The sequence below is a fragment of the Mustela putorius genome, unplaced genomic scaffold (assembly GCF_011764305.1).
Source record: "Mustela putorius furo isolate JIRA1106 unplaced genomic scaffold, ASM1176430v1.1 tig00000585_pilon_pilon_pilon, whole genome shotgun sequence".
Lineage (NCBI taxonomy): Eukaryota > Metazoa > Chordata > Mammalia > Carnivora > Mustelidae > Mustela > Mustela putorius.
In genome coordinates this window covers 2,875,583-3,000,138 of record NW_025421424.1, presented here as the reverse complement: position 1 = coordinate 3,000,138, position 124,556 = coordinate 2,875,583, and the positions used below count along the sequence as shown (strand labels likewise).

Sequence of the window (124,556 nt, the reverse complement as noted above, 5' to 3'; positions counted from 1 at the left end):
CCCCGCCCTCCGAAGCGCAGGAGCTCCTTGGGCAACTCGGGCACGTCCGCGGTATTCAAACGGAGACCAGGCTGCTACGCCTGCCTTTGTCCCAGGCGGGAAGAGCCGTGCGGAACTCGGGTGGGGCCGCAAGAGGCAAAAAAGGAAAAAGCTGGGGGAGCCGGGAGCAGCGCGGCCGAACGCCTGGCCAGGGCCCACTAGAAAGCCAGCTCTGCCTCCAAATACGCCTCTCGGGCCGGGGCTTCCGCGGATTTCACACCCACAGGGACAACCGAAGAGCCTTCGGTGGGCTCGACCCGGGCTCCCCCGCACCCCTTACCCCCTCGCAAGGTTTCCCAGCGGGGGCTCATTCCCACGCAACCCACCGGGGCAATTCCCCACGTGGGCGGGCCGCGAGGGCTGCTGCGGCAGCCAGGGAGGGTGCACAAAGGACCCTTCGCCTTATTTCTAGGGGCTCGAGATGAAGAAGGACTGAGGCGCCTTGTTCACCCTAACCCAGATATGCCTCTTTCAGGTCTTCTGGAGGCGCGGGGTTGGGGTGTGTGTGAGGGGGGGATTGTCTTGAATTTTCTTTTTCTTTTCTTTTCTTTCTTTTTCTTTTCTTTCTTTCTTCCTTTTTTTTTTTTAAGATTATAGAAAAGCTACGGCCTCGCCCTCCTTTCCACTAAGGGCTTGCCCCTCTGGGCACAACTTCCGGAGAAATGGGTCGGCGCTGCGAGTTCCGTGGAGCCTGCGGGCGGTGCCCAGGGCTCGGATCGCCCACCTCGCAACGCGCAAACCGGCGTGTGGTTCTGGGCCCGAAGAGGCCTCCGGCTCCAGGTTAAAGCCGAGGCCAAGTCCTCCAGGAAGCTTCCCCTCTTCCTGACTTTTGCGGGTGCCCCCTTCTTATGCGTGCTCGCTGGGCCTGTGGGGGGAGGTAAAGCCTTGAGGAAGCCCTCCCTCGTAAACCCAGGCTCTCCGCCGCTGTTTTGTGGAGCGAGGCTCTGGCTTTGTTTCGGACTTGGGGCTCTTAGGTTTGTCCCCACACTCTTACGGCTCGTAGGCCCGACTGCGCTGGCGCTTAGCCGCTTCCCGGGCTGCACCAGCACATGCACGCCGAGGGCCAGAACCGTCTAGGCCCCGCGCTCCCGCCGGCCGCCCGGCGGAGGGTCCAACCCGCTTCCCTTGCCCCGACTTTAGCCTCTAGCGCAGGAAGGTCTTAGGAGCTCTTAATGCTAAGACACCATCCCCGTCGAAACAGCACGCGGGACTCGGACCTTCTGGAGGCCCGACTTCCAAGGATGCAGCTAGTGAGCCTCCATCCCTCCTCGCTGCAACGCGTGTCCCCGGCCCGCCATGGGGGGAGGCGGGCGGCCCCGGCCAGCCCCACGCCCGCTGTGGGTGCTCGGGCTCGGGCCGGCAAGTTCCTCCGGAGCCGACTAGGGACGGCCCTAGCTTGTGAGCGAGGGCTTAGGGCGGCAGCTAGACAGGGGCAGGCCTGGCTGCTGCCGCCGCCGGAGTATCCACGTTGGTCAGGGAGCGTCCGGTGGGGTCTATACCCCCCCTCTGCCCTTTGCCAACTAGTCCCCGCGCGGTCGTGGGCGGGAGCCAGGGCATCTCGGAACCCGCGGGGCAGGCCCCGCGCGGTGGGGTAGGGAGGCGGGGCCGTGTGTGTGTGTGTGTGTGTGTGTGTGTGTGCGCGCGCGCGCGCGCGCCCCCGGGCCCGGGGTCTCCGTAAATTCCCGGAATCTCGGGAATCCCGGGACTCTGGCTCTTGCCATCCGCGCTGAGGTCGTTAGTATCCCAGGACCCGCTGTCTGTGGCCCCCACCCTGCCGCCTCCTCAGCTTCCAAGGCTTTTCATTTAAAAGACCCAAAGGAAACTGTTCCCAACGGTCTGGTGCTATCGCCTCCCGCCTGATCGAGAAGGGCGTGAGCTTTAGTTCCCGAGCGTCCTTCCCCTTTGCCCTTTTTTTCTCACCCCTCAACCTCAGATAAAGAAATTGAGCCCATCGAGGAAAAGAAAAGGTGGCGGGGGGGGGGGGAGTGCAATCCTGGCGAGAATGAGGCGGAAGAAATTTAACAGTCACAAGACTGCCCCCAGGTGATAGTTTACAGCAATAACTTTTCTGGGTAACTTCAGGTCGCTTTATCCCTCTTTTGAGCTAATGTCATCTGTGGTAGAAAAGTTATTGAATCCAAACGTTTACGTTAATCCCCCAAGAAAAGGAGAAATGGCCTTGAGAAACCTCCTTTCCGCAGACGCTGAGAAATTGTTCAATTTGTCTTTCTAGCCTCACTACATGAACATTTGATAACCGCACCTTCAAAATCCAACACTCTCCTCCCCAAGGGCAGACCTGCTCCCACCCATCCCGTTTTCTCCCTCCCCTTCTGCGTTGCTTCCTCCTTCTGAAACAATAGCACGGGCTGCTGGAGTCAGTCTGATGATATAATCCTTAAGGCATTCACGGGCAGACCAAGGGCCAAGCTATCAAAGGGTTCAGCTTCTTCTTTTTTTAGGCTGTTTACTATTCAGGAAATTTGGTAATTATTTTTTTTTCTCCATGTAGTGGTATTACCGTCTTCCTTTTGATATTAGATCCTCTATGGGCCCCTAGCTTCATGCTGTAGAGAAAGGAGAAAGATGAAGGGGCTGAATTCTGCATCAGAATGCAATTTTCCTTTATGTCATCATTGCTGCTAAAGACCAGCTGAGGGCTTCCAAAAGAACAGGAACCCCCAGAGCAGGCAAAGTCCTCATGTTTCTAAGAGCAGAAAGGGAGTGCCAATTTCATTTTTTCTTTTATACCGCAAACTGGGTTTTTTTGTACTTCGCTCCACCAAAGTATTTTCAGTATTTCTATAGTAGGATTGAAAGGGCTCATCAGGAGGAGCAAGGGAAGATAAGAACCAAATTGTATTTGGTTAAATTGTAAATAAATAAATTTTATTTATTTATCTTTTTAAAGATTTTTAAAATTTATTTATGAGAGAGAGAGAACACGCACGCTAGAGACGGCACAAGCAGAGGGAGCTGCAGAGGTAGAGGGAGAAGCAGGCTTTCTGCAGGGCAGAGAGCCAGAAAGCAGGGGTTGAATCCCAGCCCCAGCTCCATCACAACCTGAGCCAAAGGCAGACACTCAACCAGTTGAGCCACCCAAGCACCCTAATAACCACATTTTAAAAAGTCATTTGTTTAGAATACCTCACAGTGAATCATTTTTAGGGGGCTTTATTGATCAGTATTAATATCCTTGATACTTATCATGTTTACCTAAGTTTTCTCTGTGCCCAGCATAGTACCTTGCTAATAACAGGAGGCATTGAATAAATATTTCTTGAGTAAGTGGACAAACGGAGAAGTATAAAACAAAGGTGCGCAAAACGGATTAGATATTTAACTACGTTCAGTTAAAAACTCTCCCAAGACACATTTCATGAGTAAGTTTGTCATCTGAAACAAAACTAGTTTTGCCAGATTGTGAAGGACTGGCCATGTTTAATGGGTTTACTTTTTTTTTTTTTTTTTTTGGTCTGCCAGACTGTTACATACTGGGATGAGAGACTCAAAGTTACTACTTTGATTATATAAAACATCTTACATCTTGCTGGGCAGATTGATCAGAGAAAGACCCAATTATTTAAGATGGAAAAAGCTAAGAGAAATGTAATGTTCAGACATCCCTTTGGGCAGTACCAGGTATCCTGAGGGGCAGTATCTCAGTATACAGTAGTCCAGGGGTATGGAAGTTTCTCTTTGGATTTCTCCATCAATCAGGTCAGATCTCCTCCTGCCCGAATTCTCTCTAGAACCATCATCTCCTCCCTTATCTTCCCACATTAGGTTATGAAACATACAAAAGGGGATAAGTTAAGCTGAAGATGACTCTTTCGTGTTATTTCCTCCACTCCCCCAGCCACAGGTTGTTTGTTTGTTTGTTTGTTTGTTAGCTGCTCCATTATAAGCTGTGAGGACTGGCTAACTCAGTGGGTTTGTGTGGGTACTGATGAGGTCATCCCAAAGGTTCCATCCACTGGGGCATTAGTTGATTTGGTCCTATTTCAAGTATGTCCTTGATAACCTTTTCTGTAAGTGTGTGCTATTTGGCAAAAGGGAACTGGGAAAGAGCCATGCTTAATATATCCTCAAGGAAGGTTCTATTTTTGGAAAAGGTGTGCCAATCAATTGGATTTTCCCAAGGAAGCCAACTTATCACATAGGCTTATGTGCTGTGTCAGACTATGTAATATAAAGAGACATAAAGCTCACTTTCAAGGAGCTTGCTGTTTTCCACTTCTTTGTATTTTTCATTTAAAGTTTCCCCATGGTGGGATGCCTCAGTTGGTTAAGCATCTCATCTGTCTTCAGCTCAGGTTGTCAACGTCCTGGGATCAAGTTCGGTATGGGACTCCTTGCTCAGCCAGGAGCCTGCTTCTCCCTCTGCCTGCCACTCTCCCTGCTTGTGCTCTCTCTCTCTCTCTCTCTTTCTGTCAAATAAGTAAATAAAAGCTTAAAAAAAAATTTCCCCATGGCAAACATAAACACTCAAGGTCAAGTTGTTGGTCTTTCTTTGTGACTTTCCAAACAGAAAGACTTTCTACTTTCTTAAGGAGCCTCTCTTTAATACCCTGTACCTAGATGAAGAGCATAAGGCACAGACATTTGAATACTGTCCTCCCTGATAAGGAATAGCTCCTCCCTTGACTCCTCACTATGTTTCTGCCTTCGCATGTTCAAAAGTCTCAAATATCTGAATTGGATGTCGACTAAATTTGAAAGTGAACAGTGTTGAGTTTGATCTTAACTCCACCAAATCAGAAGATTTTCTATCTCAGCCACACATCCTGCCTATTACAATGGTGAATAGCAACTGTCACTAAGGCAGGGCTCTTTCCTTTGATCAGTTCCATTTTTTTTTTTTTTAAGGGATTAAAGGATGCAAAGATGACTAGAAAGCAACGGGGCCAATATATACATTTTTAAACACCGGAATTTATTTATTCAAATTGGAGTTGTCCTTCAAAGAAGATATCCTGGGATTCTCTATCTTAGTCAAATGACTGTTCAAAACATTTTTGGAATGCCTCTTCTGGAAACGTCTTTAAGAATAGCTTACCGGCCACATGAAAGACGGCATCATCACTTACTCCAGTACTCTTTTTCTCTTAGCCATCTAATGTAGGTACACTTCTAGAAAGCAAAGCTGCTCATACCGAGGAAATAACTCTAAAAACTAGGAGGGTCAAGTGCAAAGCAATATCTTTGCCCAGAGAAAGTATGTCACCTCCATGGTGTCCCTGTGATGGAACCAACACAGTGCCCCAGAGCAACCGTAGGTCTGTCCCACCTACACCCAGGGGCTCCAGAGCAAAGCAGCCCCGGGAAATGAGAGTAGAGTCCTAGGGAGGGTGTCCCTGCCTAGAGAATCCCAGATATTTAGCTGCCAGGCCTCTCATCTTCCCAACCCCTTTAAACAAAATAAACGAAACAATAAAAAGTAGTGCTTTGGACTAAGAATCAGACTAGCAGGGCCGAACAGTGAACTTATAAAATTCTGCCAATGCTTTAACTGATGAGAAATCATCTATAGGTTAAGAAATACCAACCCAATGGCCAGCCGCATGTTTCTCAAGCCCTCCGCACCCTGTCGTCTTCCAAAGGGCAGACCAGGAGAAAACTACCTTGCTCACTACCCGTGGTCACTACCCAGCTCAAGCCTGCTACCAGGGGGTGCTGGAAATGTGGGGGACCTCGTGCTCCAGTCTATACATAGTACTGGCAACTGGAGGTGGAGGATGTGTCCCCTTTATTCCTCATTGTTACTTCCAGATCCCTCATTCCTCCCTAAATCCCCTGGCTTGGGAACCTGGGCCATCAGCCTACAGCCTCCCAAGACCACTCAACTTCATTTCTTCAAGTTTTCTTCCAGGCCTTTTCTCACTGTCTCCAGTACCTCTCTGGGCAACGTCTTTGTGGTTGCACATTGAAGTAAATGATCTTTACAATACCCTTAGCTTCTCTGATCTTCTCTTCTCCCGAGATCATCCTTCCCACCCATATATACAATCCTTCCTTAGGCCATCCCTCACACTTTATTATCAGTACCAAGAATTACCTGCTCATGAGCTGGAGTTCTCAGACTGACATCTCCTTCAATTCTTGGACACCCCTGGGGCCTTCAATCAACTGATCTTGCTATCTTTTTATTGTTTCCACACCCCTCACAGCCTCACCTCCCCCCTCGCCTGGTTTGGATGCCATGGCCCATTGTTAAACCCACTCAGAGTCTTTACCACTTTGACCTTCTGTTGCAGTTACCTAGCAAAGCCCAGGTCTAGGTTAAATCTCACTCTTAACTATAGGGAACAAACTGAGGGTTGTTGGAAGGGAGGTGGGTGAGGGGATAGGGGGACCGACATTAAGGAGGGCACTTGAAGTGATGAGCACTGAGTGTTTTATGCAACTCATGAGTCACTGAATTCTACCTCTGAAACTAATAATACAGTATATTAATTAAATTGCATTTAAATAAAAATTTTTAAAAGAAAATCCAACATTTCCTGCACATTGCTGATGTGCAATACAGTGCAATGTGGCCAGAACAAAATCGGCTGCCTTGACCGCCCTCATAAAGGCATGTTCCCTAGCCTCAATGCTGTCTGCTGCTTCCATTTAATTTTCCTGGTACTTTCCTTTTCCTTTCCCCCATGACCGTCCCTTTCTCCTCAAACATCCAAGGTGTCCTTCCTTGTCTTAATTCTCTGCCGTGGACCTTGATCCCTATGTCAGTAGGAAAATTAAGACAACGAAGCGACTTTTGACCGCTTGCTTTTCTACCACGCGGAAAAACGCACCTGCATCTCTGTCCCTCGATTCTTCTTCCTCCCCTGTGCTCTCCCATCTGACTCCAGCCTGTTCACAGGTGCTGTGGGTCCCACCCCTTCAGCAATTGTTCCCTCTCTCTCCTGCATCACCACATTTTCTTTCTCTGCAAGATCATTCTCATCCGCATACACACATGCAATTATTTGTCCCCCCACCCCAATTCCATATCACTATCCTCCTGTCCTATTTCACTGCTTCTCTTTCCAGCATTATTCCTGGGAGGGTTGTCAAGGTCACTGTCTCTCATTTCCCGTTTCCCATTTCTTCTTAAACATATTCAACTTTTGACCCCTCCATCCACCCAAACTGCTTTGATCAAGGGCACCCCCACGTTGCTAAACCCAGTGGTCCTTTTCAGCCTGCACTTCACTTGACACAGATTAGCCCTTTTCTGGAAAACAGCTTTTTCATTTGTCTTCCAGGGAAACGCTCTCTTCTGGTTTTTCTTGTCTTTTTGGCCTTTCTTTCTCAGGCTCCTTGCTGCATATTTTCTCATTTCCTTCTACCTTGAAATAGGATCAGTCCTTGGACCTCCTCTTTTCTCTGTCCACACTCATACATGAAGATTTCTTCAAGACTCCTGGCTTTAAGTGCTGTCTCTATCTTGATGACTCTCAAATTAATATCTCTAGCCTGGACCTCTCCCTGACCTCTAATTTTAAATATCCAGTTGCCCGCTAAACATCTCCACATGTCAAAACCAAACTCATGATCTTTCCAAATTTACTCTCCCTGCAGTCTTTCCCATTTCAGTAAACAGCTACTCCATGCTTCTGACTTCTTAGGTCAGAAACCTTGAGGATAACCTTGACTCCTTTTTCTTCTCTCAGTTATCACAACCGATCTATCAGCAAACCCTGTTAGCTCTCCTTTCACAAATATATCCCAAATTTGACACCTTACCACTTCCATCACTATGATGCTACTCCAAGGCTTCCCTCTTATAGGGATGATTAAAATAATCCCCTAACTAGTCCTCCCATGTCCACATCTGACCCTTATAATCTATTTCCCAATACAATGGCTAGCACGAACCTTTTCTTTTCTTTCTTTTTTTTTTTTTAAGATTTTATTTATTTATTTGACACAGAGAGACAGAGGGATCACAAGTAGGCAGAGAGGCAGGCAGAGAGAGAGAAGAAGAAGCAGGCTCCCTGCTGAGCAGAGAGCCTGATGCAGGGCTCGATCCCAGGACCCTGGGAACATGACCTGAGCTGAATGAAGGCAGAGGCTTTAACCCACTGAGTCACCCAGGCACCCCCAGTATGAACCTTTTCTAACTTGAGCCTACAATGGCCTTCCAGTTCCATTGCTCTAAATTAAAAGCCAATATCCTACAATAGCCTGGAAGGCCTTGGCTGCACTAGAGTTCCATCTTCATCTCTTACTTCCCTTTTCCTTCACCTGTCTCTACCTACAATGGTTTCCTTGTTACAAGTCAAGCACATTCCTGCTTTTGCCTTTGATGGCCTCTGGACTGTGGTCTCATCCCAGATTTTACCTTGCCATCTTCCTCACCTCATTCAGTTTTCTGCTTAAATTTAACCTCAGTAACACCATCCTTTATAAGACTATTGAAAACAAGCACTCTGTACGAGTTGGGAAGGGCTGGCATAACAAGAAGCCCTAGAGCAAGATGTCAATCTGTTTGGTTTCTTCTGAGGCCTCTCTCCTTGGCCTGCGGATGGCGACCTTCTCGTTATGTCCTCACACGGTCCTTTCTCTGCGCAGGAGCACCTCTGATGTCTGTCTAGGTGTCTTAATCTGTTTTTATCAAGACACCAGTCAGATCGTCCTAGGGCCCACTCTAGCAACCTCATTTTAACTTAATTAATTACACCTTTAAAGGCCTGGTCTCCCAACAAAGGTATATTCCCAGGGTTTAGAAAGCATCAATATATGCATTTTTGGGGGTGGGGGGGGTCACAAGTCAGTTCCATAGCACACTCTAGTCCCATTTTCTTTTTATTTCTACATCACTCGTCACCTTATGCCTAACCATGTACTTTCCTTGCTCATTTATTGTCTGTCTCTCTCCACTACAATATCAATTCAAAAAGGGTAGGGCTTTTTGTCTGTTTTGTTCATCAATGTTTCCTTGGTGTCTAGAGCAGTGCCTGGCACATAAATAAGTGCTGATAAATATTTGTGAGGTTATATAATGAATTTACACAATTATCTGTCCTGTGAAGCCATTTGAATCTTCGGTGCCCTCAAAGGCACTTACAAACAAGTATGCATACAGTAAATGAATAGTAATTTATGGTGCAAATTTCAAGGGCAGTAAATAGGTTAATTAGTGCCAAAGTACACAGGGAATACTTAAGTGTAAAATGAGGCAACAATTCCTATGCTCTGTATGTGTTCCTGAAGATATAACACGGTTATATTTTGCCAAATATCTCTCCATATATTAAATTAGGAGAAGATTACAAAGTCATAGGAAGAAAGACAGAGATTTCTGGGGCCCCATGAGCTCTCTCATGGAAGGTTCTTGAAGATTGACAGGAGTTAACCTGCCTGCAACACTCAGGGGCCTGTTAAGCCTGGTCAGCCAACATAAGCAGATCACAGTGATGTAATTCTTGTAACATGAATCCTTGCTGGGGTGCAGTGGTGGGGCTGGCTGGAGTCTCACAGAGGGGTCCCTCTCTAGCCTGCCCACACAGTTCAATTTGTTCCCAATAAAAATGCAATAAAAAGCTCACTTGCCTCCAGACTGTTGAATGCTTTTGATTCCGAATTATTTGGAATAGGAATCCTGACTGACAGTATTTTGGGGAAGAAGATGGATGAAACATCCTTAAAGGGAAAAAGAGGGAAAGAAGGAAATAAATTGGTTGTATCTTACGAAGCTGGATGGTAGTTTCAAGACCCTGAAAGATTTTAGAAACACAGAGTCCAGAGCTAAAGTGATTTCTAGCAGCAAATGACTTTGCTCCTAACAGTGGTTGGGGAAATTAAACCCTTTCTTCAAAAGATGTCCAGAGCTTTCAGCAACACTAAGTGCTACCTCTTCATTATCACAGAGTCTAGTATCCTAAGTATGGCAGTTTGGGGATATACTAGTATTTATTTATTTATTTTTCAAAAGATTTTATTTATTTGCTATAGAGAGAGCACAAGTGAAAGGCAGAGAAAAAGGGAGAAGCAGACTCTAAGCTGGGAGTCTGGGAGCCCGATGTGGGGCTTAATACCAGGACCCCAAGGTCATGACCTGAGCTGGAGGCAGACATGTAACTGACTGACGCCCCTAACACTTATTTTATATGTTACTACTATCTAAAGAGTTTAGCATAAGAACAGTTTGCTATATTTTGTAACAATATTTTGTGTAGCTTTTGGATTTTCTACAGATTTCAGTGATCTTAACCATCTCTTGTTAAGAAGAATAATGGCAAACTGATTTTAATCTGAAATAAATTTTTTTTTTTTGCATCCATTGTCTCCTTTATTTCCTCTACCTTTATCGGCCATTAAATCTGAAGGGTGTACAGGTTTTATACAAAACACACTGAGTCCAAGACTCTTTATTCTTGGGCATTCTCTTTTCTAGCCCATCACTGATGCCACATTGGTCTAGTCCTGTCCAGCCTAGAATTCCGAACACTGAAGATCATGATGAAAAGGGTGGCGACAGCGAAGACGGTACTTACCTTTTATGACGCCAACGTCAGATACTTTCAGAATAATTGGAACATTCCTAACTTGGGCTTAATGTAATTTTATGACTTTCTCACTCATGATTTTTAATCCACGCTCAACTGTTTTTTATTTCTAGACAATATAATCTTTTACAGGGTAATAAGTACCCTATGTTTACTACACATGGTATAAAATAACTCTTTCTGCCTATTTGTCTTTCTTGGCTTCAGGAGATCTCATCAATTCTAAACTCATGATTCAATCTCTGCTTACCCTATTACAAATGTAGCTTTAGTTATTTTCCCACTTTTGGATTTGCGTCGACCCGTATAACCTAAACTTTTAGGCTGTCTATATAAATAATCACATTTGTAAACATCTAAACTAAATTATTTTGAGTTAATCTGATGAAGAAAGAGGAGCAGACAGGAAAATAGCAGACCATCAAGGCAATAATTATGTTTTTATGACTGATCATCTATTTGTACCATTTTATCTCAAATGTTAATTCCTTGACAGAGGCCAGTTTTTATTCTTTTTTGGTCCTCCAGTACAGTGGTTCTCAAACATGAACAGGCATCCAGGTCACTGGAAGGGTTGTTAAAACCAACTGCTGAGCCCCACCCGGAGCTTCTCGTTCAGTAGGTATTCTAACAAAGAGATCTCCGGATAAAGTGGCTTAAATACAATAAAAGTTTACTTTTCCCATAACAGTCCAGAGTTAGGGAGAGCAATCCAGGGCAAAATGACAGCCTGCTTATTGAGTTCAGGGATGCAGGCTGAGGGGCTGATTCCCCCCATCTTTCTCTTGTGGCTTCTATCCATGGGCCCAATGGGGTATTCCAGTAAAGATATGCACCTGTGGGAGCAACTTCCTTTAAAAGAGATGTGTCTTGGAAATTGTACACATCACTTTTGCCCATATCCCATTGGCTAGAACAGATTCACAGAACCATTGCTTGCTGGAGGACAGGCCGCAAATGTGGTCCCTGCCTAGCACTCCATTCTCTGCTAAAACTAAGGGAGAGGATTCCATCCCTAAGAAGGAAGGAGAGACGAGATACCGGGGCATGGTGAGGAGTCTCTGCCACAAAACCTGATGGCAAATCCCCGTATCAGGTGATGAAAATCTGAACCACACTAGATAGGAAGAAGGGAGGCAGGGAGGGCAACATGAGGGCTGTCACAGGACACACAGGGGAGGCTCACAATCTAGCCTGGTCAAGAAGGGGCAGACCATTCCCTTGGGCACACTGGTTAAGTGGTACCAATGGGTTCCTAACTCGGAGATAACAGAGAGTAACAACCAATGTATGACCTTACAAAGGTGACTGAATCTTTACTTTACTTTATTTACTTAAAAGAGCAGCACTAATCATTCCTTTCTTATAGCCTGATAGAAATATGAAGTGAGATATTGCATAGAAATACACAGAATGCCCCGGCTAGAGCAAGTGCAGACTAGTACATGCTAGCTCTTACTACTCCAGTATGGTTTGGGGAACTCTATGGTCTGTCCTTCTCAACTAATCCTTTCACTATCCTCATGAACTCTCCAGCTGAGAGTTCTCTCTCTGGACAGTTCTGACCTGTATGTGTTCGACCTACTACAAGCAAAATCAGCAAGCTGAATGCCTTCACACGGCAGTGTCCAACGGAAATTTCTGTGATGATGGAAATACTCTCTAGTCACACTGTCCAACATGCTGGTCATTAGTCCCTGAGGCTAGTGAGCACGTACGGAGCACTCCCATGTCTCGGTCTCCTTCTTAGTAATATGAGACTGGTACCAGGAGTGGGTTCTGAGAATTAAACAAGAGAATACATATAAAGCAGTGGCTCTCAAAGTTCATTCTGATCAGAATCACCTGGAAGGTTGTTGAAACACAGATTGCTGGGTTGATCCCCCACATTTCTGATTCAGTAGGTCTGGGGAGAGCCAGGGAATTTGCCTGGTCATGGTCACACTGCAGGGCAGGGAACTGCACGTGGAAAACCACATTCTAACATTCTAAGACATTTGGTAGGGTGCCTGATTCATGTGAAAACTCAACAGTGTTATTTAGTGTGTGGGGATCAGCATCTTTACGATTTCTGAAAAACAAACAACCCACACTTTAACAGAAACCTCTAGCCCATTTTCAGACACTATTTAGAGACATGTTTATGAGGTTCCTACATAGCATAAGATACTCCCATGTGTTCCAAGTGATGGTCTGTCAGAATGGGTTTGAAATACGGTTTGTCAGCTTGTAGAGCTAAAGAACACTGAGTTACCTGGCCATGGTTACTGCCATGTGAAATATCTTTCACCATTTCAACTCTCCACAAAACATATGGGAAATGACAAAATCACCTTTTGAGGTGGGCCACAAGTTTGATGTCTCTCTGATTCTTCCTCTCAATGAAAAGATTGGGCTGAGGCCTGTAGGTAGGTGACAAGGAGGGAAAAGACATCTAGGTTCTCATCTTGGCTCATTTACCAACTTCCTGAGGTCACTGGCAAGTCTCTCAGTCATGGCTGTGCATTTTGGACCTGAGGAGCCCTCAGGTCACTTGCAAAGAAAACCAGAGCAGGATGGTCAGTCACAAGCCCACATTCACTGTGAGGGCTTTGCTCCTTGAAAGTCATCCTAGTCCCCTAGTTTTTCTCCACAGAGATTCTTTCCATGGCACCTTTAGTTCTGTGGATGAAAGGTGTGGCAAGCAGATTAAAAAATAATACACAGACACAAACAATTGGTTTGATAGATCCATCTTTAATTTTGTCATTTTCTAGCATTCACACTTGGGTTTCTTTTAAAGGGGGGGAAAAGAGCCCTGGAGGAACTATGCCCAAAGAGGCTCTAGGACTATAGATATCACATTCCAAGAAAACCTACCTGGGGTAGATTCCGGGATGCAGTGTTTCGTGTACTTATATCTGTTTGATAAAAGGACTACTCTACTTCCTTTCCTTAAGGAACATGAACAAAAATTCTTTGTGGGGCATCTGGGTGGCTCAGTCGGTTAAGCTTCGGATTCTTGATTTCAGCTCGGGTCATGATCTCAGGGTCATGGGATCGAGCCCTGCGTCAGGTTCTGCGCTCAGAAAGGGGCCTGCTTGAGGTTCTCCCCTTCTTCCTCTCCCTCTGACCCTCCCCCTGCGCTTTCTCTCCCCCCTCCCCCCAATAAATAAATAAATAAACCTTTAAACAAATTCTTTGCCCAACATTCTAGTCCCTTATGATCATGGTACCCACTGACAAAAAAACTTACAAGCAATTTCCCCTACAAAATCAAGCTTGCTAACAGATCCTGCTGTGGTAAGTCAGGATTGTCATTTCCATATTCAGAAAGTGCAGAGAAGCTAGGTTTTAGAGTGACTCATTATTACTCAAAGGGGCTGAGGTAGAGGGGAGGTGAGAAGCTTCCACTCATCGGGAGAATCTGCAATGTCAGGCCTCATTACTATGGTGGTCTGGCAGGATACTTCGAAGCGTCTCTGCCTTGAGAAGATTAGGAGACAGAACTTGGGATCTGCTTTGGGGATTCCGAGAAGCAAATACGACCAAGGTTGGCTGAATCCAGATTTAAAGCAGGCAGCTATGGGTTGAATTACCGATATGAACAGTGCTACAGTTCAGGTCTTGTATATCAAGTATTCACGTTCAAAATAAGAATGTTTGGAGTCCCATAGATCCTGCTCTTTATGGTTCTGTGCTAATGGGAAAAACAGCACTCTTAAAGGAGTGAAGGTTTTAATCTTGGACTTGCTTCTTACTGAGTGATAGACGCTGCACAAGGTAATGTATTCTCTGGGCCTCGATTTCCTGGGGGGTAAGATGCCAATCCCCCGGTACATTTCCCAGGGGCTGGTGATGTTGAACTGGGAGCGAAGGCAAAGAAGTATTTAACTACAAACAGGATCCTGGAACCTGGGCTCTTGTAAATCAATCAAGCTGAAATCACGGAACCTTCTCAGAAGATAGTATCATGGGGTTTCTGGGGGGCTCAGTGGGTTAAAGCCTCTGCCGTCGGCTCAGGTCATGATCCCAGGGTCCTGGGATCGAGCCCTGCATCGGGCTCTCTGCTCAGCAGGGGGCCTGCTTCCTCCTCTCTCTCTGCCTGCCTTGTGATCTCTATCTGTCAAATAAATAAAAAAATAAAATCTTCAAAAAAGAAAAAAGAAGATAGTATCATGTATTTCTGAATTAAACAAAACAAAACTATACTTACTGGGACAGTCAGTGTGGTTTCATCAGGGACAAGTTAAACAACTTAATACATTTAGACAGGTACTATCTCAGTGACAAATGGGTCCAAACGACATCCCAAGGATTATAAGTCTAAGAATCTAAGTACTACTTTTTAAAAGGGTTGGGACAATGGGGCTGGCTCAGTCAGTGGAGCGTGAGACTCTTGATCTCCAGGTGGTGAGTTTGAGCCCCACGTTGGATGTAGAGATTACTTCAAAACAAAACAAAACGAAAACATTTGAAAGGGCTGGGACACATAAAGTGAGCACCCCTAATAGTAGGTACTCCAGAAGGAGAGACAAATGATATCATTATTTGCCAAATTACACCTCAGTCACATCTGTGTACCTAAACTCAGGGTGAGGCGTGTGCCTCAAATAATTTAGGATTCAGAGAGTCAGGCCTTCTTTCTTTCTTGGCCACAGCATTTGCTGACGGGATTTAGAACGCCGCTCTATTGGAAAGTTACAAATTCTTATTGATCATATGAAGCCAATAATCCTGTGTACCAGAACTAAATGTCTCCAAGCCCATCATTTTTCATTTGGGAGGAAAGCTGCCTTTATTAATTAGGAGTGCACAGGCCTCAAGACATAACAACCTTTCTGCCATGCGGGGAAGCTTCCTATAGAAACCCCACCAATTTCTTCACCTCCTGGCACACGGGGTGGGCTAGTTCTTTGGCTTTGGTGGATCCCATCTGTAAAACCTTCTCTAGGTGGCCCCGGTCCATCTTCAGTTTCTCAATCTCCCTCTTGATGGGAGCAAACCGCTGAATCACGGCGTCGGCCACCAGCAGCTTGTAGCGAGCCGTGTCCAGGCCTGCACCCTGCTGGACCGCTTCCTCTATGGGGAGGCTGGCCACCGCTGCGTGAATGGCCACCAGGTTGGAGACCCCGGCTCGGCGGGTTGGGTCGTAGGTCACCTCCGATGTGAAGTCTGTCATAGCCTTACGGAATTTCTGCACAATCTCCTCAGGGCTGTCTGTTATCCTGACCGTGGCCAGTTTATCAGGGTCTGATTTAGACATTTTGACAGAAGGATCACGGAGGGATTTTACCTTCTTCATGGATGCTAGAGAACAGCACCAGCAGATGCACACCGACACCAAAGCCAGAAGACAAGAACAGGATCAGAAAACATCACACCAGGAATGTCAGTGTCTAGATCTTAGAAAGTGCCAAGGGGACCAAAGGGCTTTATTATTATTATTATTATTATTATTATTTTTATTATAAACAAGTACGGCTGACACACCTTGTTACTCCAATCTCAGTGTGCAACACTGATTTGACAAATTTATACATTATGTTATATTCACCACACATGTAGCTACTGTCCATCACCTACAATGTTACCACCCTGACTATATTCCTTATGCTGTGGCTTTTATGTGCCTTTTATTCCCATGACTTACTCATTCATAACTGGAAGCCTGTACTTTCCTCTCCCCTTCACCCATTTTGTCTAACCCCCCTCTTCCCCTCTGGCAACTATCCATTTGCTCTCTGTTTTTACAGGTCTGTTTCTGCTTTTTGTTTATTTATTCTCGCTCTTTTAAGATTCCACTCGTAAATGAGATATGATATTTGTCTTTCTCAGTCTGACTCACCCTCTAGGTCCACCCGTGTTGCCTCGGATGGCACAACCTCATCTTTTTCTATGGTTGAGCATATATGATTGAGCATGTGTCTAAATAGCACAGCTCCCTTATCCATCACCTGCTGATGGATATTTACGTTGCTTCTGTATCTTGGCTATTGTAAATCATGCTGCAATAAACACAGGGGTGCACATATCTTTTTGAGTTAGTGTTTTCATAGCCAGTAGTGGAATTACCCGATCACAGGGTATTTCTATTTCTAATTTTTTAAAGACTCTCCATGCTGTTTCCCACAGGGGCTGCACCAGTCTGCATTCCCACCAACAGTGCTCGAGGGTTCTTCTTTCTCCACATTCCCGCCAACACTTATTATTTCTTGTCATATGACCTTATTATTTTTATCTGATTATAAAAATAGGAAATACCCATTGTGAAAAATTCAAGCCATTTATATAAGCATGAAAATAAAGATCACCTGAAACATGTAATAAAACTGTTAACATTTGGTTGATCATATTTTCATGCATCTTTTAATGCTTCCATATACATACAATGTTTAATCTTAGACAAATGAAATCATTCTGCGTGTTAGCCGTGCATACCTTTCTAAGAAGTCTGGTCTATGTCTTTCCTCTCCTCTCTCCTTTCCTCTCTGCTCATCCCTGTGAGCTAATTACCCTCTGCCTAGAACACTGCCCTTCCTCCCCCCAACAAATTTTAACAATCTATGGCAATCCTTTCATTTCTTTACCACAGTTATGTAAGTGTATACCAACACACACACACACACACACACACACGACTTGGTTATTGCTCTGATAGAATCAAGATGTTAAGCTGTGCTTTATAAACCAGTGTTATTAATAATTGCCTGTTTTATGGCTATGTTGAAATAGGTAAAATAATAATAGGCAAGAACATTAAACTATTACTTATTGCTAAAAGAAGCTTTATTTCAATGCATGGTAGGCCCATTTTTTGTTTGTGTGAATTACTGGAATAGCTTAGAAATTTTTACCTGCCTTATGCTTCTGAACTCATATACTGGGCCCATGTTATATGCCTATAAAATGTTGTCAGTTTAATAAAGATGGACAGCGCTTAGGCTCAATGATCTCTGCCCCTGCCACAAATCTACATCCCTACCAAAATGTTGATAGAGAAACACAGTTTCTTTCCTCCAGAACCTTCCAAACTTGTGTAGTCTCCCAGCTGCTGGTGAGGCTTCAGATCCAGTGGGGGGATTATACCTCCTATCAGTGTTGGGCATTTAAGAAAAGAGGGTGTGAGAATGATCAACTCCTTCTTGTTTTATCAACCTGGTGATTCAGCAGTTCTCCTTCTTATGACTTTTTTTCTTGTGACTAGGGAAGGCAAGGTCCAATGGCTTTGGAATCAGATCTTTGCCATTAACTTGATATGTGACTTGGATGCAAAATTAGCCTTGCCAAGCCTTAGTTTCTCCATCCATAAAATAGGGAAGAATATATGTATATATCATATATAATTCATTATAAAGTATTGCATAGGTTACTATATTAATATTTAATATAATATTAATACATTACTTTATTAATATATATTCAATATAACATAATTTACTAAAGAAATATAATTGGTAAATTATATAATGCTTTACAATGAAAATGATTATTTTTCATTTTTAGTCTTTATAAAATATATATAAAGTATATATTTATATATATATAAAATATATATAAATATATATTTATAAATATATAAAATATATATAAAGTCTATATAAAGTATTATATAATTTACCAATACACATACGTGTGTGTGTTACATAATTTAATGAATTTGATTATTTTTCATTTTTAGTCTTTCCCATACTTTTCAAACTCTTTTGGCTATTTTATTCAATAATGTAATGAGATCTGCCTGTCCCACAGGACAGAAAAAGATGGGGATCCTAGTTCCAAATCCTGAAGCCAGTCCACAAGAAAGCCAAGTTTAGTCCCAAGGAAATTCCAAGCCCCAGTCCATTATCCAATCCCGTCTTGGAAACTGGCCTGATTTAACAGTGCTGTGTTTGTTACTTACTCAGAATGGACCTGGGCACCGGGAAGAACTCGCCATACTTCTTGTTAAATTCTCGTGCTAGCCCCTGCACAAGCTCCATGTGCTGGACTTGATCCTCCCCGACAGGAACGTGTGTGGACCTTTAATAAAAGACAGAAAAGCTCAGCAAGGCTCCTGCTTATACTGAAATGATCTTGCAAGCAGCTGCATTTCCTGTGCCTATTTCGCTGTTGGTGTTCAACAAATGTTCACCAACTACAGAGGGAATGTTGAGACCCAAGTCTTTATCTATGTATCGGACTAATGCCAAAGAGACATTTGTCTACTCTAGTTCTGTTTCTTCCATAGCAGAAGAATACAGCCATCAACACTGTGTGACAGGATCTTGCTGGGAGGGAGGAATGGTATCTCAAAGAGCATATGCTCGAAGCATAATTGTATTTTAAAACCACTCCTCATTCCCTCACCCAGTCAGCACACATTATCCGAGCTGTGACCAGATGCTTTTTACTTCGGCGCTTGTGCTCACACTTGAAAGCCACTCCACCCCACCCTGCAAATCAAAGATGGCAGAAAGCTCTTCAGGCAAGAGTTTTTCCTCCCTGTCATAAGGGGAGTAACAAGATCTTTCTGGAAGAGGCTCCTTCGTTTTCCAGTAAATTGCAATCACAGTACAATTAATATGCCATGAGGAGCTTAAATGAACGTATTTATCAGTAAAGTACAGAGAGATCTCAAAAACAACGTTGAATGAAAAAAATATCAAGTTGTAGGAGAGAGACATGTAGAGTACACTGACACATAAACCTTAAAAGTACACAGGAAAATATATTGTTTACAGCTGCATGTGTAAGTATAATAAGATTCTGGAAGCTCCTCCCCAAATCCATGATTGTAGCCATCTCCAGAGAAGGAGGGAGGAAAATGGTTCTGGGAAAAAGAACAGAGGAGACCTGAATTTTATCCCATAATATTTTATTAAAAAATAAAGATGCGAGCCAAAAATATTAGAATATAGGAGTTCGTTTACCATTATTTTAATCTCATATATAAAATTTGTAGTGTTGGATCTCAATGAGGTACATCAAACAAGGGAAGAATTAACCATTACAGAGCAGTCTTGATGGAGAAAACTTTCTCCTGAAGTATTACTAGGGAGAGACAGGAGATTTTAAGTCTTTTATTTAAGACTTAAGATTTAAGTCTTTAATGCTTGGCTGGGGAGTTTACACTTGATTCCAAGTTTACACTTGCTAATAAAAAGAGAATAAATTGCTATCACTTCTTGATCAAAGGAGTTTAAGGTTCCTCCTGTGAAAGCAGCTGCGTGAAAGTCAACATGAATATTTACATGAAATGGTACATTTTGAGTGGAAAAATAACAGCTTTTCAAAACAGAGAAGGAAAATTATTCTCCATTGTTATGGAGAGGAAAACCTCTTATACCCGGTTAAGGAGTGGTTCTCAAAAAACTGGCAGAGATCTTCTTATTTCCCTTGTGAATTATCGTCCACAGGCTACTGGTCTGCTTAATAAAGCTGTCTAGCATCCAAACTAGCTACTTTAATATAGTAAAACACTGGAGAGCATTTTGAAAAAATTTGAAAGATCCTTCATTATTTTGCAATTATTTTCCTTTTTGCAAATTACCTTCCAGTCTTTGTTCTTGTCTATGTGGATGTATAATTTTACATAACTGCAGTATAATATGCATACTATCTTTTATGTTAACCTAATAGATATTTCCCATGTTTCTAGGTGGTCTTCATTAACAGAATTTTTTAATAGCTGCATAAGAACATTCCTGTACTACAGTTATAGAACCTAAGGAATTTATATGATTTCATAGCAGGTTCTTTTGAATAGTCACATAGGGGGAAATTTTGATTCAAGTTTATATATTTACATTAATATTATTTGTATTCAATTTGATTCAAAATTATCTTTTATAATAACCCAGAAGTCCCGGGGAGACAAGTCTGGTGAATATATATTCAGTACTTCCTGGTCAAAAGCAAGTTATGGTTGTTAGTTAATGAAACTAATATTTGTTTGTGTCATAAAATAGTTCCGTGTATATTTCCTAAGAAATGCTGATAAATGTTCTGAAGTTTAGAATAAGCAATAGGTTTAAAAGCAACTCCTTGACACTTCTTTTGTATGGAAGTAACACATTTTATTTATTAAAGAAAACCTCTGAACATTAGTTATGTTTTCATATAGCCCCTCAAATACTCATGTAGCTGCGCTGTGTGTGTGTGTGAGAGACAGAGAGAGAGAGATTGAGAGCAAGCACGAGAGATTCAGCATAGCATTCATTTAAGAGCACGGGCTTTGGGGATAGGCCAGTTTCAAATCCCAACTCTGACACTCATTTTGTGTTACTTTGTGTAAATCATACAATTTCTATCATAGGCAACTTTCTTACTGTAAAATGGGAATAATAATATTTACCCCATATTCTTGTTGTGGAGATAAACTGAGACAAGGCATGTATGGTGCTTAGCACAGTGTCTAAAATCTCATAACCCTTCAAATCACAGTAGCTAGGCAGGGAACAGAATTCTAAAATGGTATATCATTTTTCAGAAAGGTGTTCAAGGGGCGCCTGGGTCGCTCAGTTAAGCGCCCCCCCACCCCGCCTTTTTTTTAAAGATTTATTTGAGAGAGAGAGAGGGCGTGAGCATGCGGATAGGGCAGAAGGTGAGAATCTTTCAGCAGACTCTGAGCACAGAGCCCAAGGCAGGGCTTGATCTCACAACCCAACCCCTGAGATTACAACCTGAGCTAAAACCAAGAGCGGAGGCCTAACTGACAGCCACCTAGGTGCTCCAAGCTCCCGATTCTTGATCTCAGCTTGGGTCTTGATCTCAGAAGACCCCCCCCCCCCAAAAAAAAAGGTGCTCAAGATGCATTGTCTATACAGCTAGAGGTTCATTCATTATGTGACACTGATTTCAACTCCTCTGGCCTGGAATGGTTTAGACTCCGTTAATGAGTGCCAAGTCCCTGACTCTTTGTCTTCGCTTCCTCCAACTCAGGACCAACCAGGGAAAGTCACATATACTCCCCAAACTAATCACATAAGAGTCTCCCTTCTAGTTGGCCAGCCTCCAGCCTCCCTGTGGCAACAACCTCAAATCAGAGCATACCTGAATCTTCCCTTTTGCCACCACAAAGCCTCTATGCTCCCCTGCCTGCCTTCAAGTCTCTTTGAAACATGAAACACGAAATCCAAGGGATGGTGGAGGTTTTCCCTGCTGTAGCAAGCTCTGAATAAATAGCCTCTATTTGTTCTCAGTGGGTGGTCTTCGTTAAAAGATGATCACTACTGGATTTAAACACAGAAAGCACACCTTTGGAATCATGGGAATAGGTAAAAGGAAAGAACGCTCAGTCTGTATAGCATGAGACAGACAACAAGGAATAAAAAAAAAACCCTGTCAATATTTAATGATGTGGAAAAATAGAAGACAAAACAGCAGGATATAAATTTGGGGGAAAATACATATAACCTGCACTCACGCCAAGGAGAAGCCACAGTGGTTAGAGTGGGGACTCTTGTCAGGCAGTTCTGGGGTCAGATTCCATCCTGACCAGCTGCATGTGCCCGGACAGGTTACTTGACCTCTTCACCCTTGTGTTTTAATTTTAAAACAACTGCCTACTCCTGGAGTTGTTTGAAGAGAGAATAAAATGATGCATGCAAAACTTGTAGCCTAAAGCCTTGTACGTGGAAGACAAAGAAGAGATATTAGCTTAAAAACTGATTTGAAGGAAATGCACTAAGATGTTCACAAGATCAGAAATAGTAGCAGTGATTTTTAATTCTTTTCTTGTTGAACGTATGTAAGATCATTTAAACTACATTAGAACATTGAAATAAACTGTTGACTCTCTCTCTGCAAGACTATAAAGACAGTGAAATCATGTATCCTGGATAGCTTACAGGTCAAACATCTGAGGCAGGGAGTTAGGTCTGTGGAGATACTTCCTCTGGTCTACTAGAATGTTCCTCCCATACCTCTAACACCTTGGTTCCTTTATTTCGGGTCTAAGCTTAAATATCACCTCCTCAGAGAAGTGTTCCCTAAACATACTCTCCAAAGTTGGTTTCTCCCTCTTATTCTTTCCTTTTTCCCCCAACCAAGAAATCTCTACCCCCAATGCAGGGCTTGAACTCATAACCCCAAGATCAAGAGTCATATGCTGTTCTGAATGAGCCAACCAGGCACCCCTCCCTTTTATTCTTTTCCACATATCCTATTTCTTTTCTTTCTAGTATTAGTCCTAATCAAATTATTTTATTTCATTTGTTTATTTAATTGTATGTTGTTTTCTCTCCTGCTAAAAAATAAGTTTGAGAGCTTGTCTGTTTTGTTCTTAATTTCTAATCCCCACTACAGCTGCCCAGAGCTCAAGAAATATTTATTGAATAAGTAATCATTTCTTGACCTTTAGGCTAAGATCAAGTGTAAATATTTATTGAATAAGGGAATGATCTCAAGAAGAGGGCACTATGACCGGGATAGTTTTATAGCAATAGAAAAATCACAATGAAATCAGTTCGTCATCAGTTTAGAGGATCAGAGCCCGGACCCAGGAGTCAGACTACCTGAGCTTACACCACAGCTCCACCAGCTACAGGATGAACCATCATAGGCCCAGATTCCTACTTTTCCGAGCCTCTGTCTGGAGTTGGGGGTCATGATGATGCTTACTTTACAGGACTGTTTCAAGGATTAAATGAGATAACCAAGCAGAGTACTTGACAGTAGAGCTCAATAAACATTAGCTATTGATTAGAATATATATGCATTAATATCTGACCTGATGAAGGACAAAATAGTGAAAGACTGATCCTATCAGGGACCTCACTGTGAGGTCCACTGTGACTTTTTTTCAAACCAGGATCGTTTTCCTTTTTTGATTGGTGATTTACACCACAAACATAAATACTAATGTATAATCTCAGGGATAGTCACAGATCTCAGCGGCAATCCTGATACAGATAGAAAACATATTTGACCTATCTGATTAGGCAATCCCCAAATATGAACGGCATGTTATTAAGGAATCTGAGAACCCCTTTAATTTAAAGAAAACAGCAACAGAATAATGAATGGAAAGGGAAAAGCATAGGGGCCACCTGGATGGCTCAGTCAGCTAAGTGTCTGACTGTGGCTTTGGTTATGATCTCAGGTTCCTGGGATCGAGCCCTGCCATCAGGCTCCCTGTTTAGCGGGGAGTCTGTTTGTTCCTCTCCCTCTTCCCCTCCCCCTGCTTGCACTCATTCTCCCTCTCTCTCTCTCTCTCAAATAAATAAATATAATCTAAAAAAAGAAAGGAAGCAAGGAAGGAAGAAGGAAGGAAGGCAGGCAGAGCATAGGGACCATGACAACAGATCAGGAAGTGGGTTCTCTACTTCTGAGGTCCTATATGAATTTAGGAAATTCAATATAACGAGCGTTAGGGCTTTGTCCGTTGATCTCTTCCACACAGCCTGGATCAGAAGAAGGTCCCCGGCTTCATCAGTGGTAAAACCAACAATGTTCCTTTTTATGTTCCCTCAGTGCCCACAAGCCCGCATGGGCTCCTCTCTGAGGTACAGGCGCACAACCCCATCTTTCTAAGTCTCCCTCCTTTGACTGGACTCTGCTACTCCCGCCTTGTGATTCTAGTGAGGCTGACGTGCAGAGGTCACTCTGACTCCCCCAAACCAAATTAGCCAACAGGGCAGGTTAAAAAGCAATTACAGTAGCCCATAGGAAATCACAATGGACTGCAGCTAACACAGAAAAAACAATTACCATAATCAATACACTTTAGGCACATCAAAATGAATATTTCCACATGTCAAAATGGTTCCAGATCCACAAAGCAACCAAGCTAAACAGAAAACACATTTAGTTTTCATAATGACTCTACATGCATCTTTGCTTTCTGTGAGATCCTTGCCTCTTTTCTTACAATTCTGTGAGGTTTTGCCTTTTTTAAAAAAAAAAAAAAAGGAGATTAAAAAATTTTAATTTTTTTCACCTGGTCCTATTGCTCGCCTTGGCTTCTTCATCTGATTTTAGTTTGTTTGTTTCTAGCCTTTCTTCCCTCTGCTCCTGCTGCTCTTTTCACCTCCTATAATTTATCTTGGCCCCTACTTCTCATCCACTGAGTTTACACTTTACATGAATTCAGCCTGTCTTTGATTCTGCTCACTTATGGGGCTTATTCTCTTCACATTTTCAACCTCTCTCCTCATCATCTTCCTTTCACTTCAAATAATTTAGAGCTGCTCTTTTAAAATTTATACCCTACATAATGCTATCCATATTAATGCCTTCTCTTTTTCCCCCAGTTTTTTTCTTCCCTTTTCCTTTCTTCCTCTTTTCTTTCTTTTTCTTTTTCATTTCTTACCTTTTTTTTCTTTTCTTTTCTTTCTTTTTTTTTTTCTTATCCTGACTGTGCTTCTTTCTTAGACCCAACGGAAAACAAAAGCCTTTCATAATTTTGATTGTTATAACTTCTGTCACATAATAACGCATCTGGTCTTCTTCCTCGGTGACTAACTCCTTGTTTTCTTCTGCTTGTTTCCTTGTTCTATTCATGTTGACTTGGGATCTACCTCACCCTCCTGTAGAATTGGTGTCCAGATGAATCATCATTGCCTACATGTATCTGCTCACAGAGAGCGGGTCTCTTATTCATTCATTCATTCCTATTTTGGCTGTGTTTGTGAGTTTTCAGTGCTGCTGCCTTTAACCGGCCTGGGTTGGGTGAAGTTTGGTGCTGTTTTTCCTTTCGTGAAGGATGAACTCACCATCACTGGCTCCTTATTGGATATGCTTAATGACTCTCTAATTTAGGAATTATTTCCTGAACACCTACGATGTGCATGGCCTGTGCTAGGTCCTGTTAGAGATATAGTGAAGGTTTGTGCCCTCTAGGGAGTTACAAACTCCAGGAGTAGAGAAAACACCACACGAAGCTATAAATTCTTCTGGCTAGTCCTCTTTCAGTGTGATCTCCATGAATGGCAACAGCATCAATCCAACTGCACAAGTCAGAACGGTGGGATCACCTGAGACCTCCTTCTCATACCCCTCCATCCATTATGAAGCTCTACCCCTTTTACCTCCTGCATTAGCTTACTGACTTCATCTTCACTGACACCATCATGACCCAAACAGACTAGTGAAAGAGCCTCTAGACAGCCCCAGCGGCTCTTGTCCCACTGCAAGTCATTCTCTGTATTTCAATCAGTTCCGTGTTAAACATATAAATCAGATCATCTCACTCCATCCCGAAAACCACAAAGCACTTCCCACTGCTTCCAGGATTGGGTTATCTGTGGACATCTCAGCACCACCCTCTTCCTTCTGTGCTATTTGTCAATTTCCAGGGGCTCACAGCCTGGAAACTACATTTCCATAGGCTTCTGGTTTACCGTAGGTTCTCACCCTCGAGCTGGAAAGTGATGGAGAGAAGACAGTCCTGCTTGGCATTTGTGGGTGAGTATGTGGATGGCGGCAGATGGCTACAATGAGGTTTGGCCAGCAGCTTTCAGGATCTCACAAAAATTTGGGACAGACCGGCCTCACAGAGAAAGGGTGTAATTCAAGAACCAGAAGTCCCTCAAGCAGTTTTAGGAACAGATGATCTCGATTGTCCTCGATGGCATTCTCAGACATTATGGTCAATTCATCTCTTCTCTGGAATTAGCAAGTGTGAAGCTTGCCAACCAGTCGTCATCCTCTCTACGCTCTGATTTTGGTTGGCTTTGGTTCTGTTTACTCACAGCTCCTGAGGCCTCTGTTTGCTCATTTTCCTACGTCATGTCAGCTTTTGCTTTCACTCTCTTCTTACCCCCTTCCCATAGTCCTCTGATTGTGTTCTCGGAGAAGAGACACTGGTTAGCCCAGGCGATCGCTCTTATGTCTGTTTGAGCAGACTCAGTAGCACTTCTCTCAAACTTCATTTCTTTATCTGTAAAATGGGGATGATATCCCTTACCTGTCTTGCAAAGCCGCTCGGAGAATCTGAATAGTTAGCTTGTGTGTAGTGCCTGACCACTATGCCCACCTCTGTTAATTCCTTCCTTCCCTTCGCTCAAGTCCATGCAGAGAGCCTTTCTCTGGATAAGCAGCACCGCAGGTACTTAACATGTATTTACTATATGTTAATAAAAACTGTGTGTGTATGTAGAGAGAGAGAGGAAGGGAGACAGAAGCCTTTACTTAATATATAGCCAGTTATTTGAAATTGGATATTCAGAATAAGAATGCAGATGCAAAATAAAAACTTGGAGCAAATGCCATTGTTCAGTATCTTGGCCCTCTTCAAATATCTGCTATTTTATTATATTCCCAAGCCTAAGACAGTCTCAGCTTTCCATTCCTGGGTCTCATACCAAGTTCTACCAAAACAATGGAATAAATCTTTCACATGCTTATCTGGAAGGCTCTCCTTTCATTCCCTTCTCTTGTGTTTATTCTCTGGCCCACCATGTCCCACTTACTCCAGTGCTGTTATTGACAAAAGCAAACACAAAATCTACACACGGTTTGCATCAACATTTAGTAAAGAGGCTACAAAGAGGTTGGCTGGAGGGAGAAAATACAAATGTTTTTTGAATCCGTCTAACTTGCTTGTTTGTTATATTTACAACGTAAATATTCATAGACATTCCAGTTATGACCTGTTTCCAAATCTAGAACTATCTGAAACAAAAAATCAAACAAAAAATACCCCAAGTGCTTGAGCTGTGCGGTAGGGAAAACAACAGCACAGGCTAAAAACCGGACCTGGGTTTGAGTCCTGTCTCTGCTACTTAATACGAAGCAGTTAGGCATTTCTAAGCCTGGGAGGCGAAGCATAATGAAACAGGTAAGAAATGTACGTTAGCAGCATTAATGCTGCAGAAACCAGAACTGGTTTTATGGTACTTGTCTGCATACTTAGGAGGGGTCCAAAGGACAAACATGCCCAAGACATGTGGGATACGTGTGTGGAGCAACAGCCCCCAGGGGGGCAGTCTGAAGGAGGAAGGCAGGAGAAAGGCGCCCAAAGGACCAGAGCCTACAAGCAGACAATGTGCAGAGGCTCGAGGTCTGGCCAGAGAGCAGATAGGAGGCAAATGCAGGGTTGTTTCTCTTAAGAAAAGGAGCATGCCGTTGTCTGTTCCACGCCCAGGATCTAATTATGGCGTTGCAGGTAGATGGTTGCAAGCTAAGGTAGGAGGCAGTCGTCTTGAACGTAGGTAATTACCTGGTCTTAATACTTTAAATCAATTTCTCTGCTTAATGAATTATATATAAAACATCAGAAACCTGATGGGGATACATAACAATCTGCTACCATAGCTACCTTTTAGAAAAGAGGAAAAAGAAAGGTATTGCATGGCATTCTTAGTGTATATGCTAACTACCAAATGGATCAGTAAGAGTTAAAGAAGGGATATGTATAGTATGGGAATTTCTTTGCTTCCCGGGAGTTGGCTGGGGGGTGGGGGGTAACTGAGGTTGGAAATTACCTGGGGGGAAACTTATCCTTGGAAGCATTAACTAAATGTGAGAAATAATTATCCAAAATTTCTTTTTGTAAAAGAAGACCTTCACAACCTCAGGCCTGGCTTGAAAACAGTGATCAGGAGCTACTCTTGCTGGGTGTCAGCCTCTTACAATGTTGCTTGTACTCTTGAAACATTTGTACTGAGCATATGGTAGGTGATACCAATTCATACATTCTCAATAACCCCTTGAGCTATGCCCCATTGGCTCCTAACTTTAAAGATGAAAGCAATGGTAACTTCAAAGATGAAAGCAATGGTAGGATGTTATCATTCTGCTAATTGTATTTTGGGCAATGAGCAAAAAATCAACTCATCATCCTTGTTGCTTATGTGATGATCTTGCCCCTGACTATAACTCTTGGTTCCTTAAGGAAGGTCAGCATAGGCTTCAGGAGACCATAACCAGGCCCAGATGCTCCACTGTCCACTGACTGGCTGTGCAGGTTTGCGTAAAGTGCTTACCCTCCCTGGGCTGTGTTTGTAAAGCTAGGGAACTGCAGGAGAGGACTGGCAAAGTTCCCCCCGACTCTGTGCTCCATAGTATCACAAAGGGGACAATCACTCTTGCTCAAGTTTACTCTCTTTCACAGCCCTGAGCTTAGAGGACTCTCACAGGAAAGCTCTTGAACTGTTAAGGAAATCACCTGTGCTCATGGGCTTCCGTTTCCTGGTGCTGACAAACTTCAGCCTTTGCTTCTATAAAGAAGTCCCCCAGGGGCGCCTGGATGGCTCAGTGCGTTAAGCAACTGCCTTTGGCTCAGGTCATGATCCTGGAATCCCGGGATCGAGTCTCACACTGGGCTCCCAGCTCCGTAGGAAGTCTGCTTCTCCCTCTGACCTTCTCCCTTTTCATGCTCTCTCTCATGTTCTCTCTCTTTCTCAAATAAGTAAATTAAAAAAAAAAAAATTCTGCAGGGCACCTGGGTGGCTCAGTCAGTTAAGCCTCCCACTCTTGATTTTGGCTCAGGTCATGATCTCAGGGTTAGGAGATTGAGCCCAGCTTCAGGCTCCACACTGGGTGTGGAGCCTGCTTAAGATTCTCTCTCTTCCGGGGCGCCTGGGTGGCTCAGTGGGTTAAGCCTCTGCTTTTGGTTCAGGTCATGATCTCAGGGTCCTGGGATTGAGCCCCGCATTGGGCTCTCTGCTCAGCAGGAAGCCTGCTTCTCCCTCTCTCTGCCTGCCTCTCTGCCTACTTGTGATCTCTCTCTGTCAAATAAATAAATAAAATCTTAAAAAAAAAAAAAAAGTCTCTCTCTTCCTCTCCCTCTGCCCCTGTCTCCACTCACTCTTTCTTTAAAAAAAAAAAAAAAAAGTCTCTCCTGAAAGTGAAATTTGACATAAGACTATGATCGTTAGAGACAATCATCACCAGACATGACCAAATGACAGCTCCCAGTCACAGCACTCCCTGGCCCATATTTCATTTTAATCTTTGACTAATTCTGTGCAACTATAATTAATATTCCCATTTTACAGGTGAGAAAACACACTACTTTGCTGGGAAATGTATTAGACCTTTATTAGACTTCCATTTGCTACTCCTGGAGAAAAAGATTTCCCTAGATTTATCCTAGATAAATCCTAGATTTCCAGGATAAGTCAAAAGTTACTTACTAAAAGTAATAAATGCTGCTAGGAATCCAACATTCAAATTAATACAACAAACACCACACAATCCTCATGTATATGTTTTGAGCAGAATTAAAGATAGCCTGCATGTATTAAAGGACGTTCCTGATTTGTGAAGCTAAGCACACAGTATGATGGTTGCCTCCATCATACTGGCACAAGGGCTCTGGGGTCATACTATGAGGTATGGATACTGTCATCTCCATGCTATTGTCATATTTACATGCAAAGAATTCTAGTTTTCCTAGGGAAGAATCACTTGCGCAGGGTTAAGGCTTCAGGGAAAAATAGACTGACAGAGTTTCTCCTTTTCCTCAGAAGTGAGGCTTGACTCTGTGAGCATGCTTATTGGGAAGCTTTATCTTTAGAAGGCTAACTGGCAGGGCAAGGGAGGTGATGTGGGGATGGCAGGAAAGGACTGGGAAAGGGATAGGGTCAGAAGTACAGATAGGGCAGGCTTCAGCATCCTCTGGTTGTAGGGTCTGAGACCTGTAAAGGGACAGCATTGGCTGACTAGAGGGATTATGGGTCCAGGAAAAGTAGGACACCCTAGCGTGTTGAAAAACTTGCTCTCAACAGCTGATCATACACAGTAGCCATCAGATCCAGGTGGCTATTTCCATTTAAATTATTAAAATTAAGTAAAATTTAAAATTCAGTTCTTCTGCCAACATGTCCTGTGGCTAGCAGCTAAGGTCTTGGAAAGCACAGATTCATTTCCATAATTGCAGGCAAGTTCTATTACACAGCATTGCTTTACAATCTAGATTGCTTGAGAGAACAACACTTAAAACTCTTGAAGCTTAATTATTACCAGGGAAGTCTATACTGCAGAGTGGTTACAAGCACCACAATCTTCTACCTAAACTTTCTACACTCAGATCCTGGGCCCAAGCTCTGCTAGCTCCATGACTTTGGGCGAGTGACTAACCACTCCGTGCCTTCATTTCCTCATCTGTAAAATGCGGATGATAGTTGCGCAACTTTCCCAAGGTGGTTGTGAAGATTAATGGGGTGAATGTCTGCTAGGCACACAGACACAAACTGATTCACACAATCCTTTGTATAGCTCCGTTCCCTGTGAGCCAAATCTTTTGGGGATGGGCTCGAACACTCTCTCGTCAGTATGCATATGACCCAGGGGTACACTCTGCTCCTTACTTGTACAACAGGATGTCAGCAGCCTGGAGCACTGGGTATGTGAGCAGGCCTACGGTCCCACCATGCTTCTGTGTGGCAACCTTCGCCTGGGTGGTGAAAAGAGAGGAGGGAAAGAAATCAGCTGTGAATCTAATGATACCACTACGTTAAGCAAACTTTAAAGCTACTGTACTACCATTATATCTCAGTTCCTTCTAGCAACACTGAAAGCCATGTGACTGCAGGGTTCCTGCTGCAGGCTGAGGCAGGAATAAGGGAAATCCACTTCACCACTGCCCCTGGAAGGGGTCCCACACTGCCCCTATTTCTGATGCATTTAATTAAAGCCCAGGGAGAAGAGTCTCTAGGTTCCAAATCAGAGAAACTCCATTACTAATTAATTTGACAAGTTAACATCGAAAGCTATATTGTTATAACCGTGGAAACCTCTTGAGAAGTCCCCCACGGTGCTGACAAAAATGTCATGGCACCCCAAAATCACACTTAAAAAAGGACACCAAAATACCAACAGTCATGGGATTTAAAAAATGAAACAAAGAGAAATTTTAATCGAACCAATTCTGAATTAGTCTTGATGTTCCCTCACTCAGGTACAAACTTAACTCTTCTGGTTACTTCTAGTATTTTCCGGCTTACAGCAATGAATGCTATAGGTCACTCAAAGGAAATGTGAAAGTTTGAACCCAGAATTCCTTCAGTACATCTCTTTATTGCAAAGTCCATGATAAAGCCCAGTTTGCAATCCTGGGGTAAAGATAATAAAAGTTTAGTTTGGCCATTAGCAAATGGAAAAAGAACCCAATTTTTTAAAAGTACTACTGCATTAAATTTATAGTCTTTTTATATTAGAATATTTTTATATTAGAATACTTGAAATTACAAAGGAAGTGGGGAGATGTGGAGAGCATTAATATTTATTGAGTGCCTATTATGTGCCCCAGATGCCTCCCATATCTGTGTTACCCGCTGTGGAATCCTGCAATAACCATGACCTTGGTAGCCCAGATCCCACCTTTCTACTCTACTATTCCCCTCCAATCAAAACCAAGCTCTTAGATGCTCCTACAGTATCGAGACCCCTCCTTCTGATCACTTTTCACACTTCCTGATTGCTTGTGCAATTGTCTCTGCCCAAAGAGACCACAAGCCTCATGGAAGTGGCTACTTCCGTCTGTCCTACTGACGGCTGTACCTCCAGCCCTAGTGTGGTATGAGACTTGTAGAAGACATCGCCAATATTTGCTAATGAAGGGATGACCAGAGAAGGCAGTTACATGCTTTAGGATAAGGTTGGCATTTGAAATCCATGTTTTTACCCACAAATAAAATACCACAGTGGGCACCTAGGTGGCTCAGTCAGTTGAGGGACCCACTCCTGCTTTTGGCTCAGGCCATGATCTCAGGATATGAGATGAAGCCCTGCTTTGCCTCTGGGCTCAGCAGGGAGTCTGCTTCTCTCTCTCTCTTCCCCTTTCCCTCTGCCCCTCCCCCTGCTCATGCTCTGTCTCTCTAAAAAAATAATAAATAATTCGCAAAAAATAAATAAATAAATAAATAAAAGAAATCACAGGCTGGTGGAAAGGCTTCCCGAGAATATAGGTTTCCCCTGCTACCTAAAACTTCTCATTACACCACTTTGCTTTTCCAAAAGACTGACATTAGTGCCCGCTTTCAGTAACTGAAAGAAAACGGAAGAGGATTTTGGCCTTTATGAAATGGTACTTGCTTCTTGGCTCTATTCCATTTCGGCTTATGAAAGGTTTCCTAGGGATGCGCAAGTTTTGGACAGTGGGGGGAAACCTGAGTTCGGGCATTCTCTAGTCACGTGTTATCAGCAGGTCCTCAGACATGATTTTAATGTGGGAGCAATTCCCATTGAACTAGGATTCAGTTCTTCTGAAAAGGATTTTGGTATTCAACTTAGAGTATTTCTTGAAAATGAGAATGTCTTGGCTGAAACCAAAATACGGTAGAGAACATGACAGCATTTTGTTTGTAATCCCTCTGCAGCTTTACCCCTTAACCTCTTATTTCGGCACAGTCACTTTAAAACTCTTGTTTCTCTCTGCGATGGATCTGGAGGCTTCTGAATCAGCTTCTGAAGAAACCAACGGCCCTGAAAATATGCTGGAGAGAAGTTTGAAACTGAAATTCAGTGTTGACGCACTTGGGGGCTACCTACCCTCAGGTTATCCAATTGCAAAAATAAATGGAAATGAAGTACTATGAATTATCCAATTTATCTTTCTCAGTCGAACTTCCTAGAAAAAGTACAGCCTGAATTTTTCTGTGGGTTTGAACTGTTGCCTGGACTCAACTTGTTTAAATGTTAAATAAAATGTGCTGTTCCTTCTCTCCACAGTGAAAATATTTAAGCCTTACTGCCAGCTAATTACATGGGGATGGCAGGCAGCTTCAGGGTGCAGTAATCCAGAAATTGCGACTGTTTGTTAGTTATAATGTGGTAGGTCCAAGGTCATTAACAAATCTATTCAAAGGTCACTCTGATTTGGCCTACACAGATAAAATCAGTTTAAAATGTGGATATTTTTATCCTGTTTTTAAATTGGAATCCTGGTGAACCCTCTTATTTTGCATTTACTACCCTGAGGCAGAGAAACTAAGATGCTGTTCAGGCTACTGGTGAGTGACAGACCAGGGAGGCCAGTAAACTCAGGATTCCCAGAGCAGAACACGAAAATAAACAGGAGAAGGAAAAACAAAAACAAAAACAAAAACCAGTTACAAGGGGGACTTTGAATTTCTTTTTGTTTATTAATCAGATAGTTGGCATTTACCTTCCACTGGTGTAAATGCTGTAACCGGGGTAATCTGACCATGCAGGTAAGGATCCAACTTAATTGTGTGTGTTCAGACACCTAAAGAAATAAAACAGGACATTAGCGAAGGCAGTCAATGGTTTCTTACATATAAGGCAAGGCTCCACAGACAACTGGTATTACCTCAAGTGGCTGATATCACCCCAAATCAAGGTGATTTAAAAAAAAAAAATGACAGGCAAAGGGGACTGATTCTATAAGGCATGGAATTTTGGATGCAGAAGAAAATTTTAAAACTAACCAATACAATTACTATTGTAGTACTAAAATCTTCTTCCCAACATCCCTAGCAAGTGGCTGACCAGACTCTGCTTCAATCTCCTCAGGGAAGGGGTCTCATTTTGTCCTGAGGCATCTATTCCAGCTTTAAAAAGCCAAGGTAGCGGTGCCTGGGTGGCTCAGTCAGTTAAGTGTCTGCCTTCATCTCAGGTCGCGATACCAGGGCCCTGGGATGGAGCCCCACATTGGGCTCCCTGCTCAGTGGGAAGTCTGTCTCTCCCTCTCCCACTCCCCCCTGTTTGTGTTCCCTCTCTTGCTGTGTCTCTCTCTGTCAAATAAATAAAATATTTTTTTTTAAGTGTAAAAAAAGAAAAAGCCAAGGTTATTAACACACGCACATGTGTGCGCGTTCACACACACTCAGACATACACACATTCAAGTTCTCTCTAAATAATTTCTAAATATATGAAAGCCACTCTAATAGCTCACATGTAAATAGTAGAGAAAGGTACTGGCCTTAAAATTAATGACTAAATCTTCTAGACCTGCAGTAATTTCCAATTTAGGAATCACTTTATCATCCTATAGAGTGTTTTGTTTTGTTTTGTTTTTCAGTTCCTATTTCTTCTCTCCCTTTTTTTTTCTTTTCTTTCTTTCTTCCCCATCCCCCCCTTCTCTTCTTCCTCTGCTTCCTCCTCCTCCTCTTTCTTCCTCTTCTTTTAAAAGGAGATCTAGTCAACAAGGAAATATAACCTTTTCTCAATCTGTTTTAACCAAATTTAATCAAGCAACCAAATCTGGCAACAGAGAGGATGATTCTTGGGTCCAGGCCAGGTTCAAACTGATGACCTAGAATTTAAGGGCTATGTATTTCATTTCTAGACTCTGGGGATCCCAAGCCCATCATCCATCGTGGCGTTTTTGTGTGTGTGTCCATATGATTTCCTTAAAATGCAGAGACTGTTGCCAACTCTGAAAAGTGGCCCCAAATGTGTTCTTTGTGGGTTTTGCAAAGGGAACATAAAGGAACGGAGCCGAGTCAGCCCAGGCCTATTTTACTAGCAAGGAATCACCATCTGGTGTAAGATAGTTTCTCATTTTTTGACTCGAGTCGCGGAGAGGGAAGAGTTGTTTTTCACATGTTTGACAAGGAATTGCTTTTAAAGTTTTGCAAGTCGCTGGGCTGACTCTGTCATCTTTCTTCCAAGAGGCATTTGGGTTTCATTGAGAGCAGCATTGTCCATACAAATTGCTAACTGCTGCTGTAAACAAACAGCTATCAGACCAAAACAGTTACCCTGGATGGAAGCAAGAGGATTATAGTTGCTTCCAATCATCAAGCAAAACACATTTCCACTAGAATTAATAAAACAAGAGTTATTTTTTTGTCATGAAAAAAGCGGGAGAAAAATTTTTCTCTTCTTTACTGAATTAGGAAAAGGAATGAAAATATAGAAAATAACCACACATATGCAGAAAGAAAGAGACAAAATGACTCCTTCCCTTCAACTCCGGCTTACATGCTCAGTTTCGGTGAAATGCAAGAAACCACCGTCATGTCTTCATGAAATCAAGTATTTTCCTTGGAGTAGCTTTTTATTTGAACGTAGAGAACGATACTTATTTAATATTCTGCAGAGATCTTCTTGGTATTTCCAAATAAGGGGGCATAAAACTAATCCAAATTATTCTTATGCAGAGAAAGGTAGGTAAAAAGGCAAATGTAACTTTCATAATTTATTGTTAATAATTATATAAGAAGGGATAGTATACTTCAGGATTTGGCTCTCTTAATTTATCCATATTCATGATAACTGTTTGGAAAGGTTCAGATTTCTATCTGGGGAAAAGTGAAAATGGTATCTAAATATAGTTAAACTGACTAAATGTTGCAAAACAAACAAAATAACCATAGGATCTGTTTTAGCCACAGGGGGGCAAAAAAAAAGCACGGAACATAGAAGGTGGCTTGTTGACCACCCACAAACAAGTCAGCAGTGACCGAAGATTCTGACTCCCTAACTATACCAAGTAAAGACATACACAACCTTCAGCTGTAGGCAGCTTTGCCTGGTTGGTTCACTGCAGTAAAGCAGTCTGGAACCGTGCTCAATAAATATTTGCTGAATGTATGGACAATATCAAAGGCTGCAGGAAGAAAGGTAAGGACTGAAAAGAATCCATTCGATTTAGCAACAGACATTAAAAGAAAAAAAAGATTTTATTTATTTATTAGAGAGAGAGAGAGCTTGAATGGGGTGGAGGGTTGTGGGGTGGGGAGGGGCAGAAGGAGAGGAAGAAGCAGTCTCCTAGCTGAGCAGGGAGCATGACTCAGAACTCGATTCCAGGACCCCAGGATCACAACCTGAGATGAAGGCAGACGCTTAACCGACTGAGCCACACAGGTGCTCTAACAACAGACTTGTTGGTGATCCAGGCACTCTAGGGGAGTGACTGGGAGAGAAGCTAAATTATAGGGGGTGGACTGAAGTGTGACAGGATACGAAGACTGATACACAAGAAGTACAGCAGAGCATTTCAGAGCTCTGCCTTTGGAATGAGGCTGTCTGGATCTGAATGCTAATTCTGCCATCTATGAGCTGGGTGACCCTGTGTAAGTGACTTTGCGCTGTGCCCCAGTTTTCTCACTTATAAAATGAGGTTAACAATAGTATCTACCTGGCAGTGCTTAGAACGGTACCTAGCCCACAGCAAGCAATCAATAAATGGTGGTTATTATTATAGATAACTTTTAGAAAGGCTTCTGTTTTAACTTTCTATTTTGAGATAATTGTAGATTCATGTATAGCTATAAGAAATAATACAGTGCAACCCAATATACCTTCACCCAATTTCCCCCAATGGCAAGATCTTGCATAAAAACTATTCTATAGGGCGCCTGGGTGGCTCAGTGGGTTAAGCCGCTGCCTTCGGCTCAGGTCATGATCTCAGGGTCCTGGGATCGAGTCCCACATCGGGCTCTCTGCTCAGCAGGGAGCCTGCTTCCTCCTCTCTCTCTCTGCCTACTTGTGATCTCTCTCTCTGTCGAATAAATAAATAAAATCTTTAAAAAAAAAAAAAACTATTCTATAATATCACAACCAGGAAATTGAATTGGATACAATCCATCTGTCCCGGTTAGATTTCACAGTGTTACATGTGCTCATTGTGTGGGTGTATTTAGTTCCATGCAATTTTATTACATACGTAAGGAGAGAGATGGGAATAACTAGTAGGGGTTAGAGAATAAAAAAAACTTAGTTTTTTAAGGTGGGATAGACCTACTTTCTATAAGATGTCTTCCACTGAAGCAGGGGGAGGGGAAATAAATAGAGATGAGGATTTATCTTATGAGACAGGAGTGGAGAGCAGAAGTTAGAGAACTTCATATCTAATAGGCGCTGTTATCTCTGAAAATAGAGCAGATGGGTGAGTAGAAACAAATAGGATGAGAAGTACACTCAATGGAATTTCTGGGTTTGATAGGACAGAAGAAAAAATCTTCTGGAATTGAGTTATGTAAGGCTTGATGTTTGGTGGATGCTTTTGAGAACAGTTGAGTAATATTCCATTGTATATACAGTGACTAACACAACATAATAAAAAAAATAGAGTCTAAGACTTAAAAAAAAGAAAGAGGACAGTTGTTCAAAATATACACTCTTGGGAAAGCACTGCTGATCTTTAAGGGAGACGAAAATGTTCTGCATAAATCATATGTTTTTAAAAAAATTTGCAGGAAAGAAATTAAATCAGTTGGTTGCATTTGATTTCCTTGAGTCAGCACAAAATCCTAACGGGATCCAAAAAGTACTAACATAAAGCAAAAAATATTGACATATTAAATTACCACAAATTTAATAACTTCTCTTTATCAAACACCATCATTTAAAGAGGAAAAAGGCAAGTCACAGAGTGGAAGGAGATATTTGTAAACTCATACAGAATATATTGGTATACAGAATATATAAAGAATTCCTACAAACTGGGGCACCTGGGTGGCTCAGAGGGTTAAGGATCTGACTTCAGCTCAGGTCATGATCTCGGGTTCCTGAGATTGAGCCCAGCATTTAGCCCCACATGGAGCTGCTCGTCAGGCTCCATGATCAGTGGGGAGTGTGATTGTAACTCTCCTTCTCCCCTCAGCTCATGCTCTCTCTCTCTCTCTCACAAATAAAATCTTTTTTTTTTTTTAATTTAATTTATTTATTTAACAGAGAGAGAAAGATCACAAGTTGGCAGAGAGGTAGGCAGAGAGAGAGGGAGAAGTAGGCTCCCTGCTGAGCAGAGAGCTCCATGTGGGGCTCGATCCGATGACCCTGAGATCACAACCTGAGCCGAAGGCAGAGGCTTAACCCACTGAGCCATCCAGGTGCCCATCTCATAAATAAAATCTTTAAGGAAAAAAAAGAATTCTTACAAATTTATTAGAAAAAAAAGCAGATAACACTATGAAAATGGGCCAAATGCATTAAGTTCAAATTAAAGTCATAATGTGATACCATAAAGAAAGATTAAAATTAAAAATACCAAGTGTGGCAAGGATATTGAGTAAATGTAATACTTATACACTACTGCGAGAATGTAAATTGGTATACCAATGTTGAAAACTGACTGTATCCACAAACATTTAACATTCATTTAACAAATGTCCCAGGTGTTTCATTTCTAGGTATCTATCTAACAAAAACGTGCACATATATACAAAGATATATGTGCAAGAATTCATTGTAACAACTCCAGATTGTAAGCAATCCAAATGTCCACCCAAGTAGAAGAGATAAATTGTGGCCTATTCATACAATGGAAAACTAGAGCAATAAGATGAATTTCATAAACATAATGTCGAGTGAAAGAAGCCAGACACAAAAAAAATTTATACTAAATAATTCAAATTAGACCAAGTTTAAAAACAGGTTATCTTGGAGGAAGGGGTAGTTAGTGACTGGAAAGGGGCATGAAGAACTTTCTGGGTACAAGTTCACAGTGTGTTCAATTTGCGAAAATAGAATAAAAGGCTCGTAAATCTAACTACATTTGGTCTCAAATAAAAAAAAAAAATTTTTTTTTTTCGTGTTTAAAACAACCTGGAGGGCCCTCCGGAATGGCAGAGTAACAAGCTCTGAAAATCGACTCCTCCATAAAAGCAACGAGAAAAGTAGCAAAAAATGTCAAAGGCAGTTTTTACAGAACTCTGGGAAATTAACGAAAGGCCTGCCTAATGTGAAGAGTACTTCTTTAAGAAAAATATCGGAAACCCAGAAGCAACAGCCTTTTGTGGCATTTTTTTTTTTAAGATTTTATTTATTTATTTGACAGACAGAGATCACAAGTAGGCAGAGAGGCAGGCAGAGAGAGAGGAGGAAGCAGGCTGCCCGCTGAGCAGAGAGCCCGATGCGGGGCTCGATCCCAGGACACTGGGATCATGACCTGAGCCGAAGGCAGAGGCTTTAACCCACTGAGCCACCCAGGTGCCCCCTTTTGTGGCATTTTAACTCACCATCTTCCCATCATCCTTGCCCATGCCTGGGATAGCTATGTAAAGCAGCCTAGCAGGCCATTGGAAAGGGAAGACTGGGTTTGGAGCTTCTCAAAAAAATCATTCTCATCTGCAGAGAACTGTCACTACTTGAGCTGACAGTTCCGTAGAAAAACCCCATTTGCAGAGTGTGTTGTTAACTGACCTCACTTAGAGCACACTTGGTGGGAAAAACCCTATCCACAGGACATTTTCCAGAAGTAATCAGCAGCAGTGATTTTATATTGCAGCTGCCTGAGGTGTTGATACCAGGAGAGGAAGGTCAGGGGCTAGCCAAAAACTTAAAGGAAAAAACTAGGAAATGATATGCCCATTGGGTGTTTTGGAAAAACCGGACATATTCGTGGGCCAGCGAAGAGGACACATACATGTCTGGGGCTATGGACGTGGCCAGGAGAGACCTGAGAAGACCCTAATCTTTCACCTCTGGTTCACCTTGAGGCCCTGTGTAAACCTCTCAGCAAAGGGTCAAAAATATAGGATTGAGGGGCACATGATGGCTCAGAGGGGTTAAGTGGCTGCCTTTGGCTCAGGTCATGATCTCAGGGTCCTGGAATCAAGCTCCGCATTGGGCTTCCTGCTCAGCAGGGAGTCTGCTTCTCCCTCTCCCTCTGCCCCTCCTCCCTGCTTGTGATCTCTCTTTCTCAAATAAATAAATAAAATAAAAAAAAATTTTTTTTTAATTATAGGATCAAAAGGCATTTAGAAAAGTCTGAACACTAAGCTAACCCAACAGCCTGCAGCAGCCAGACGCAACAGCAAAGACACTTTGTATAATTTCTGCAGGAAAGTCACTAACCAATCAGCAATGACAAAAAAGAACCCTAAGTGTGTGTGTGGGGTTTCACTAGTGAATTCCAACAAACATTTAAAAAATAGATACCAATTTTTCATTATCTCCTTCAGAAAATTAAAAAAAAAAAAAAAAAAGGATGGCATGCTTCCCTACTTAACCAGAGAGGCCAGTTTTACCTTGATAACAAAGCGAGGCAAAGGCATGACAACAAAAGACAGCTACAGACAAATAAATCCTTAACAAAATACTAATAAACCAAATGCGTGAACATATATAAAGAATTATATACAGCATGATCAAATGGGATTTATTCCAGAAATGCAAGCTTAGTTTAAAAGCCAAGAATCAGTCAGTGTAATAGTACAGTAGTCTAACAATGCACTATTGATATAAGGATAGAATATGTAGATCAACAGAATGGAACTGAGAGTCCAGAAATAAATCCATCCATCTACAGTCAATCCATTTTCTCTCACTTATTTGAGAGAGAGAGAGACAAGAGATAGCAACAGAGAGCACAAGCAGGGAGAGGGAGAAGCAAACTCCCCGCCGAGCAGGGAGGCCAGATGTGGGACTCGATCTCAGGACCCTGGCATCATGAGCCAAGCCGAAGGCAGATGCTTAACTGACTTAGCCACCCAGGTGCCCCCAGTCAATCCATTTTCAGCAAGGGTGCCAAGACAGTTCAATGGGGGAAGGCTCAATCTTTCAACAAATGGTGGTGAGGTAAGTGAATATCTACACGCACATATTTACATGTAGAAGGATGATGTTGGACCAGACCCCAACCTCTCACCATTTATAAAAAGTAACTCAAAATGGGTCACAGACATAAATGTATAAACTGTATTATAGCATATTATATTATAGTATAAACTATAAAATGCTTAGAAAAAAACAGGAGTAAATTTCCATGACCTTGGGTTAAGCAACAGTTTGTTAAATATGACATCAAACGTACAAGCAACAAAAGAAAAAAAAATTAACAAATTAGACTTCATCAAAATGAAAAAACTTTTTTGTGTTTCAAAGGGCACCGTCAAGAAAGTGAAAGTCAATTCACAAAATGAAGAAGATACTTGCAAATCCTACTCATCTCATGAAGGAACTGTATCCTGAATATTAAAAAACCCTTTTTTTAAAAAAAATATTTTATTTATTTATCAGATAGACAGAGAGCATGAATAGAGAAATGGCAGGCAGAGGGAGAAGCAGGCTCCCCACTGAGCAAGGAACTGGATGCAGGACTCAATTCCAGGACCCTGGAACAAAGATCTGGGCTGAAAGCAGATACAACTGTCAGGGCCATCCAGGCACCCCTAAAAAACAAAAAACAAAAAACAAAAAAAAACTTATAACTCAACAATTAAAGAGAGGGCATGTATCGCATGGAGCACTGGGTGTGGTGCATAAACAATGAATCTTGGAACACTGAAAAAAAATTAAATTAAAATCGAGTGCTCATGTGAAAATAACATAAAAAGCTGAACGATTCTGGGTGTTATGTGTAATAAATGTTCAATAAATGTTTTGATGAATTTCACTGAGAAAAAAATAAATTTAAAAAAAGAGAAAGAAAGCCAATTAAAATGAGCAAAGGATTTGAAAAGACATTTCTCCAAAGAAGTTATACAAATAACCAATAAGCCTACGAAAGGATGCTCAACATCATTAGTCATTAGGAAAATAGAAATCAAAACCATATTGAGATCCCATTTCACACTCACCCGGATAGCTAAAATAAAAAAAAAAAAGACAGACAATAACAAGGTTTGGGAAGGGAACAGAGAACTTGGAATTCCTATACACTGGTGGTGGAACCCTCATACAAAGTGATGCAGCCACTTTCAAAACAGTTTAAAAGTCCTTCAAAATGGTAAATACAGAGTCACCATAGACCCAGCAATTTCACTCCTGGTGTATACCAAGATAACTGAAAACATACAAAAAACGTTACACAGATGTTCATGGCAGCATCATTCATGATAGCTAAAATCGGAAATAACCCAAATGTCCATTAACTGATGAACAAATGAACAAAATGTGGTCTATATATACAACAATAAAAACAAATGAAATACTGATAATGCTAAAACATGGATAAACACTGAACACATTATGGGAAATGAAAGAAGCCAATCACAAAAAGAACACTATATGATTCCATCTGTAGGAAGTGTTCAGAAAAGGCAAATCCACAAGGGACAAAGTAGATCAGTGCCTGCCAGGGAGTGGGTAGAGTAGGCAAAGACCACAGGGTTTGTTTCCGGAGTGACGAAAGTGTTCTAAAATTGATTTTGGTGAAAGATGCACCACTCTGTGGATGTACTAAAAACCAGTAAATTTACAATCTAGGTGAGTGAATTGTATGATATATCTCAATAAACAGTTTCAATAACTATCCCAGGGCATTTCATCACAAGTATGCCTTGAGACATCAGCAATTAATTATTCAGTGGCAATAAAGGTAACATCGTTTCAGGATTTTCTGATCTTTAGCATGATCTCTATTTTCCTCCACGTGTGAATTACTGGTCCTCAAGGCAAAGTCGACTCCCCATCCTTTCAAATCGGTTAGTGGGGAGAATGGCTTCACGTCAATAAAGAAAGATAAAGACAGTGGAGCTGCCACGGTGATGAGACTCCCCTCGCATCAGCCCATTCCAGTCAGGTTTTCACCTCTCCCACTCCACGGCAATCGGGCACCACTGCCAGCAAGGGTAGTGGCTAGGATAAAGCATTAATATTATATTCGTGTCAATCAACATATTAGTATTGTCTTAATACTGCAGACACCCAGGTCTTTGCCCTTGATTTCTTACTGCTATTCTTTTCTCCACTCACACGTTTTGCACTTTCATCTCTTATCATGGCTTTAGATACAATCACAGCTTTAAATACACTCTATATTACTGATGAGTTTTAAATTTATAACCCCGGCCAGACCTCTTTGCTCAACTCCAGATTCATATATCCAACGATTGATGGAGCATCTTTACGTAGATACCTAGTGGACACCTCAAACTTAACACACCCCAAATTGAATCCCCACTCCTCCACTCTGAACCTGCTCTGTCCGTGCTTGTCATCCCTGTTGGTGGCAACTCCAACCTTGCAGTTACTTAGGCAAACACTTTGAAGACATTCTCACGTCTCTTTTTCTCTCACACTCCACGTTGAATCCAGCTGCAAATCTTGCTAATTCTACCTTCAAAAGATACTCAGAATCGTACTGCTTTTTACCACCTCCCCCAGCGCGCTGGCCCAGGCACCATCAACCCTTAGCTGGGTCACTGTAATAACTTGCTAACTGGGCTCCTTGTTTACACTGACTTTTCATACAGTCTATTCTCAACCTAGCAGCGGAAGTGATCCTTTAAATATGTAGGTCATGTGACTTCTCTGGTCAAAACCCTGCACTTCTTACCACCTCTAAGTAAAAGCCAAAAGACCTTACAATGGCCTGTCCGAGCAGGCACGATCACCTCCTCCAGCCAACCCTGTATTATCTGTGGTTCCAATAGTCCAACCCTCCCTCCTTGCTCCCTCTCCTCCAGCCATGCTGGCCTCCTCGTGTGCCCTCAACACACTAGGGCCTTTGCACTGGCTCTTTCTGTGGTTCAGATTCTCCTCCCCTGGATAGCCACATGGTTAACTCCTTCACCTTGTCTTTGCTCAAACACCATCTTACTAAGGGGCTTTACCCAGACCACACTGTTTAAACCAACAATCTGTTTCCCTCAATGGCACTCCTAATATCCTTTAATTTTTTTTCAGTATTACCTATCACCATATGTTTGGCTAATTTATCATAGTTATTATTTATACTGTGTTACCCCAACAGAATATAAGTACCACGATGGCAAAGATTTTTGTCTCCTTTCTTCACTGTTACAATGTGAGTACCTAGCAGAGTATCCAAGACACAGTAAATGCCTAATAAATTTTGTTAAATGAATGCATGAATGAAATTAAAGATTTATTAATAGGGAAATGTTTAAAGTTTTCAGAAAAGTTTAAAGAAATGTTTAAAGTATTTAAAGTGTGGCATATTTATATAATAGCATACTACACAACACATAAAAGAAACGAGCTAGATTTATATGCATAAACATGAGATCACAAAAACACACTGCTGTATAAAAAAAGAAAACTGCTAAAAGGTACTCCAATATGGCATCACTTATATAATTTTTTTAAAACCACAGAAATGAAAATATTATATATTATTCATGAGATTATATGTGTAAAAAGTATCACAAATTGGCTAGACCGATATACATCAAATCCACAATTTTGGTTGCCTGGGGAGGGAGAAAAGAGACGGAGAGAGGAGGGGTACAGGTAGTAGGCACAGGGAGTGGGGGAAGGGTTAAAGAGGCCTTCTCCTTCTTAATTATTTTTTATTATAATTATTTTAATATAAGAAAGTCAAGCAAATGTGACAAAATGTTAACAATATTCACCCCTACTGTTGGGAACATGAGTGTTTATTATATCATTCTCTGTATTTTGCTGCATTTAAAATTTTTTTCTCAAAAAATATCTAATTAACAAAAAGAGTATGGAATATCATGATTCCCAAAACTATAGCTGCTAGATATCAATCAAACCCACTCAAGCAATTTGCTGGTTCAGTAAATACTGGATCAGTGTCTAAGATACCTTCAGTGTCCCTTACAACTTCACTACTTCCCATATAAACATTATCTTCCCAGGAGTCATGTCCTATAAATTTTGGTTAGAACACTTGGGAGACTACGCAGACTCAGAAGTTCCCATTTATCATATCTTCTTGAAACGAACGATTTCATGCTCAGTTATTTTTATTGGACTCTTTTCATCCCCATGACAAATCCCCTTAACAGAACCTTGTTTGGGGATCCGATCTTAATTAAAAGAATTATGTTATAAATAACAACCTCTCTTCTACTATCAGTATTTATGCTTGCAATGAATATCTCTGTGTACATATTTGAATTTTTCTATACTTCTTCTTAGTCCAATACTTCTAAAACTAAATAAATAGCTTTTATCAGCCTGCTGTTGAGTTAAAAGTCACACCCATCTAAATTCTATTGCTTATTGTGTATGCTTGTGTATGTGTACGTATGTTTTTGAAAACTCTATTGCATTATATTAGTCAGCTATTTCTAAGCTACATTGAGTAACAACTCCAAATATAAATGGCTTACAGTAATGGTTTCTTTCTCATACACATTACATATTGGTAGCTGTAGGCTGGCTACAACTTTGCTTTATATACCTTCTCATTCCAAGACCCAAACCAAAGGAGTTCTCCCTCCCAGAACATGCAATTCTTGAGCTAGAGGAAAAGAGCAGCAGTTAGAACAAGCACGGAATTGCTTTTAAACATTCTGCTTAGGCATTGTGTACAAAACGCCCTCTCACTTTCCACTGGCTAAATCAAGTCATAGGGATGAGCCCAACGTCAGTGGGATATGAAGAGACACTTCTCCCATAAGATGCCCTCACAGCCACACGGCAATGGATGAGGACATGTAATCCTCATACGTGGGGGTTAGCAAATTACTGCTCACAGGCCAAATGTGGCGTGTGGATTGTTTTCATTCAGCCCATGTTTTTTACATTTTTTATTATTTTATTTTATTGATTTACTAACATATAATGTATTATTTGTTTCCGTTATTTACATTTTTAAAGGGTAGTCAAATAAAAGAGAGAGATAGAAAGAAGAAGGCAAAAGAGGCATTAGAGGAGAAGAGGGGGTGGTGATAGAGACTGAATGTGGTCTGCAAAGCCTAAAATATTTACTTTCTATGCCTTTCCACAAAAGGGTGGCTGATCCCTGTTCTTACAGGAAATGAACATGGATAATTAAAATAATCACAGTCTACTAGAAAGCAACTTCCAAAACTAGCAACCTTGAGGAAGGAGAAGAGAGCTATTCTGTACAGAATTTGATGGGAGATGGTTTTTTTTTTTTTTTTTTTTATTTGACAGAGAGATCACAAGTAGGCAGAGAGGCAGGCAGAGAGAGGGCAGGAAGCAGGCTCCCTGCTGAGCAGAGAGCCTGATGTGGGGCTCAATCCCAGGACCCTGGGATCATGACCTGAGCAGAAGGCAGAGGCTTACCTCACTGACCCACCCAGGCACCCCTCACCTCAAATTATTTTTTAAAAAAGGTCGGAGGTAAAGCTGGTCAGAGTTAAAAAGGAAAGCTCTGGGTTCAGATATGTTAAAATTGAGAGAAAGAGATGTCTAGAGGATAGGTAGGAGTGTAAGTCTAGAATTAAGGAGAAAGGTCGGGGCTAGTGACAAAAGTCAGGAAAGAAAATGGCTGAAACTTAGGGAAGGTGGTAAGACTTCAGGAAGGTGGAATACATAGATAGATTTTTATCTCAGGACGGAAATTCTGAGGAACTAAAGAAGAGGAGTCAATAAAGAAAACAAATGAACTCTCAGAGAAATAGAAGAAAAATGCACTACTGCTGTATCATTGAAGTCAAGAGAAAATCCTAACAGGAAGAAGCGGTCAATATATAAATGATCAGAGAAATGAAGAAGTTTAAGAATTAAGAAGAGACTAAGCCCAGGCGAAGAGGTCACATGGCCCTTCCTTAAAAATACAAGCACTTAGCACTTAGGTGCGTTCTTACTCCTGTGACAGGACACAAAGAAGTAGGAAATATATTTGTAGGGGCTCCTGGCTGGCTCAGTCCTTGGAACCTGCCCCTCTTGATCTCGAGTTTGTTAAGTTCAAATCACACAGTGGGTGTACAAATTATTTAAAAATAAAATCTTAAAAAAAGAAAATACATTTGTAAAAGATGGCTCTCCCTAGGTATTTTTTGTTTGTTTTGATTCGGATAAATAATGTTTAGACAAGGGAAGACATCAATTTCAAAACAAACAAAAATAATGAAAATCTTACATTATAAGAAGGTTTTCATATTCTTATTTAAGCTCTTTTTAGTTCTTGACTAAAATTTCTTGATATTTTTGGCAATTAAAGTCCTTTCAATCTAATTCAAAGCACTCTCCTAAGTAAATTTCTCTCTTTCATATTTTCCTTGGAGTGGGGTCAAAAGTTGCAACACTTGGTTTCACAGTGCTTCTGGTTGGTTTAAAATCTGTAATATTTGGGGGCACCTGGGTGGCTCAGTCAGTTAAGCATCTGCCTTCAGCTCAGGTCATGATCTCAGGGTCCTGAGATCGAGCCCCGCATGGGGCTCCGTGCTCAGTAAGGAGTCTGCTTCTTCCTCTGCCCTTCCTTGTGCTCTCCCACTCTCTCTGCCTCTAATAAATAAGATCTTTTAAAAATATACTAAATTTTAGTAAGGCTATAAAGCAGCCCAAACTCTCATACATTTCTGGCAAGAGTATAAAATGGCAATTTCTTACAAAATTAAACATATACTTACCAAATGACCCAATAATTCCAGTCCTAGGTATTTACCATGAGAAATTAAGACATTGTCTACAAAATGACTTGTACACAAATGTTCATAGTATTTCAGCTATAATAGCCTGAATAACCCCAAACATCCATCAACTGGTGAGTAGATAGACAGTTATAGAATATTTAGCCACTGGAATACTATTCAACGATAAAAAAGGAGTTTGTAACAACACAAAGGAGTCTCAGAAGTATTATGTTGATAGAAGCCAAGCACATTAGAGTTCATATTATATAATTCTATTTATATGATATCCTAGAACAGGCAGAACAAGTCCATAATAACAGAAAACAGATCAGTGGTTCCAGGAGCAGGGGTGAGGGATTGACTGCAAAGGGGCATGAGGGAGATTTTGGGGGACATTGAAATGTTCTCTGTCTTGATAGGTGTGATGATTACACATGTGTGTGGATTTGTCAAAACTCAATGGACTGAGCCGCTAAAATAGGTCCATCTTACTGTGTGTAAATTATGCCTCATCAAAGTTGATGTAATGTTTTAAAAATGTTTTAAGTAACTAAGCACTTAGGATGTTGTTATTATCAAGTAGCTAAAATACTATGAGCATTTGTGTACAAGTCATTTTGTAGACAATGTCTTAATTTCTCATGGGTAAATACCTAGCACTGGAATTATTGGGTCATTTGGTAAGTATATGTTTAATTTTGTAAGAAATTGCCATTTTATACTCTTGCCAGCAATGTATGAGAGTTTGAGCTGCTTTATAGCCTCACTAAAATTTAGTACTGCCAGTATTTTTAATTTTAGTCATTAAACTAGGTGAAATGGTTTATCCCTTTGGTTTTATTTTGCATTTCTCTGATGACCATGATGTTGAACTTTTCATGTGCTTACTTCTTTATTTGTGAAATGTCTGTTCAAATATAGTGACCAATTATAAAATTAGGCTGTCTTATTATATTATTGAGATAAGAGTTCTGTATAATTTGGACACAAAGCTTTATCAGATATATGTGTTACAATATTTTCCCTTTATGGCTCACCTGTCCATCTTCTTAATGGGGTATTTTAAAGAATAGAAGCTTTATCTTTTCATGAAGTCAAATGTATCATTTTCTTTGAAGTTAAATGTTTTTTGTATACTTTCTAAGAAATCTTTGCCTACCCTCAAAGTCTGGAAGATTTCCCCCCCTGATTTCCTCTAGAAGTTTTATAGTTTTCACTTTCATATTTAGATCCATGGTAGTTTTCAGTTGATTTGTTGCGAATGGTGTTAGGTAAGAGCCAAAGTTCATTCCCTGCCCCCACATAGAGATCCAGTTTGATACCCAACACCATTCGCTGAAAAGACTATCCTTTCCCCCAATGAAATGGTTTGACACTCCTGTTGAAAACATTTGGCTTCTGGATGTGGGTATACTTCTGGATTCCCTATTCCTTCCCGTTGATCTATTAGTCTATTTTTATATCAAGACCACACTCACGTGATTACCGTAGTGTGGCATTAAGTCTTAAAGAAAGGTGGTTTAAGTCATCCAACTGTGTTTTCTTTTTCAGCATTGTTTTGGGTACAGTATTGTTCAGTATTGTTTTCTTTTTCAAAATTCTTTTGGGTATTCTACGTACTCTCTGTATTGCCATATGCATTTCAGATCCAATTTTGTCAGCATCTACAACACTGTAATTGGATTATGATGAATTTATGGATCAAACTGGACAGAACTGACATATTAATAATGTTGAATCTTCTATGCTAGAACAAGCCTTCCACCTATGGTAATGGCTGAATAGCTCTGTATTCATCTGCTAGGGCTGCCATAACAAGACACCACAGATTGGGTGGCTTACACAACAGAAATTTATTGTCTCGCAACTTTGGAGGCTGGAAGTCCAAACTCAGGGTGTCAGGGGGGTCAGGTTCTGGTGATAACTCTTTCCCTGGTGTGCAGACAACTGCCTATCCACAAAAAAATTGGAGAAAAAACATCTAAACATTCTTTGCAGGGAATATGGATAAATTGTGATAGAGCCAGACAATGGGATACTGTAGAGCAGTCAAAATGAACAAATTTCAGCAAAGTAATGCTGAACACAAAAATATAGATGCAGGAAGTTATGTGTATGATAATGCTTATATAAAGTTTTAAAACATGCAAAATGAATAATATGGGCCATTACAGCCAAATCCTATGCAATAAAAATATAAACACACACATTGGCAGGGTGCCTGGGTAGTTCAGTTGGTTAAGTATTAGACTTCAGCTCAGGTCACGATCTCAGGGTCCTGGGATGGAGTCCCACATAGGGCTCTGCGCTCAGCAGGGAGTCCGCTAGTTCCTCTATCCCTCCATCCATAGCCCGTGCTGTTTCACACTCTCTCTCACAAATAAATAAATAAAATCTTTAAAAAAAAGATAAACACATACATTGGAATGATAAGTCAAATTCTATAGTGGTTACCTCTGGGGAGGCATAACGTAGAATAGGATTAGAGAGAACCAAACAGTAAGTGTCCACTACACTCGCACAATTTTATTTCCTTTTTATAAATTAACATATAATGTATTATTTGTTTCAGGGGTACAGGTCTGTGAACCAAAGTAACCAAGTATGAAGCAAGTATGCCCAAAGGTTAGTATTTCAAAAAGCAACTGTTCATCTTTTCCTGCTTTTCTGAATATCCAAACTATTTCTTAAGAAGGTCCCCCCAAACCTTCAACAATTACCATTTCAGAAAATATTTTATTATTGAGTACAAAGGTGGGTACTGTCATTAATTTGACCTCCATTTTCCAATTCCACTCCACCCTTAAATCTTCACAGTATCAAGAAGCCTGGGTGGCTCAGCTGGTTAAGCCTCTACCTTCAGTTCAGGTCAAGATCCTAGGGTCCTGGGATGGAGACCCACATCAGGTTCCTGCTCAGCGGGGAGCCTGCTTCTCCCTCTTCCTGTCCCTGCCCCCGCGTGTGCTTGCTCTCTACCCACCACCCATGTCAAATAAATAAATAAAGTCTTTTTTTTTTTTTTTTTTTTTCTTTAAAGAAGCAGCTTGGGGTGGGAGCAGTATTGTTTATAGTGGGGTAGGGATAGGGCAAGAGTGAAGGGTACTATTTACCAGTATGATATGTCACATTATTTAAATATCCATGTAAGAGATATTAGAACAGGGGTTAAGAGAACTTGCCCAGTCAAGAAGAAGTCACAGATTCAGGCCAACTATATAGGGTCACAAAACCTGTGCTTCTTTCGCTTTTGCTATGATAATAAAACAGAACTCTTCTTGAAAGTATTAGGGCAAAACTTCATCCTGTGGTCCAGGATGGAGGCAGCAAAACTACTCTAACTTGCTCATCAAGTCACATAGGATTATAGATCTAGGCAAGGAAAGTGGTGAAAACTTCTAGTGGATACTTCCTAGAGAAAGAAATACATGAGAAGTCTGGTTGTATAATGATTTTCCTAACTTCTCTTCATTATTTCTACCAGGGGCCATTCAGATCCTTTGTCTCTCCTGAGAAACTTTGGAGGAAATGCCAATTTTACAAATTGATTCTCCAAGTCCATTAATCCATGAGGACATTTGTTTGCTTCCTTTCTTTTTTTCAAAAAATTTAAAATTTATTTTTTAAGTAATCTCTATACCCAATGTGGGGCTCGAACCCACAAACTTGAGATCAAGTGTTCCATGCTCTACTACCTCAGCCAGCCAGGAGCGCCTTCTTCCTCTATTATGAGTTATACGTTGCACCTGTTGTTGGTAGCCTAAAGACTTTGAGAGTCCAACAAATATAAATCTGTACTCAGAGAAGCTTCCAAAATTACCAGGATAAGTGAAAACATGATACTGTTGGTCCAAGTTTCTGTGTTGCTGGTCTCACACCTCTGAGATAAGGGACGTGGGTCATGTACAACTTTTGTTTGTGTACTGTGAGCCAGGATTCATGCAAAAACTTGCTTACTATTTATTATTATCCATTATTGTTATTTTATTATTATTGATTAAAGTTTCCTGGAAAGCAAAGCATAACTCTAATTAGAGAATGAAGCCACCTTCTCAGGCTGAGGGTTTTGTTCTCCTCCCTCAGCTCTTCCACGGACAGTTCTGGATGCCCTGTAATATGGTGTCTGGTGGTCAAAACTGTCCTTTTCTCCCAGACTTGGCATAAAGCCAGCGCCCAAAGCTACGAACTCCAGCTTTTATCTTCCATCTACTCCAGCTTTTATCTTCCATCTGTCCGGTGATTAGTTTGCAAGGAAAGTAACAACTAAAGATGTGTAGATGTGTACCTCAGAGACAGCTGTGGGTGGGAATCAGATGGGATGTGCACTCAGGCCTGCTGGAAATAAAAGACCATTGACTTTGGCATTGGGATGGAAACCTCTGCCAAACACACACACAGGCAGGCTCTCTCTCTCTCTCTCTCTTTCTTAATCACCCCCCCTCACACACACACACACACACACACACACACACACACACACACACACATACACACACACACACACGCGCACCTTTCAGAGGAGAGGCTCTGTAAAAATTCCCCACATATGGCAAACATATTTTAGGGGAAGCACCATGACTAGAGGCCAGTGGGAGAGAAAGAAAAAGAAAATAATGAGAAAAATCTTCAATAAGTCTAAATTGTTTCAGTCAGACTGCTGAGAAAGAATGCAAAGGATTGGAGATGAAAATTATTGGTAAAATAAGCATTATAACATAGCTAAATTCTTTCCCTACTTCAAATGATTGCTAGAACTTACTCTCTTGTACAACAATAGCACCTGGGGGGGAATTAGTCTTCATATTTAGCTCCAAGTACTTTGCTGAACACAACAGATACACATGAAAAGAGAACATTATACAATATAAATTTTTTTTCTCTAACTCACAATTTCAAAAATTCTTAATTTTACTTGTAAATAGCTGTGTGTGGAGCAGGGAATGCAGAGATATCTCATTTTATCTGACATTGGCTCACAACACTTTAAGTATAATTGTTTTCTGACTTCCTATCCTCTTGGTTACATTTTTTTAAAAAGATATAATTTATTTATTTTGCACAGAGAGAGACAGCAAAAGAGGGAACACAAGCAGAGGGAGTGGGAGAGGGAGAAGCAGGCTTCCTGCCAAGCAGGGAGTCTGATGGGGGACACTATCCCAGGATCCTGGGATCATGACCTGAGCTGAAGGCAGATGCCTAACGACTGAGCCACCCAGGCACCCCTCTTGGTTACATATTTAATGATCATTAAATGCTAACATGCATAACAAAACTCCCAGTAGAGAAGAACTAACAAAAAACCATGTTAAAATGTAGACAACTGATCTCTGACTTACCCACTTCGTAAGTTAAGAACTGATTTATCATATTTTTCTCAAAATAAAAGCAGAACCACCCCCCCAACTCTTGCTTTAAAGAGTTATTAGCAAAAGTTAATTAGATTATCTGAACCAAAATAACCTCATGATTAGAAAGTGGTGGAATGGAAACAACACTGGCCTGTTGTTCTCAGGGGCATCATTTTTTTTTTTCATTTAAAAATTTTAATTCTACTGTAGTTATATTAGTTTCAGGTGTACAACAGAGTGATTAAACACCTTCATACAATAGCCAGTGCTCATCATGACAAGTGCCCTCATTAACCCCATCACCCATTTCACCCATCCCCCACAGCCCTCCCCTCTGGTAACCATCAGTGTGTTCCCTATAGTTGGGAGTCTATTTCTTAGTTTGTCTCTCTCTCTCTCTTTTTTTACTTTGCTCATTTGTTTTGTTTCTTAAATTCCACAGGAGTGAAGTCATATGCTATTTGTCTTTCAATGACTTATTTCACTTGGCTTTATAATCTCTAGAACCATCCATGTTATTGCAAGTGGCAAGATTTCATTCTTTTTTATGGCTGACTAATATTCCACCCATTCCTCCCCCCCTTCTCTCAGGGGCCTCATTTTTTAAGGGCTTTCTAGAAATTGAGCTTAGATTTTTACCCTGAGGGTAAGGAGAGAGGTGCTGAGGTATCTGAGGTGGAAAGACGTGCATGACTACAGTGTAGGGAATGGACTGCTGCCAGGAGAGCCTGAGGCAGGAGTGAAGGGGAGAGAAGATTGTCCAGGCAAGAAATAATGAGGATCTTAAGGTTGGCTCTGGCTCTTCACTGCCTCTCTGCTGTCAGTTACTGAGGCAAAGGCCTGGTGGGAGGTAACATAGTGTTCTCTCCTAGGAGAACACCTTTTAAAAATGGTGTTTTAGGGAGAAGGAAAAAAAAAAAAAAAAGAATCCTGGATCTGTCCCCTGGATGACCTCAGGTTAAATTAAGAAGATATATTTGTTAAGCATTTACTAAGTGCCAGGCACCATTCAGAGATGGTTTTAAGGACATTTTTATAATTTACTCAATCTTTTCATACCTCAATTTATTCATCTGTGAAAGAACAGTAATGCCTAACTCATGTGCTCTTTCGAGGATTAAAAGTGAGTTCATATACATGAAAAGGCTTTTTAGATCTTCCACATTTAAAAATGCCAGTTTTCTAATAACCACAACTTCTCATTTTTTTTTTTTTCCTAAATCTGACAATGCTCTGAGTATTTTCTTTCCAGCCTTCATTTAGTAGAGACTCCACATACTGATCAAGACAGTTGTTAACTACTGCATGGTAAGACACAAAACATGAAAGCCATGAGAATTCTTTCCTACTAGAGCACTGCAGAGATGGGGTCAGCCATCTAGAATAATCACTGTTTCAGGGACACTAGCTTATCCGATTACACTCCTACCTGAGAACGGTTCTAAGAAGTAAATTCAGTACCTGCCTTCATATTTTCAAAATACAGCATGAGGAAGACCTTCTCAGTATCCTCTCGGAACAACTAGAAGCTTCACGGATACTCTGAAAAAAAATGATGTCTGGGCATTCTATGGGCCCTAGGCAAGCAGAGTTTCTATTCAAACCCCATCAAAAACGGGGATGACCAACTACGTGAATGGTAGTTTATGGCCACTAACCATCAGCCAATACACATGAGCATAAAGAGAAAGCAACAAAAAAACAAGGGTTATTTTTATGTTCAAAAGTGCTAATTTTATAGTAAATAAAAGAAAAGCCGATTAACATATCAAAGGCATGGAAAAGAGTGGGAGTATAAAAATCTAAGTTGTTTTTTTTTTTTTTTTTTTAAGATTTTACTTATTTATTTGAGAGAGAGAGAAGAGCAGAGGGAGAGGGAGAAGCTCCCTGTTCAGCAGGGAGCCCGATGTGCAGCTCAATCCCAGGACTCTGGGATCATGACCTGAGCTGAAGGCAGAAGCTTAACTGGCTGAGCCACCTAGGTGCCTCCTAAAAAACCCAAGTTTTTAATTCTTTTCAAATGCAGGATTAACTTTATGGGAAATAAAATAAAACTTGAGCAACAAACAAATGAAAGGAAAAAAATGTGATGTGTGTACCTTCACTGGATCATTATTTAAACAAGCCAAATATAAAAGACATTTTGGGAGAATCAGCATAACTTGAATACACACTGGGTATGAGATGATCATATGGAATTATCATTAACTTTGTTAAGTGTGATGACAGTATTGTGGTTATGTAAGAACATTTCCTCAGTTTATAGAGAGACACACTGAAATTTTGGAGACTGAAATCCCATGATGTATATTATCTGCCTTACAATACTTAAACCACAACCCGGGCACCTAGGTGGTACAGACAGTTAAGCATCCAACTCGGTTTTGACCCGGAATCATGATCTCAGGATTATGAGATTGAGCTCCATGAAGAACAGCCCCCTCAAGCCCTGCACTGGGTTCCACGCTCAGCACAGAGTCTGCTTAAGACTTTCTCTCTCGCCCTCTGCCCCCATTCTCGTATGCACACTCTTTCTCTTTCAAATAAATAAATAAATCTAAAAAAAAATACTTCAGCAACAACAAAGAACAACATCGATGAGACAAATCACAAAATGCTAGCAAGTGATGAAGGTACAGTACGCTATTCTCCCGACTCATCCATACATTTTTAAGTATTAAGGAACGAAAACCCGATAAAATAGCCAGTCCATCCACTAAGTTGTCTTAAGGTTGGTTGCCTGAGTTAAAGCAGAAAATGGTCCAGACCAAATATGTCTTGAGGTCAGAAAGGCACCTGCAGAAGTCTTTTGTCCTGTTTTTGTGGGACAAAGTGACAAAGTGGAGACTGTGGGCAGATGAGTGCTTCACTCACGTTTTCCTGGCAGGCTACCCAAGCTCCCTGGAGGGAGCTACAGTCCGGGAAGGGAGCAGGGGACCTGTGAGATCCTGTGGAGGAGGCCTGAGGCCACCGAGGAAAACAGGCAACACCAGTGACCTGCCCTTGCTGAGCTAGACCTACAACCACCACGGGAACCAAGGAGCTCATTACATAATATAAAAAAAAAAATCAAAAGGAAGGGACTTCCGTGATCCCTCACGTATGAAGGAATTCTTACAGTCTCCCACACTGTGGGCGATACTTTCCATTGCTGTTTTGAACAACAAAGTACGACGTTGAAGAAGAGACCTCCATTATTGCCAATTTTAGAAGCTTGCAGAGGTCACTGCCAAAAATCCTTTATAAAGAAGGGGAAAAAATTATAATGTGGTGATCATTCCTGGGGGTATGAGCTCAAAGTGCAAGCACTGGATGTGGTTGAAAATGAGCCTTTAATTTTAAATGTCACTTAACAAAGCAGTCTGGCAACTGGTTGCTTTGTAGCGATGTAGACATTTTCGCCTTCTAGAAGGATGGCAATAGGCACTGGGAATATGATTTTTAGAAATGGTATCACAGAAGGATCAAAAGGGAGCTTGTGTCAAAAACAGCTTCAATGAAGTGAAGTGATATCCAGTAATTTTACAAAGTGGTTCTAATGATGATCAGCGTTATAATGTTGGAGACAGACTTGAAGCGTGTGAATAAACATTGTTTCATGAAATAGGACAGGCACATTCCTTTCAAACAGATGGCAAGAGTGCTCCTGCGGTGGGACAACCAGCTTGAAGAAGTCCTATGAGGTAAGGGCCTATAGGGTAAGGCTAATGTGGAACAATTATCTCTGAGTATATGAAGAGCAGTCCCGTGGAAGACAGAGTTGATTTACTTTGTATTTTTAGAGAGCAGAAGTCAAATGAATGGATGGAAGTTACAGGGAGACAGGTATCAGCTCAACAGAAGCAAGTATATTTATGTATTTAAGACAATTAGATCAGTCCAAGATTGAATTTGAAAAGTTATGTGCAAGGAAAGGCTCTCTGACCAACTGTGAGGAAGGAAATGGAGGTAAATTGCCTTTATGGACATTTTAATGGTCAGATTCTATTATTTTATCATATTATTTCCAAACTAGAAACACACTTTAAGTTGATAAATATATTTATTTTTGAAGATATTCATTTCTTCCATATTTTTTTAAAGGGTCACTCTCTGGGAATCATTACACCAAGGTCTGTGGGTGATAAAACATACATAAAAATGACGATTGTCAGAAGTTTATGATCAAGGCAGGAGATACGCACATGAATAACCCATACCACGCATGCATACATGTTAACATGTAGCCAACATGTGTAACATACTGTTCCTGGGCTGTGGCTTTGTCACAAGGCTCAAGAGGGTATGTAATGAGGGCATGATCCAATTAAATTTTTCATCTTGGCTATGGAGTCTCTTAAGTTCCCTGTCTCTGGTCCAGGCTATCTGCCTGTCCAAGAGTAACTGATTCATCCATAGTGACGGTATCAGTCAAATATTTTGGCTTTGTTTTGAAGCCTTTCTTGGCTTGGACTCAAGAGACTGGACAGTGTCTTCCAATTTCCCAGCTAGTTCTCTCAAGTCTTCTCAAAAGCTATTATACAAAGAAGGAACAATGGGAATGATCCAATAGGTCTTCCAAATGCAATACCCAGTAAAGCAACAATGAAAGTACACAAAACCACTAGTTGCTAAATTCTATCCTTGATCCTGAGGAGATTAGTCAACACTATGAATTCAGCAATTTGGATGCAAACCAGTAGAGAAAACAGTATCAGATTTGTAAAGAGACACAACATTTTGGTATATGAAGCAAGAACAGTGGAGGAAAAGGTGAAACATACTTTTGCCCTATGATGACATTTAAAGATGTGAATATAGGGTGAATATTAAAATATTAAAATGAACTCACGGCATCTGATGAGGTCACTCTTGAACAATTTTCAAAGACTCACAAACAGGAGCTATATAAACTTTCATTCAAAGTTTTCCTCACATAATTTGAAAATGCAAGTTTTCTTGGTTCTAATCTGAGAAGCTGACCTGAGATTGTTGGAAAAGGATGCTCTTCTCTGGGTTTATGCCACAGGCAAGAAGAACAGCAGTCATGTCCAAGATGCTCTGCTGGAGGACAGCCGGGTCCTGGGGGACGGTGATGGAGTGTAGGTCAACAATGCTGTAGAGCACTGAGCTGTACTCTTCCTGCAACCTCACCCAGGTCTCAATGGCTCCCAGGTAATTGCCGAGGTGGGGGATTCCCGTAGGCTGAATGCCCGAGAATACTCGCTTCACAGCATCTTTCTGGAAGAGAGGAAAATAAGCATTTGCTTTCAAGGCAGACTCCATGAATCCTATGGCCATGTTACCATAGCAACAATAACTAGTTCTACTTTTTACAACTGCACTCTGACAGTCATCCTTATGCATTTATTTCGTGCCCATGCAAAGCTCTGTATCAGGTGCTACTAGGGACGGAAAAGGATATTTAAAATGTGGTTGGATTTTTCGTTGTTGTTATTATGTCCAGTTAGCCAGCATATTGTACATCATTAATTTTGATGTAGTGTCCAATGATTCATTAGTTGAGTATAACACCCAGTGCTCATCACAACACATGCCCTCCTTAAAACCCATCACCCAGTTACCCCATCCCCCCACGCCCCTCCCTTCTGTAATCCTCAGTTTGGTTCCCGGAGTTCAGAGTCTCTCATGGTCTGTCTCCCTCTCTGAGTTCTGAATTTTTTTTTTTTTTCACTCAGAAACGTATAAATAAAAGGCACATGAGAAAGTCTGTAACCCCAAGCAATGCAATCTAACCAGAGATAGAGGATAGGTTTACAAAGAGATACGTAACAATACAGCTTGGCAACATGATCAAAATCAGTTTGCTGACATAAATAGTGGGGTGCAGAAGGCATTCCCAAGAGGAAAAGATGACTGTGGATCTGGGGGTCACTGACAAAGACTTCAGACACAGAATCAAATTTCACTGGAGATTAAAGGGGCTTGCGGGTTTTACATGTGATTTCACTCATTTTATAGTTAAGGTAAGGAAGTCAACAGCATTAGGGCTGAAGGCTACTGCTATTTACTTAATTCAGTTTTCTTTAGAAGTCATTGCTGATATTACAACTTAGTGTGCAGGCTCTTGGGCTAGAAATTAGAAAACCTACACACTATTTCTAATATTGCTTCTTGATCAAGTTACTGAACTTTTTTGTGCTTTTTTCCTTTTGCTTTTGTTAAATCATTCTTTCACTTCTTCAAAGGGAGTTTTTAAATTCTGTATGCCTTTTTTAAATCATAAAAACATTTTGTTAAGGGCATGTTTTCCTAGTGGTTTGTACTTTCTAATATTGAAGTGATAGTCAGAAAATGAGAAGGAAAAAGGTAATACAGGATGAAAAAATGTTAATTTTCTCTTGAATCATTTTGCATCCTATAGCGAAACATGAAAAATGAATATATATCAGTAAATGTGCTATCATTAAGAGGTTCTGAAAGAATAAAATAAGTCATTATCATTTTTAACAATAGCAACAAAATATTAATAATGGCAGCCATAATTTGCTGACAACTATGTTGTGGTCATTTATGCTCAGGGCTTGCTATATACATCAATGTGTTTAGCCGTTACAATACCCAAAATGGCAGGCATTTTATTGCCTCCAATTTACAGATGAGATAACTGAGGCTTGCCGATCTTTAGAGATTGCCCATGGTCACACACTAGTAAGGGGTGAAGTTGGGGTATCAGGTCAGGTATGACTTACTTCAAAGCCCATGTATGTTCTTTCCACTAACTACTATCCAGTAAGGCTTTATGGCATTTGTTGTATTAATTTTGCAACTTTTTTATACACTTGCCAATTTCCAAAAAAATAACTTAAGGAGGGGGAAAAAAAGAACATTCTTATACATGTATCTTTGTGTTCTGTGTACCAACTTTCTCTAGTGCAGATACCTAGTTGCTGGGTCCTAAGGTATGCATTATTTATCTTCAAGTGTACTACAGTGAACTAAACCCCTCCCAAGTAAGTAACATTTTGCAATTTTTACCATCAGTGTCGTTGCTCCTCATCCATATCAACCAGTATTTTTGTTTTGAGCTAATATGGTGGATACAAGGTAGAACCTCATGAGGGTTTAATAGCATTTCTTGGATTATTAAAGAAGTTGAGAACTCTTAGGGTTACTGACCATTTTTATTCCCTCTTCTGTGGAAAAGTCTACTGAAGTTATTTTGCCTCTTTTTCTCAGATTGGACTGTCTTTTTACTAATTTGGGTGTTTTTATATATCCCGGATACTAATATTTTATCAGTTATATGTACAGCCAATATAGTCTCTCATTGCGTAGCTATTTTTCTTCTTCTTCTTCTTCTTTTTTAAAAGATTTTATTTATTTATTTGACAGAGATCACAAGTAGGCAGAGAGGCAGGCAGAGAGAGAGGGGGAAGCAGGCTCCCTGCTGAGCAGAGAGCCCAGTGTGGGGCTTGATCCCAGGACCCTGAGATCATGACCTGAGCTGAAGGCAGAGGCTTAACCCACTGAGCTACCCAGGTGCCCTGCTATTTGTCTTCTTTATGTTATCTTTTGATGAAGAGATATTCTTTTTTTTTTTTTTAACTTTTTTTGTTTTTGTTTTTAAAGATTTTATTTATTTATTTGACAGAGAGAGATCACAAGCAGGCAGAGAGGCAGGCAGAGAGAGAGGAGGAAGCAGGCTCCCCGCTGAGCAGAGAGCCAGATACGGGGCTCGATCCCAGGACCCTGAGATCATGACCTGAGCCGAAGGCAACGGCTTAACCCACTGAGCCACCCAGGCGCCCCGATGAAGAGATATTCTTAATTTTACCAAATATATAATTTTTGACTACAGACTTTTATGGCATACAAGAAATCTTTCAATACATTGAGGTCACGAAGACAAGAGTGTTTATACATACATACATACCTATATAAAGCATATGTATATGCATGTGTAAGTATGCTTTAAAGTTTTATCTTTCACATTTAAGTCTGTATCCATTTGGAGTTTTTTGCATATGGTGTAAGGTATGCATCCAATTCCTTTTCTTCCTTTCCCCCTATATGGAGCTGTCGATTGTTCCAGTACCACTAATGGAAAAGGTTGGCTTTGACCATTATGCTGAAATATCACTTCTGTCATAAATCAAGCATCTCTTTATGCTTGTGTCTGTATCTTGTGTTTCTATTCTTTCCCATCGGTCTGTGTGTCTATCTCTGATCAGTACCACAGTGTCTTTTTAGTAAGTCTTGGGATGTAGTAGAGCATGTCTTTTTACTTTCGTCTTCAAGAATTATCTTAACCATGGGATGCCTGGGTGGCTCATTTGGTTGAGTTGCTGCCATTGGCTCAGGTCATGATCCTGAGGTCCTGGGATCGAGTCTTGCATTGGGCTCCCTGCTCAGCAGGGAGCCTGCTTCTTTCGCTGACTCTTCCTGCCACTCTGCCTGCTTGTGCTTGCTCTTTCCCTCTCTCTCTCTCTCTCTCTCTCTGACAAATAAATAAATAAACAAAATCTTAAAAAAAAAAAAAAAGAGGAATTAGCTTATCTGTCCTTGGCTCTTTATACTTCCCTATACATTGTTTTTAAAGATTTTACTTATTTATTTATTTGTCATAGAGAGAGAGAGGGAGAGCACAAGCAGGAGGAGTGGCAGGTGAGAGAGAGGGAGGAGCAGGGTCCATGCTGAGCAGGAGCCCGATGCGGGGCTCGATCCCCAGAACCTGGGATCATGACCTGAGCTGAAGGCAGACACTTAACTGACTGAGCCACTCAGGCATCCCTTCCCTATGTGTTTTAGATTCACCTTATCAAGTTCCAAGAGGAAAAAAAAGCACAAAAAACTGTTTGGGTTTTTGACTGAGATTGCATTGACTCTATAGATTGCTTTGAGTGTTTTTATAATATTTGGACCCCCAGTCCAGGAAATCATATAGCTTATGAGGATCTAGGGTAAAGCAGGGGACTATAGTTAATAATACTGTATTGTATAAGTGGAATTTGCTAAGACAGTAGAACTTAAATATTCTCACCAAAATAACTAAATGAAGATAAACAGGTAAGGTGATGGTGTGTTAATTATCCAGGGGGAGGAAGCCCTTTCATAAGCCATAGGTATATCAAAATCACTGGGATGTACACTTTAAATATCTCACAATTTCCTTTTTTTCTTTTTTAATTTAAATTCAATTGATTAACATATATTATTGGTTTCAGACATAGACGTCAGTGATTCATCAGTCTTATATAATACCCCGTGCTCATTACATCACGTGCGCTCCTTAATGTCCATCACTCTGTTACCCCATCCTCCCACCCCCTCTACCCTCCAGCAACACTGTTTCCTAGGACTAATAGTCTCTAATGGTTTATCTCCCTCTCTGATTTCCTCTTGTTTTATTTTCTTCTCCCTTCCCCTATGATCCTCTGCTTTGCTTCTTAAATTCCACATAGGAGTGAGATCATTTAATAAAAGCCACTAAAACAAATGAAATCTTGCGGAGCACCTGGGTCCGCTCGGTCGGTTAAGCATCTGCCTTTGGTTCAGGTCATGATCCCAAGGTCCTGGGATGGAGCCCTGAATTAGGCTCTTTGCTCAGTGGGGAGCCTGCTTCTCCCTCTCCCTCTGCCTCCCTCTCTCTGTCTCTCATGAATAAATAATCTTTAAAAAAAAATGAAATCATGAGAAAATATGGACTCTGAGAAACGAACTGGGGGTAGGGGAGGGCGTGAGGGGATGGGTTAGCACAGTGGTGGGTATTAAGGAGGGCATGTATTACATGGAGCACTGGGTGTTATCCACAAACAATGAATCATGGAACAATACATCAAAAACTAATGATGTACTGTTCGGTGAGTAACAGAACATAATTTAAAAAAGCAACAAAAAAAGAAATCTTGCCATTTGCAATGATGTAGATGGAACTAGAGATATTATGCTAAGCAAAATAAGTCTATCTTACAATTTCCTTTGTCAATTATACCTCAATATAATTGAGATATAGAAAAAAAAAGAAAGGGAACATAATAAAAAGATATACTCCTAACACTAGCTTTTAAAGGCTTTTAAAAGCTTTTAAAGGCTAATCTTCTTTAGATATGTGTGGGCCAAGGCTATTTAAGTTTTGCCTTTCCCCTTCCCCAAGAATTCTAACTCCTACAAATACAGCCTGTTTTCCCCATATCTGCTTATTTTCCTCTCTCCTTCTGAGATGACAGCTCTAAGATAAAATGCTACATTCTATTGACGCATCATTATTATACTAGATCCAAGCACTCAGGAGACCTGAAAGATCTGTGGCTCCAAGGATATGAAAAATATCTTTTAAGGAACTGAGAACAAATAAAATCTTACCACTGAAAAACCACATGCACGTGTACACACACACACACACACATGGCCTTGGGATGACTAATATGACTAATTCCCCAAATCATAATTTAGAAATATTTTTGCAGAAAACAGTTTGAGGTTCTGAAGTGAAGCTGGGGGGGGGTGGTCAGGGATGAGAGAGAAAGAGAGAGAGGGGATAGAATAAGCACATATCAGTGAGGCTTCTTCAGTACCTTGGGACCTCAATCAGCCCTGGGTTCCTGATATGGGAATAAGCAAAGGAGCTTTCAGTGAGGTAAAAAAATGATTAATGGGCTTTAGGGACTGATTGATGAAGAGAGAAAGCAAAGCAGAAAAACAAGCTCTGAACTTAATAAATGGAAGAGGAAAAAATCTATGCCATCCAGAAATACTTGACTTAAGATGAAGAGGGGCTATTTATGCTAATGTAAAGGGTTATGAAGAGTAGGAATATCAAGCTGGGGAAAAAAAAAGACTACAGATATTTGCACATACATTCCTCCATGGTCAAACTAAGGAATTATTCCCCAGGAGAAACCAAAAAAACCTAATTCTTGAGAAAACTAAAAGAGAAAAGCACGACATAGGACAGAGTGTGGGAAAAAAAGAACTGTAACCACTGGGAACGGCCTAGACATGATCTAATATATCTTTTCCACTCTCCAGTTCCTGTGATTCTATACATCCACGCAGAGGGAATGATGTTATCAAGAAATAAGAGCGACCAGAAATGTTTTGTTCAATTTTCAAGGAGCTATTAAAAAAAATACAGCCCCTCAATGAGAGCTGGATTCCTGGTCTTAAAAATATACAGCGAGTATCCTGCTCTTCGGCGGTGAGTTTATGTTCCCATCTGGTCCCCCGGCAGGAGTCAGCAGGCAGCCTGCCGGCATGGCAGGGGGGCTCTGCCCGGTGCCGTGAAATCACAGGGCTGGAATGTGGAGTTTGGGTGGTGGGAGGACGGGGGTTCTGTGTTCAAAAGCACTAGCGCTGGAAAAGAATGAAAATGAGAGGCGCGTGGGCTTCCCAGGGGACAGGAGGCAAGCCACAAAAAAAACAGCTACAGGAGTAGCCCACTGGCCTTCACTCATGGGGACATCTGGAGTGTCAGCCTACAGTCACATCACAGTGCGGGGGATTTAAAAAAAAAAAAAAAAAAGAGGAGCACCTGGGTGGCTCAGTGGGTCAAAGCCTCTGCCTTCTGCTCAGGTCATGATCTCAGGGTCCTGGGATTGAGCCCCACATCAGGCTCTCTGCTCAGCGGGGAGCCTGCTTCCCCCTCTCTCTCTGCCTGCCTGTCTGCCTACTTGTGATCTCTGTCTGTCAAATAAATAAATACAATCTTTTAAAAAAAGGAGCATTTTACAAAACGGGGCCCCGGTTGTATCTCAGGCGCTACTTCCTGAACAAATGCCACTTCGGTCAATATATTCATTGGCTCGTTTTGTAACAGAAACAGCATTACCAAGGGGCGACATCAGCCCCGGGGATTTGATCAATTCCAGAAGAGAGGGTGGAGGTTCAAATCAAAGGGAGAACATGCTTAGCAATCCGACAACTGACAACCATAGCTAACACCAGTCCTGTCTTAAGGTAGGAAGCAGATCCAAAATTCACAATTACCTTCCTTTTAATTATGGCACCCAAAAGCAAGTGAAAAATCAGAAGCTGCTAATTCTAGCATGAGATGGTTTTCGTGATTAGCTAGAAAGAGCTTCTGCTTTTAATTCCAAGTGAATAAAATACATCAAAAGGAGGCTGCCTACTAGCTTTGAAACGCTTTCAGCTTGGGTTTGGTGTCAGGAAGCAAAGGTTTCAAGTACAAATTTCAAGACTCTTATTACCAAGCCTGCCTGTGACCAGATGTAACACCAACTGGGCACTCAGCTCACCTGTTGTAACTACAGTCAAAAGTGCCCCAAAGCCTTGGCTGAACAACCACTGTGTCTAATTGGTTCCATAAAGGGCATGTTCTCACAGAGTACGATTAAAAAAAAAAAAAAAAAAAAAAGAAACACAAACAAAACAAAAACCCCTAAAAACCAAAACCAACATTATTAACTAATTGGGCTGAAAATCTCTTTTTGTAATTCTATGTATTTTGCTTTCATTTCATTTTATTTTATTTTTTGGCTATTTATTCTTCTAACTGTATATAAAGATACATCTTCAGATTCTCACTCCTTAGCTCTCTGTCAGTGTTTCCCAATTCTATCATGTCTGTCACTCTACTTTTTGGATCCTAGGCTCCTTCAGCGTCTCAATGTTTGATGTTGCCGCTGTTGTTGTTTTGAAAGTGCCTTTCCTACTAGTTAGTGATTTAAGAGCTGAAACAGACTCAGCATAAAAAAACAGCACCTCAGCCCTGGCTGGGAGGAGCCAGGTGCTTTCTCTGAAGCTTTCTTTGGCCACGGCTCAGCATTGTTCTGCCACAAGTCAGCTCTTTTCTTCCAGAAAGTACGGAGAGCTCTGGGTTCTGGGGAGAAAATGCTGACTCAGCACCAAGAAAAATGGGTTCATTTCTGATTAGAAATGAAACCAGATGCTCAGACCTGGGAATCGGTAAATATTAATTCAATATAAGAGGAATTAGGTCTTCAATTGCTCCCCCCCACAAGAGGCAATATGTAAGCTGATAAATAAAACTGAAGGGAAAAATTATTTTAAAGAGAAAAAAATTACAAAGAAGTGAGGAGCCCAGTCACCTGTGAGCCCCTTAAGGGCACAGATGAAAAACACTTAATATATATTGTTAGGCTGTGCAAGAGTTGAAAAGGGATAAACTTGACTTTTAAAAAGTTGCCTGCAGACTTATTTAAGCCTCTTCCATATCTCAGGAGCTGTGTCTATTTGTACTGTGGGCTCTGTGTGGTCCTCCGACCCTGTCATGGAAGGAAGGCTCATGCATGTATATTTCCTTCTTGTCATGAACTGCGACAGTCAGAAACACTGGCCTTACCTTCTAGGGAAGGACACTGCCTGGAGAAATCACAGGCAGGGGGCCAGCCCCTTCCTTCACACTAGGCTGCGGCCCCTTTAGAACTCGCTCTCAAGGTTGGTCTGGCCTTTAAGTGCCCTCAGCCCACCAACACCTCCCCTCCCCCCACAGTCTTCTCAGAAGGTCAAAGCACATCCCAGAGACTATTTACCAAAAGGCCAAGGATACACAGCTGGCAGTAGAGCTAGGACCAGAATCCAGAACCTCAGAGCTCTGCTACAGACCACAGAACGCTCTTCCCCAGGTTTGGACACTGACCATGTTCTTTTCTTCTGTAGCTATTTCCTTTGTACCTCAACATCTCTCTGGGCTTATATTCTCCAGGTCTTCTTTTTTTTTTTTTTTCCTACATGTTAAATGGCAGCTCAACAAATGTTTCCCCATCAGACAGAGATAATAAAATATCAAGTCTGGGGACTTCGGCTTGCAGGAAAGATTGCCTTGTCACCTCAGGGCAGCTAAGCTATATTTAAATGCAAAGGTTATATGTAGGTTCAGCATAAACTGGCCAGTCCCTTAAGTTTTTATTGGAAAGGTGATTAAAAATAAATAAAATATTATCTGAAGATGATAGATAATTCTAACACAATGTGATATGTGGTAGGAAATATTTTAAATTCCTAATGATAACACCACTTGCTAAACCAAATCAGCAAGGGGGAAAAATTAAAAAACAAAACAAAACAAAACCAAAGCAGCGAGGGTCAAATTTTTGACATCAACAACAACAAAAATTTTTTTGACATACACATCCTAACCACTACCACGTACTGTATTTTTATGTTGAATGGAGCAAGAAACCCAGGCAAGAGATCAAGAAGTACTAAACTTTTAAAAGTGTATAGAATAATCTGAAATGCTTAAGAAAAGATCAGTTTTCCCTCATAAGAAAATGCAAATGTTGATTTTAAAGTATGAGACCATCCTTGGGAGTGATGAGTTTCTCATTACCTCTTGTGCCCAACTCAAGGCTTTACCTCCTAAGTGCTGTCACTGGTTATCCAGCCACATCAGTGCCTGCCTGATGTCCCATCTGCAGCTGATTGTCCGAGAATATAATCTTTTTGCTCTCAATGGAGAGATCTAGCTACCCACACCAGAGTCCTCAGACTGTTAGGAAATGTGTGAGGACTAGATTACGGTGATTTTAAAGCCTTTCCTTTTTATTTATGTACCCTTATCCAAATGTAATATTCTTTTTTGAAAAGATTTTATTTACTTATGTGTATGTGTGGAAGACAGAGAGAGAGAGTATGAGGGGGTGAAGGTCAGAGGGAGAAGCAGACTCCACACCCCCACCTCCAGCAAGGAGCCTGATGTGGGACTCAATCCCAGGACCCTGGGATCATGACCTGAGCTGAAGGCAGGTGCTTAACCCACTGAGCCACCCAGGCACCCCTCAAATGGACTATTCTCCCTAGATATGCCCATCACGTAAAGCAGCCCAAAGAAAAGCTGTGTAAGCCGGTGACTAACAGGAGGGTGGGGAGTGTGGCCCTGTCTGCTCTTCTGCCCTCACCCCAGCCAGTCTCTGAGGGAGCTTCCCAGAGCACAGCTTTGAATACCACTGGATTCAAGACATTTTCTAATTATTAAAATTTTGTGGAAAAGAAGAGGTTGTCTTCTTCAGGGTAGTGGGAAACATACAGGAGAAGAAAGTTCTTTTAAAAAGAAGGTCTGAGGGTGCCTGGGTGGTTCAGTTGGTTAAGCGACTGCCTTCAGCTCAGGTGGTGATCCTGGAGTCCAGGGATGGAGTCCCGCATCAGGCTCCCAGCTCCATGGGGAGTCTGCTTCTCCTTCTGACCCTCCCTCTTCTCATGCTCTCTCTCTCTCTCATTCTCTCTCTCTCTCTCATTCTCTCTGTCTCAAATAAATAAATAAAATCTTCAAAAAAATAAATGAAAAGAAGGTCTGAGATAACAACGCAGTCTTCTCCTTTCTTCTTCTCAGTTAAGGTTTAAATTTTGTGTGGCTAGGAATGCCTATCCCAGTCATCCTCCATCATCCTATGTGAGGAGCTGACCTTGTTACTTGCCGGTCCTGCAGAGCTCATTCCCAGTGTTCATTCAGACTGTTCCCAATGCCTTCACCCCCTTCTCTGCTGGGCAGATCCCCTGGGTCTTCAAGGTCTAACAATCTCTCCCTGAATCTAAACCTCTTAAACATATCTTCTCTTCTCCCTCTCTCCCACACACACGCAGAGTCAGCCCCCCTGCCTGCCTCCCCCATTCTCTTCCTCTCTCTCTCTCCTCCTGCCCCCTCCCATTCTCTGTCTCCCCTCATCCCCAGGGCAGAACAGATCCCTCCTTCATTCATTCATAACCATCACCCCTGAGATGGTTACATATTAATTCATATTGCACATATCACACTGGCAATTTGGTAAATATTTTCTTATTTGCTTAGAAAATATTTTCTCACCTAGAATATGAGCTGCTCTGGGGCAGGGGCTGCCTTTTTCATCTTTATATGCCCATATACTGCAGTGCCAAGTACATTGTGAGCACCTAATAAATGTTAGCGGAATGAATGACAAGTCTTCCCTACCCAACTTTGGCTCCAAAATGTAAAGGGCAAAATAACTATAAACAAAATGAACCAAATGTTCCGGTTTTAGTTAGTTCCTAAATCAGTTATGTTCTAAGAGTTCGTTTGAAAATTGGTTTTCTGAAACTGAAAAAACTCAATTCTTCAAATGCTGGTTAAGTTTCTGGAAGGCAGTCCCCCGAAGACTCATTGAGCCCACAGTGTCCCTGACATTTCAACTCTACCTAAACACCATTCATAAAATTGTTTCTGTGGGAAAGTGAAATCCAAGTCTCACTTAGCGACACCAAAACCCTACCCAGTGGTGTGTCCGATTTTGATTGTACAAGGGGCTTAAGACGGGTGATCTGGAATAAGGGGGAGGTTGTATTTGCATAAGGAATAGACTTTAAAGATTAGATTGCATGACGACTTGGAGGTGGGGCAGGATGCTAAGGCTTGCTCAAGCATCCATTTCCTCAGGTGGATATTGACAGCATGGGCTGCCTTCCACACAGGTGCCCTGGCCACTGCTGGGAAAGAGTAGAGCAGAGGGCAGGTGGAAAGAAGGCACTGGAGCAGATGTTGTTACCATGTGTTCCCCAGTACTGGTAACATCATCAGAATAGGGAACTTGTCATAAATGCAAACCCACCATACATGGGTCCTCACCCAGACCTCCTAACTCAGAAATGCTGAGTAGGCTTATCCCAGAAGAAAGAAGAGTTACATGATCTGGGCTTCGATAGCCTTCCAAGCGATTCTGGTGATTGTTTCAGTTTGAGAGGGATTTGGGGGCACCAATATCAAGTTTTAAAATTCACTCCAACTGCATAAAATGAAGTACAGATGAAAACGCTATGGATGAGGAGTGGGAGGAAGAAGAGAAAGAAGATACCTTCTCAGACAACAATTCCCAATCTTGGCCTCACAGTCATCACCAGGGAGCTTTAGAAAATACCCATGCCTGGTCCCATCCTCCGAGATTTGCACTTAATCAGCTTGGGATTTGGCAGTGAGCACTGGGAGGTTTAAAAGCTCCCCAGGTGATTCTACTGTGTGGCCAAGATTGAAAAAAACATTGTTCAGAGCCAGCGACTACATAATTATTCTCTAAAGCTGCCAACCTGCTGGGAAACACACAAATACAGACTGTAAAAATGTTAAAAGTAAGTTCATTTGCTTATAATTTACATTTCAAGGTAATAAAACCCCTGAGATGGTTACATATTAATTCATGGTCAGAGGCCATTTGGGCATCAGGCAGTCCTGATCTCACATTTTGTAGCCAGGAAGCCTCGCAAAGCATGACAGTGTGGTTAGAGCCTCTATGTTGGTGAGAAAAGACCAGGAGTCTTTTCTGCACTAACAAGTAAGTGCACCATCTTTGATGCCTAGGAAGACTGACTTGGCAATGTCCGGGTCCATAAAGCCACATGGCTTAGAGATTCAGGAAATACAGGCAACCTGGACTTTACAGAGAAAATAATTCCACTAAGAAGGTGTTGACATCAGATTTGTAATCGATAGGAGACAAAATGATCTCTGCCTAGGATGCTCTTTTCTACCCATTCTCCTGATGGGAAAACTCTGACTCCTTCTGATCCCTGTGAGAGAGCCTGAACTCAACACTCAAGCATTGTTGGTAGGTCTTACAGTGACTCAGCTGACCTAAACCTGGACAAGACACAGGTGGTATTGGCTACATGAAGTGGAAATGCCAGAAATTCTTAGACCCAGCACAGGAACTAATTCCATGACTAACTCAGTGTTCTGAATCTTTGAGAGAGATAGAGTGTGAATTTCTTACAAGGTATCACACTACTAATAGAGAATAAAAAAATGTCTAAAGTTATTTCTCTGGCATAAAGATTGTCCCTTCCAAAAAAGAACCTCTTTGGCTATCCTGACAGCTACCAAGAGAAAGAAGTCTCACTTTCCAGTCACCCATGGGTCCCTTTCTCTTCATCCAACCTATGGACTGACAGAATTCTCTGGGTTGTTTTAAACACATTTGCTTCTGTCTACCCATAGAGTTATCTTAACTTGAGAATAAGTTAGAAAAACGACAAGGTCAAGCAGTAAAATAGGACTACAATGACTTGTTTGGTTATTAACCATGGTAACAAGCAGGCTGGCACCACATTGCCCAGGGTTAAAGTCCTAGCCCTACTACTTATATGGCCTTGAGTATCTATAAAATGGGTGATTGCGGGAGGGGACTATGGTATGTTTATTAGTGTAAAGTGCTTAGTGCCCCGCTTGTACTAAGCTCTCCATAAGTTATCTGGCCATTTACGGAGGTCAACATTTTAAGTGTTTATATATTTTGACCCAACCATTCAATAAATAGAAATCTGTCCTAAAGAAATACTTAAACACGACCCTAAGGATATCTGGCGTTCCCTCCATGATTTAATAATGAATGAGCCACAAGCAACTACATGTCTATCAGATGGAGGAACAGTAAGTAAGTCACAGTTGTATTTTTATGAAATGGAATCCTGTGGAAGAGATACGAATGTAAGAACTGGTTGTCGCACAGAGTGGGTTAAGGGCCCAACTCTGGTGCCAGACACTGAGTTCAACACCAGCTCTGCAGGGCACCGGGGATGTTTCCTTGTACAAGTCTCAGAACCATCCCAGCGGTAAAACGGGAATAATAATAGCAGCCCCCTGGCGGTTGGAGAACTATGCCTAGCCCACCAGGGTTCTATATAAATGTTTGTTAAGTAGATGAATTGACAAGGAAAGAGAATCCCTATTTAACAACAGCGGTTGTGACCCCAGGCGATGGGTGTAATGACCTCCTTTTTGATACTTCTGCATTGTTTATTTTTGAAGGGCAAGATCGGTTTCTGCAGCCAAGTTCTCAAAAGAGTTTTTGTGCATACAGCCTGATGATATTAATCAACCCGTAATTCTAAGACGCTCGTCCTAACAGGAATGAATGTCCATTAATACCATTCTCATTTTACATGATGGGAAATAAGGAAGTAAATAAAGTCAAGTGATGTATGAAGCTCACACATGAGTTATTTTAAAGATGTAACTGGATGGAAACAATGTAGTCAAACAGAAAGGGCGGGAGTTTGCAGGGTGGGGCAGTGCCAGAGCCAAATCCTCCTGCAACTCCTGTGATTTGCACCCATTATTTAATCTCTCTGAACCTCAGTTTTATTATTTGAACAATAATAATTAATGGCTAACGTGTATTCAGGGCTTATAATGTGCAAAGTACTACAGCAAGAGCTGTGGGTGCATTATCTCATTTAATCCTCACAGGATGCCCTATGAGCTAGATAATCATCTGTTTTACAGATGAAGAAACTGAGGCACAATGGGGTTCAGTGAATGGGGGATAGCCAGTGAGTGAGTAGTGGACTTGAACCTCCCTCATTCAACCTCAGCTGTATATGCTCAGAGGGAGACTGAAAATACAGTGAGGCAGCCAAGAAACTATTTGCTCTTACCCCTCTGATCCAATATACGATGCTACCTTTAGATGTATGGCCCCAAATCTGCTTGAATTTTAGGCTTTCAAGAACTTCTGAGGGGATGTGTGACTCTCTCCCCTGCACTGTTCCCTGTATAAAGAGAACTACCCGATGTACTCCCTGTTTTCATTCAGAAGTGGTGGCCCGTACCAGGGCAGGTGACAGGGACAGTGGTTCTTATTCATCTGGGCAGCAGCTTCCATGCTAATTCTAAACACAGGTGGTGAGAGAGACAGCCAACAGGAAGGGGTTAGGAATCACTGCTGACATGTGCAACTGGGAAGATTGATGGTTTCCCTCCCTCTTTTTCCCCACTGTGTCGGCCTGGGGGCAGAGATGCAGGAGCTGGCGAGCCGGGACAGTAATATACACAGCGTAACGTCGACCTCGCCGCAGCGCTGATTAATGAGACTGAAATGACACAGAAAACAGGCGGCGCTTCGCAGACAGAATTCACAGGCCTTTCTTTCTCTAATGATTTCAACAAAAGCAGTTCCCAGAAACCGCTGGGTTTGAACTGGAATACCCCGTGGCTAGAGCAAGGCAAGGGGGTTACATTCGGTGGAATGCTGGAGCAAAGGCTGGGAGAGTGAGGGGGAGTTGGTAAGGAAGGAAATTGGCTCATGATCGGGTGGGGACAAACCGTTCACCAATGCCTCTCCTCTTTCCGCTTGGCTGAAAAATGCCACAGAGTTCCAGGCAGGAGAGTCATTTACCTTCCCGACTTAAGGGAAAGAGGACAACAGGAGGATACGCTATCACAAAGAATTTCACCCTGTTCAAAGCGCTCTTCCTTCGTAGGAGCCGGGAGACTGGACCACTGATTTTTCCCTATCTTTCGCTACAGTTGCATACTGCATACATTAAAACAGGGTTTTCGAAAAGAAAGTAGATTGATTTTAACCCACCTAAAAGACTGGTTTTTAATGAAGATTATTCGAGTAGTTATTACAACTATCCGTTGGACATGGCCATTTGGATTTCCCACCCACAGCTCTCCCAGCTTAATATTATATGCAAAATCAAATGTACTGACTCACAACCTTCCAGTCAAATTCCCTACCCCGCCCCCCACTCCCCACTCTCTGCCCCAGACCTGCTGTGTTTCTGTATCTCAGTCCCAGCTAATGGGCTACTGACACAACCTTCTATTCAGCCTCCCAATCTCAAGAGTCACCCCCCCTTTCGTTCCCTTTGCTCCCCAGATTCTGTGGGTTAAAATCCTGGCTGCTCCCACTACTAGGCAGGTGATATTTGACAAGAAGTTGGGCCTCATCTCCATCGTCTGAAACCAAAATTTTAATAGTACTACTTCATAGGATTATTGCAAGAATTAAATAAATTGGTACATAAAAAGTGCTTAGAATGGTACCTGACACATAGAAAATGCTCAATAAATATTCACCTGTGATTGATCTTAAATGCTCTCAGCACACACAAAAAATTATAATTAATGTGAGGTGACAGATGTCTTAACTAACCTATTTTTTTTAAAAAGATTTTATTTATGTATTTGACAGAGGGAGAGACAGTGAGAAAGGGAACACACGCAGGGGGAGTGGGAGAGAGAGAATCAGGCTTCCTGATGAGCAAGAAGCCTGATGCAGGACTCGATCCCAGGAACCTGGATCATGAACTGAGCTGAAGACAGATGTTTAACAACTGAACCACCCAGGTACCCCTTACCTAACCTTGTGGTTATCTTTTCCCAGTATATACATCTATCAAATCATCATGTTGTACACCTTCAACTTATACAATGTTATATGTCAATTAATACTTTAATAAACCTGGAAAAATTAGCTATTATTAAAGGGTCTGTGGACAAAAGGACAAAACCGATACAAAGCGAAGGTCAAGCAAAGCTTTATTTCGCACCAAGCATCGAGAACCAAACCGACTGGCCGGTGCTGCCTCTTACAGAGAAGGCGACCCCTCCCTGCCTTACAGACTAACTTTTATAGAGCAAAGGCCATGTGGTTGAGCCTGGCCACATGCAGGTGGCCAATGAGATTGTAACACACAGAGAAAGCTGCACAGTCATACTAAGTCACACAGGGGTGGCCAATTGAATTACAATTCACCCCATAGTAGCTATTTGAACTAGCCTATCACCTTGGTCAGAACTAGCACCCAAAAGGCACCCAAAACGTGGGGCCCACATTCTTTGGTAGTCAGGGAGATAGTATGTGTGCTTTACTGATTGGATGTCTCCACCTAGCCTGACTCATCCTTGCATTCTGCACTCTGTTATATCTCCCTGACCTGACACGTCCTGGTATATGGGCTCTTTTATCAGGGGCTGGTCGGCCATATTTTACTGGTTTCCCAGACCCGTTTCTAAGAGGGTTCCTCTGGGGGGCAGGACCAATCTAAGTTCACTACATAAACAACAAAAATGGCTGTTCTACCAAGGTGGGGCTGCTCAGGCTAAGTAGGCCCTTACATTATTACTATTATCATCTAATCAGTTACTAAGTCATCGGGATGTTACCCAATACAATTTTACTTCCCCAACTCCATAAATGTGGTCTAAATCCCACTCATCTCATCTGTTCGGTAGCTTTGATCAGACCACTTGAAATATCTTCTTGAAATAGTGAATCTCCACTGGTTTTTCCTTTCCTACGGGGTCAAATCCAAACACCTGAATTTGGTGTACAAAATCCTTCATACATGTAATTACACACATGTAAATTACATCAACATGGTAGAGGCACATATCTCCATGAATGAGCCTTAATCAAGCATGTGAAAAAATCCTATGAGAAATTTTGGTTTAATGTTTAAATTTAACATTTTAAGACAAGTTATTTTTCACTAATTACCCTGGCACTAGAAGCCAATATCACATTCAACTGAAACTACAAGAATAATCTTTAGTATTTATAATTTAAAACCCAAAATGCAAAAAAAAAAAAAAAAAAAGTGACAATTGACATTATTCTAGATAAGATTAAATGTATAGTATTTCCATTGCTTGGTGTCATGGGTTGAATATATATCCCTAAAACTCATGTCCACCTGAACTTCAGAATGTGACCTTATTTAGAAATGGATGTTTTCAGAAATAGTCAATTAAGAAGAAGTCATACTGGATTAGAGTAGGCCCTAAATCCTATGACTGATGTCCTTATAAGAAGAGAAGAGAAATGGGGAAAAGCCTATGTGACATGGGAGACAAAGACTGGAGAGATGGAGGGATGTAGCTACAAGTCAAAGAATGCCAAGGACTGCCCAGAGCCCCTGGAAGTTGGAAGAGTCATGGAAGGATCCTTCCCTAGACCTTCAGAAGGAGCGTGGCCCTGTAGACATCTTGATTTCATGCCAGACTTGTGAGAGAATGAATTTCTGTTGAACTGAGCTGGTGAGTCTTTCAGGATCTGTAATCGGCGGGGGTTGGGGGTGGGGTGGGGTGCGGAGAGCAGGACCGACAAGGCAGAGTAGAACACAAGCTTTTACCATTGGCTATTGAGACGGATCAGACCCCAGCAAGCTGTGCGCAGGGAGTGGTGCTGAGATGCAGGACAAATTTTTGCATAGATCACGACAAACAAATGAATGAAGTTGCCCTTACTCTGTTCTGGAAAAACCGAAGTTCTAGGATCATACTTGCATTGATTTTGTACAATTATTGTGCAGGGTTGGCTCTGCTCCATTTATTTCTTACAGTTGAACGGTAGCTCTGAAACTTTCACCACTCTGTAATCACTCCAAAAAGGCAAATTTAAACTTAGCACATACTATTTTCCTTGGTAAAAATATGCTGTACCGTTTATCTGATTAAGGAGCATGACATGCGCTATTGAGCTGCTATGATCTGCTGTTTCCGCTGCAAGACTTTTTTATCCCCCTTTGAAACCTTAAGAGATTGGTTTTTGTTGTAATTACCCTAGCCCAAATGGTTCTGAGATACAGATTTTCTTAGATCATAAGCAATGAACTATTACTTTTACTTTCAAGGACAAAGTGAACACGTCCATGATTTCTCTTTGAAGCTGTTTAGAAAAAAATTCTTAAAATGCTTTGAATGGAATAAATAAATATGGAGAAAAAGAGGGAAATTTTCACATTTGGATGTCAGTGTCAGCCAATCATTAATTCACTATCCCTCTTTATGGTTGAAAGATTGTTATGATAATCTCTAGAAGCCCTTGATGACAGCCCATAATGGGAGAGAACAAATAGTCCAACATATTTTTGACATCCCACATGGCTTTCTGAATGTCCCAGCTTTCAGCCTCTTAAAGAAGTTTTTATTTTTGAAAGATTTCATTAAGTAATCTCTGTACCTAATGTGGGGCTCAAACTCACAACCCCAACACCCAGAGTCACATGCTCCCCTGACTGAGCCAGCCAGGTACCTCCTCTCTGTTAAACAAGGTTTGAAAAAATTGGCAATCTGTATGTAGATGCAAGGGTGTGGTGTCAAAGACGTGTGGGTACTGGGGGCATTTCAGAGTTCTCATTCCTCCACTCACCAATAAACCTTAGACTTTCACATAATCAAGTACTTAGCTCCTCCTCTAAAACTTTGCCACCACATTTAATTTTCTACTCATGTTTAGTGGCCCAATCATGGTTCTGATTTGCATTTACTCTTTGCTTGTGTGTGTATAAAATAACTCTCCATTCCTTAGTCATTTGTCTCCTGATGCCTATTAAATTCAAGAATATTTCTTTAATCAAGATAGCCTTTCCTTTCCTGATTGTTTATACAAATTGATGACATTGTTTTCAATCTGTTATTAAATTGTCTCATCATGTGTTATTGCATAAGCTGAAGAAACATGTATCTCATTTATACAATAATGCAGTTAACTGCAACAAAATGCGGTTTTGTTTCCAAGTCCTATGATTTCATTTGGAATTTGTGCATTCTTAAGGTAATCAAGCTGTAAATGTATAAACCAAAATAATTATTCTCTTTTATATTTTAACTTCATTTCCAACAATTCCAAAAACCTGCCTTTACTCACCAACACGTATTGCTCAAGTCTCTTTTGCCGTGAACACTGTTCTCCAATAAACTTTTAACTCTTCTTTTTATATATTTTTATGTATTTTTACATACTGTATATTTTTATATGGATATATTTTACTTTTGTAAATATGCTTTGAGCCAAAATGATAGTTTTCAATAGCTTCACCACAAAATCAGTACTCATGCTCAAACTGGAATGATGTGAAATGCAATTTACTTCTGAGTGTTTGGGACTCCTCTCCCCTCTCCAATTGGGAATTTTTTCTGTTGGACATAGTTCCCCTCTATGACCGAATTCTCCTGGGTAAAATAATCAGTGTAAACAATAGACTATTACTCTAATTTTCAATAATTTCAATCACATGATTTGAAAGTATACTTTGAAGTGTACTTTTTTTCTCATCTATTTACACAATCAATTACTGTATGCTGAGGAATTATTCATGATAAAATATTTGGTACCAACAAGTAACATGACTGCTTGCCAAAACTGGTAAACTCTGACATTTTTGTGAAACATAACACTGACTTTTGCTTTGATATTACCATCAAAAAACATAGTTACTGAGAAAGTAACTGCAAATATTCATGCCTGAACCATCAAATAGGGAAGAGTGAGAAATGTATATACCAAGAGGAACAGGGAGCTATTTTGTGTAGACAGGAAGAAGCACCCCCCCCCCAACCCCTGGTAAAGATGATGCTGTTGCAATGTCATTGACTGCTTTCCACAAAAGGGATTTTGTCTCTTTTCAATCTGGATGAGAATTAAAAAAGAGAAAAACAGTGTTGCAGAAAAAACTGCCCAGTCACCTCTCAGATGATTTATGTAACAAACTCAAGGGATTTTTGCAAGTTCTCTCTTGTTCCCAGCAATTTTACCTTTTTTGCTGGCCCCCACCCCACCAGCACTCTGAGTTGGTGAGCCCAGGTCTACTTAATCAGCTTTATCCTTCCACCGTTCCATTCCATGAGCTGCAGATTCCTCTCTGCGCCCTGGAGAAGCCCTCCTCTTTCTAGAGACGCTAAGCCTCTGCACTTCTGTTCTCTCTGCCTTGCTGTGCCTTCCTCCACCGGACACATTTCAATTTCTCTTTTAAGACCCAGTTCAGATATCACCACATTTGTGAAGTGTTCTCCACCTTTCCAAGGCAAGGCGAGTTACTTGCCTGCTAGAAGCGCTGAAAATTTTCCAGTGCATACAACCAGTAGCTCACGGTTGTATGTAATCTGCTTTTCCTACACATCTACTCCCCTCGCCAGCCAGTGAAATCCTCCAGGGCAAGAACCAGGTTTTTATCCCCAGCAGCAACAAAGTGGTGGTTCAGTACACACATTTGAATGAAGTAGAAGTGAACCCTAACTATATGAAGTTTATAGAAGGCAGGAGTCGAAAGTCTGGCGTTAAGTTCCTCTGCACTCGGTAGCGCCAGGGAGAGGACAATGAGAGGACCTTCGCAACAGTTCTCCAAATTCTCAACATACTGCAGTTTTGGTTGAATCTATAATGAAATACTCAGGATAAGATGTGCTGAAAATATTGTTCAACTCTCCTTAGAGTGCAGGCGATCTTATCTTCAGGTTTAGAGGGGATTTTATGTGGTAATGTCCTAATATTTTGTTTTAACAATGCACCACTGAAGAAGATTCCCAAGTAGACAGAGAGCTCAGAGTATGAATCCAGTTGGGTTTCTGAGTAGATATGCCTTAGGTCCTTAGGTTGAGTGTGTCCACCCTACAACCTAGCGCAACCTCCCCTTTTCTGGAAGAGGAGCAGTGCGTGCCCCCCATCAGGCACCCAGAAGAACATCTATCTGGCAGGGGCAGAAACACAGCAGAACACTGCCGGATCGGGGATGTTTTGGCTTGACTTAAGGGACAAGATTCATAAGAAAAACAAGTAGAAATATGTTTATGGGTTTTTGGGGGTTTTTTAATCTGAATCTTTCAAAAGGATAAGTTAAGAATCTCAAAATCAATATCAGATGTTGTGTGACGACTTCCCCATGACAAACAACCTCTTAAAATATTTTGAAACCGAGTTCCTCAGCCACTCAGCGGCTACAGCAATGGCTCAAGGGACGAGGCCTTCCTCTGTGACAGTTCCTAACCAGCAATAGCAACAGGGAGAAAAATGCTTTGGTCTGACTAGCGGACTAGTGTCCACAGTAATAATGAAAAAAAAAAAAAAAAAAAAAAAAAAAAAAAAGAAGAAGAAGAAACAGCCAACGCCTGAAGTGAACTGGTAAGGTGAGGGGAAATACAGGCTTTGGAATCAGGATCATTTCAACAACCCTTTGTTAGACAATAATCACTTCAGAGTGTTAGTTTACGGATTTAAAACCAAAACAATTGGGGCGCCTGGGTGGCTCAGTGGGTTAAGCCGCTGCCTTCGGCTCAGGTCATGATCTCAGGGTCCTGGGATCGAGTCCCGCATCGGGCTCTCTGCTCGGCAGGGAGCCTGCTTCCCTCTCTCTCTCTCTCTCTCTGCCTGCCTCTCCATCTACTTGTGATTTCTCTCTGTCAAATAAATAAATAAAATCTTTAAAAAAAAAAAAAAAACAAGCAGGACTGGGAGGCTCAGTGGGTTGAATCTCTGCCTTCAGCTCAGGTCATGATCTCAGGGTCCTGGGATCGAGCCTCACATCAGGCTCTCTGCTCAGTGGGGAGCCTGCTTCCCCCCCTCCCTCTCTCTGCCTGCCTCTCTGCCTACTTGTGATCTCTGTCTGTCAAATAAATAAATAAAATATTTAAAAATAAATAAAATAAAACTGAAAGACAACCACGCTATTTTTTTTTTAAATAAAGGATAACCAAAAACTTTTCCCAGTAAATGAGTTGCAATTTACTAGCCTCATCTTAAGGAGACGTCCTCTGCATACTACGGGTGTTCAGTATAGAATTATTGGGTGAGTTAGAGTTTTATCATGGTTCCTTTATATCTCACAGAAAAATAAAAGAGTGGAAGTCTTCTTTTTCAAGCAGTCTCTGTCCTCCTTTTTCTTCAAAGTCTTTTGCCAAAGATAAGGCATAGGCCATTGAGTCTGGAATCTTAAGGTTCACTTAACAATCTGATACAGGATTCCTAACACAGGTTCCCAAGCCTCTCCAACACACACACTAGTTATTGAGTTTTAAACAGGGATATCTGAACTCTCTCAAAGTTACTGGAACATTCAGATGAGAATGCAAAAGCAGGAAGATCCAGGTTCCTCGGGGGGCTGCAAATATGAGCCCAAATATGGCATTTCTGAACTTGAGCCAGATTCCAGAGCCAAAAGCAGCAGAATAATGTGTGCTAGGTGTAACAACTCTCCCTTTCAGCCATACTGCCAAAGCAAAATACCACTGTTAACCCTCATCCTGCAGAAAGCCAACACACAAAATTCGGGGTGTAAAAAGGGGTACCTTTTATTTAATTCAGTCCTGTTTCCAAACTGTAGACTATTAGGTAGGCTTTGTTTAATGATGTTTAATGATTATATTTAATTTCCCCTAGGGATTAGGGATCAAGTGTATTTTAATTCAATAAAATAAACTTTCAATAAGCACATACTACATATCAGACCATCCATCCATCCATCCATTAAAATATTTATTGAGCACTAATCATGCACCAAACATTGTGCTGAGCAGTGGGGATACAAGAGTAATAAAACACAGTGTCTGCCCTTGAAAACTCTACAGCCCAATGAGGACTGTGCCAAACCCAGCTAATGCACTGATCCTTTTTCCTTAGAGTGAATTTTAAATCTCCAGTCCACGTAAGCCCTCAGGAGTTTCCCTTTTATCAGATGATCTTGGTTCTTGCTTTACTGAGTTTGGAATGTAATATATCTTCTCTACTCTGTATCTCCAAATATTTCCATGTAGATAGCCATCTTCTCTCTTCTTTTGTTTTGAAGGGAAATATCCATCTGAGACTAGCCCTTTCCCACAGCACTGATTCTGTCCTTTCTCGTGTTCTGCAGACTATTTCTCCATCAAGTTTTCTTTTTCTGTTTTCCACTTTTAACCTTTACACAGTCTTTCCTACTCTGTAGAAATAGAAAGAGGCCTGCCCCTACCTGGAGTTATTTCTCGCTTTATTCTACTCCTCCCAAATATTGCTATGAGAACTCTATTCTCTCCACCACCACTTTTATTTCCCATAATCTACCCTCTCTATAATTTCCCCCATAATCTGTGTTCTCATCCACCAAGTCACTAAAACTTCTCTAAACCCAGTAATGGTCCCCTAATCCTTTAATCTGATGGCATTTTCAGTCTTGTTGCTGTTCAATGATCTCTTTGAATCTGTCAACTGACACTGTTCATCATCACCCTTTCAAACGCCCTCCTTTGATTTTCATGAAGCTGCGTTGCCTTGTTTGTTATTTTAGCCTCTTGTTTCTCCAATTGTTTCCCTGTTTTTCCTGATTTTCTATTCTCACTCACCCCATAGCAGCAGTTTTCAACCTCTTGGCTGCTATGACAAGTAATGTTCGCTGAAAGGGGAACCTCCTTTCTTCCCTGTTCTCATTCTCCACCTGGATCAAAGAACTTGTTGAATTGATTAACTTCAAGGACCAAAACTGGGCCAGGTTTGTTACGAGACAAATCTTACCCTTTCTCCCTTCCCTCCAAGACTCTCAGAGCCAGGCCTGGCTCTCTAGACTCTCTCGCCTTTATTCAGGAGAAGATGTCCATCTCTGGCACCCTACCTCAGGCAGCTGGTAACTCACATCCCCACGTTGGGGTCCGAGTTTAGGGCAAGAGTCTTGGTCTAATCAAGGTTACCAGAACGATACATTGGGGTAGCGGGCCTATGCTGAGTTGATAATAAAATAGTATTTTAATTCTCATATGCCACTGTCTTTGATATCTATCTAACCATCCATCCATCTATCTGTCTCCATTGGAATCTCCTAGAGACAGAAACCTGAAGTTTGAAGAAAAATTGATGCACTCCTGGACCTCAGACCATAATGTTGTCTTTTATTCCTCCTTGTCACTTTATTATATTTTTAAACAGTCAAATCACATAGAGATATATAAAGAAGGAAGTTAAAAAAATTCTTTCCTTCTTCATGTTACACCCAACTAAAGGAATCATCATTAAGACTCTGGGGTATATACACACATAGCTTTATAAAAAAATATGAAAAATTTTACATATGTAGGGTACATTTTTAAGCAAAATTGGGATCATATAACATATTACTCTGACTTTGCTTTTATTGCCACTTCAAAATATGCCATAGTCAATGTAAGTATCTGTAACAAATTTCTATCAATATTTTAATACTTATAATATTAGTATCCTTTCCCCTTCACAATTATATTTTTATAACATTTCTGCTGGTGTCCTTCTGTCTACTCTCTTCTTGAAAATCCCAGGACTTAGGAATATTAAAAATCATTAAGTCAAACAGCAACATTTTTTTAAAGACCTTATTCATCCATCTGACAGAGAGAGAGAGGGAGAGAGAGCACAAGTAGGGGGAGCAACAGGCAGAGGGAGAGGAAGAAGCAGGTTTCCCACTGAACAAGGAGCCCGGATACGGGCTTTGATCTCAGGACCCTGGGATCATGACCCGAGCCGAAGGCAGATGCTTAACTGACTGAGCCACCCAGGCACGCTGGTGAATTATTTTTCTGATGTATTGTTGGATTCTGTTTGCTAGTATTTTGTTGAGGATTTTGCATCTATGTTCATCAGAGATATTGACATGCCGTCTTCTTTTTTGTAGTGTCTTTATCTGGTTTTGGTATTATGGTAATGGCCTCATAGAATGAATTTGGAAGCTTCCCTTCCTCTTCTATTTTTTGGAATGGTTTGAGAATAATAGGTATTAACTCTTCTTTAAATGTTTGATAGAATTCACTGTGAAGCCACCAGGTTCTGGACTTTCATTGTTGGGAGTTTCTTGATACTGATTCAATTTCTTTACTGATCATAGGTCTGTTCCAGTTTTCTATTTCTTCCTGATTCAAATTTGGGAGGTTACTGGTTTCTAGGAATTATTCTAGGTTGTCCAGTTCATTGGCATATAGGTTTCTATTTCTGTAGTGTTAGTTGTCACTCCTCTTTCATTTCTGATTTTATTTGAGTCCTCTCTTTCTCCACCCCCCACTTTTTTTGGATAAGTCTGGCTTAAGATTTATTAATTTTATTGACCTTTTCAAAGAATCAGGTCCTGGTTTCATTGTTATGTTCTACTGGTATTTTAGTTTCTATTTCATTCATTTCTGCTCTAAGCTTTATACTTCCTTCCTTCTACTGGTTTGGGGTTTTGTTTGTTCTTGTTTTACTAGCTCCTTTAGGTATAAGGTTAGGTAGATTATTTGAGATTATTCTTGCTTCTTAAGGTAGGCCTGCCTTACTATAAAAATCAATATACAGAAATCTGATGCATTTCTATATACTAACAATGAAACAGCAGAAAGAGAAGTTAAGAAAAAATATCCCATTTACAACCGCACCAAAAATAATAAAACACCTAGGAATAAACTGAACCAAGGTGAAAGGTCTGTACTCTGAAAACTATAAACCACTGATGAAAGAAATTCAAGACAGCATAAACAAATGGGAAGTTCACATTCCATGTGAATGGTTTGGGAGAACAAAAACTGTTCAAAGGTCTGTCTTACCCAAAGCAATCCATACATTTAATGCAATCCCTATCAAAATACCAACAGTATTTCTCACAGAACTATAACAAACAATCTTAAAATTTGTATGGAATCACAAAGGACACTGAATAGCCAAAGCAATCCTGAGAAAGAAAAAACAAAACTGGAGGTATCCCAATCCTAGATTTCAAGATACAATACAAACATATAGTAATCAAAACGGTATGGTACTGGCACAAAAATACACACAAAGATCAATGGAACAGAACAGAGAGCCCAGAAATAAACCTACGATTATATGGTTAATCTTTGACAAAGGCAAGAATATGCAATGGGAAAAAGACAATCTTTTCAGCAGATGGTTTTTGGAAAACTGGACAGCAACATGCAAAAGAGTGAAACTAGACCACTTTCGTACACCCCATACACAAAAATCAATTCAAAATGGACTAAACACCTAAATGTGATACCTGAAGCCATAAAAATCCTAGAAGAGAACACAGACAGTATTTTCTCTGACATCAGCCATAGCAACATTTTTCCAGATAGGTCTCTTGAGGCAAGAGAAACAAAAGCAAAAACAAACTATTGAGACTACATTAAAATTAAAAGCTTCTGCACAATAAAGGAAACAATCAACAAAACAAAAAGACAACCTACTGAATAGAAGAAGATATTTGCAAATGACATATTTGATAAAGAGTTAGTACCCAAAATATTTATGGAACTTCTACAAGTCAACACCAAACCCCCCCAAAAAATCCAACTAGAAATGAGCAGAAGACATGAACAGACATTTCTCCAAAGAAGAAATATAGATTGCCAATGGATACATGAAAAGATGCTTGAAATCATTAATCATCAGGGAAATGCAAATCAAAGCCATAAGACCTGTCAAAATGGCTAAAATAAAAAACAGCCAGAAACAATAAGGGTTGGTGAGGATGTGGAGAAAATGGAAAACTCTTGCACTGTCGGTGGGAATGTAAACTGGTGCAGCCACTGGAAAACCTGGAGGTTCCTCAAGAGTTAAAAATAGTTACCATACAATCTAGTAATCCTACTACTGGGTATTTACCCAAAGAATAAAAACTTAATTCAAAAATGTGGAGTACCTGGGTGGCTCAGTTGTTAAGCATCTGCCTTTAGCTTAGGTCATGATTCCAGGGTCCTGGGATGGAGCCCCGCATTGGGCTCCCTGCTCAGCGGGAAGCCTGCTTCTCCCTTACCCATTCCTCCTACTTGTATTCCCTCTCTCGCTATCTCTCTCTGTGTCAAATAAATAAATAAAATCTTAAAAAAAAGAAAAAGATGTGCACTCCTCTGTTTATTGGAGCATTATTTGCATTATTATAAGCAGCCCAAGTGTTGGTCAGTAGATGAATGGATGAAGAAGATATGGTCTATATGAATATATATAATGGAATATTATTCAGCCATCAAAAGGAATGAAATCTTGCTACTTGCAACATGGATGGAGCTAGAGTATGATGCCAAGTAAAATAAGTCAAAGACAAATACCATATAATTTCAGTCATATGTGGAATTTAAGAAATAAAACAAATAAACAAAGGAAAAAAGACACAGACCAAAAAACCAAAACACTCAGACTCTTAACTATAGAGAACAAACTGGTGGTTACCAGAGGGGAGATGGGATGGGTGCAATAGGTGAAGGGGATTATCATGATGAGCATGGAGTAATGTACAGAATTGCTGAATTACTATATTGTACACCTGAAGCTAATATAACTGCATGTTATCTATACTGGAATTTTAAAAATTACTTAAGAAAAAGGAAGGAGGGGGACACCTGGGTAACTCAGTGGGTTAAAGCCTCTGCCTTTGGCTCAGGTCATGATCTCAGGGTCTGGGATGGAGCCCCGCAGCAGGCTCTCTACTCGGTGGGGAGTCTGCTTCCTCCTCTTTCTCTGCTGCCTCTCTGCCTACTTGTGATCTCTCTCTCTCTCTCTCTCTCTGTCAAATAAATAAATAAAATATTAGGGGGGGAAAAAAAAAGAAAGAAAGAAAGAAAAAGGAAGGAGGGGCACCTGGGTGGCTCAGTCGGTTAAGTGTCTGCCTTCAGCTCAGGTCATGATCTCAGGGTCCTAGGATTGAGCCCACTGTTGGGTTCCCTGCTCAGTGGGGAGTCTGCTGTCCCTCTCCCTCTGCCTCTCACCCCTGCTCATGCTCTCCCTTTTGCTCTGTTCTTTCTCTCTGAAATAAATAAATAAATAAATAAATAAATAAAAATCTAAAAGGAATGGGACACCTGGGTGGCTCAGTCAGTTAAGTGGCTGCCTTTGGCTCAGGTCATGATCCCAGTATCCTGGGACTGAATCCCGCATTGGGCTCCTTTCTCTGCGGAAGCCTGCTTCTCTCTCTGCCTCTGCCTGCCTCTCTACCTACTTGTGATCTCTCTCTCTCTGACAAATAAATAAATAAATCTTTAAAAAAAATCAAAAATTAAAAAAAAGGAAGGAGTGACATGATCAGATTTTCATTTATAAAGGATTATTCTGGCCTCTGGATCAAGAAGGGATAGAAGGTGATCAAGAAGGGAAGCAGGAAAATCTCAGAAGGCACAGAGGTAAGCAGTGAGGGTAAGCAGTAAGGGTATTGGCAGGCAAATGGGAGAGATGTGGACAGATTTGACAAATATCTGGAAAGGAATTTCAATAAGTCTTGCTGATGGAATGGGTGTACGGTTGAAGAAAAGGGTTGTACTGGTAGCTGGGGCCATTTTTTTTGGCATTGTTTTGGACAAGTCAAGTTTAAGATCCTTACTTGTCTTCTACGTGCATATGCTAATTGGGTGGATGGATACAAATGTGAGGCCCAGGGGAGAGCTAGAACTGTAACTCTGGGAATCAGGAGCATATGCATGGAATCAGAAGGCACAACACTGTACAAGCTCACTCAGAAAGAGTGTGGGGAACTCAGGAAGTAGCTCAGGGGCCTCGAACACACAGAGGTCAGGGACAAGTGTAAGAGGACCCGGGATATGTGACTAACAAGGTACATCCAAGGAGACAGTAGTAAAATCAGGAGTGTGTGTCCTGAAAGCCAACGTATAAAGTAAGTGTTTTATAAGGAAAGGAGGAATTCAGCTGTGTCAAACACTACTGACTGGTCAAGCAAAAGGATTACTAAAAATTGACCACTGATTTGGCAAGGTTACTGAAGACTTCAACAAGAACAATTAGATCAGGGAGGTAGACTAGACTCCACCTTGTACTAGGCTGTTTGGGGAGGTCGAGACAGCAAGTACTGACAATTTTGGAGGGAAGGTCTACCATGAAAGGGAGCAGAGAAGTGGGGCAGCAGTTAAAGGGAGTTACCAGGTCAAGACATGTGCTTTTAAGATGGAAAATAACAGAGCATGTTGTATGGTAACAGGATGTATCCAGAGGGGGAAACATTTATGACACAGGAGATGAGAGAGAGAATATAGAAACAGGTGAGTAGACGGAACCAGGGCCCAGATGCACTGAGGAGCCGGAACATAATTTCCACTGCGATGTGAGACAACAGAAAACGTGGGCGTAGATGGCAAAACAAAAATAGGGAGTGTGTGTTTTGTTCTGTGTTCTTCATGAAGTAGGAAGTGAGAACCTTATGGGTTTGCCCGGAGGCAAGGTAAGGTTCGGGAGTAGAAATAACACAGACCCTCCGACAGTCTGCCCTTCAGAAAGGCCAACCAATTTACTAGAGAAACACAGTTACCAGGCAATAATAAGTGCCTGTTTGAAGACTTTGGCCAGGAATGTAAAGGTGAAGTGAGTAGCCCACTATGTAATATTCTGCAGCCACGCTGGCTGCTTGGGGACAAGTGAGAAGAAAGTCAAGAGTAGGCCGGGTTTCGCTGAGTACACGCAGCAGAGGGAGAGACTGCAAAGGAACTGAGAATATTTGCCAAGGAGCAGTTTATGATGACAGTGGAGTGGAGTGGTGGGTGGCGAGAAAGGAGTCAGGTCCATGGGCTGGGGACACGTTGGGGTTGGAACACAGTTGGCGTGTGAGTGCCCGACGAAGCGAGCTGGGGGTCGGCAGGTGGATTTTGGAGAGTAGAGCGCTTCAAATGTGAGGTTTTGCAACTATGCAACTGCCAGTGAGGACGAGATCTAGAGCTGAAGCCTTGACTGTGAGCAGCACACTGACTTAAGCTGACTGAAGTTAAAGGGACTAGTGAGCAGGAACAAGCCAGATAGGATGTTGCCACTGCCCCTGCATACTGGGTGGGGAGAAGGGGCTTATCCCTCTACCCCTTGCTCTTTTAGCCTCACCTCTGTAAGATTCAAAGCCGGGGCAGGTGAGTCCCACCTAGTGCTGGAGCTCAGGTCCTGTGCCTTTTCTTATTCATTCTAGAAATGGAGGAACCCCTCCTCGGGCTTCCTTAGGGATGGGCGTGGTCCTGCCTTCCACTGAGCTCACAGAGGGGATTCTCTGAAACTAAGAAGGGGTCTGGACAGATAATATCAGTGAAAGAAAAGAAATTTTTTTTAAGAACAAAAGGTAGAAGATAAATTTGTTGCTGTTGTTTTTTAATTGTGTAAGTCTGTGAAGGACTGAACTGCAGAGGAGACAGCCAGGCACTGTTCTAGATACTGGTGAGATGAAGGTGCAGGAACAGGTCCGACCCCTGCTCTCTGGGAGCTCATCTTCTAGTAGGGGATCTTTGTCCCTCCCAATGCCTGTTGCTATAGTCTTTCCTGCCGGCTAACCCCTAAATTCTTCCCGTAGAACTCACACTCTTTTCACCACAATAAATAATAAAGGGCTTAAAATGTTAAATAATTAGTTGAGGTAAAAAGAACCAAACCTATTTATACTAAAATAGACCCAATAATACCAACAGCTGTGGTAAATACAAATTAAGCACCCTGCTATGCCAGGCTCTTCCCGATCCTTCCTTTACTGTCACAACACATCTAGAACGTGGACACTGTTACCAGTTGCACTTCCATGCATAGGTGACCGACCAAAGCACTAAGGTGTTAAGTCACGTGGGGAGGAGGCAGCAGGGCCTGGAAGTCTGGCTCTGATAATGTCTTTGTACCACAGCCTTTCCTCTGTTGTTTCCAGTTTGTGTGGTTAAGTCGGGGAGGAGATCTGAAAGCAGGAAAACCCTACAGGACAGGCAAGCCACTGAGTGCAGAAAGGAGAGGGTACCCTAAAAGGGGCCAGGGAGATAGAAGCCATGAGTATATGCCCAGAGCTCAGAGGGATAAGGTGGTCTGCCAAGAATCAGCAACCTTGTTTTGCCTGATTTATGGTTTGGAGGAGAGTCTTTGTTTCTTTCTTTCTTCCTTCCTTTCTTTCTTTCTTTCGAGGAGATTCTTTCTTTCTTCCTTCCTTCCTTCCTTCCTTCATTCCTTCCTTCCTTCCTTTCTTTCTTTTGAGAGAGTAAGAGCGGGGATTGGGGAGGAAGCAGAGGGAGAAAGAGAGAGAGAGAGAATCTTAGGCAGGCTCCACACCCAGCTGCATGAGCTCGACGCAAGGCTTCATCTCACAACCCCGAGATCACAACCTAAGCCAAAATCAAGAGAAGAATCCTTAACCTGCTCAGCCACCCAGGCACCCCTTGTTTGTTTTTCTTAACCTAGAAGAACTACTTGCTATTCTCAGTATCAGGAGATCTGAAGGGAAAGACAGAAGAACAGAAAGATTCTGAGAGGAGAGTCCCTGAATGATAAGACTGGAGTGTGGACAGTTTGTCCAGTTTGGAGCAGAATAAATAATAACTTTGGATCTACTGGATAAACTGAACAAGGTACAAAACCAGAGTGCTGCTTGTCCATGATGCCCCTTCAGTAAGCTGGCTGGACCCCAGCAAGGGCTTCTCCAGCTGTCAGCGCGAGAGACTTGGAAGCTGCGCTAGTCCGTAGGTTGCAGCGTGGGGACCATTCCTGTCCACAGGAAGAGTCATGTCTGTGGTTAGGGTTTGGCAGCTCTTTCTACCCTCCCTTCCCAGGGTAAGAGACAGAATGGCAGCTGTCCTACAATTTTTCCCTATTGCACAAGCTATAAATTCATCCCTAAGTACATCCTGCAAAGATTCAAACCAAAGCTTGCTTTATCGGCGCTTAGAGTTAGATGGCCTCGAGCTACCTTAAAACACAGCCATATGCTCCCTGATATTACAGGTCCTATTATGCAAGGCTCCTCCCCAATCCCAGAGGAGACCAAACGACATGCCATTGCTCGCTGTTGCTTCCTATTCACATTTTTAAATAACAGAATAAAAAGAAAAAAAAAAAAAAACCCAGCCACAATTGGCTCCAGTTGGTGTGAATAATGAGATGTGGTTGTCAGATTCCTGGAAAGCCGCCAGTATGGTCATTAGCTGGCCGATAGCAGGCCCACTTAGAAACAGGATAAGGAGTACAACGTTAAATGAGGTCAATTTTAAGGAGGCGTCCAGTTTGGCGTTTGGGTGTGGGACGAAACCATCTATGAATTAAAACCCTCCTTTCGTGAAGTGCCCTCCCTCCCTAAGAAAAGGGGATAGACTGGGATGAGATGGGGCTTCCTCAAACCGAGTTTGCCCAATTAAAATCTGGTCCGTTTTTGAAGTCTCTGCTGGAAGAATCCTAGCTTTGACAAGTTGGCAGTAATCCTTGTGATCTATTTTACTGGGATATATATTGTCACTGCAAAACTCAAACATTCTACAAAACTGGAGAGCAGACCTGCCCTGTGATCATTAGACAGACTGGACCAAGGGCCTCAAGCCTTTGATGCCCCTGACATATTATTTTCTGGATGGTGTCCAGCAACCCAATGCAGAATAGCTTTTTCTCTACTGTATCCAGATGGCAAATGGAAGAGATCAAATTCAACAGTTTCAGAGCTAACCTTAATGGATGTGAAAGGCTGGATTCTCTACTAGCTGTTCAGAGATCTATGATATCCCCCCCCCCCCCAAAAAAAGCCTTTGAACAAAGAGACAAATAATTGGCTTTTTTTCTCTCTCTCTCTTCAAAACTAAACCATGGATGTGGTAATCTGGTTCAAATCCATCTTCTGGTTGAAAAGGACAGCCAAATATCTGATCAGTTCTAATCACTGACACTCTCATGACACTTTCTGTGAAGTTCGGATGAGTGTTGTTCTTAATCTTGTGGACATTTTTTTTTTCTGCCCTTCAAGCAGATATTTTCAATCTTGTTCTATTTCCTCCAAAACTTTAAGAAAATATATCTATCCTAAATGTATAAGCAGCAGCTTCTTAGAGTAAGATTCTCACACCCCCAGTAAAGACTGAATTGCAGAACTGGCTAGCGTGAGCCTTACATGTTGGTTACTGCATACATTAGAAGTTCACTTATAAAGCCATTCATACAGAAAGGAATAAGGTATGAAGGTCAACCTCACTCTCCAGACAAGAGGCTTTATGGATTGAAGTACCACAAACACTTCATGAGAAACCATTGCACATAAAAACCCAATGGTGTAGATCATAAGACCAGCTTTGTAACTGGTTAGAGGCAGCGAAGGCAAGGAGGAAAGCTCACTATTTGAAAGGAAGGAAGTCTACCTTTTGTGAGTTAAAGTAGGAGTTTTTAACCACGGTTTATGGGCTTCTGAAATGGCACACAAAGTTTTGAGAGTTTATGGACATGTTTTTCTTGGTAGAAGGTCCACATTTTAATCAAAGGAAATAGTGACCTCCCCCACAAAAAGTATAAGAACTCTGAGGACAAGACTTAATAGAAACAGGATGAGATACATTAACATATCTAAAGAAAGACTATGTCCCCTGGAGGGCAGAAGCTTAGAAAAGCAGCTCTCTTGGGAAAACCTTGGCCCTGTGTTTTATTTTTATTTTTATTTTTTTTTAAAGATTTTATTTATTTATTTGACAGACAGAGATCACAAGCAGGCAGAGAGGCAGGCAGAGAGAGAGGGGAGGAAGCAGGCTCCCTGCGGAGCAGAGAGCCCGATGCGGGGCTGGATCCCAGGACCCTGGGATCATGACCTGAGCCGAAGGCAGAGGCTTTAACCCACTGAGCCACCCAGGCGCCCCAGCCCGGTGTTTTAAAGAGCTGTCCATGGGAAATGGTGCTGTGAAAGAGAACAAGAATATGTTGCTCAAGGAGCAGGTATGTCCCATAATGGAGATGACTTGATTACACTAGCCAAAAAGGTGATCTAATGAACTCTCCTTGTTTTGATTCCCCACCCATCAAGCTACCTTATTTAATAATCCGGTTTTCTAATGAAATTTGCCTGCAAGTAGAGACTATGGTAATCAGTAAACAAAAGTGACTGGTACTCTCTCATTCTAAATTCACAGATGATATGTGGTCTGCGTGTGGGTATGTGCATGGACTTGAGTGTGTGTGTGCACATGTGTACGTGCATTGGTCTATGAAACATTTTCCTCATTTGGCTTGTGGGCAGTCACCTTTTCCTACTTTTCCTTCCACGCATCTGGATACTACTGTCTTGGTTGGTTCTTCTCATTATTCTAATCTCTTAATGTTGCAATGCCCACAGGCTTAGTACTTGGAACATTTCTCTTCTCTTTCTACAAACACTAGGTAAGTGATCACATCCAGTCTTAGAGCTTTAAGCGCCCAGTCTCTGTACCAAAATCTCACATACTTTCAGCCCCATCTAGACCTGACCCTTGAGCTTCGGTCTCATGAATCTTAACTGCTTACCTGACATCTCCACTTCGATGTTCCCTAGGCATCTAAATTCCACATATCTAAAACTCAACTCGTCTGCGCCCCTAAGATTTGTTCTACTTATAGTCTTTACCATCTTAGTAAGTGACAAATTCATTTTTCCGCTTGCTCTAGCCAAAAGCCTTGAAATTGGTCTTGACTCTGTTCTGGCTTTCATCCTACATCTACTCAGAAAATTTTACTGGCTTTACCTCCTTCAAAATAAATATCCAGAATCTGACCAGTTCTCATGAAACCATTTGTACCACTCACCCAAGTTCGAGCCATCACTGTCTCTTGCTTGGATCTTGGATCTAGCCACCTAACTGGTCTCCTTGCTTCTATCCTTGCTTCTCTGCATTCTATTTTTAACTTAGCAGTAAGAGGAAGCTTTAAAACCTTCATCAGATCATAACATTCCTCTAAACCAAGTCCTCCAGTGGCTTTCCAACTCAACCCATGAAAAAGACAGTCATCATAATTGCTTCTGAGGTTCTACATAATTGAATCCCCACTTCTGTCTATTAGCCATCTGACTTCATGTCCTTCTCCTATTTTGGGCAGCATAATTCAACCCAAGGTTAGAACCCTTGCTCCCTCTCCTTTTTGGCTATGTGCATTTTGTTGCTCCTGTAACGAGTTACTTAACATCTATTTTTTAGATCCTCATCTGTCAGCACCAGCACTGGGTTTATACAGGACTGTTACGAGAACTACATGACTTAATATTTGCAAAGTATTTAGAGAAGTATCCAACACATACTAAGTACTCTATAATATTTGCTAAACGAAGGAAACACTCATTTTTCTTCAGCCACATGAGCTTCCTTGCTGGTCTCCAAACATGCCAGATTAGCCCGCTTCCATTCTCGTTTGCTCCACGTGGCATGCTCTCACCCCAGATACACACTTCATACATGCTCTTACCACCTCTGTGTCTTTCCTCAAATGTCACCCTTTTGGAAGCCTTCACTGACCACCTAATCTCAAACTGTACTTACCATCTCCTGTCTCTGCTTTATTTTTTTCTTCCATATCACTTTTTATCACCTAACACATTATATATTTTAATTACTTATTATTTGTTTCTGCCTCTGAAATGTAAGATTTTTGTTTATGTTCTCCAATGGTCTGTCTCCAACACCTTGCACATTTTAAGCGTTCAATATTTGTTGAATACATCAATACAAATAAAATACTCATGACTTTATTACTCCCATGAATTAGAGATGAGGACACAGTTCACCAGGTGACAAATCCAAGTAATATTCCACTGAATAGTCTTTTAATAGTTCAGGAGACATTGGGCATAAATGGACCAAAATGTCTTACACGGCTACAAAACTCAGAGATTAACTGTTTACACATATTCAGCCCTTTGTTGTTAGGCTCCCACCTCTTGAATCCTCTCCTCCCATCAATTAAAGGCTTAGGAAGCTGGCTCTCTTTCTTCCCTAACTTCCGTTATCCGAGAGAGTTCAAGGATCAGGTACAGTATCCATGCAATACACAAGATTCGATACATCCGTTTGGTCTCTTCAGCTTCAAGCACCTACTCTTACAGTTAGCTACTGGACCTTGTCATCCCCCATGACTCCTCCCTTTTTGAAATAATAAATGTCAATATTCCACTAAGTCTGAAATCTTCTACCTTTCAACTCTTCATGCTTTTATTTCTCTTATACCTGCTCCCAAAGCTCAGTTAGGACTCAGAGCCTCTGATTTGCCTATTTTTTTTTCCTGGTGCAGCAGTCCCTATTCGTCCTCTCCTCTTCCCTACCCAGCCCCGCTCCAAGGTCAATCATTTGGACTCTGGTCTCTTTGTAACCCTAACTGCTCTTGCCATTAAGTCTCAGTAGCCACATAAAAGGCCAACCCTGGATCAAGGCTAGAAAGCTTGCTCTTCACTTCTACACCTTGTTAGCTAAGCACTTTTGGTGAAAAATCTCAAAGCAATGCAGAATTTACCTATTAAATTTAATCTATGGTTTCTTATCTCATTTAGGCTCTCAACTCTCAACACTGCTTATTGAATCCTTTTTCTAAACTCATATAGCCCTCACAATATGCCCTGTACTGTTCTAGACACTTATAATAACTCATTTAATCCTCACAGTGGTCCTCTGAGGTAGATACTATTATTTTCTCTGTTTTACAGAGGAAGAGATTAAGGCACAGAAAGGTTAATACTTGCCACGCACTTAATGCTAGTTAGGGACTTAAGTGGTGGAGCTTACTAGCTCTGAACCCTAGAAGTCTGACCACAGAATTCAAGATTTTAACTTACAAGATGAAGAAAATGAGACACAGAGAGGTTCAGTAACTTGCCCATGGCCATGTAGTTATCAAGTAGTAGAACTTGGATTTGAACCCAATCAGACTTTAGAGTTCATACAGTAAACCACTAACCTATCTCACCTCCTCGGCTAAGCCCTCGGAGAATTATACCCCACAGGTTTTGAAGTCCCTGATTTCCTATCCTATTCCCAGAAAACTGATCTAGACACACAGTCAACTTTCCTTCAGTCTCGGGGTTGATCTGTCTCTCCTAGTGTGTTTAATCATTTCCTCTGGATTGCATTTCTTGTTTCTTTCCATCTCTTTCCTGTATCTTCAACCTCTCCCTTCTCACTGGTTCCTATAATCATGCTCAAGTCATTTCCATCTTAAAAGGCCCTACCACCAAAAACTTTGTTTGCTCAGACCATTCTTTATAGCTCTCTTCCCCCTCTCTGACACTTCCTTCTCACTCGGGATCCACAAAACAACAATCCCTACTTCCTTACTTCTTGTCTCACTGAAATTAATCTTTGGCACCAATAACTCTTCGGAAGCTGTGCTTGATTATATCTTTAGTGACATACCAATTGTACATGCCAGTGAATAATTTTTTTAAACTATTTTTTTAAAGATTTTATTTACTTATTTGACAGAGATCACAAGTAAGCAGAGAGGCCAGCAGAGAGAGAGGAGGAAGCAGGCTCCCTGTTGAGCTGAGCGCCAGATGTGGGGCTCGATCCGGGGCTCGATCCTAGGACCCTAAGATCATGGCCTGAGCCGAAGGCAGAGGCTTTAACCCAATGAGCCACCCAGGTGCCCAACCAGTGAATAATTTTTAGTCGTTACTGGACCACACCACTATCTCGCTCTTTATTGCATCTTTGAAATCTTCTACCTCCTTGAAATCACCCTCCAGCAACTCTTCTCCTATCTCTGTTCAGCTTCATCAACTCTAGGCTCTCTCCTAGAGTTTGAGCCTACGGAGGGTTAAAAACCCTTGCTTTTTAAAAATTAGTTTTCCCACTTTACAGGCTTTTCTTGACGATTTCACTAAAGAAGACACAAATTTAAGTGCTATTCATCTGGCAGTAATCCTAACAGCAGTCATGGCTTTGTTACTCCTTTTTGAAGATCCACTCCTTTTTCTCTCCCCATCCCTCCTAACATGTGGTCCAGATGGAAGCTGGATGACCCTATCTCCAATTCTAAAGGTGGGTATTTGGCCCTCAAGAAGACAGGTATCATGGGAGTCTGACTCCCAAGTCTCCTATTTAGACGTTAAGACTAGAGCATACGCTGTGTCTCTAGTTGAGTCATAGACATGTTAATATATTCCCAATCAAAATTAAGGACACATGTCTGCTAAAGAATTTTTCTTCCATTTTAGAATGTGAAAAACAATGTGGGAGATGTCATATGGATGCTGAAACACTGGAATTTGCAAGACATTTTAAAAGATTTATGGGTATAACCGGTCCCTGATTTAACAAGATGTCTGGCCACTGTAGTCACAGACTTTATCTGGAAGATACTGCAGTCAGGACAATGATTATGCTGGGTTGATTTAAGGTTTTAGTAAACATGTCAAGGATAAATTGGTAACAAATATAACAATAAAACTTTCCTTATCAACTACTAAAATACTACTGGCCACTTTAAAAAGAAGAGAATATAAGCTCTTTGTATTATAGATTTAAATTCTGCTTGAATCACACTGCTGTACTCTTACTACGGTGCAAAGAAAAATAAACAGCATTAAACTGTAAGCTTACCAATGACTTCACTGTCTACATAGTATAACAGGACAGTGGGACCTAGGGCTATTTATCTATGAAGGGCATACCAAGACCAATAGAGCAAAGGTACTAGGCATAGTTTGACAGGTTGCTTTAAAGGGACTAAGGACGGACAATTAAGAAAAGAAGGTGATGTTGATATAATAAATGAGCTTTTTATTTCCTTCATGAGTTACATGAACTCTTGATTTATAATATTAGAAAACAAAACATCAGTTGTTGTATTAATAATACAGGACATTTATTGAACCAGACAGTATTCTGAGGCAAAACTATGCTCCAAATAAAAGGTTCTCATCTTAATCCTGTGTGTGTGTGTGTGTGTGTATACTCTTCTATATACAGAGGCAGCAAAATTTAAAATGATATGCATAGCAAACTGCAGTATAATAAGCTATGTCTATGAAAATAAATTTAGAGCTAGAGGAGCAATAAAAGTCGGTTATAGCAACAAGTTGGAAATGACAGCAGCCTTCTTGGAAAATCACTGAAAATAAAGTTGGTATCATCTTCCAATCACTTATAAATATCTGGATACTTAGGGCAATAATAAGATCATTTATGAACTGCAGCAAACACTGAACATCTTCTAAAATTAGATACATAGAAATATACATAAAATTGTATGGTTTAAATTCAACAATATGCTAAATGCCAGCGGTGTGCCCTTTCTCTCATCTGACCTCCTTGGCTTTACTTTTCACTGAATTCATTCAGTGAAATAATTATTGAGCTCTTTTTGTTACAGGAATCATTACGCCAAAGATTTAAATAATAACTCATTTTCTCACACATATAATTATCATAGCCGAGGCTCAACAGGAAGAATCCTTCCCTCCCCAGCTTTTATGACTGGTGGAGGTCTCCATGAATTTACTTCTGGTAAGATCTGCCTGCTGAGTAGCAGCCTAAGGCTGCACCTGTGGAATCCTGGTATTAATTATAAGCCATTTCCTGCTGGAGTGTTCATAAAAGGTCTAAATAAAAAAAGAGCACACTCTCCATCTGTCCTAAAGCAACTGCTTATAAACAGAGACAGAATATAAGGAAGGATGTGTTAATTTCTATAAGGAAAGTACAAAGTCCTATAAAACTTCAAAATGGGAGCAACCATTTCCAACTTCAGAACAAAGTTTCCTGGAACCAATATAGAAGTTCTGTTTTTGTTGTTGTTGTTGTTGTTGTAAATTCCAGTTAGTTAACATACAGGCTAATATTAGTTTCAGATGTATAATATAGTGATTCAACACTTCCATACATCACTTGGTGCTCATCATGACAAGTGCCTCCCTTAATCCCCACCACCTATTTTATTCAATATCCTCCAACCCCCACTCCCATTAACCATCAGTTTGTTCTCTATAGTTAAGAGTCAGTTTCTTAATTTGTCTTTGTCTCTCTTTTTCCCTTTGCTCATTTGTTTTGTTTCTTAAATTCCACATATGAGTGAAATCATATCTTTGTCTTTCTCTGACTGACTTCTTTTGCTTAGCATGATACACTCTAGCTCCATCCATGTCATTGCATTCTTTTTGATGGTTGAGTAATATTCCACATCATATATCTATTTTATACGTGTGTGTGTGTGTGTGTGTGTGTGTGACCTCTTCTTTATCCATTCATCATTTGGTGGACACAGGCTATTTCCAGAATTTGTCTACTGGAAATAATGCTACTATAAACATTATGGTGCATGTACCCCTTTGAATTACTGTTTTTGTATTCTTTGGGTAAATAGCTACTAGTGCAATTGCTGGTTGTAGGGTAGTTCCATTTTTAACTTTTTGAGGCACTTCCATACTGTTTTCCAGAGTGGCTGCACCAGTTTGCATTCCCACCAACAGTGTAAGAGCGTTCCCCTTTCTCTATATCCTCACCAGCACTTGTTTTTTGCATTGTTGATTTTGACCATTCTGACAGATGTCAGATTTGATTTGTATTTCCTTGGTGATCAGTGACATTGAGTATCTTTTCATGTGTTTGTTGGCCATCTATATGTATCTTTTGGAAAAATGTTTATTGATGTCTTCTGCCCATTTTTTAAATTGGATTATTTTAGAGATGTTGAGTTCAATAAGTTCTTTATATATTTTGGATACTAACTCTTTAACAGAAATTCCATTTCAAAATATCTTCTAGTTGAAGGTTGCCTTTTATTTTTGTTGATTGTTTCCTTTGCTGTGCAGAAACTTTTTTCTTGATGAAGCCCCAATAGTTTAATTTTGCTTTTGTTTCCCTTGCCTCAGGAGCCATACCTAGAAAAAGTTGCTATAGTCAATGTCAAAAAGGTTACTGCCTGTGTTCTCTAGGATTTTTATGGTTTCAGGTCTCACATTTAGTTCTTTAATTCATTTTGAATGTATTTTTGTGTATGGTGTAAGAAAGTGGTCCACTTTCTTTCTTTCTTCCTTCCTTCCTTCTTTTTTTTTACATGCTGCTGTCCAGTTTTCCCACTACCATTTGTTGAAGAGACTATCTTTTTTCCTTTGGATTATTCTCTCTTGTTTTGTCAAAGACTGACCATATAGTTGCGGATTCATTTCTGGGTTTTCTGTTCTGTTCCATTGGTCTATGTGTCTATTTTTGTGCCAGTACCATATTGTTTTGATTGATATAGTTTTGTAATATAACTTGAAGTCTGGAATTGTGTATTTCTGTTTCATTTTTTTTTTTAAATGGTGGAATACAGACAAATAAGAATGGGAAGAAAGGCCTTTCCATGAAGAGACAGTGGCATTAACAAAGAAGTAAAAGGGAAGAGCTCTGTGCAAACTTAGAAATTCTATGAACACCAAGACAAAGGATCCATGTAATGTAAGGCAGCAATGGCCTAGAGAAGTGTTTTGGATCTAGACTGTGGAAAGTCTTGTATGTGGAGCTCTAAGGGGACTAAATTTCATTAGAGGCCCCCAAAGGTTGCTGAGCAAGGGGAGAAGCCATAATTAGAATGCTGCTTTAAGGGGATTAATCTGGGAGAATGATTTGGGGGATGGGGAATGGAAGGGTAGGAAAGTATGGTGATGGGGGAATCAAAGGATTATTAAGATTGATAAGGGTAGAGGAGAGAAAGTTCACTGAGTAGAATTATATGTTATTGAAGAAATCATCATCATCCAGCATAAATGACCCACTAGGTTCTATGCACTGGCAAAAAGACTTTTGCGAAGAGCCATATATATATATATATGGCAGGAACTCGGATCCACATATTCCTATAAGCATTATTATGAGTACCTTACAGATGAGAAAACTAAAGTTTAGTGAGATTAGATAATTTGCGTGGCATCACAGAACTGGTACAACCAGGCCTAACTTGATCCCAAGAGTCACGTACCTTCTGCTTTATTGCACTTCCTCTTGAGAAGGGGCCAGTAAACTTTAAAATGACAAGTATAATGTTCATGTGATTGCTTATTCTCTAGACATTTGCTTCTCTAGGTCACTGAGTTTCACAGCTTGCTGGCATGGGGTTGGCTGGCCAGCCATTGGAGAAGCCAAAGTTGCCTGCCTGGAGAGAAGGATCTTCCTTCACAACCAAGATGGCCAGGTAACTAGTATCCTATGGAAGGCCAACCTGGCTCTCTCCCCGGAACTGGCAAGAGCTTCCACATAGCCTGGTCCTTAACATCTCCCTTCGGACACCCTTATGCCGCACACTTAGCCTCTGCTTAAGAGACCTCTTTTCTCTTCCAGCAAATTTATGGAATGGCTGCTTAGCTCATTCTCCCCACGGGAGGACAGGAATCCAAATCAGGGATTTGGGTAAACAGCTCCATATCCCTTTTCCATTACATTCTCCAGCTTCCTGAAAGGGGCCCAAGGTAACATAGTGAGTAAAGTGTGGGCCTGAACGACTATAAAGTAGAATGGCCCATGCAGTCTTTGTTCATGGGGAGTATTAGGAAAAGGTTATGAGGAGTCTTTTATTTGGCGTGTAAAATAAATTGTTCAATGTCGCTCATTTTAAAACCTCAACAGCGACCTAATTAATGTACTAACGAGAAACAATTCACTTTAATTCATTCACTGAATTAGAGGCCCCTTTAAAAGCTCCTTGGAATGAGGATTCCTTAGCATAACATTTTTACTTATCACTTGCAGAAATGGTCCACACCACTAATTACTTTCATCTCTCCTGTTTTCCCACTTTGCACCTCTCCTACTTTTGAAGAAAGTACTCTTGCCATAAATCCCAACTAGACCCTAGATAGTGGTCCCTTGGTCATCCATCAGCTTCAGCACTCACCACCTCCCCTCTGCCTGCAGTGCTGTGCGCAGTTTGACCTTTTAGCTATAGACTATGTGTAAACAGAGCTTCCTACATGCACCTTGGGACTCATGTGTTTAAAGCCCTGATTTTATACACAGAAATTTTAGTGGCAGTAGCCAAATAGAGACATGGAGATAAATTCACAAGACACCTTTGCTCCTTCATCATAATTCATTGAGTCAAACAAGAGTGTAGAAGCAGTGACAACAAAGGATGATTTATAATTCTGCTCTACATGTCACCATGGCAAGATATATAAGTGGCTTTCATGAAACGGATTTAAAAGTTGCAAGGCAGTTATCAGAATGGTACCATGGGTAATTTGTTCCAAACTTTAATGGCATTTTATTACAGTTAGGGTACAGACTTTGGAATCAGGCTACCAGGGTTTATATCTTGGCTCTAACATTTGCTAGCTATGTGACCTTGGGTGAGTCATTTAACCTCTTACTATTCTCATCGACAAAACGGGGTTCATATTAGCACAAACCTCCCTGGATTAAATAAGCTAATGGATGTCAAGTGCTTAAAATCATGCTTGGTACATGGTAAACATAAATGTGTGCTAGGATCACCTCTACCATCACTATTGTTTATATGGTGTTTGTTAATAATGCTAAATGATTTCAACACAAATATGAAAATAACATCCATTTAACCAAAACCTTAAAGAACACCGATATTTACTTAGATTCATCGTTATTACAACTGTTTAAAAAAATTAGAAGATGAGAATGTAATCAGTGAGTCAAAATTTTAGGTGATTAAATAGTGAAACTTGGTATGCTGCACTCAGGATTAAAGAATATGTGAAGCATTTTGGAGACTACAAAGTGTTACGTTAGAACAGGATATTACAGAAGATAAGAGATTCCACTTGAAAATTTTTTGCAAGGTGAGATTTGTTATTTTATTTTAAGCTTTCACATACCCTTAATGAAAAATCTACAACTTATCATCCTAAAAACCTGGGATAAGCAGCAATGGAACCAAAGTCATTCATTTAGGACTCTAACCACAGTGGACTTGCCTGGCCCTATAGTGAGTCCCAGTCAGAGCATCAGGGCAGGAATGCAGAGAGACTGACAGCCCTGCATGCTGGCTCCTGTCCTAGCCTAGAGGGCAAGGGATTGAGAAGCAGAAGCAATGAGAATCTGCATTGGTTAGAAATCAGGGTGGCTTAACTCTGCCTTTTATTTATTTATTTTTAAAGATTTTATTTATTTATTTGACAGAGAGAGGGAATACAAGCAGGGGGAGTAGAAGAGGGAGAAGCAGGGTCCCTGCTGAGCAGGGAGCCCGATGTGGGGCTTGATCCCAAGACCAGGAGATCATGACCTGAGCTGAAGGCAGACACCCAGTGAATGAGCCACCCAGGAGCCCTTAACTCTGCCTTTTAGGAGACATAGTGGGCAGTCAAAAGGCAGTTCCTTAACCAACCAGAAGTACATTCAAAAGATGCCAGGATGACTGTGTGCCATTAAAAAAAGAAAGCTGGAGATGAATTTTGATAAATGGCTAGAGGCCCAACAGAACTCAGATGTCAGGGTGGTGTGAAAACCTTGACATGATCTTGACTCATCCAGTAAGCAGGGACGTTAAGAGAAAGTGTTATGCCTCCTATTGGGAATAAAAGATACGGTATTGCTAAGAAATGATATATAGAGAAAACTGTAAATGCTCAGACAGAGTTAAATTAAGTCAAGCTGGAGTCCATGTAGCACCTCTGTGCCTATAAATTATCTCTCTGCATCCAGTGTCTCACACCAGCAGAGCAGTGGCCACCCTCCATGAGTAAATGTCTCCTGTGGAAATTCAAAAAGACGCCTTAGGCCTCATGTTGCAGTCTCTGAGAAATTCCTGAACCCTGGAATCAAGAATGGAATCAAGAGCAGAGCTGGATAACCGTTCTTTATGAGGAGGCTAGAGGCTAGAGGCCGGGTTAGTTATAATAATGACTGAGGGAATCCAGAGAACCATCTTTGTGTACAATGATCAGCATACTACGCAGAGGTAAGCTGGGTTTAGAAAGAAGGAAGGAAGGAGAGAGAGAAGAAGAAAAATCAACTACTATTATCTTTAGTGCCTGTGCAGCTTAAAATAAATGGAACATACGTTGCATTTTATTGATAAAATACACACATATCAAAGTGAATACTCTCAAACTACTTATTTTCTGTGCAGCTCCTAGAACACAATTCATCCATCATATGTGGTCCTCGGCCAGCAAACTTACTTGGATATGTTAGGAAGCTGAAGTATTTTTCAAATGTCATCATAAGAAATTTAAGATTGTGTGGCCTCATCTCCCAGGTCCTTGTTTATGTGTGGGGGGAGGAGATGGTTTGGGGAGTGGAGGTAGTGAGGTCAAGGAAGCAGGGCTCTAGCTACTCCTCTACTCCTGAAATCAGAAAAACTCTGCTTTTATGTTTTATCTAACAGGAATTGATACAAAATCTTATTTGGTAAGAGAAAAGACGACTGGACCGGTGGAAAAAGCATATATGAGGCTGAATTTGAATCCTGGTGCTGCCATTTACTAGCTCTGACCTAGGAAAGTTACCTAATCTTTCCAAGCCTTAGTTTCCTCTTCTATAAAATGGATACAATATTATTTGCCCAAGATAAAGTATGTATAGCACATAGCACAGGGACTTAGCACATAGAAAGTGCTAGCTACATATCCATTCTTTTTCTGAAAGACAGGATTTTGTATGGATATAGGCTTAAGTATATATATTTGGGTAAGTCTCTGCAGACAGTTCTTCTGTAACTTGCAGCCATGCAAAAGACTGAGAAAGATCTCAGGGAGCAGCCTTTACTCTCTTTAGCAATTCCTGGCTGTGGATGCCAAGAACAGTTACTACCAAAAATCCTCAGCATCTACTTACTATTCCTCCTCTTTGTTTTCATCAGTTACCATCAATAGTTTCCACTGTCTACTCAAATATACTTTTAAAAATTATTTCTAATAAGCTAAGTCAGTTCGCAAGGAAAACCAATCTAAAAAGGTTTCTCTCTCTCACTCTCTCTCTCTCAAATAAATAAAATTAAAAAAAAAAATCTTAAAAAAAATAAAGGGGCACCTGGGTGGCTAAGTTGGTTAGGCGGCTGCCTTCAGCTCAGGTCAGGATCCTGGAGTCCTGCTCTGCAGGGAGTCTGTTTCTCCCTCTGACTCTCCCCCTTCTCATGCTCTCCCTTTCACTCTCACTCTCTGTCTCTCTCTCAAATAAATAAATTTAAAAAAAAAAATCTTTAAAAAGGATTTTAAGTGAATGGACTCCTAGGCGAATTAAGCTTAAAAGGGCCATTCGAGTGGGTCCATGCAAGACCATTTAAGAAAAGCACAGAGATGAAATAGCCCCCATCAAACCAGCTCAGTTATTGTCTTGCAAAATGATGTCTATAGAAGCTCCTTAGAGCTATCCAAGCTGATTAGCTCTTGTTGCAAGTTGGATGAACAAAACAGAGCAGAGACAAGCTAAGGGAAAAGTCACTGGGAAAGCTACCCCATTTTAATGTCATTAAGATCACAGAAACCTACAACAAATATTAATTGCAAAACAGGGAAGGAAATCCCAATAGTAAATCTTACCATCCTAATTCCACAATTAATCAGCGTTGTGATTTTAAGCAAGTTACTTAACTAAAGTCAGTTTCCTCATGATTTAAAATAAGGTGTTAACACCTGCCTTAAAGCCTTGTTATGAACAATTTCTTTTTGGTGGTATTCTTGCCAAAGACCTATAACCTAATCATGAGAAAACATCAAACTAGTAAATAATTAACCAATCCTCTTCAAAAGTGCCAAGGTCATGAAAGAGTGAGGAAGTGCCATAAATTGGAGGAGACATGCCAGCTAAATGCAACATGGGATCCTGGATTTGATCCCAGACCAGGACCTGTAAGACTAGTGGAAAAACTGGTGAAATTTGAAATGTGTCTTTAGCTAGTATTGTACCAAACTTATTTCTTGGCTTTGATCATTGTATTATGATTATGTAAAAGGAAGCTTGGTGAAGGAGGTAAATTTTGCTAATTTTGCAACTTGGTAAATCTGAAATCATTTAAAAGAAAAAAAGTTTAAAAAGTAGCAATTGTTTGAAAAGCCTAGTCATGAGAACTGAATACAAGAAAAATAATTTAATACATTGCCTTTTTTTTCTTTTTCTTTTTCTTTTTCTTTTTTTTTTTTTTTTGCAGGCATGATTGCTTCATCTAATGGCTAAACTTGGTAGCCATTAACATTAGGAATGGTCTGTTAATACTGGCCACACCCTGCTTCGGACAGCTAAGAGTGAGGCTTGTTGTTCAACTGCAGCAAAATGTGGACATTTTACACTGAATGACTCCAGATATTCTTGCAAAAGTCTACTATCCATCAATATTTCACTCTTGGTACAACACCATCATAAGTTAAGGCTTCAAGAAGTGTGGATTCTGTATTTGGCCAACGATGACAGGCTTAAATTTACCTAATGCAATCACTATTTAAACGTAGCATGTCAAATCTTCATTCCTCTGACTCTGCGACTACTCTCATCTTGTCAAACATCAACAGTTTTTTGTGAGGTCACACCTGGCAAAATAAACAGCTTTCACATAAATTGTAGACAACTCACAATGAGTATGGCTTGAAACACTGTTATTCCCGGTTTCTTTCTATTTTTTATTTGAAACTTGAGTCTATCTCTAGACTTGAGGGGCAAAAGCCTGCCTTTGAGGTAACCAAAGGTCCTAGAAGCCAACCTTATTACTCAAGATTTTGTTTTTTAAAGAAAACATTGAAACAACCTAAGAATCAAAATACTTTATCAGTCATAGTTTCCAAAACAGCGCTGCCTTGGCTCACTCACTTTGGCCTCTTACCTCAGGGAGTAACTAGGTAACCAAACTAGTAACCAGCAACTTGGCTATTTCTTAGTTTCTGATAGAATCATCCATATGATAAAAACGTAGTTTCTATTAGACTATTCTCTTGCAAAATAATTTTTGTTTTCTACAAAGGTTATGAGATATCGTAAAAATGTCCAATACATCTGGTTTAAGAATCTAATTCTTCCTTCACATATTTCTGCATCTGTTCACAAAAATCGCTTTGACTTCAAAGGAAGCTTTTCAAGAGAAAAAGAAGATACATACAGGAAAAGTGGCCATAAATTTCTATTCCTTTTCTAAGGCCATTTTAATAATAGCACTGTGGGACAAGTATCTATTTAGGTTTTTAGAGATCTAAAATATCACAGATGATATTAATGACTATGCATTTATATGGAGATTTACGCTTTAACACTTTATTCTCAGTCTAAAAGTGATATATCTTCAATTTTGAACATGTGGAAAATATAGAAAGTCTAAAGAAAACTTAAGTGATTTTTAATCCACTATTTAGGAAGACCAAAGCAAAACAAAAAAGTTAAGACTGGTTGTTTCCTTCCAGTCTTTTTTGTGTGTGCATATATTTAATAAATAGTTACTTACAAACAATATTATAATTACACTATGAAAACATTTTTGTATCTTTTCTCAGTTGGTTTTTCAAAAGACTACATTAGCTTTTCAAACCATCATGGTTAATGACTGAAAATCACATGTAGATTTATACTTTAAAAAAGAAATGCTCTTGCTTACAATTAATTCTTAGTCTACTCAAAGATAAATTAAAGGTTTGGAAACACTGATCTGTTCTGGAAATTCTGCATTTTTGAAACTATCTAGATTAGTAGTTGATTAACCTTAAGATAACCATACTCATTAATTCCACTGAAACAATACCAGAGGTTTAAGAACTTTTCTCTTAGCATTTATAATAACTTAGTGCCCTAAAACTCCCTGGGTAATCATTAGTGGGCTCTAGCTTATTTTCCTTTTCTCTCTGATTTTCTATTTCTCATAACATCCTCACCTCTTCGGTTTAGAAAGAGGAAGTTTGGAGCTAAGGTTTAGTTACTTTGGTACCACAGGTTTTAACACGCTGTTAGCTAGCTATAAAATAGTAATCAACCAATTCTGGTTCTGCAGAATCAAACCCTCAAACTTCAAAGAGAGGAGTACTGAATGGATTTATCTAATTTTGAATCAATTCTTACCTAAAAGTGCTGCCTGAAATGTAAAATAACACTTAAGTAGCTGTTTCGTTGACAACGAATGGTATTTGGTTGACAACAAATGGCATTTGGTATCTGGTATTTCCTTTATCCTTAAACTAATCTGGTGAGGCCCATCTCAAGGAGGAAAACTTAACTAAAGAACATTAAGTAATTTATGAGATGACTGGAAAAACAAGTTAAACTCAAATCTTGGTTTTCATAATTCATCACGTTGCCTTCCTTTGGCTTCATAATCATGGAGCCACAGATTTTCCAAAGCTTGAAGGAACATTAATGGGTCAATCAGTCCCACCCTTCCTCCACCCATTTTATTAAAGAAAATAAATCCGGGGAGATTGACTTGTCCTGCCACAGAACTAGCGAGTGGCAGACAAATCTCTTGAACTTCGATTTCTTAATTTCAGGTCTAGTGCTCTTTTCCAATACACCAGTTCCCACACAAAATCCGCACACCTATGCATTTTAACCACGAATATGCGAGGATGCCAAGAAATCATCTGATAACCACTGAATCTCAATTTTCTTCACAGCTCCCTGAAGATATGTCCCAAGAGATGTACAACAAAGTGCCTACCACCAAGATCGTACTTGTAAGACATTTAGTAAATGTCTGAATGAGTGAAGTAAGTATCTGAATGAATGAAAGGTCAGATATATAAATATATCACCTTTCACTCATTCAGATACTTCACTCATTCATTTACTAAATGTCTGAATATATATATATATATATATATATATATATACACTGTATAATATATATATATATTTCCCTCCTCCCCCAAGAGGGTAAAATTGGAAATACTGACGGGGTGGGTTGAAGCTGGTGTTCATGCTCTCAGCACGACAGGGTAACGAAAACAGCAACTTTGGCATCTAATAATTTCCTTACAGAGCCTGCTCCATGCAGGTGTGCCTTGGGGAATGCGGAACCCGAGAGGAAGACGCATGCACACGTGACACTGATAGGCCGCCCTGCCAGAACGAAGATGTCAAGTGGGCGCTCCGACTTAAACCGCCCAATTCCTAACAAAACCTCCTCTAATTTCTCCACTGGCCCCTCAGTAAGAAGGGTGAAATAGTAATGGGACCGTGAGAAGGCGGGCAGCTGGGGAAAGACCCGCCTTCCGGTCTGTGAACTTCACAGAGGACCAGGCTTCCCGCGTTGCCCGGCAACAGCGGAACAGGGAAAGAGGCAGAGGCCAAGCCGGCTAGCGGACGCGCGCTCCTGCCCTCCACGGCGGGTGACGTCATCGCGCATCCGTGCGACGTCGCCGCGTTCCAAGTAGGAAGGCAGTCTTCGGAGAGCGGACCTTACGAGAAAAGCGGCTCGGTATTCTCCAGTGGAAACGCGGGGAGAGAAACCAGTGGAGGGAGGGGAGACAAGAAGGACCTAGTCGAATCGGAAGCTGGCGGGAGAAAGGCCAGCTGTGGTTACCTGGGGAGTCTGAGCAGCTTCGGGTCCTTTATGAAGTGCCCGGATGCAGCTCCAGCACCCACGCGCCTTCCACATTGAGCGCATCGCCATCTTGAGAGGGGAGGAGCCGTAGTGACTTGAGTGACGTCTGCCCAGAGAGCCAGTCCCAGAGTTGCGGCTGTTTGGCTTGCTGCGTAAGCGCCCCGGTCTTCCGGGGCGTACTGGAGTCCGGTCTTTGCCCAGCAGGTGGGGACAGGAACGGGGCGGGGCTTGGCTTTTTAGTGTTTTCCCTGGAGACCTGGTCTTGGTGCAGGCTTCCTGGTGGGAGAATGTCTTTCGGGGATTTTAGTAGCAGCATTTCAGATTGAAAGTCAAATAAATTGCCTTTGGGCTTCTAGCCATGCAGAGGCAGCTTTTAAGAAGTGTCTCTACGAATGTGGCCTACCCAGTGTGGTTAGAGTGCATTAAGTGGTCCTATGAGACTTCTGTGGCCTCATTGATGCATTCTGTCTACAAATCTTTGTTAAACCCATCTACAGACCTTTGTTAAACCCTACCATCTGCTGGCTACTGAAGGTGCAAAACACCTATGTTACATGGCCTAGTGCATAGCAGGCAAATAACGCACTGTTTCAAGTGTTACAGAAGCAAACCCCAAGACTGGGGAAGAGGGATAGTTATAATTGTGGCGCTTAAGCCTGGTCCAGGGAGGGCTTCAGAAGGTGATACCTGATGGAAGAAATTGTTTGCATTTTGGGTTAAATTATGAGAAGAATCCACACTGCATTCCTGCTTCTGCTCATGCCCTCAAAAAGCTCCCAGACAGAAAAGAACCTATCAATAAACATGTAGCAAGAAGAGATTAGTCAGAGTTCCTTTATGTGTTTTCTTGTATTTATCTATTGAACAAATACTGAAAATTACCACATTTCCACAGGGAGAGGTACAAGATAAATGGAATAAGGATGCCCATACTCTTAAAGCAACTGAAATCTTAACAGGTTAAGACAAAGTTTGTGAATTAAAACCATACATTAAGATCTCTTAAGAGTGGTACGAAGTACTGGTGAAATTTAAGAGCAATTGGTGTAATGTAGAAAGAAGCAGGGAAGGAATTGGAATGATGAAGGCCAAAAAAACAAAAACCCTAAGAAAATCAAGTGTTATTCTTAAATCAGTTGAGTTTGGTTTTGTCTCATAAATTTGAGATGTGTGCTTTAGTTCCGAATGTGATGACTATTAAATAGGTCAGGAGGTCAGGAGAGAGAGCCAAACTACAAAACGGATGGTAATTAAAAGTATGGAACTCTTTGAGACCACCAGGTAGAATCTGTGGAATAGAAGTGCTCAGATGATGGAAATGAGAAGAAGTAAGTAGTCAAAAGATATTTACAACCCCAAAAATGTGGTGGTTACTGAAACTGAGCTAAGAGGCTTGCCAGTGAAAGGGATGATTGATCATTACAAAGATGCACAGTATCCCTTGTAAACATTCAGTTTTATAAATGCCTAAACATTAAAATACTGTTTTTTACAGATATGTTATTAATTAAATTAAATGACCCTAGGAATTAGTAAGGTTAGACTTCTGACATGTTCAGCCATCTGGATTAGAAGATAAAACCTAGCAATAAAAGGAGGGTTACAGCAGAAAGCTGTCACAAGCCTGCCCACTTTATTTCCTCAAGCAGTAATTTCAGTCTTTTATCTGCAAAGACTCAACGTGACTGATAATATTTCCATGGGAGATACTTCCAAGGCATATTCCCATTGAAGAGGGTATATCTGAACACAAATGGAACAACTTCAATATCTATTTTTTTAAAGTACCTGAAACTTAGAGTAATAAATAAACTAAGCGTAGAGTAGTAAATTGTTTCCCATCACAGTAGTGACTTGATGACTCTTGAGTGTCACTCAGCCAGCCAGGTTGCTCCTTGAACAAGGACTAGGTTTTATATTTTTTAAATTTCTCCCGGCACCTAGTATAATACTTTGCACAGAGCAGGCACATATTTTAAATCTAAGTTTTACTTCGACAAAGTATGTAACTAATTTTCAGAGGTTGGTATGTTTTTAATGGCCGGGAGGGAAAGCTGACAGTAGAAAAGACACTAGTCTTAATTTAAAGCAAAGCTAGTTTCGTCTGCTTTTGTTCTCTTACAACCACATTCTGAAATCTTTTGGCATTGGGAAAGTAGCATGAAAAGCTCAACATTGTGTAAGGTCACCATTTTCTGCTCCTCTAAGAAGTGCACTAGTCAACATATTTTAATGAGAATTTTAAATTTTAATGAGTCTCAAAGTATCTAATTTTGTTTCTCCAATTCTAAGTGTCAGGTTGGTATTAGATATTGATCAAAGTTAATCCTGCATCTTCAGGAAAATTATTATTCAGTGTCTCTTTTAATGAAAAATTGTATAATACACTTTTGAAATGTTTGCATACAAAGTGATTAACATTTTACAAGCTTGCATAATGCAGGAGTAGTTCGGTTACATGAGAAGTTCACTTGTGGAATAGTTCATTGTCCAACAGTGTTTTTAAATGAAGCATCACTGTATTTACTGGCACTATTTCACCACTGCTATTATTTTGGTTTGTTGGTAAGCCAACGAACTTTAGTAAAATGATATATAAATGTTGTACTCAAAGCAGACTTTAGATACAGTTAAAAACTTGTATAGTCCTATACTTTTGGCATACACTGTATGTCTACAGATGTTTGTGCCTACAACTTTGAAAACTTGTTTAAAATTTGATTTCTCATCAACATTTTTATTTTATAATAAGTTCTGGTAATTCTGCTCTTTCCTTAACAGTCCCTGCAAATCTTGTCTTGCTTGAAACAATAGATTAAAACCAGACTGGCAGTTGGGGAACGCTTTCTATTGCAACCATGTGTGTCAGAAGAAAGGATTAGGTTTCCTTGTCCAAGAACATCAAGGGGAACCTCCACCTCTGCAGACACACCTTTATTCCTCGGTAATGGAGAGTTTATATCTAGTTAGATTTAAATGGGATAAGGAAAGAGTTTAAATCCACTCTTAGCTCTAGTAGTGTAATCAGCCCTCCAGTCTCAAAGTATCTAATTTTGTTTCTCTAATTTAATTCTAAGTGTCAGGTTGGTATTAGATGCTGATCGAGGTAATGGAGAGTTGCCCTACATATTTATTCACTTAAGGAAGAATTTTGCAGACTGCAAAGACTAGATGGCATCTATGTTCAAAACTTACTTAAAGCACAACCCATTCACCTCTGACCTTTCCTTTATATTAAATACGTTTTTCAAATATGGAGGAGGAGATTCCATAGTGGAGGTAAACCTTGCTCTTCATAAGTTGGGGTAGGGCCATGCCATCTTATATTGGACTCAGATTCTAAGGACCTAAATCAAAGTGATACAGAGTCCACCTTTCTGTGAGATCACTTCTGAGTGTCACTGAAGTATGCGGGAAACTGTAACAATGACTGGGGGATTGCCTTCCCCCCACCACCATCTTTGGCTTAATTCTAGTTCTGCCCCTCGTTTCATAGCGATGAAAGTAATCCAAAGATACTAAGTACCTTGACAAAAATCACACAATGAATAAGAGTAGGATAGAAAGAACCACAATCTCCAGACAAGGTCTGCATTAAGTGACACCAGTATAAAGTGAAGTAGCTAAGGCTAGGGCTGATCCAAAGGCAAGGTTTCACCTAAAGACACATATTTGTGTCACGTGTCCAAGTCGAGGCAACTAAATGATTTTTAAAGGGTTGATGTACTCATCTCTGACCCCTAACATTAAAAGATGCTGTCTTTCCCTAGCAGTCTGTGGTGAAGTGCATATTATACCATCTTCTTTGTGTAAGGATAATAAGCGGGGGCTTATCTGGTCTTTGGGAGAATGGCTTAGGAGGCTTAAGGGAGACTTTACTATCACTTTCCTGGAAGATGCCATCTAGCAAAATTAAAGAAGTGTCTCTGTGATGTGGGTAGCAAAATAGAATTTTTCTCAGAGCACCTTTCCCTTAAAATTAAGAGCCAATGCATAGTTTCATCCAGATTCAACTTTTTTTTTTTACCTTAAAAACCATCTTTCCCACTTCACAACTGGGACTGGGAAAAGGTGGCAAGGGTGGAAAGAGAGCAGACATAAGTGGATAATTTGCATGTGCTGATCTTCAGAGAAATGACTCCATTACTTGTAGAATCCTTAGCGTGGGGTGCCAGGAAGAGGACTGATTATATGGGGATGGTACAGGCCCTGGAACTTTTGTTCATACTTAATCTTTTCTCTATATATGTTTTTCAAACTGCTGTTTCCACATCAGAGTACAGCTCTTCAAAGAAGACAGAGAATTGCTCCTGTAAGTATGGATCCAGAATGGGGAAAACAATTTTCTAGAAATGTAGGAGACTACTTTCAGTATTTTCTATTCCCATTGTTCAGTCTTAAGATACATGTTCCATGGAAGAAATGGAGCTTAGAAATCAGCAAATTAAAGTTTTGGAAGAGCATTTTACTTTGTTCTCTCTCTTTGCATGCCGTATCTGTCCCAGAAGGTACGGCCCTGAAGACAAAACCTATATGTTACCAGAACACTCATTCTGTATTAAAATCACCCTTTGCTCCCAGCTACTTCATAATGGGTGAATAGGCTTCCCACTTCTGAGTCTATGTTTTACAAAAAGAACTAGGTCTCAACAGAGTTTCTTGGAGTGTTTTTTAAATAGGCTCCTTTCTATTTTGTCTAGTAATCAAACTCTATTAGATCCTTTCCCATATTCTATCTCTGTGGTGTGATGCTAGGAACGACTGAAAGTGAGACACCATGGTTAGATCGTGATCTTTCTTAAAAAACAACATGAAAAGATAATCTTGATCTCCCTGAAGCAGGGAGAGTGTTAAACCTCACTGCCTCAGTCAAATCCCATCTTAACCAGTTAGATCTGGAAAAGTTAGATTTTTCCAAAATCCACTGACAGTTGCAATCAGCTGTCATTTTCTTTACTTTTTGTCCTTAATAAGTAGAAGTGAGCATGAACTCGGAGAAAATTTGTATGCTGACCCCATTACTGATCTCAGTGAACCATTTAACCTTCATGTGCCTCTTTTTTCATATCTGTAAAGTGAGTAAAAATAGGATGGATACAAAGAAAATGAAAACACTAATTTGAAAAGATCTTCTGTATCCCTATGTTTATTATAGTATTATTTATAATAGTCAAGATATGGAAGCAACGTGTCACCTGGTAGACAAGTGATTAAGGAAGATCTCTCACACACACGTGTGCATGCCTGTGTGTGCACACACAGAGAATATTATGCAGCCATGAAAAGGATAAGATCATGCCATTTGAGACAGCATGGATGGAACTAAGGAGGTATTGTGCTAAGTGAAATAAGTCAGACTGGGAAAGACAAATACCATATGATTTCTCTCATGTAGAATCTAAAAAAGCAAATGAGTAAAGAAAAAAAATAATCAGATCTATAAATACTTAACTACAGCTACTCTCCACCAGATAAAATGGGCCCTACTTGTCATCCTGTCACAGCCAGGTTAGATTTATGAAAAACGGAATATTAAACTTTTCTCACCTAACTGTGGCCATGAGATGGCTTTCCACATATCTTTTTTTTTTTTTCTAAGAGAACATGCATGTGTGAGTGTGGGGAAGGGCAGCAGGAGAGGGGGAATCATAAGCAGGCTCCATGCTCAGTGTGGAGCCTGACATGGGGCTTGATCTCACACTCTGAGATCATGACCTGAACCAGAATCAAGAGATCAAGAGTTGGATGCTTAACTGACTGAGCCACCCAGGTGCCCCCTCCACATAGCTTTTCAAAGAGTAAAACAAGAAAGGGTATCTGACCCATTTTCATTTTTTCTAGCTGTCTTAGGTGGCAGTTCACATAGTTCCCAATCGTTTGCTTTTGTTATTTCTCAGAAATATATTCATTATTTTGTAATTGACATTCACAGTGATTTATATGACTGAAGAGCTGCTAACCCAAGAGTTCTCGAAGAGGGTTATCTAGCAGGTGCTGTGATCTTAGGAGAGGAAGGTAGCCAATAGCCACCCATAGCCTGGCAGGTGTGGGGAATGAGATGACGGGGGTGATGGCATGGGGTGATAGCCCTGCCTCCCTCTCCTCTCATTCTCTGAGCTGATCTTTTGGTTCCTCCCATTTGCTGAATCTTGGGTCAAAGGAACATGATTTATCCGGTCCATAAAAGTCAGTCCTTGTACCCTATCCCCCATCTCCCAGAAGGCCAGAATAGGCTGAAAAATGGTAACGGTGGATCTGGAAGGCCAAATGGAAATATTCACTACAGAGCTACTTTCTAACCAGACATTGCATTTGAAGGCAAGGCTATGTTTTCATCTCTGACCTATCAGACTACTTGGGATGTCAGAGGGGGCCTCAGTAAATATTGGCAGATTGATTAAATGGACAAATGAACACATGTGAGGAAGAAGAGGGAGTGTGCAGTGGGATATTTTAAAGATAATGCAGGGAATTGGGGGGGAAATTTAAAGCCTAGAATAAGCCCTGGAAGCATTTTAAAAATCTCTGATATATGTCTGCTTTCTTGTGGTTTGCTTTTTCCACTAAAAAGCAGAATGCATAAAATATTCTGATTAGTTGAGGGTGATTACTTAGGTTCCAACTAATGTTTTATATATAAATCTGAATTACTGCTTTTCCTCCATTCTGCTTCTCTTTCTGTTCTGTCAAATCCCTGTGGGAGGGAGAAACATTCCTGTGGTGGGTAAAATAATTTCTATGGAAATTATTCAAAATGCAATTTCTGTAAACACTATGTGAAGATATGATTTATTTCTGGATTCAGCCCTTGTGCTTGCATCATCTCACTATTTATCATCAGGCTCTCTGTTTGCCAGCATCTCTTAAGGATCTGTCCATATCAGTTCTGCATCTAAGTTGATGAACTTCCATCAGGAGGGTTAAAGCATTGGGAAACAAGAGAGAAGAAATTGTGTCCCAGTAGGAAATGGGTGTACTGAAAAGAACACTGGATTTTATACCGAGTTCTGACCCTGCTAAAACAAGCAAGGTGATATTGGAAAGTCCTTAACCTCTCAGGCTGCTTTTTACCTGGAAAAAAAAAATTGTGAGTGGTTGAACCAGCTAATTCTCAAGGTTTCTTCCAGCCCTTAACTCAATAAGCTTATGCTAACACAGGGATCTCATTTTTAACCAAGGCTCTCCTCTTACTTTGGCTGATAGAATGAAATATGCTCCCGTTTTGACAGATGACCCAGCTGGGACCTCATGATTTCTTACCTATTAATTATTATGTTATTAAAATTAATCATGCCACTACCACTAATTATTATAACTACTAATTATTATCCTGCACTGTTCATGTGTGGAAGACCTAGAAACTGTCTTGGACAACCTGTTGGATGAATGGAGCCAAAATGTGACTAACTTGAAGAACATGTTGTTAGGAAATCATTTTGAGAGTAAATTCAAAGGAAAGGTGAAATAACAGGTCTTCTAATATGATGTGCATCTCTGGAGTGGGGCAAGTTGGCAGCTAGTGCCTGGGGAGAGAGAGCCTGGAGGTGGAGCAAGAGCTGGAGGAGAGGGGGAACCAGTTACTCTCAAGTTCACCCGGTCAAGGGCACCATTACTCTGTTCACACTATTTACTCATTTACCGCTTGCTTACTGCAGGCTCGTAGAACTGAAGGACCAAAAAGGCAATCTTGTGTTACCATAGGCACCACATACAATACTTCTTAGTTACCACCTGTATCACCTTCTTTTCTTGGCTAGGGTTTCCTAGTTCCCACTCTGAAAACTTAAGAGACAGAAGGACCTGGAAAGCTGGTGTTCCTTCCTTCCTCCCACCCATCTCCCATCCTTCCTCCTTCTTTCCCATACTTCATCAACCACCTACTATTAACCTGAAACTATCTAAAGTACTGGGATCCACGGAGGAGAAAGATGAGGATCCCACCTTGGGAAAGCTGAGTACTGCAGGGAAGATTTGTCAACTTGTTAAAATACAACAGGGTAGATGCCGTTCTAAAGAATACACGTGGTAGTGGGAACTCAAGTCTCCCATTTAAAGAAAACATGAGCGGGCGCCTGGATGGCTCAGTGGGTTAAAGCCTCTGCCTTCAGCTCAGGTCATGATCCCATGATCCCAGGGGATGGAGCCCCGTGTCGGGCTCTCTGCTCAGCCTGCTTCCCTTCCTCTCTCTCTCTCTCTGCCTGCCTCTCTGCCTACTTGTGGTCTCTGTCTGTCAGATAAATAAGTAAAATCTTAAAAAAAAGAAAAAAGAAAACATGAGCAACTAGGTAACTTAGTGTGAGTCCACAGGGTCACTTACAGAACAGGGATGCACTTCTTAGGGCCTGTCTGCCATTCAACACGTTGCACAGCTCCTACACCAGCCCTGGTTACACTTAGCAATTACCTTGTCACTGTCAGTTTCCCCCGCAGTAAGAGCAAGACGTCCATGCCAAGGGCACAGAAGTTCACATGCAGTAGGACTGCCTTCTACTTATTCTTCTCATCCTAGAATTTCTTGGGGATCAAGGAAGGAAGGAAAAAGAAAGGGTCTCTACACCGACCTTTACTGTGTTAAGAAGATCCCACTCCACACCTTTTGTTAGAATAATAAGGCCTCATTTCCTAGAACACTGCACTTAGCTCTCATAGATTTGGACCTTCCCAGTTGTCTGACATTTAACACTGTGAGGCAGTGGGCTGCAGTGGGGTGGGGAGGTACAATGCTTACAACATAAAACCACAGACTCTTGAGGGCTTGACATTCTTTTATGTCCACATAAGCAAATACTTTTTGGGGTCTATCCTGTACCAGGCCCCATGCTAGAGCCCAAGTATACAATGCTGAAAATGATGACCTCTGCACTCTTCAAAATCCCAGTTTAATGAGGGAAATGACAAGCAACAAAAGCATTTCAGGGAAAACGTCTTTGTATAAAGACTTTTTCATTTTCTTTGACTCCGACTTCAGGGGCAGTCCTGGCTCTTCCCCCTTGCTCTTTGTATGGACCTGGCCAGGCTTTTGAATGTCCTGGGCCGCTGTTCCCTCCTCTGGAGATGGCAAAGGAAAACAAATTCCCTGAGTGCGCTTACAGCTCTGAGGTGAGAACTGAGCGGTTCCTGAAGGAGGGACTGAATGGAATTTCGAATTGGAAAGAGGACCAGGGTGCCCTTAGAAGGGGTAGCTGCAAAGGAAGCATGGCTGTGCGCCTGAATGAGGCATCCTGACAGAGGAAGTTGAAGAGAATAAGCTGTGAACACCTCTCTGCCTGCTTCCTCCTTTAAACCCTTCAGTCTGCTCCTAATTAGCAGCTGGAATAACCCATTAAAATGTATGTCAGATTATGGTCACCCACTCTCCTCATAACCCTGCATATACACACACTTAGAGCTCAAGAGGGGTGACAAGCGAACAGAGGATTGCCCTACAGAAAGCAAGTGCCCACAGGGGGCAGTCAGGGCTTTGATGGAGCCCCAGAGGGAGCATCTAACCTTGCCTGGAGGACAGCCTCGGTGGGGGGTAGGGGATGCATAGGGGAGAGCAAGTAGAGAATCCCAAAACTAACATCTCAGTTGAGTGGTCCAGTTGTTACCAAGGTTTGGGCCCTGTGGTCTTGTCTGTGTCCGGCCGTGCCTATTTTGTTAAACAGAGCCAGCCATTCTGTCAATGCCCTATCCCCCAGTCCTGGTGTCCACACCTGGTCCCTTCTGTGTCCCACGGCCTGGCATGACACAGCATTTTCAGACCTTTCCCAGGAATCTATTTAGAGCCAATATCCTGTGCAGCTCACGAGGAGTCAAGGCCATGATGAGATAAGGGAGGGGCTTATGATGAACACAGACAAAGCCAAGGGATGAATATGCATGCTTTCATCCGCCTTCCCCAGACAGGATGCTTTCACACCACTTTCTATAATTCAAACAGTATGTTTCTCCTTAACATACTGTGAAGATGTGATGGCTATCTATTTCCAAGCCACACAAGACATATTCTTCTCCCAAGATGGGGTTAGCACCCCTCCTGTTGCTCCCTTGGTTGGCACACTGTGCTCCCATGTATTACAGGGTCTTTCACGCCCTATCCCATCTCCTGACTGTGCTCCATGGACCCCTCAGACCCTTCTAGAGCAGCAACCGGTCTTGCTTGAGACATTGAACATAAAAGAAAATTCCTGAACTACACACACTTAGAGCTAAATAGGGGTGACAAGTGACAAGTGATAAGTGGGACACCCTCAGCACACAGAGTACTTAATAATCGCTTCATTGAACTGAATAGTATATGATGTAGGCACTAGTTTGGGCAAATTTTGAAACATCTGAAGTCACTCTCATTCGGGAAGGCTGGAAAATGGTTTTCCAATTTAATTGATGATTGCGAAGCAAAAAAAAAAAAATGCTCTGGCAATCCTCAAATAAATATTCACCAATAATGTTTCAGCCTGATTTGACAGGCTGAGCAGGGATGCAAGTTGAGTACGTAACAAAAACCATATTTGAGTTGCTCTCTTCCTTGTGGTTGTATAGGAGAAAGAGCACAGGAGAGACGAGGGAAAAATGCTTTGAAAACTCCGAAGTGGGTTGCAGATGTTAGGTTTGCTTTCCCACAGCTGCAGCAGAATCTGCCCCTGTGCTCAGTCACTAGCTGATTCAGTGCACATCAGTGGACATCACTGGATGGGACTCGGGAATGGTAAGGAGGAGCGGTGACTTGTTGCCTACAGCATTCAGCTGTCCTGGGCCTAGCCAGGGTACAGATGGCTTTCCACGTCTGGAATTGCTAAAGGTCGGTGACAGAAGAACTTGGGCCCTGCTTTCACTTAATCAGTGATACAGTTTCCAGAAATCTTGGCCCAGGAACACTGTTCAGGTACCTACTCAAGGAAGTCAACTGCTGATTGATTTTTTTTTTTTTTAATGCAAACCAAACAAGTGACAGTGACATATCCTGGTACCATTTCATACCATTCCTGACTTCTCAGAAGCAGTCAACACCAGTTTCCTTTTCTGGCAGGGGTCAGCTAGCCCAAGGAGCCTGCAGTTCTCCAGAGGAATTGCAAAATACTCCTAAATATTCTAAAAATGAAATTAAATATTCATTTGATTTCAATTTACATATGCCTAGTTCTAGAAGATGTCAGGACTGTGGAAGGACATGGTCAACCATCACATGCAGCAACTCTGAGACACAGCTGTGAATTCTCAGACTACGGTCCTGATGTCCTGCCTTCCAATGCGTCCAATGTCTGTCTGATTTTCATCCTGCCCAACTATGCGGGTTAGCCAGTACTTTTCTCCCTGTGTGCCTGGGAAATTTTTGCAGGTCCAGGATGGTCAGATACTATTATTTCATAAAACTTTCCTTAGTCTAGTCTGCTCTAGTAATTCTTGATCTTTCTCAAGTAAGTATCAATCAAGTATTCCCCAATAACAAAGTAACTAAGTATCTACATTTTCCGATTGAAATGCAGTTTTGGTATGAGGACACTGTTTCCTGGTCTCCAGGATTTAGCAAGTAAACGTAACAACAACAACAACGTAACAATTAGCATCATGGTCTGGGAGGGAGAGGGTCTGCACTTCTCCATCCCAAGTGCCTCACTTGGAATTTCTTGCTCTTTTCCTTTTTGCTTAAGCATTCCTTGGTGTGTTGCCTGGGAAGTTAAATGTGTTGTTAGAACATAATGAGGAATTACAGAAGACAAAGCCCAACTCACTTTTCTTTTCCCTACTGGTTCTGCTGTACCTTAGACAAAACTCAACCATTCTCTTTCATGATGTAGAATGGCTATTGCAAAGGAAGGAAGCAGAAAAAAGAAAATGTTCAGGGGACAGTGGGAAACAAATGCATTATGTTTTACTTAACAGGGAACTGTAAGTAGGAGTTATGTCCAAGAACATGAAAATTGCTTATTTAAAATACTTTTTCAATTTTTCTTTTCTTTGTTTTTCTTCTTTTTTCCCCCAGAAGAGCTATAGGAATAAGTTATATATATTTTCTGCTTTTAAAAATTAAGATATAATTGACATTCAGTGTTACATTAGTTTCAGGTACACAGTAGCAGTTCTTTACATTTCTCAGCGCTCAAGATAAGTGTACTCTTTACCCCTTTTACCTACTTCACCCATTCCCCACCTACCTCCCCTTTGGCAACCACCAGTTTGTTCTCTGTATTTAAAAGTCTATTTAAAAAAAAAAAGATTTTATTTATTTATTTGAGAGAGAGAGAGAGGGAGGGAGAGTGCACAAGCAGGGGGAGGGGGAGGGGAGAGGAACAAGCAGACTCCCCACTGAGCAGGGAGTCCATCACAGGGCTTGATTCCAGGACCCTGAGATCATGACCTGAACCGAAGGCAGACAGTTAACTGACTGAGATACCCAGGCACTCCTAAGAGTCTATTTTTTGTTTGTCTCTTTTTTCTTTGTTCATTTGTTTTGTTTATGAAATCTCACATATGTGTGAAATCATATGGTATTTTTCTTTCTCTGACTGACTTATTTCACTTAGCATTATACTCTAGGCCTATCCATGTTGTAGCAAATGCCATTCTTTTTATAGCTGAGTAATATTATAATATTTAATTATATATAGATAGATAGACAGATGTATATCTATATACCTGCTGGATGTATATCTATCTATCCATTTATCTATCTCACATCTTCTTTATCCATTCATCTATGGATGGGCCTTTGGGTTGCTTGTATATCTTGGCTCTTATAAATAATACTGCAATAAACATAGGGTTGCACATATCTTAACCCACTGAGTCACCCAGGTGCCCCTAGGGTTGCACATATCTTTTTGAGTTAGTGTTTTTATTTTCTTTGGGTAAATACCCAGTAGTGGAATTGTTGGATCATGTGGTATTTATATTTTTATTATATATATATTTATATTTATATTTTTAATTTTGGGGGGACTCTTCATACTGTTTTCCACAGTGACTGCACCAATTTACATTCCCATCAACAGTGCATGAGGGTTCCTTTTTCTTCACATCCTCACCAACACTTGTTATTTCTTGTGTCCTTGATTTTTAGCCATTCCAGCAGGTGTGAGGTGATAGCTTATTGTGGTTTTAGTCTACATTTCCCTGATGATCCTGTTGAGCATGTTTTCACGTGTCTGTTGGCCATCTGGATGTCTTCTGGAAAAGTGTCTATTCATGTCCTCTGCTCATTTTAATCAAATTATTTTTTTATGTTGTTGTTGTTGCTGTTGTTGAGTTGTATGAGTTCTCTCTATATTTTGGATATTAACCCTTTATTTTATATGTCATTTTCAAATATCTTCTCCCATTTGAGAGGTTGCCTTTTTGTTTTGTGGATCATTTCCTTCACTTTGTAAAAACTTTTTGTTTGGGTATAATCCCAATAGCTTAATTTTGCTTTTGTTTCCCTTGCCTTAGGAGATTTATCTAGAAAAATGTTTCTATGCCAGATGTCAAAGAAATTACTGCCTATGTTTTCTTCTATGAGTTTTGTGGTTTCAGGTCTCACGTTTAGATCTTTAATCCATTTTGAGTTTATTTTTGTGTATACTGGAGTGGCCCAGTTCCATTCTTTTGCATTTAGCTGTCCCGTTTTCCTAGCACCATTTGTTGAAAAGACTGTCTTTTCAATATTGTGTATTCCTGCTTCCTTTGTTGTGGATTAATTGACCAAGTAAGTGTGTGTTTATTTCTGGGCTCTCTATTCTGTTTCATTGATCTATTTCTATTTTTGTTCCAGTATCATTTTAAAAAGAACACATGAACATGCTAATGGAAAAGAAAAATCTAAATGTAAAGGAAAATACAAAACGAAAGTAAATGTTCTGTTTTCCAACATCCCACCCCAAGTCCCTAGGGCCCAAAGAAACACTGTTAACCATTGGTTTTGCATCCCTCCTGAAGAATTCTATGCATATTACAAAAAGGTCACAAACATGCTTTCTGTACAGGTCCCACAACTTGATGCTTTTCCCTTATTGTGTCTTAAACATCTTTAATTATCAGTAAAATTTTGTATCTTGGTTTAAAAGAAAATTACAAGTTTGATAGTATTCCATTGAGTGAAAGTATCATTATTTGCTTATATAATCTCTTTTGGATTGTTTTTTTCATCATTACTATTGTAAGCAATACTTCAGTGAACACTTTTATAAATATATACTTGTGCACAAAAGAAAAATAAATCTAGTATCTTCAGGGTAAACTTCTAAAAGTGGAATGGCTAATTCTGAGATTACATGCATTTGCATCTTGATAATTATCTCCTAATTTAGCCTCCAACTTGTTAACCAATGTATACACTCAGCAACAATGCATGAGAGTGTGTTTCTCAACTGTTCCCATCCCTGGAAATTTGTTATCTCTGGGTTCAGGGAAATACTTTAACTTTTTACTTTCATAGACATCTGTACTATATCAACAGGATATAAGAGGATGTTTCCTTTTATAATTAAGAAAGATTAAAGAGATTTAGAGCACTTGTTTGTAACTGTTCGGGAATAAGATTCTATTTGCAAATTATAGCCCAGAAGAGAAGACCATTCATCAAAAGAAGACCACAGGAGGGGGAAGTTAGAAACAGAGCTCTGATAAGAGCAGACTCACAGAGGGGAAGGGAATACGTCTTACTGGCTACCTACTGTTGAACACTGAGGGAGGTAACAAGATGCAGAAGGCTAGAGATAGCTATAAATCTCTAACAATGTTACTATCTCCCCCATGAGATCATAGCCCTAACATGAGAATTGATTTTTACAGGATATACCTACAAAGCAGGAACAATGGTCAAGTATTGCCCTTCATTCTCCTCTCTTGTACCCTAAGGACAGTACAATCTGGACTTCTCATTTTAAATTCTTCTAGAATGAAATGTGCTCAGTTCCTCTTTTTCTCACACAGGCTGGAACACTTGGATCTATGCCCACACGAAGACATATTCCTTAATACCGCACCCTCAGAATTATAACTGTAGAGAAGTTTTTCTGGGCAGGAATTTTTTGCAAAACAATATCCAGATTCAAGGGGGCGGGGGGAACTTAGTCACAAGAATGTAAAGTCCTGTCTGGTCTGCTACAAAAGATATTTCAATAACATCCAGTATCTCATATGCAATCAGTAAATAGGAAATTAATGTCAGTATTAGATGGAATCTGTGGAACTCAAACATGGTTATCCTGGACAAGGGCAGCGGGAATAGGAAGAATAAAACTATAACCTTCAGTATGAAAGGAAAAACTTCTAGGGTGCCCATTGCTACGCAGTAGTTCTTTCCAGATATTTTAAGAAATTTAAAAAATAAGTACTTAATTGCTAATGGTAGTACAGAATTGTATAAACCCAATGAAGTGGAATTTGACAATTCTAGCATTTACTCTTGGTTATGGGCTGAACTGTGTCCCCTCCCAAATTCATTTATGCTCAGTGCCTCAGAAGGTGATTTGTATTTGCAGATAGGACCTCTAAAGAGGTAATTAAGGCAAAATGAAGTTCTATGTGTGCTTCCTATTTCAATCAGACTGGTGTCCTTATAAGAAGGGAGATTTGGACATGGACAATACACAGTAAAAGAAAAGACCATGTCCGCACACAGCAAGCAGATGACCATCTGCAAGCCACGGGGAGAGGCCTCAGAAGAAATTAAACTTGCTGGCACCTTGGTTTTGGATAGTCTCTAGAACTATGAAAAACTAAATTTCTGTTGTTTAAGCTACCTAGTCTACAGTATTTAGCTACAGTAGCCCTAGCAAGCTAATACACTCTTGGACACATAAAAAGGAAACAACAACAACAAAGAGGAAACAATATAATTAACATTATTCATTGTGATAATATTTATGAGAGCAACTAAAATGGAAACAATCTAATTTCCTTCCTGTGGAGACTAGTCAGCTATGGTATAGTCGTGCATTGGGATGTGATGAAGCCATGAAAGACAGTGAGGAAGACTTCTGTGACCCAATATGAAGTGATTTTTGGGATATGCTCTTAAGTGAAAAAAGCAAGATGCAACAGAGTTTATGGAATATGTTAACTTTTGTGTTAGAAAGAAGGAAAAATAAAAATATTTTTGCAAAAAATAGAAACACAGGAAGGACAAATCCAAAATGATAGGTTACCCACCTGTAACCTTAGGTGGGATAAGGGGCAGG

At 40.9% G+C, this 124,556-nt stretch overlaps 1 protein-coding gene and 1 long non-coding RNA gene across 3 annotated transcripts; one reads left to right on the top strand and one right to left on the bottom strand.

The window, feature by feature from the left end:
• Positions 1-15,286: 15,286 nt before the first annotated feature.
• Positions 15,287-108,504, bottom strand: WARS2 (tryptophanyl tRNA synthetase 2, mitochondrial). Of its 2 annotated transcripts, none has more exons than XM_004771049.3 (6): positions 108,394-108,504; positions 57,863-58,120; positions 33,550-33,630; positions 30,752-30,837; positions 18,418-18,536; positions 15,287-15,824 (listed from the first exon to the last, which is right to left on the bottom strand). In XM_004771049.3, exons 1-6 carry the CDS (start codon positions 108,481-108,483, stop codon positions 15,376-15,378), a joined length of 1,083 nt encoding a protein of 360 aa, XP_004771106.1. In that variant the 5' UTR covers positions 108,484-108,504; the 3' UTR covers positions 15,287-15,375. The 2 variants fall into 2 exon arrangements, with proteins under 2 accessions (XP_004771106.1, XP_012900529.1); XM_013045075.2 differs by lacking the exon at positions 15,287-15,824 and adding an exon at positions 16,669-17,606.
• Positions 108,479-113,713, top strand: LOC106003643. Its single transcript, XR_001176249.2, has 3 exons — positions 108,479-108,618; positions 111,196-111,358; positions 112,691-113,713. It is a non-coding gene; the product is annotated as an uncharacterized LOC106003643 (long non-coding RNA).
• The last annotated feature ends 10,843 nt before the right edge of the window (positions 113,714-124,556 follow it).

What these genes read in the sequence shown, in the direction of transcription:
- WARS2 (XM_004771049.3), bottom strand. Translation starts at nt 108,483, where the DNA reads ATGGCGATGCGCTCAATGTGGAAGGCGCGTGGGTGCTGGAGCTGCATC. An exon ending in AAGCTGCTCAGACTCCCCAG is followed by an intron (nt 58,121 to 108,393) that starts GTAACCACAGCT and finishes CCTCTCTTCCAG; the next exon opens with AAAGATGCTGTGAAGCGAGT. An exon ending in GGTGCCCAGGTCCATTCTGA is followed by an intron (nt 15,825 to 18,417) that starts GTAAGTAACAAA and finishes GCTGTTCTCTAG; the next exon opens with CATCCATGAAGAAGGTAAAA.